Source organism: Salvelinus alpinus, chromosome 32 (assembly GCF_045679555.1).
Source record: "Salvelinus alpinus chromosome 32, SLU_Salpinus.1, whole genome shotgun sequence".
Lineage (NCBI taxonomy): Eukaryota > Metazoa > Chordata > Actinopteri > Salmoniformes > Salmonidae > Salvelinus > Salvelinus alpinus.
In genome coordinates, this window is record NC_092117.1 from 13,524,957 (window position 1) to 13,642,673 (window position 117,717).

The following is a 117,717-nucleotide window of genomic DNA, read 5'->3' on the forward strand; positions in this document are numbered from 1 at the left end:
TGAAATGAAAAAAGTAACTTGTTTAAAAAAATTATTTAAAAGAAAAACGGAAAAGGGATGCGTGCATATGTATTCACCCCTTTTGCTATGAAGCCCCTAAATAAGATCTGGTGCAAACAATTACCTTCAGAAGTCACATAATTAGTTAAATAAAGTCCACCTGTGTGCAATCTAAATGTCACATGATCTCAGTATATATACAGCTGTTCTGAAAGGCCCCAGAGTCTGCAACACCACTAAGCAAAGGGCACCACCAAGCAAGTGGCACCATGAAGAGCAAGGTGGTCCCCAAACAGGTCAGGGACAAAGTTGTGGAGAAGTACAGATAAGGGTTGGGTTAGAAAAAAGATCCAAAACTTTAAACATCCCACTGAGCACCATTAAATCCATTATTTAAAAAAAATGGAAAGAATATGGCACCACAACAAACCTGCCAAGAGAGGGCCACCCACCAAAACTCACGGACCAGGCAAGGAGGGCATTAATAAGAGAGGCAACAAAGAGAACAAAGATAACCCTGAAGGAGCTGCAAAGCTCCCCAAACATATGGAAGAAGGTACTCTGGTCAGATGAGACTAAAATTGAGCTTTTTGGCCATCAAGGAAAATGCTATGTCTGGCACAAACCCATCACCCCGAGAACACCATCCCTGTTTTTCATCGGCAGGGACTGGGAAACTGGTCAGAATTGAAGGAATGATGGTGCTAAATACAGAGAAATTCTTGAAGGAAACCTGTTTCAGTCTTCCAGAGATTTGAGACAGGGACGGAGGTTCACCTTCCAGCAGGACAATGACCCTAAGCATACTGCTAAAGCAACACTCGAGTGGTTTAAGGGGAAACATTTAAATGTCTTAGAATGGCCTAGTCAAAGCCCAGACCTCAATCCAATTGAGAATCTGTGGTATGACTTATTAAAGATTGCTGTACAAAAGCGGAACCCATCCGACTTGAAGGAGCTGGAGCTGTTTGCCTTGAAGAATGGACAAAAATCCCAGTGGCTAGATATGAAAAGCTTATAGCGACATACTCCAAAAGGTGGCTCTAAAAAGTATTGACTTTGGGGGGGGTGAATAGTTATGCACGCTGAAGTTTTCAGTTTCTTTGTGTTATTTCTTGTTTGTTTCACAATAAAAAATATTTTGCATCTTCAAAGTGGTAGGCATGTTGTGTAAATCAAATGATACAAACCCCCCAAAAATCAATTTTAATTCCAGGTTGTAAGGCAACAAAATAGGAAAAATGCCAAGGGGGATGAATACTTTTGCAAGCCACTGTACATCCCACTTTGAACCTTGTCCCACTTGCGTTGGAAGCTATTTCAGTCTGGTCCCTCTGTGACTTGCCTTACTATATTAGACCACATGACAGAGTCAGTATGGACGCACAGTAATGACTGTTAGAGTGGGCCATATTGGAGGTCCCATGTCTTTCCTTTGTTTTCCTAAATATGCCAATCTTTCATGGCAAAAAGGAACTAATATTATGACAGAGTTTGACAGGCCCTAGGTCATGCTCCAACTAGTGATTATAGAAGGGCTTTTTCTTATGATGCTGTGCCAGATTACTGAGGAATATTGAGGACATGTTTTGATATTCATCAGATCATGCTCAAGACTAAAATACTGATTCTAAAATGGACATGGTCCCTCGGCTCTCAACAGCAATATTAATGCATGAGTAACACACATGGTTATTTTTGCCATACGTTCAGTGATTATTTTGTTTCCTTATGCGTTCATTAGTTATGTATGTTGTTTGGGGAGACCCACTTTGAATAAAACATATACTATTACAGTTTGGCTGCATTGAAATATCTATCAAAACCTTTACCCTTTATCCTAGCCTAAAATACTATGTTAGGCCAGAATCTTGATACTGTATGTCGGTTTCTTCTTTAAAAATATTGAACAATAATATAAACGCAACATGCAACAATTTCAACGATTTTACTGAGTTACAGTTCATATCAGGAAATCAGTCAATTGAGATATAAGTAAATTAGGCCGTAATCTATGAATTTCACTTGACTGGGCAGGGGCGCAGCGGTGGGTGGGCCTAGGAGGGCATAGACCAAACCACTGGGGGGCCAGGCCCAACCACTGGGGAGCCAGGCTCAGCCAATCAGAATGGGTTTTTCCCCACAAAAGGGCTTTATTACAGACAGAAATACTCCTCAGTGTCATCAGCTGTCCGGGTGGGTGGTCTCAGACAATCCCACAGGTGAAGAAGCGGGATGTGGAGGTCCTGGCCTGGCGTGGTTACACGTGATCTGCATAGTTACACGTGATTGGACGTACTGCTAAATACTCTAAAATGAGGTTGGAGGCGGCTTATGGTAGAGAAATTAACATTCAATTATCTGGCAACAGCTCTGGTGGACATTCCTGCAGTCATCATGTCAATTGCACGCTCCCTCAAAACGTGAGACATCTGTGGCATTGTGTTGTGTGACAAAACGGCACCTCTTATTGTCCTCAGCACAAGGCGCACCTGTGTAATGATCATGCTGTTTAATCAGCTTTTTGATATACCACACCTGTCAGGTGGATGGAATATCTTGGCAAATCAGAAATGCTCACAAACAGGGATGTAAACAAATTTGTTCACAATGTTTTTGGGAACATTTCTGGGATCTTTTATTTCTGCTCATGAAACACGGGACCAACACTTTACATGTTGCGTTTATATTGTTTTTCAGTATAATTCTCATCATTTGTTGTAGAATAATGGTGTGGCATGAACAACCCACTGACGTCAACCTTTTACCCATCTTCAATAAAATAGATAAACACTATTCCAGAGGTGACTGAATAAAGTAACTGAACGAAGTGAACTGTAAAAGAAATATTCATTTTTTAGTTACAGTGACTCACAGTTTACTATCTGCAACTATCACCTAATGAAAACGTTTCCCTTTCACAATGTAATAATCATTTTTTATGATATAGCCTCATTCGATGGATGTATGGACAGGACGTTAAAGCTCAATCTACCATTAACAACCCTGCATATGGCTCTCTCACGTCAAGAAACACTCAAGCCCACATTGTCAAACTCATGCGTGATTCAACAACCACAAAGAAATACGGAGTATCGCTCAAAAGAGGACATTACGCAGTCTGACCTGTGCCATTAAAGAGCCCCGGCATTTTACACCTGCATTACACTCTAATGTTACATTGTTTATGTGTTAACACATCTGCCACCTGAGGAGAGCCGCGGTTGACCCTCACATGTGGGACAGATGTTGGAATCCAACATGCTCTTTTTATGGGAGATATAGAATATTTGTATTAAAGCTGTGTTTTATGAGACTGTGCCGTAAGCTCCTACCCTTCCTTGGCCAACCCATGCTTTGGTGTTGCCAGCACCTGTGGACAGAGAAAATGGGAGCAGATGGGACTTCAAACACTCCTGCGTGGGTTCGGCTGGTTGTGTTAACGGCAGTCGCGGGAGCTGCTGCGGAGAGGGCACCAGAGGACAATACTGAGAAATCAATGTTCAATGTTTGGATGGGAGCTGAAACATTTCCAGTTTCCTTGCACTGTGACTGATCACTAAGAATGTGGACATACTGTATGAACTATAAAGGCATTTCATCCATTGTCTGAACCATTATCGACTAAACTGTACAGACGGTTTATTTGTGATAAGTGTACAGAAACATATGAATGTGTAAGCCTGCTATCTATGACCTAGCTCCTAATGTTGATAGCGTAGGTGTATACTAATTCTACATGTACGTGTAGTACATTGTAAGGACAGTTACTACACTCACAAATATAAGAACCCAGGGATGCATGAAAAGACCTCCCAAAACCCAAAACAGTTGAGGAAATATCATAGTATCCCTCCATCCCTCCATGGCCTTAAAGACAAGCGCAGACCCATGGCAGGTTGGCCTGAAGGGGAATACACTCCCGTGACCTGGCCCTGGAAAGTTGCCTGACGATCCAGCCGGAGGATCCAACACTGTCTGCATCATCTATCATCCCTCCACTGCCAAGGGCTGCATATTAGGGAGCTGGTTTTATTACCGATTCATCATGCTACTGGAAGAGAATCAAGAGGCCGTCTTGGGGATGACATCACAACTTCTGTAAACCATTGGTTGTCTTCCATTACCTCCCAGATGATGCAGATTTGATTTCTAATTATGAATAGGGATAGAAAATGTATTGGACATACTTTTTTGCCCAGTGGGTTAGAAATTGATGTACTGTTTATTATTTTTTTGTAGGCCTAATGTCTTAGCAGGAGGCTAACCTAATGTAAGACTTCACAAAAGGTACAATACTACTGTACAGTGACACAAAACAAAACACCCGAAACAAACAGCCTCCTTTTAAAAAAAGGAAAGGGTGGAGGTACAACGGGAAGAGGTGCCTCAACATTTCTCACAGCCCTCAATCAGGGGATTGGGGTAGTGGTGTGGGGCGAAGGTGGGGGGCAACTCCAGTGGTAGAACAAATTACACGCTGCTCCACACACCAAAGTGGATGTTTAGGGGACAGCATTGCCGGAGACATACAGCAGATAGCTCGGCCCCCCTTACCTGCTGACGTCTGGTACTGCAAGTTGATTTATCTGACTTTAGCAGCCACCCTGCAGCTCCAGGCCAGACTGAGGCGGCCCTCAGAGAGGACACACACAGTCTGTATGGAAGAGAGATGGTGGAGCATGGAGGTTGGTGTTGGAGGGAAGCTGATGTGCTGGACGTGATTGAAAGGGGGTCCATATATAGCTTAGCCAAGATGCAATTTGATGCATGATGCTCAATACATTTTGGTTACCATTATATTACCTTGTTTGTGGAGTATAGGCTACTGTAAAGTGTGAAGAGAAACACATGTTTATAGTGTGTATGATTCAATGCCCCTCAGTTGTGTAGGTGGTTAGGTATGAACCTAAATTGTTTATTTAAAAATTATGCCAAAATGGCGTGCCAGTATAAATACAACATAACTCATACACAACATGCTATTCCTAATCCTGGGTAATAAGTAGCCTCTTCCACAACCACAACATCTATATGATATATGTGACACTATAAGGATGAAGGAATCTGCTATACCACTGATAGTTTACATTGTCCATAGGGAATGACTCACTCCCCTTAACCTGAAATAAGCAGGTTCTAAAGGGAAAATCAGGAAACACTTGTCCAGAAAAGGGACAGTCAACACAAACATCCTTTTCCAAAGGGGGTGCGGTGCACAACAGGCCCCCAGAGTCCTGAGGCACTGTGATGGATGGTTCCCATGCAGGCAGTATAAGGCTTTAAGCTGAACCACTCTTGTCTGAAGAAAGACTTGGACCCAAATTTATGCCATGTAAGATGAACATTCATAGCCTTTGATTTTTCATGAAGTTCAAGAACCATAACAACATTAGAGCAAACGTTTAAGTGTTCAAACAGTTGTTAACCCTTTCCATTATGTTCTGGGTCAATTTGAGATTGAAATCACTAAAATACTATTTTTAGTAATTGTTCCAACATGACCCTTCATCTACTTTGTAAAACACGTAATAAAAATGAATAAAACATCAGACATCCATTATGTTCTGGGTCAATTTGACCCACAATTTGACCCTCTCAACTGAAACAAGCTGCGTTCTGCACATGAATGGTGCAACCATGCTGATCACATAGATATAAGTAAGATTTCCCTATGATTCTTAGAGGCTGAGCATTGATTCGCCATTTGACCCCCGCAATTTGACCGTGGTCTATATAACTTTTGAACGGTGTGTCCTAGAAACAACCTACTTTCTGCACAGGAATGGTGCAACCATGCTGATCACAAAGATATAAGTATGAGGCTGAGCAACACTGATCTGAAGTCAATTTGAACTTGACTTTGGACCTTGACCTTCGTGCTTGAAAAGGATATAAGTACACTACCGTTCAAAAGTTTGGGGTCACTTAGAAATGTCCTTGTTTTTGAAAGAAAAATTTATCAGAAATACAGTGTAGACATTGTTAATGTTGTAAATGACTATTGTAGCTGGAAACGGCAGATTTTTGATGGAATATCCACATAGCCGTACAGAGGCCCATTATCAGCAACCATCACTCCTGTTTTCCAATGGCACGTTGTGTTAGCTAATCCAAGTTTATAATTTTTAAAAGGCTAATTGATCATTAGAAAACCCTTTTGCAATTATGTTAGCACAGCTGAAAACTGTTGTGCTGATAAAGAAGCAATAAAACTGCCCTTCTTTAGACTAGTTGAGTATCTGGAGCATCAGCATTTGTGGGTTCGATTACAGACTCAAAATGGCCAGAAACAAAGCCCTTTCTTATGAAACTCGTCAGTCTATTCTTGTTCTGAGAAATGAAGGCTATTCCATGCGAGAAATTGCCAAGAATCTAAAGATCTCTTACCACGGTGTGTAGTACTCCCTTCACAGAACAGAGCAAACTGGCTCTAACCAGAATAGAAAGAGGAGTGGGAGGCCCCGGTGCACAACTGAGCAAGAGGACAAGTACATTAGAGTGTCTAGTTTGAGAAACAGACACCTCACAAGTCCTCAATTGGCAGCTTCATTAAATAGTACCCGCAAAATAACAGTCTCAACGTCAACAGTGAAGAGGCGACTCCGGGATAATGGCCTTCTAGGTAGAGTTGCAAAGAAAAAGCCATTGATTTATGACTTTGGAACAGCAATCAAACGTTTGGCTCTACTGTACATTTTGAACAGTTGGATCCATCAACTCAGGAGGGAAAAGCGTAGGAAAGAGGACAATCCCAGCTTCTGGAAAATACATGTTGGGAGGTTAAATATTTTTATGATCTTGATGTACATACTGTACATAAACAGTGTAGGCTGAATCGAACATGAGGGAAATATTTAATTATCTAAGGTACATTTACATTACATTTACATTTAAGTCATTTAGCAGACGCTCTTATCCAGAGCGACTTACAAATTAGTGCATTCACCTTATGATATCCAGTGGAACAACCACTTTACAATAGTGCATCTAACTCTTTTAAGGGGGGAGGGGGTTAGAAGGATTACTTTATCCTATCCTAGGTATTCCTTAAAGAGGTGGGGTTTCAGGTGTCTCCGGAAGGTGGTGATTGACTCCGCTGACCTGGCGAGGTACAATACAAACTGAGGTACAATACCTCCAGGAATAAAGATCAGTCAATGTTATAGCATTACAGTAAGGAAGAACATTATAGTGAGGAACTTAAGGAGTCAATAAATGTAATGGTGTTTACTCAACCCATCAATCTGCACCTACGCCATTATCACTGTCAGTGACAGGGTGCTGTACAGAATTTATCAGGCTGTTGTGTTTAGGGTAATGGATTGTCCCTGGAGCCAAGTCCTACCACAGGCATATCCAATGGAAAATCCATAATCGTGGCTCTCTCCTCAAGATAGACATCCCTGCTACTCAGATACAAAACAACCAGATACTGCAAAGCATCCTCAGCCAAAAGGAAATTCCTCCATGTTTCTTTTCTCTTTCAATCGCAGGTCTGTGTTTTTTAAGCGTTTATAAAACATGTCATGGAATTTCAGCACATACATGCATATAGTTTTAGTGCATGATTTATTTCCCTATATCTGTTTTGGGTATCATATTTGGGGCATAGTTGTCAGTGTCTCATAGAATATGTTTTCTCAATTTAACCATGTCAAATGGCTTCAGGAGTCAGACTTTCTTTTTATTGGAATACATTTTCTTCAAAGTTTACTGTACATATTACTCAGAAAAGAAAGACATGTTAAACCATCTACAGTAGGAAGAAAAGGTTGTACACTGGTTGAGATATATGCTTTTGCCAAGGAAACCTGTTTTGTTTTCATGTTTATAGCAAAAGAGAAAAGTTCTGACCATTGACTTAAGGCATACACTCCCATGCTACATTGAGGGATTACTTATCAAAAAGAGAGAAAATAGATGGATGAGTGGAGTTTCGGTCAGTCTATCTCACATCAAGTTCTCTGACAGAAAATAACATGAAAATAATATCTAATGTACTTAATAATATTGTTACAAAAGGTGTAGGTTCTCATTTGATAGCAAAAGTGCAGTATTCAACGAAACTGGCTAAGACGCCATCTGCCCTAACAGTGGCTGCTCCTGCTACAGTCTAAGATGTGTATGAAGGACATCTGCCACATTACTTATCATTTTCCCCTCAGTTCCCAGAAGCCCGCTCACCTTCCAGTGACTGGCCAACTTCAACTAATGAACTTGTATACATAAAAATGGTTTTAATCCATTTTAAAAACCGCAGAACCCTTCAAATACTATATCTGCTACTGGTAGAAGTTAATCATCAGTACAAAGGGATGTTTAAGTTTTCAGATGTCATGGTAACGTGTTTCAGTCCATTTTCCTCATTCAAAGTACAGCTGAACCTCATGTTTCCTTAAACATGCTGTTTGCTCAACCCACTAGCGGAAGAGAATGAGTAAAGGGGAACCTGTTGGCAAGATAACATTACTCATTCCGTCAGGGGCGATATAAGGGTAACTCCTAAAAACAGATGGCAGCCTATCTTTGCAAAATACCTTTTGATTCAGTGATAGAGAGCCAACCAAAACGTGGAGAAGCATCTTCATGTCATTTGTCAGCTGGGAAAACATCGTAATACTTTTACTGGAGGATACTAAAAAGAGTGCATTCATGTTACATTGATGTTAAGTCTTGTAATGTACATAACATTATGGGGAGTGAAAGTTGTTGACCACATTTTGGGATATTCTTAAGCAAGACCCATACCTTTGTTTTGCCATTGGTTACCTTTACAAGTAGATTCCAGCCCAAAGCAGTGACAGAACACACTTATAGTATATTTTTTATTCATGCGAGGTCGCTTTCTTTTCAAATACAGTCTTCAGGCCTCTTCAGGTACAAATTGCCATGAAGCACACCACTGACCAATAATTACAAGAACATGTAATGGTGTTGCCTGTGTTGCTTGCCACTGATCTTGTGCATGTATCTTCTGCAGAAACAGTGCCAAGAAGTTACCAAACCCATTAAGATCACTTTCAGAAATGTCACAGGGATTATAGTGTACATCAGTAAAACAAAAATGGCCTTTTAAAACGAGGATGCCAGCAGCCCTGTATAGAAGCTGGTTCTCACCATCAGAACCTATTGTGGCAAAACAATACTATAGCAATACTATAGCATGCAACTATATGCAAGAAAGGATGCAAGAGTTATTCACACCTTCTCCAAGGACTCGTCTTCAATGTGAGGCATGCGAGACACGCACAGTCTTCAAAGTGGCTAGGCAGAGCCAAACGTCCAGCCCTCCCTCTGCGGACCATCATCTGCAAGCCACTGGCTCTTTCCCTCTGGGGTTAGCTTACATCCCATGCACCCATAAAAGCAGCATGGCATGCCACCTCCTCTCCTGTATACACAACATCATTTTGCCCTTTTGTTGTCCAGTGCATTTTCTTTGTATTGTTGGACTTTGTTTATTTGTGGACAGGCCTATGTATGTAAAGTATTTCAGGGATTTCAATATCCACTAATGGATGTATTTTGAATGCCATTTGTTGTTAAAAGACTAACAAGACCACACATATTTTACAAATTAACATTCATGTAAATATCTGTCAGGAAAGCTGATACCATTTGACAGTGTGGCAAAACAAAATGTAATCTCCTAAACCGGTCTCAAACATTCTCACATCCAATGGTTTCAGCCAGGTAAAGGTACCGCCCATTTGAGTTGGTCAAACTCCTGAATAATGTCACAGCTACTTAGCTTATCTGGCCAGGGCTCCCCTCTGACAATAAGCCCATTCTTAGCTTCCACCTTTCATGTCCCTTTTAGCTCTGAGAGCCACAAGACAGACCGTATATCATTTCAAAAAGAAGAGTCAAAGCTTTCAAGTGAGCACGTCTCTTGAAACGTTACCCAGCCATAATTACAGTGTGGGGAAGATGGGGTTCTTTGACATGTGCAGTGGGTCACTGTGGTGGTTGGGATGTTTAGAGCTCTGGGGAGGGAGAGCAGAGATGGGGACAACGCACGCATGCACAACAGCCGGGAAAAGGGGATATGGTGAGTACGTTTTTCATGGCAGGTCTGGTCTTTTCCATACAGGGAGGTTGAGAGGAAAGATATGAAAATATAAGCGGCATGATCTAATGACCATTTATTGAGTAGATTGCATAGGATATCATATGTTCATGGCGGAAGCTGCTGTAAAGGTTATAGCTTTATTATAGTTGAGCGATGCGACAAAAGCTGGAGGCACTGCTGCAGGAGGGTTCAATACTGTCAGTCTAATCTGATTTCATAACAGTGGCTCAAATTAGTCATCGACAGACTTGAATCAGAAACCTTTTTAACATCTGTGACCAGAATACTTTTTTTTCATACGATGTGCGGTTTTCAAGGCCTGGGTGTCTGGAGGAGTCATCTCAGGAGTGCCGAGGGACACACAAATTGAAACAAATAAACTTAATGTAAACCAGATTGATCAGTCAGTGCAGCCATATCTGAAAAACAGTTAATCCCACAGAGCTCTTTTTCCCAAAAAGTATTATAGTAATTGCAGAGAAAATCATCTCTCTTCAGAATGACTTTGGACAAATTCACTCTGTCAACAATACCAATGTGCAGTAGGAGACGGTAGTTATGGAAACCAGATCAGTGAACCTGGTGCAATTAATCACTCCCTTGTTGTGCCTATAAATTTGGTTCTCTATCTCTAACGCATCATTGGCATTCGACTATAATCTCAAATGATATATTTTATTCATTCAGTTGTAAAGAATGTAGATACATTCTATCCATGTGCTCCAGACAGATACATGGCTTTTTATATTAAAAATGAAGGGCTCTGTGAAAGGTTTAGCTATTTGACAGAGAGGATACGATTATCCCAAGCAGAGTAGAACTACGGTAGATGGAAACCAGATCGGTCGACATAGCAGGTTCCCCCCAAAACTGCTGCTTTTGTTAAATGATGATCTGTTCATTGGGTCTAATGAATTCAAAACCGTTAGATAATGTTGGACTGGGGTCAGGAGCAAAGAGGGACATCCTGTGACCAGGTTGCACAAGTCCAACAGGGCGTGTGCTGCCCAGGGCTGTCAGACCACTATCTGTCTCTCATTGATGCTCCTCTATGGGGGGGGGGGTTAGCAACACAAAGACTTCAGAGGGCCCGGCAGGCTCTATAATGACAAGGATATGATTATGGAAAGAACTCAACATTCCAAGGCCATCTTAATATGTTGGATCTTTCCCCCATCCTAAATGGGAAGCAGCTTAGTTCACATGTGCTCTTGTAATTGTTTTACAAAGGTAATTCGTTGTGTCTGCTGATGGGCTATGTTGTTGATGTACAGACCATGGAAAGTGGTTTGCAACTATAACACAATAGCAAGAAAAAGGTAATTCTAGGTTGTATTCAGCCTAGGCTTTATGGTGAGTTCTAGAATAAAAGCTACATTGATCAATTTGTAATAATCAATAATGGATTATATAATGACCTTTTGACTGTAATGCTCTCTTATAGCACTGTACTATACTACTTCCATACAAATTTGAGCTTAAGTACAGCAAACCATACTGTTTTCATACTATGGCATTCTTTGATAACCTGCATTGTGCCAGTCAAAGGCTACATTGTGCTTCTTGTGAGGTCAGCAGCACATCCTGATAGTGTTATTTTAGAGACTGATTATGACAAAGATCTGCAGTGACAAAGATCTGTCTTTGCAATAAAAGAGCTGTGGTAGCGACCAGGGTGGTGATGTGTCATGTTATAGCCCCATGGTGACACAGGTAAGAAGTTATGCCAGTGTGTCTCGCCCATTTAGACCACCCAGGCATTTGGAGAAGGCCGTACCATAACACAATCTGCTCTTCCAGGGTGGCAGAGGACCATAACCTTACCTACCTGGAAGAACCACATATCAGTCACATGTCAGCTACAGTACATGTCTGCCACAGGGGATGGAGTTCAAATTCTGTGGGTCTGTTGGGGTAACCGTATTGAATACCCATTGACCTATTGGTTCGTACCCTAACCCAACATATGGTTAATTAAGGAGAACAAATGGACAATTGCACATCTGACTCAAGATCTCTGCATCTCCTCCATACTGTTAGACAACAAATAGTGTTTCAATCACAAATCATCACATTGTTCCTTAAAGTTGCCATTCCTCAGTAAAAGTTATTGCTGTAGGTTTGCCGACATTGGCACATCGTTCAGGGGAACAGACTTGGGGGAACAGGGCCGTACACTCTTTGAAAAAAGGTGATATCTAGAACTTAAAAGGGTTCTTCGGCTGTCCCCATAGGAGAACCCTTTGAAAAAACATTTTGGGTTCCAGGTAGAACCATTTTGATTACAGGTAGAACCCTTTTGAGTTCCATGTAGAACCCTTTACACAAAGGGTTCTACATGGAACCCAAAATAGTTCTACCTGTAACCAAAAACGGTTCTCCTATGGAGAAAGCCGAAGAACCCTTTTGGAACTCTTCTCTCTAAGAGTGTAGTGAGTAAGGCTGTCAATAGGACATGGTCCCTTTGACCTCTGGGGGTCGGCGAGGTGACATTCCAGCCCAGGTTAGCACAGGGCTCCTCAGTGTGGGAATGTCTAGTGATGGAGGGCCGGACAGGTGTCTTTATCGCTAATCCACAGCTGTAACCATAAATCAGTGTTGCTAAGGCCCAGCAGTCAGAAGCTGCAACACTACAGGGGGACTGTTTTAGGACCAGGGCTTAGGGGTTGGGGGAGCTTATGACGTGTTGCACCATGATATGCAAAACCACAAAACCAGCCTCTCTATCATGATAGTGGAGCACTGGTAAACATGATACCGATGAGGACAGTAGGCTTATATTGTGGGCAGGCAGCGGCCGAGATTAGATCGACCCTTTCCAGTTTCAGTCTGTACTTCTTCCCTACCAAACGTTGTGATGATATCAGTGACTGTCAAAGACAAAGTCGTGTTGGCTGATAACATTTGAGCTGAAGCAGCAGTATGTTGCAGTGATCTAAAAATATGTTGTCCAGCGGAACTGGACAGAGGTTTCTGTACACCAATACACCAACTTGCCATGTCAGACATCTAGCTGAGGACATCTAGCTGAGGACATAACGTTGTGTTCCTTCTCAGCAACTCAGCTTGCAACATTTAGATGCATTCACAGGGGGGATATTCTAGATTAGATAGCTCGACGAGTGTCTATATAACAAACCTTTATTTTGTGCTAGGTGACAGGTGCTTAGTTTCCACACGGATAGGGTTTTTGTGAGCTAAATAAGGACCCAGCATAAGACCTTTCATTGCCTCCAAGCAGGCCTTTAAAGGCGAGGTGACACACCTGATGCCTGGACTGGTGACTGGAGTGGCTGTACTGTTGAAGTGACGACCCTGGCACGTATATAAACTCTACCCACTCTACCCCCGCGGTCAAGGACTACGCATATATTACATTGCTTCTGTACCATGGCGACGACCTAGGCTTCCAGTAGGCCTCCTGTCGAGCTTAAAGAGACGGGGGCGGAACTCAAACAGATAAAGGGACTGACAGGGAGAGATGGAGAGGAAAATAAACAGTGCGTAGGAAAGAGAGAGAAATATATATATATATAGAGAGAGAGAGATCCGGTTTGTGGCCTTTGTCACATGGACCAGGATACATTCACAGTGGCTCTGTGCTGATGGAAGAATGACACCTACTGGCCCAGGGACAATGGCTGACACAAACACAGACTTATTTCTCATTGTGACCTTTGGAAAGTGTGTACAACCTATATTCTAATATCCTAAATAATTAATATTTTCCAATAATTGATTACGTTTGTTGATTGGGTGAATATGGTGTTTTGCAAATTGGTGGTATGTGGTTAAATGTGAAGTAATTTCAGATCAGTGCTATATAAATTAAACTCATCATAACCCATTATTATTATAAGGAGCAATGCATTTGACTTCATAGCTTATCTATTGTCATTTATAATATGAGTGAATAGATCAAACTAAATATTTTCATGCATGTTATTCGCATGACATTGCACTGCATAGGTTTTACTTGGTAACTTCTAATTAAAGCACATACTATTAGTAATTACATATATGTTTGACACCCTCAATCTTCTACTTAGAGTGAAGCAGTGGTGATTCCTGCTCTGGGTCCAGTTTTTCAAAAGATATCTGGATTTTGCTTATCAGATAAGATTAAATCCATAGAAATAGAATGAATAGAACGAATGCGGACTCCCGCTTTATTCATTCTAATTCATTTCGTTTAATCCTATCTGAAAAGCTGGGCCCTGGTTTCAGCCTAATACCTGATCCTGTGGGCTCTATGTTTACCTGGTATTGTTTTCGCATCCGAAACCAGAGATGAGCTTCAAAGGGATGCACACGTGACAGGTTTGCGTGCCAATGGGCCTTTGAAATCCAACACTGTTATGGGATGTTGTAGGGGTGACTGTCCATCAAAGTGACGTGCCAATAAACAAGAGCCCTAAATAGGGTAATGTAGACATGTCAAGAGGTAGTTAGGAATCCTTTTTAAATGTGCTTGCGCTCCATCACATTACCATATGAACATATGAAATAAATTAGATCGCTAATGTCATTGATATAAGCAATATGTACTAATGTGTACTAACTCATGAGGACACCTGCTGTTGAATATAATATATTATATGGAATATCATACTGACTACGTGGTTGGAGTTACTTCTGCGAATTCTGTCTAGCAGGTTGTGATGAAGATATGTGTGTGTGTGCGTGTGTAGATGTGTGTGTGTGTGTGTGTAGATGTGTGTACAGTGTCTTTGGAAAGTATTCAGACCCCTTGACTTTTTCCAAATTTTGTTACATTAAAGCCTTATTCTAAAATGTATTAAGAACCCCTTTCATTCTCTGGGGTACACGGAAAAAGTGCGAATTAAAAATTAAGGTCGATCTCTGCCCGAGATCAGTTTCATGAAGACGGCTGAAAAGGTGAGGGCGTTCAATACTAACTTGAATCAAAAGTATAGCTGGTTAACAGGGAGCCTTTCATCAGGCCGCCTGTATTGCTGGCCTTACCTGCTTTTTGGAAGGTCTAAGCCTTGGTCGAAAGGTGGGTGCAGTGACCTGAAGAACATCGATCGTTCAGCTAAACGAAAAAACAAAAGCAGGGCACAAGGGCAACTACAAGGAGCTGAAAGAGGTAGTTGCACGTTATGACGCTTTACTTGCTGAACATCTTGAACTTTCAACTGTCTTTTTTGGGATGTTGAAAACAATTCTGAATGATTTGATAGCTTCCATCGCCTCATCCATTAAAAGTTATGAGGGTGACGCAGTGCATTTTTTTGCATGCGCTCAGGTAGGCTTTCCACTTTCCTCCGGTATTTATTTAGCAAAGATGATAACACATAATCACTCAGGACACACAAGCAAAAACTCATGACATAAATGTTGCAGCAGCCTAGGTTACACATAAACATTAGAAATCTGACATGCTGTATCGGATGAATACGAGATACATTTTTCAGCCTGATCAACAGTTAAAAATTGCCCCACTGCTCTGTCTGCTTACAGTTGTCAGTTATTGTCAGGTATGTGGATGATCAGGGCTTTTTCAGGAACGTTTCTTGGGATACTTTAATGTGTCAAGTGGGTGAGATGCGCAGTCTGTGTTTGACTTGATGAATTTTGAGATGTCTGAGTTTAAGTTCATAGAGAAACTCGTTGTTCAAACCTACAATGGCTGTAATGGAATGTATCTACTATTTGTATTTACAGCTAAGTCCCCTCATGTTCCCTGATTAAGACGTGATGACCACTCCACTCCACTACCACTGTCAACTTTCTCCTGACATGAACTGAAGCCACGTCTCATGTGGCCGCTCATCCACTGGCACATTGAATGTTTCCACTCCAAGCACTGAGAGTCCCCCTATCAATTTTCTCATTACTGTATGTAGAGTCAATCACATACACAATCACATTATTACTCATCAATGATTTTACTCGTTGCTTGGACTAACTCATTCTTAGCTCTTTTGTCTAACTGTGTAGTGTCATCTTGTAGTTTTTTTTTGTCTTCCCAGTCAAATCCTGTCCTGCATTGGTCAAGCCTCTGAACACCTCAACTCATGCCTCATACTCTCATTCAATCACTGCTGTGATCCCTTTCCAACACGGTGTAAGTACCCCTCTCATTTCCATTCCCCATAATATTGTACTTTAATAGCATGGTATTATTTCACTGTAATAGCTACTGTAAATTGGACAGTGCAGTTGGATTAACAAGAATTTAAGCTTTCCGCCAATATCAGATATTTCTATTTTCTGGGAAATGTTCTTGTTACTTACAACCTCATGCTAATCACATTAGCCTACGTTAGCTCAACCGTCCCACGGGAGACCCACCAATCCTGTGGAGGTTTTAAGTACTTTACACCAGTGGCTGTGGGGATGTTTTTCAGCGGCAGGGACTAGGAGACTAGTCAGGATCTAGGCAAAGATGAACAAAGCAAAGTACAGAGAGATCCTTGATGAAAACCTGCTCCAGAGTGCTCAGGACCTCCGACTGGGGCAAAGGTTCACCTTCCAACAGGACAACGATCCTAAGCAAACAGCCAAGACAACGTGGAGTGACTTCAGGACAAGGCTCTGAGCCAGGACTTGAACCCAATCGAACATCTCTGGAGAGACCTGAAAATAGCTGTCCAGCAAGGCTCCCCATCCAACTTGACAGAGCTTGAGAGGATTTGCAGAGAAGAATGGGAGAAACTCCCCAAATACAGGTGTGCCAAGCTTGTAGTGACATACCCAAGAAGACTTGATGCTGTAATCAAAACATATAGATTCAATGGTTTGTAAGATGGGGAGGGGTCCATCTGTAATAAAGAGATACTCTGCTTTTTTGACATCACATTCCATTATTGTTCAGTCATGTGATCGAGTGTTGCAAGGAAAGACCTAGTTAAGCAGCAGCTGGCCCAGAACTGAATGGCACATCTTGCTTTTCATTGTAATCAGAGGGCTGATATAAATACTGTGCATGCCAGTCTCTCTTGGCTAAGAGTTGAGGAGAGACTGACTGCATCACCTCTTCTTTTTATAAGATACATTAAGTAGTACTTTAAAGTATTTTTTACCTAAGTATTTTTTTTAGGTATCTGTACTTCACTTGATGATTTATATTTTGGACTACTTTTACTTCACTACATTCCTAAAGAAAATAATGTACTTTTTACTCCATACATTTTCCCTGATACCCAAAAGTACTCGTTAAATTTTCCATGCTTAGTAGGACAGGAAAATGGTCCAATTCACTCACTTATGAACAGAACACCCCTGGTCATCCCTACTTTCGACCTCATACCTCGGTTTTTGCTTTGACATGCACTCTCAACTGTGCAAATCCAAATCATGTCCAATCAATTGAATTTACCACAGGTGGACTCCAATCAAGATGTAGAAACATCTCAAGGATGATCAATGGAAATCGGATGCACCTGAGCTCAATTGAGTGTCATAGCAAAGGGTCTGAATACTTACGTAAAAGGTATGTTTTTAAAAAATATATATATATACATTTGCAAAGTCAAGGGGTCTGAATACTTTCCGAAGGCACTGTATGTGTATGTGTGTGTGTGTTTACCTATACTTGTGGGAACCAGAAGTCCCCACAAGAATAGTAAACTAACAAAAAGTTTACCAACTGGGGACATTTTGTTAGTCCTCACAAGGTAAAAATGCTATTTCTAGGTTGTTTAGGGTTAAGGTTAGAATTACTATTAGGGCTATAATTAGCTTTAGGGTTAGGAGCTAGGGTTAGGTTTAGGGTAAAGGTTCAGTTTTGGGGTTAAGGTTAGTGTTAGGGCAAAGGTTAGAGTTAGGGAAAATAGGATTTTGAATGGGCCTGAATTGTATGTTCCCATAAGACTGTGTGTGTCCTATGCATGCACGAGTCTGTGTATAAATGCACAGTTGGTGCACTGTGTTGGGGATAGCATATTTAGGAAAATCTTTATATGTCTTATAATCTATTTTTCATTTGCAGGCCCTCCTACTATCAGGTCAACGCCATAGAGCTGAATATGGTACTGTAGGCAAGTATTTCTACAGGTGGCACTACCCTGCTGGGAAAGGAACTCCTGTACTTTGAGAAACATCTGTATTTGTAAGAAGGCAATTCTACTGTATATGTCATTGAACAGTAAATTATTTTTTTATTTTTTACAATAGACACACATTTATGGTAGAGTCCTTTGCCAACCCATGGCGCTGAGCTTGACTCCTTTTCCAGATGGATGCACAGCAACTGTTGGTCCAGCCCAGCCTTAGCTGTAGATGCTTAATACACAGACTTACTGAGTCACTCAGGTATCAAGTGTTTGTCAAGAAAGTGAATCCACCTTTTGCCGTCAAGTAGCAGAGTGGCGCAGAGGGAAATTGTCTGCAGATTTAGGTAGGTGTTTTATGTATTCTCTCATAAGCAGATGTTTCAGCAAACACAAAAACAGTAATGCAGAGAGGATTAGAAGCCTATAAACCATGTTACTCACCAATGCAACAGTAGTAAATAGTAAACATTATATCACCACCATGTGCTGCTATACAGAGCAGCATGTTGACTTCTCCTTGTGGATTGAGTGTTAAGAGAGTCAAAGTTCACATTTGCATTTCCACTTCGTTTTCAGGTATTAAGCAATGGAAAATCCACCTTTACTTTGAACACAAACCTCCATTTGACGTCCCAGCTTCGTAATGGGGATTTTAATGATGAATATAACCCTTTTTTAGTGGGGAAAATATGGAAAGCTGCCTCGATCTAGCCAGGGGCCATAAAATGAGATTCGCTTGTGGCAACCCTTGTTCAGGCTTTCATCGGTAATTAGTCTGTGTCATGGAAAACAGTGTCTTTAGGAAACGCCCTGTCAACACCTCCGCACAATCCACAGGTTGAAAATCAGGCACCTATTAAAGAATCGGACATTTTGAAGACGGTCTCAGTAACACTTTCCCTTGTTCGCGTGGAAACATTCTTATGCCTTTTTACATATTTCAAGGCATTCATGCCGTCTGGCAGCACTGATCTTTCAGAGAGTCAAGGGTGTGCTTTTAATACAGCGGCACCAACATCAATGTGAGTGATAAGTGACAGTGTAGACAGAATTTATCCACTGTTCTGCGCTCTCTGATGAAAATGTCTGGGATGGAAACATAATCTCCAACTGGGACTCCATGGTTCACATACTGTTGAGAGACCAGAGCGGAAACTAGACGGCCATTATAAGCTACTGTACAACATTTATACAGATTTTTTTCTGTTTTGTTTTTTTTCATTACAAATCATCTGACCATTAGCTAACTAGTGTGGTCATTTGGTGTCCAATGCTATTTAAAAAGCATTAGCTCAACTTCAACAAATATTGTTCTGTTCGTGATAAGTCTAAATGTTTTGTCCTCATAGGAGTGATTATTTGAGCACCAGAGCAATACCCCAAGTGATCCTACAGCACAGCAACGGTTCACAACCCATTTTTCAGTCCTTAGCAAATACAGACGTTAGCAACAGATGTGTTGAGGACAAAACACGGATGACAGATGCAATCTTCTCATGCTAGCCTATCATTCAGTAACTCCACAGTTATGTTGTGATTTATGAATTGCTTTAAGACAGAGCAGGCTGGATTTCATCCACCCAGCTGTCTGTCCGTCCCTGTCCTCCCTCCACTCGTCTTCAATCTTGTTTTGGTCTACACAGGCATTGCAGTGAAAGTACCACACAAACAAAGGCCTTGCCACCATGACCGGGTATCAAATGGAGAGAAATTCTCCTTTTCCCCCCCAAAGTTCTCCCTTCAAGATCTGAAGGGTGGGGTTACTGGACAGGGCACTGTTTTGTCTACTCTTCGTTTTGAACTCGGCATCAGATTACTACATTCATGAAATGGCTGACATATCGTGATGTCCGTTCGTTTGAGTGTCCTAGCATTCCATGTATGTGTAGCACATAAATAACGTGCCTCGGCGAGCGTCAAAGTATGGAAGATAAAAATTGTTGTTGAAAAGTAGTAGGGAAGACATTAAGATGACGAGACAAAATTGTAAATAAGACAGATGAAAAGCTTGTATTTTTAGACATGGCCTGTCTTGTTGGCTGTTTGTGTCCTCAGACCTCCATCTTTCACAGGAACAGGAAATACTGCAGATTGCCTGGGAGATGACGCTCTGCCAAGTTTAAATGCCACCGCTAAAAATACTTGTGTGGAATGCGGGGCTTGGCAGTGGGGTTAACTCGGTGGCCTGGGCCTTGTCGCCACTCTGCGGGCCTTTTTTGACACGACAGCGCCGTCTGAACGAAACCTGAAGCCGGCTCCTCTGTTCAGCTCCTTCACTTTAAAGCCTTATTTCTGTTCGGAGACTCTTTTTGGGACGACTTGCCGGGTTCCAAGGGCGGATGAGGGGGATTTGGGTGCTATTTCTGGGGCCCTTGGGGGGTGTCCTATTTGCCTGTCTTGAGGGCCCCGGGTTTTGGGAGAGGCACTATCGCCCTCTTGTCTGGGTCCTATAAATACCTGCCATCGGTGCCCACGCTGAGACGGCATGATAGGTCTATTTTTTTAGCATGTTTTTATCGTTACACTGGCGGGACAGCCTGTCCCTGTCCCCCAACTTGCCCACCCCATCCTGCTTCCTCCAGCTCTGGTGACCCGCGTCACGAATGTGTAATGGCGTCTAGCATGATTAGACACTTTTCGAAAGCCATTTTGGGGATTGTGGAATAGAGGCATTTCTTATGGACTTTTAATTGTATTTAGATTTTCATGGAGTGGACTTTAAAATGTCTTATATTGCTCTGCCCCTCCTTTTAATTAATAGCATCAGGTAAAAAAAGCTAATTCGTCTAAATGTATGAGCACTTGTTAAAACATGTTTTATACATTTCAAATTCAAGCCCTTCAGCAGTTCCTCTCCCATCCTCCCCAAGGCTCTCATTCTGAATGGTGCTCGACGACATACTGAACTTCAGAGGAAAAGTAATAACAGTGTCAAGACCTGATGAATGGCAAATAAAGCAATCAGGCATCGACTGATTCCAGCTGCACTAAATGTGGATCCACGACACTGTGCCTCCAATTCAGTGGGGTATATCACAGACCCTCAGCACACTGGTGGGTTTCCCTCCACAGTCTTAATCTCTATCCCATTCTCTACTAGGCCATTCCCCTCAGGCCTTCATCCTCATTTAGGATGTTTCTCATTCTCTAACGGAAGAGCTGTGCGTGTATTTCTGGAGGAACGATCTGGTCTAGACTGAGTTAAGTTTGAGCTATTAAAGCTATTAAGTCCTAATTACTGAAGACAGGGTTTTATAGGAATCATAGCATGGCATGTGAGGGATATTGTATATATCTTTTTCATCCTAGTAATGATACCTGCATACTCTATCTCCTACTGTCACGCCGTCAGGACCTTTGTGAGCCCTATGAGAATGGAGTTGAATGGATGGATGGAACTGACATTACCCTTAACAGTCTCAGCAGAGGAAAGGGCTGCTATTTGGGCCTTCTTTTCGTGACTGAGCCCACCAATGGCATTCACAGTAAGTCTAATGTGTATGTAATTTCCGACCACAAGGTAAAGGTAAAGGTTATGGCATTTGGAATGCTTTCAGTCATCTTTTTATATGGGCTTAACTGACAGAAAAGACTGTGTAGTTTACTAGGCGAGATATCTCACAGTAACGGTACAGTAAATTGGCCACACGTTCACTTTACCATTGTAGAAAGACATCACTAACGCATCTCTATTTAAGAGACAAAAGCAGATTTGACTACTTCCCACAGATGGTCATGACCTAACCGGAATAACAGTACCAACTAAATATTCTCCTGAAACAAATCCTAATTTACGGGGCCTTATTACTTAACATGAGTCTTAAATGCATGGGGAAAGCAGCCACCCAGCCGTAGAGTAAACACACATGGATTTATTGTCCAGCTGGCTCTTTACGGTGCCACCTGAGTGCGGTTTGGAGGCTCTTTTATGGTGGTTGCTGGGAAATAACTTGAATCCCCTTCCATCCATGTGCTGTTGATGTGTTTGTCACAGGTCTGAATCATCTGACACTAGATTATGAAAATGGACTCCATATGATTTTCAGCGGCGCAGACAACAAAACCCCAGGATGTTAGAAGGATTAAACATGAAACCATTGTATTACCATGTGTCTCTGCTGGCTACTTATCCAAGGAATAACAGAACCTGTCAAGTAATGCAGAAACACAATAGGAATTGTACTTTGACTATAAGACTGTATTGGAAATGATACGTCTCTGCTGTCCAAAACCTTACTTGTTAACTTATCCAGGGAACTATTCCATGGTTTAGACAGCAGACAAACACAGGGGGGAAGGGGGGGGACAAGTGCTCAAGTGTTTAGGCTCCTTTGATTTACAGGGAGTCAGCTGTGGTCAGATTCAGTGATTAAAAAGTTAGACCAGTCAGGTAATAAGAAACACTGAGTATCTGACCATGATATGTACGTCTCTCTCTCCACCACAGGAGAGGCTAAACTAAGCAGAGCCTTGATGAGGACAGAGAGGATAAGCAGAAGTGGAAACACAGGAGTTATACACAAGTGGTTCGAGGAATGGAGCAGCAGCAACCACAAATGGAAGTTACAAACGTCAATCAGAATTCATAACTCTTAAATCAACCCAAGTTCTGTTGATCAAAAACCTTCCAAGTCTTCCAATTACAAAGTATCTTTAAAGCCTTTCTGACGTTAGCAGAAGCAGGAACTGACCAATTCTCCATCACACTCTTCCTGGACCTTACAGCAGGTCATATGGGGGGAAAAGTACAAAACCACTGGAGTAAACATCTCCCCCACCCTTACATGACAGATAAAGACTTGGGGTGGGGGGGGAGACATAAATTCTGCTGTTTTGTGTTCAAACTCCACCTGACCCTGACAGTAAAATCTAAGTGACAGAAAGTAACAGTGATCGCACTGTATAGTCTCCACTAATGTTTCTCGTGTGAATATTCTTCAAAGCTCCTGTAATCAGCACAGGTCCTCTGATGGATGTGACCGACAAGACCACAGGCAGGAATGCTCAATTAATAACCCCCTCCACACGTCAACAGACAAGTCTCTGAGCAGTTGTGTATTGCTTGGATTGAACCGAAATCAAACAGGTGAAAGGGTCATCTACATGCAGAACATACATGTTCTGTATCAATGCGGGTTGATGAACTCATTGTGATCCAATTTGGAAAATGTGAATTTTGGACATGGAAGCTATTTAAAATCATCATTATCTCATCCGATGACATGTGGCAGTGTCACCATCGATTTATGACAATAATATGTCTTAAAATAAATATTATTATTTATTTATATTATTTAGAAAGAATAGCTGTCAAATAATTTGCATACAGGAAAAGATCATGATCATTAGAAAGCAAATTACAGACTTCTTTAAATCTGCGTATTCCTCCAAAGCTCAGTTGTCCTGAGTCTGCACAACTCTTGCCAGGACCTAGGATCAAGAGAGACACTCAAGTGTTTTAGTACTATATCTCTTAACCCAATGATGAAAATAATCATGGCCTCTAAAACTTCAAGCTGCATACTGGACCCTATTCCAACTAAACTACTGAAAGAGCCGCTTCCTGTGCTTGGCCCTCATATGTTGAACATAATAAACGGCTCTCTATTCACCGGATGTGTACCAAACTCACTAAAAAGTGGCAGTAATAAAGCTTCTCTTGAAAAAGCCTAACCTTGATCCAGAAAATATAAAAAACTATCAGCCTATATCGAATCTCCCATTCCTCTCTAAAAAAAATTAAAAAGCTGTTGCCTTCCTGAAAACTCACTGCCTTCCTGAAGACAAACAATGTATACGAAATGCTTCAGTCTGGTTTTAGACTCCATTATAGCACTGAGACTGCACTTGTGAAGGTGGTAAATGACCTTTTAATGGCGTCAGACCGAGGCTGTGCATCTGTCCTCGTGCTCCTAGACCTTAGTGCTGCTTTTGATACCATCGATCACCACATTTTTTGGGAGAGATTGGAAACCCAAATTGGTCTATGCAAACAAGTTTTGGCCTGGTTTAGATCCTATCTGTCGGAAAGATATCAGTTTGTCTCTGTGAATGGTTTGTTCTCTGACAAATCAACTGTAAATTCCGGTGTTCCTCAAGGTTCCGTTTTAGGACCACTATTGTTTTCACTATATATTTTACCTCTTGGGGATGTCATTTGAAAACATAATGTTAACTTTCACTGCTATGCGGATGACACAGCTGTACATTTCAATGAAACATGGTGAAGCCCCAAAATTGCCCTCGCTAGAAGCCTGTGTTTCAGACATAAGGAAGTGGATGGCTGCAAACTTTCTACTTTTAAACTCGGACAAAACAGAGATGCTTGTTCTAGGTCCCAAGAAACAAAGAGATCTTCTGTTAAATCTGACAATTAATCTTGATGGTTGTGAAGTCGTCTCAAATAAAACTGTGAAGGACCTCGGCGTTACTCTGGACCCTGATCTCTCTTTTGACGAACATATCAAGACTGTTTCAAGGACAGCTTTTTTCCATCTACGTAACATTGCAAAAATCAGAAACTTTCTGTCCAAAAATGATGCAGAAAAATTAATCCATGCTTTTGTTACTTTTAGGTTAGACTACTGCAATGCTCTACTTTCCGGGTACCCGGATAAAACACTAAATAAACTTCAGTTAGTGCTAAATACGGCTGGTAGAATCCTGATAGAACCAAAGAATTTGATCATATTACTCCAGTGCTAGCCTACCTACACTGGCTTCCTGTTAAGGCAAGGGCTGATTTCAAGGTTTTACTGCCAACCTACAAAGCATTACATGGGCTTGCTCCTACCTATCTTTCCGATTTGGTCCTGCCGTACATACCTACACGTACGCTATGGTCACAAGACGCAGGCCTCCTAATTGTCCCTAGAATTTCTACGCAAACAGCTGGAGGCAGGGTTTCTCCTATAGAGCTCCATCTTTATGGAATGGTCTGCCTACCCATGTGAGAGACGCAGACACGGTCTCAACCTTTAAGTCTTTACTGAAGACTCATCTCTTCAGTGGGTCATATGATTGAGTGTAGTCTGGCCCAGGAGTGTGAAGGTGAATGGAAAGGCTCTGGAGCAATGAACCGCCCTTGCTGTCTCTGCCTGGCCGGTTCCCCTCTCTCCACTGGGATTCTCTGCCTCTAACCCTATTACAGGGGCTGAGTCACTGGCTTACTGGTGCTCTTCCATGCCGTCCCTAGGAGGGGTGCGTCACTTGAGTGGGTTGAGTCACTGACGTGATCTTCCTGTCTGGGTTGGTGCCCCCCCTTGGGTTGTGCCGTGGCGGAGATCTTTGTGGGCTATACTCGGCCTTGTCTCAGGATGGTAAGTTGGTGGTTGAAGATATCCCTCTAGTGGTGTGGGGGCTGTGCTTTGGCAAAGTGGGTGGGTTTATATCCTGCCTGTTTGGCCCTGTCCGGGGGTATCATCGGATGGGGCCACAGTGTCTCCTGACCCCTCCTGTCTCAGCCTCCCGTATTTATGCTGCAGTAGTTTGTGTCGGGGGGCTAGGGTCAGTCTGTTATATCTGGAGTACTTCTCCTATCTTATCCGGTGTCCTGTGTGAATTTAAGTATGCTCCCTCTAATTCTCTCTTTCGGAGGACCTGAGCCCTAGGACCATGCCTCAGGACTACCTGGCATGATGACTCCTTGCTGTCCCCAGTCCACCTGGCCGTGCTGCTGCTCCAGTTTCAACTGTTCTGCCTGCGGCTATTGAACCCTGACCTGTTCACCGGACGTGCTACCTGTCCCAGACCTGCTGTTTTCAACTCTCTAGAGACAGCAGGAGCGGTAGAGATACTCTTAATGATCGGCTATGAAAAGCCAACTGACATTTACTCCTGAGGTGCTGACTTGCTGCACCCTCGACAACTACTGTGATTATTATTATTTGACCATGCTGGTCATTTATGAACATTTGAACATCTTGGCCAGGTTCTGTTATAATCTCCACCCGGCACAGCCAGAAGAGGACTGATTTGAGGTAGGGATCAGGAAATCTGGTCACAATGTGGACGTCTAAAGCTGCATTTACACATACATCCCAATTCTGATCTTTTTTCCACTAATTGTTTTTTTTTACCAATCACATCAGATCTTTTCACATAAGATATTTTTCAGAGCTGATCTGATTGGTCAAAAGACCAATTAGTGAAAAAAGATCTGAATTGTGTAAACGCATTTCTGAAAAATGTGGGTACAGCGAGGCCACAGGCACAGGGAAGACACTTATTACAGGAATCACTATACTGTTTGACCAAATCATGGTTTTATCCACCCAACAAATAGGATGTTTTGAGTGAGGTGACAATGTAGAATGTGCTATGTTTATAGACAGCTTTCCGTTTTTTACGATCCATGATTTTGGCAGTCTAACTGATGACAGAGTTGGAGCTGGTCTCTTTGGTGATGCAGAGTTTGACTTTGAATGTAAGTTTGCGTGACCTCAGCTCATCCCATCAGAAAATCGGGCAGGCCCATCTTGGTTTAAAGGGCCGGCTGTTGCCCACTGGTCAGCCAAAGGCTCATTATAGATTAGTATAAGAGAAATTGCGCAAAAATCGTACCAGGCTCATGGGCCATCGGCCATGTCACCTTTTTGTTTTATATAACAAAAAAATATATATTTGTGTGTCAATTTCAACCAGCCCACCCAACTAAGAAATGGTCCAACACATCTGGCATTTTCCAGAATTGCTAGATGGTCAATCTGCCCCTGCACTCTGTAATTCTGTACAAAATGATAACTTTCTGGTACTACTGTACTTCATTTTAAATCAGTAAATGGGTGAAGTTTTATGGTCAATTCAGATCATTGAAATGAAACAGAGGACATGAAATTACATTTATGAATTGACCCTATCAATCAGAGGCACTCATTCGTGAAGTCTAGCCCAATGGGAACAGGTCCAGTCGTCTCATCACCAGGCACAGGGTCTGTTTGGATGGTTGCATCCAGGTGTTTTCACCATTCCTCTGGTGAACGCTGACTAAAACTGTACATGCCTCTGTTGTGCAGATACTCTGGGGCCTGTTCTCCCCCCAATGCTTCCTCTAACAGTCCAGACACACAGACCTGGGGAAACCATCTCTTCTGCTCCTCCTGAGGATGCAACAGGCATCTGGCAAACTATGGCTGTTACAGACAGGACCATCCTGTGAGCTGGCTACAGTAAAGGTTAGGTCAGGGATGGGCAACTTTGGAGGTGGGGGCCACAAAAAAAAATGTACCAACATCCATACCCACACATGCAGTCAGAGCCAGCCCTAGCCTTTTGGGTGCTTTAAGTGAAATTGTATTGCACCTTATGTATTGTACTATTTTTTGATACGCAGGCCTGAAAAAGGTGGCCCATCCCTGGGTTAGATCATTAAACGAGATCCAGCATCCTTTTCTGTGAATAATGCCAATTTTAACGCACATAAATGTCTGCATCCTCTCTGCTTCTATCCATATATCTGCCATCTGGTCCTGCTTTATTCCACAGGACCGAGGGGTAAAAAAAGGACAATCTTCTTTATCATTGTGTGACTGATTTTGGGTTGTCATTACCGACGGCAGATACAAAAATGTCCCATTCCCCTATCCTTTATACTGAATAATTCAGAAGTTTAATGGCATTATACTATATTTCTCAGTTTGATGGGGGTGTGGTGTGCTGGAGGGTGCACAATTCAAATATATAAATCGTAAATATTATGGATATTAAACATTTAGGTACATATAAGTGTCTTATATCGGTTGAAAGCTTAAATTCTTGTTAATCTAACAGCACTGTTCGATTTACAGTAGCTATTACAGCGAAAACATGCCATGCGATTGTTTGAGGACAGCGCCCCACATCAAAATATTTTTCCACCGGCACAGGTTTCATAAAATTTTCACTTACTTTTTGAAAATCTTCCTCTGATTTGTCATCAGGAAGGGTCCCAGCTATAACATTGTGTCGTTTTGTTAGATCAATTTTTTCTTTATATCCCAACAAGTCAGTTTAGTTGGCGCCATCGATTTGAGTAATCCACTCATTCAACATGCAGAGAAAGGAACCTGAAAATCTACCCCTAAACTTTGCTTCAACAAGTCAAAATAAATTTATATTTACTCCTCAGATACCCTAAAATGTAATCAAACTATAATATTTCTTGCGGAAGGATGTTCAATAGGAAACCGATTTTAGCAGGTGCATCCTGTCTTCACGGCGTGCGCAAACACGAATTTCAAAGACTGTGTCCTTCTACTAAAACTGTTATTTCTTATTCGTTTTTGAAGTTACAAGCCTGAAACCTTGAACATAGACTGCTGACACCCTGTGGAAGCTATAGGAATTGCATCCAGGGAGCTAATTTTCAGTATGACCTTATACTTGCCATTGTAAGAGGATGGTCTCAAAAAAAAAGAAAACTGGTTGTTTTTATTTGGATTTTCTCCTACGTTATTTGAACATTTCTACAAACTTCAAAGTGTTTTCTTTCCAATGGTACCAATTACATGCATATCCTGGTTTCAGGGCCTGAGCTACAGGCAGTTTACTTTGGTCACGTCATTCAATTGAGAAAAAAGGGACCTAGCCCTACTAAGTTAAGGCCAATCTAAACTATATTTCATGCTAATATCAGAATGTTTTCTAAATAAGCCTGCAGCTGTGTGAGCTTGGATGTTTGGGAGTAAATTGCTCTAGGTAACACCCATTTCCCTCACAGTGATGGCATGCATGAGAAACATAATAGTGAAAGATCTATAGTAAACAAATCAGGTCATCACTTAAGTGTGATTCTATTGATTCTCAAGTGTTACAGACATTTTAAAAAGTAACACAAAAGGTAAGACAAAAATATTTTACATTACTGTCTTATTAACCCATCAAATCAAATTTTATTTGTCACATGGTTCGTAAACAACAGGTGTGGACTAACAGTGAAATGCTTACTTACGGGACCTTCCCAACAATGCAGAGTGAAAGAAAATAGAGATATCATAGAAATATAAGACACGTAATTACAAAAGTAATGCACAATGGGTAACGATAACTATGCCTATACAAGGGGTACCAGAACCGAGTTGATGTGCAGGGGTACGAGCTAATTGAGGTAGGTATGTACATATAACTAGGAATAAAGTGACAGATGGTAAACAGTAGCATGAGTAAAAAAAGTTTGTGCAAAAAGGATCAATGCAGATAGTTAAATAGTTAACCAAATGGCTACCCGGACTAACTATTTAGAAGGCTTATGGCTTGGGAATAGTAGCTGTTCAGGGTGCTGTTGGTTCCAGACTTGGTGCATCGGTAATGCTTACTGTGTGGTAGCAGACAGAACAGTCTATGACTTGGGTGGCTGGAGTTTGACAATGTTTAGGGCCTTCCTCTGACACTGCCTGGTATAGAGGTCCTGGATGGCAGGGAGCTCGGCCCCAGTGATGTACTGGGCCATCCGCACTACCCTCTGTAGCGCCTTGCCAAGCAGTTGCCATACCAAGCGGTGATGCAGCCAGTCAAGATGCTCTCAATGGGGCAGCAGAATAACTTTTGGAGGATCTGTGGGCCCAAGCAAAATCTTTCAAGCCTACCTGAGGGGGGAAGAGGCATTGTCGTGCCCTCTTCATGACTGTGTTGGTGTGTGTTGACCATAATAGATCCTTCGTGATGTGCACACCGAGGAACTTAAAGCTCGACCCACTCCGGACCCGTCGATGTGAATGGGGGCGTGCTGGGCCCTCCGTTCCCTGTAGTCCACAATCAGCTGCTTTGTCTTGCTGACGTTGAGGGAGAGGTTGTCCTGGAACCACATTGCCAGGTCTCTGACCTCCCAATAGGCTATCTCATCATCGTCGGTGATTAGGCCTACCACCGTTGTGTCGTCAGCAAACTTAATGATGGTGTTGGAGTCGTGCGCGGCCACGCAGTCGTGGGTAAACAGGGAGTACATGTCTATGTAAGACATTTAAAATATAAATACATGAATAAAGCCTGTGCAATGTGCATATCAGATCAAAATTTCCATCACAATCTCAAGGCCTTATATCAATAGATTAATTTGAGAGTTTAACTAGTCTGCTGTGACCCAATGCCTGAAACAATTACATTGAATGAATCAAAGTAGACATGCAGGTGCTGACCTCTACTGGGTAGCAAGCGAGATACAACAGGACAAGAAGAGAGACAAAAGCATTCTTTCCATCTGTATGTGAATCTCTTGCAAGCTCTTATTCACAACATCATCACTTTACACTACCGGAGATTATTTTTACATAAAGCTGTATCAATAACAAAACCATTACTTCCTTAACCGTTATATAGCATAAGAGGAATAGGAATGATGGGCCAAATAATGGTCCGATAGATAAAACATTTTATTTTACTGCCCTCTGTTGAAGGATAAGTAAATGGGCACTGCAAAGGGAAGTCATTTCTCCAAACGTAATTTGTGATGACTATATTGACTGCTATAATAGCTCAGGGATTGTGCATTGAGATGCATCAACTCTAAGCAATAAGGACATATGGTGAACATGTGTAAATTAAAATAATGAAATAGTGGCAATAGAAGGTCCCTTTGATATTTAGAATGAGGAAGAAGGTAATAATTTAATATAGGTAACTGGTATAGTATCACCATACGAATTAACTATATTATAATAGGCCAGGGCGGAAGATGCACTCTGAGGATGGCAGGGCTGATGAGTTTAATGGTTTGCATCCATCCATCCAATTGATGGTAAATTGACATGCGGTAGCTCAAGGCGGCTGCGGGGCATTGGTCTTTGGACAGACACAGGCCTAATCTTGACCTTGGGAACAAGAGGAAATATCATTAGAATAAGGTTGGCGCTGTTCAGGATCACAGACAAGCAAAGTTGCAGATGATGGAGACAACAATTATCAGTGGTATACCCTTACTAAAACATTTCCAGTTTTATTTGAACATACAGTGTATGAAAACCTTGTGAAAACTTACAGAAAACGTTTGACCTCTGTCATTGCCAACAAAGGGTATATAACAAAGTATTGAGATAAACTTTTGTTATTGACCAAATACTTATTTTCCACCATAATTTGCAAATAAATTCATTAAAAATCCTACAATGTGATTTTCAGGATTTTTTTTTCTCATTTTGTCTGTCATAGTTGAAGTGTACCTATGATGAAAATTACAGGCCTCTCTCATCTTTTTAAGTGGGAGAACTTGCACAATTGGTGGCTGACTAAATACTTTTTTGCCCCACTGTATACAGTATTGACACTTTCTAACTCAAGAACTTGTAAGGTGTCAGTGTGTCAAGGTATTATGAGATTTGACAAATCAAGCCTGGGAGTTGTTTGGAAGTTAATTCAGACATGGCTCCATTTAGCAATTGACTTTGGCAGATCAAAGATGTTGTTACAGATTCTGATTGGTTCATCTGACAACCTAGTCCCATGTGATTAGCCTTGATGCATAAAAAAGCTAGTCATACAGGCTGTAATAGGTTTTCAACTGCCTTCATTTCATTTTTTAATGAACTGAAACTCTCTCTCTACATACACCTTAGCCAAATACATTTAAACTCAGTTTTTCACAATTCCTGACTTAGGTCAGTTAGGATGACCACTTTATCTGAAGAATGTGAAATGTCAGAATAATAGTAGAGAATGATTTATTTCAAGCTTTTATTTCTTTCATCACATTCCCAGTGGGTCAGAAGTTTACATGCTACCAAATACTAACTTAGTGTATTGCCTATAAATTGCTTAACTTGGATCAAATGTTTCGGGTAGCCTTCCACAAGCTTCCCACAATAAGTTGGGTGAATTTTGGCCCATTCCTCCTGACAGAGCTGGTGTAACTGAGTCAGGTTTGTAGGCCTCCTTGCTCGCCCATGCTTTTTCAGTTCTGAACACACATTTTCTATAGGATTGAGGTCAGGGCTTTGTGATGGCCACTCCAATACATTGTACATTATTAATACATTGTTGTCCTTAAGCCATTTTGCCACAACTTTGGAAGTATGCTTGGGGTCATTGTCCAGTTGGAAGACCCATTTGCGACCAAGCTTTAACTTCCTGACTGATGTCTTGAGATGTTGCTTCAATATATCCACATCATTTTCTTTCCTCATGATGCCATCTATTTTGTAAAGTGCACCAGTCCCTCCTGCAGCAAAGCACCCCCACAACATGATGCTGCCACCCCCGTGCTTCACGGTTGGGATGGTGTTCTTCAGCTTGCAAGCCTCCCCCTTTTTCCTCCAAACATAACGACGGTCATTATGGCCAAACAGTTGTATTTTTGTTTCATCAGACGAGAGGACATTTCTCCAAAAAGTACGATATTTGCCCCCATGTGCAGTTGCAAACCGTAGTCTGGCTTTTTTATGGCGGTTTTGGAGCAGTAGCTTCTTCCTTGCTGAGCGGCCTTTCAGGTTCTGTCAATATAGGACTCGTTTTACTGTGGATATAGATACTTTTGTACTCGTTTCCTCCAGAATCTTCACAAGGTCCTTTGCTGTTGTTCTGGGATTGATTTGCACTTTTCGCAACAAAGTACGTTAATCTCTAGGAGACGGAACGCGTCTCCTTCCTGAGCAGTATGACAGCTGCGTGGTCCCATGGTGTTTATACTTGCGTACTATTATTTGTACAGATGAACATGGTACCTTCTGCTCCCAAGATTTAACCAGACTTGTGGAGGTCCACAATTTGTTTTCTGAGGTCTTGGCTGATTTCTTTTGATTTTCCCACGATGTCAAGCAAAGAGGCACTGAGTTTGAAGGTAGGCCTTGAAATACATCCACAGGTACACCTCCAATTGACTCAAATGATGTCACTTAGCCTATCAGAAGCTTCTAAAGCCATGACATAATTTTCTGGAATTTTCCAAGCTGTTTAAAGGCACAGTCAACTTAGTGTATGTAAACTTCTGACCCACTGGAATTGTGATTTTGTGAATTATAAGTGAAATAATCTGTCTGTAAACAATTGTTGGAAAAATGACGTGTCATGCACAAAGTAGTTGTCCTAACTTGCCAAAATGATAGTTTGTTTACAAGCAATTTGTGGAGTGGTTGAAAAGGGAGTTTTAATGACTCCAACCTAAGTGTATGTAAACCTCCGACTTCAACTGTATTTTCACAGTTTCAATAGCCTGTAAATGTCAATTTAACATATGTTTTATGACTATTGCCTAATTATTTTAGGAATATGAGATTTTGCAACATTATGGCAACATGGGATTACACAGAATAACCAAATGTCCAATATTTAGATATAGTACTTTATTAATCCCCATGGGGAGATTTGATTGCACCAGCCAAAACACATTGCTAATAAATACACCACAAAAACACAACAAGGACACACAGACACTAAAAGCGGAATATCAATAAATAAACAAGTGTTTGTGTTAAAAAGCCTCATGATATGGTAAAAAGGATCTGCGGAAACGTTCAGTTTTGGACCTGGGGAAAATAAATGTATGCCATTGCACTGCGATGCTCATGGCAGGTAGACCTGTGGAGGGGGTGGCTAGTGTCGGCCTCTACAGTATACTCCTGAGTTTCTTTTGCCTGCTGTGCAGAATTTACACAATGAAGGTGGGCAACCATGATGCATATTTCTTGGTCTACTACACAGTAGCCTTTACACTAGGATGGACTGGAGTGTCTATGTATTCATCCACAATTTATGTTGTACACATAGCCCAAACGTATCTCTAGGTATCTATAGGTATACAAAGCCAAATCCTGTCATATATTTAAGCACATCGCGTTCATTTCAACCAACATTCTTCTCCCCTGGAAGCCATGTTAAGGGGGCGTTTCATTCTATTTTCCCCTGGAATGATTTTTTTTCCACTTTGCAGCATCAGTAGTAGCGTTGAGCCAGCCTCCTATGAATGTACGGTGGTTGTGGCTGTAGTTTTTTTTTAGGAACAGGATACGCATAAGGACAGCGAAGAAAAAAAAACATAGCAATTCCTCGGGGGATTTGTGAAAGGGAAACTCAGGTCTGCATTTATTCGTGTAAAGGACGACAAACAGGTACAAATTTCACGCTCACGCATATCCGGCTTATTTCGTTTTGTGGCGAGCTGCGTCTCCGAAATAATTTCTTTCCATGTCTGATGAGATTACACATCCAATGCAATGAAAACAAAATGGGGGTTGCGCTGTAGCATGTGAGCAACATAATTACAAGAAAGGTTACGGCCCGATGTCCCAGACCTTTCTATTTGAGAACAGCCGCGTATTTATAGTGGACAGGCGACCAACTGAAGCGAGGCCCTTGATTAGATAGGTGTCCATGCTTTTTCAATACGCGTACCCTATCCGAAAAATACACGTAGGCCTACCAGCATGTGAATTTTTATTCCTGCAGAATAGAGCGTCTATGTATACACATGTATTTAATTTGTCCTATATTCATGGCGATTTGTACATTGTCTTATGTCGGTTAGGATCAAATTTTAAACGTCACATTTGACGAAAAACACGAATTAAATTACATACGTCGAGTATTGTAGGTTACAGTAGGTGTCACGATCTTTTCCCTGTTCTTTTATTTTGCCCTTTCATGGGAGCAATCGAGGATACAAAACGCATTCAAGATGCACAAGAAAATGTAATGCATTCAATGCAATAGGGCCTAGCTATCCGAAATAATATATCGGTTCTCAGATTGCAAATGGAATTTCTAAATCTGGGACTCTACTGTAGGCCACCGCGGACCTCTTCTGTACCAGTATTATTGAGTTTGTTTACAACCTCTGGCAAAGTAACCTTCCCATCTTGAAAATCAAACTAATACTAATGCACAACTTTACAATTCCTCTGAACAATGCTTCGTATTTGGCAATTTAATTGAATTCTTAAAAGTTCCAATGCAGCCGTTTTTATCTCAATATCAATTCATTTCTGGGTAACAATTAAGTACTACAGTGTGATTTATTTTTAATTACATTTGAATTGAAAACATTTTAAAAAAACCTTAGCAAAGCGCAATTTTTCAAGCAAGAATTTTGCTAGGAAGGTCTGGGAGTGATTTGAGAGGGGACGGGAAACCTGAAATCAGCTCGTTATTGGCAGAGAGGTTTGGAACTCTTTCTTATTGGCTTAACTAATTTGCCGGGTAGTGATGTCACCATGGAAGGCCAAAACTCTTCTCCCCCAACGGTCTTTTCAAACGGCTCTTGCGTTATAATTTTCACCGTATTATTCAACCTCAGTGTAGAAATATATCAAACACAGGTAAATCACGTTTTTGACTGCACTGGACTTTTAAACGTTGTAGGCCTTTTATTCCTTAATAATTTGGAATAATATGCTAATCTAGTGTGCTTTGATTGTTTTATTCATTCTCTGTTCTTATCAACTTTGCAAAGTCATGGTATAGGTATTTTCTTGCCTACATGAGGACAATATGATGCCCCTGATAGGCCTCTTCTGTACATCTCAATCTTTGTTCTTCAAGTGTTTATGCATGTTTTATCAGTTTAAAGAATGATAAGTCATATAGCCTGCGGACATGTTGGTTTACTTTTCACACCCAGACTTCATATCTTGATTCTGCTACCTGTCAAAAACACCTGCCTCTAGTCATTCTGCTCCCACCACAAACCCTTACCATTTCAATGCATAGAAGCTTCAAAATGGCACAATTATAGGCTTCTGCAGGAGTAAATCAGTGGAGGCTGGTGGAGTAGATATAGGAGTACGGGCTCATTGTAATGGCTGGAATGGAATAAAAGGAACAGAGTCAAACGTCTTCCATTTGTTTGATACCGTTCCATTAATTTCCTTTCAGCCATTACGGTGAACCTGTCCTGCTATAGCTCCTCCCACCAGCCTCCACTGGAGTAAAATGTAGTCTTTACTAAATTCCTTTTGGCATGTGGGCATTATAAAAACAGTTTTGCACAATAGGGTCTAGTGTATTTCAATTGGTTCATTGTTGCATGTATAGTACAAATAACCAATTGAATGTAGTTGCAATCTCCATCCTGAACACTAACCATGGTAATATGACTGCTGTCCTCCCCAGGTAGACATAGCTGAGGCAAGATGTCAGCCCGAGGAGGAAAGAAGAAGAGCACCAAACTGTCCCGCTCCGCCAGAGCAGGGGTCATCTTTCCTGTGGGGAGGATGATGAGGTATCTACGCACAGGGACGCACAAGTACCGCATCGGCATGGGGGCACCCGTCTACATGGCAGCCGTCATAGAGTACCTGGCAGGTTGGTATCTCGCCTGAGGGAAAACACACACACCAATGTCGTCAAACACAAAAACAATGTTCATAAATTCACTTGTGTATTAATTACAGGATTATGTAAAATATGAAAATGTATATTTTATTGGTAAACGGTGGCAGAACATTTTTCTAATGACCATTTCTTGTTTAGCTGAGATTTTGGAGTTGGCAGGGAATGCAGCAAGGGACAACAAAAAAGGCAGAATAACTCCTCGGCACATTAAACTGGCTGTCGCCAACGATGAGGAGCTCAACCAGGTACAGTATTATTCCCCTTGAAATTCACAGTTAAAAAATGTCCTATAATGACCTCAGCAGAGTACATTTTTCATGTTGTTCCACTTCACTTGCACAATCGTTACACCATATTATATTACAGTATATTAGTGCCCAATAGGGATCCATAAAACGTTTTGATGAAGGTAGTCCCTTTGTCTAAGTGTTCAGGAAGGTGCAGTTGACGCCAAATGGCATCTGTACCAGGTAGGATTTCATCAGGCATGAACTGCCACCGCTTCGTGGTTAACCTTTTTTTAGACAGTGGGGACATTCCGCCTGTATTCAAATAAGTGGGGATCAAATAATGATGAAATAATTACACTTAGACAATGATCTTTATCATTTTAGCAGGATTTTTACCACTTGCCTAGTATTTCTCAGAGGGAAGAAATTGACCAATGAGACGGAATAGTCAACTGATTCACCTGTTCTGTGGCCTCTCAGCTTCTCAGAGGAGTGACCATATCAAACGGAGGGGTCCTGCCTCGCATCCACCCTGAGCTGCTGTCCAAGAAGAGGGGCAGCCGAGTGAAAGTGGACACTCAGGTGACTGTGCCAGAGAAGAGGGCGGAACGCGTCAAGAGCATCAAGAAACCTACCACCAAAAAAGGCAAAGGCAAACCAGGCCGAAAGCAGAGGGTAAGTACACATGATTGGGCATCGTGAATGACAGCAAACATCTCAATATTTGTCAATGTGTTTGTTATAGTGCTATAAGAAGCATGAGTGTGTTCTGTTTTTCATTGATTCTATTCAAAGAAAAACACGGAAAACGACAAAGAGGCTGTTGTAGCTAACTCAACAGTGGAAGATGGGCCAGGTGATGGATTCACTATCCTCTCAGCGAAAAGCCTGTTCCTTGGACAAAAGGTATCATTAAATGTAGGCTCATGTCAGCAATGACGTGTCATTCTATGACACCTTTTATAAAGATACCTCAGAAATAAGTGACACGAGTCAAGTTTCTAAGTGATTCTGTTATAACTTCAACTCTACATCCCCTAAAACAGCTTTCACTAACAGAGAGTGAAATTAGCAAAATTGGAACCATCAAGGTGGAGGGAATCATCAACCCCACAAATGCAGAGATGGACCTCAAAGAGGGAGTGGGTGAGAATGCCAGACCTGCTGGTCTTTTCTTCTTAGACGTGTGAAAGGCCCACGGCCCATTATAATTATCCCTCTTACCTGTTGTGTGCTCGTCTGCAGGCAGTGCCCTGGAGAAGGCAGGGGGGCGAGACTTCTTGGAGGCAGTGAAAGAACTGCGGAAAGCACAGGGACCTTTGGAGGTAGCATCAGGTATGGCGATCTGGGAAACTAGAGTAAAATCAGCTGAATGAGAGGTTTGAGAAGTTTCGCATGCAATGGTAATGAAATTATGTTATTACCAAATGTGTTTATCCAAAGACCCACATTCAGCATACACATAATAAACATCATTGACACATGATAGTCTCGCCCTCACTCACCTGTCTAGCCTCAAGTACACTGTCAATGCGTATATTTAAACCTACAAAGAAAGAGGGAAACATCCGTGTGTGTTTCCGTGTCTTCCTCCTGTAGTTGCGGTGAGCCAGGCCAGTGGGATGCCAGCTCGTTTTGTCATCCACTGTAACATCCCTCAATGGGGCTCAGAGAAGTGTGAGGACCAGCTGGAGAAGACTGTCAAGGCCTGCCTCTCTGCTGCAGAGGAGAAGAAACTCAAGTCTGTTGCCTTCCCCTCACTTCCTGCTGGCCGGTGAGACTACTCAACTACAGCTTTAAATCTATACCAGTAACAATAAAAACAGTGATACGACTAAAATACCTTTTAGTCTTAGTCACAATTTAATAATTTCATCCTTCTTTGTTATCAGTCGACTAAAACTCTGAACAATGTCACATATTAGTCAGTGAATTTAATAATTAGTGTACACCTATAACTTCCATATGTACATTGAGATAGTCTTGTCCGTCTTGTCCAACTAGGCCTACTATCCCCTCATATAGCTGGCACATTGTTATTGTGGCAGATTGTAACCAATGCCAGCAATGATTTACAACAGGCTACAAAGCCTTGGCTACATGTTAAACAATTTAGGCATTCAGCTTTTATCTCCCCTTCATAACCTTGGGGTGGGGGTAAATAACAGTGATTCCCTTAAAAGTTGAAGAATCTGAGCTTTCCACAGCAATGCCAGAAATATTACTGTACTACTAATATTCAGCAAATAGTATGAGAGAGAGTTTAAAAAAAAAAGTCTACTTTAGGTTACTTACAATTGAAGTGTCCTTGCTGCCAGTTAAAAAGATTGATGAGTGACTGAAGTGACCACCTGAGCAGATCAGCTCAATCAGACTGTGCTTAAAAAAACGTTAATTCCGCCAATGAGAGGATTGCATTAAATATTCTGCAAAGGCATGCATGCTTATAATTGGACGTGGAATTTTCATCCACTAAAATTAAAACTCAGTAGTTATGGTCATTTTCATGGCATCTCGTCAGGAAAAATTGGTTGTTGACATTTTTTGTCAGTTATTGTTGACTAAATTAACATAGCTCAACATTCTGAACCAGGGCTCTTAATCTTTCCTTGATTCCTTCTCAAAATGCATTGAAGAAGGTCAAAGGAGGGAAGGACCTTGAACCTATCTCCTCCAATAAAGGATATAAGGTGTGAGGAATTGTAGAAAGTCCAATTGAGATTGAGCCCACGTCTGTGTATCTCTCCTGGTTGTAGGAATGGATTCCCAAAGCAAACAGCCGCCCAGCTGATCCTCAAGGCCATCTCCAACCATTTTGTCTCTGCGACGACCTCCTCCCTGAAAAACATTTACTTTGTACTGTTTGACAGCGAGAGCATCGGAATATACCTTCAGGAAATGGCCAAGCTGGATGCCAAGTGAAGAGATGCTTGATTTGAGGTGTTTTTTTTAACAGTTGTATTTCAGATGGATCTTTGTTTTTTGCAGCTGATATAGTGTGATCAAAAGGTGCTGTAAGTAGGCGTTTTTGACATTGGATAGCCCTTGGAAGGCGTAAAAAAATATATGTTTGTGAGTGAAGTACTGTACGCATTTATGTTACACTGTCTTCCTTTTACAGGATTGCATTCTTTCTTTTTAGACTAGACTCAATGAATAATCCCATGGCTTGTCATTCTTATCCCTCATTTACTGATATTGTTTTCACATTCCATGTACAAAGACAATTTTGACGGTTGTTTTTTTCTGCTAGAATCCCTCTGTAGTTTCTGATACAGTTAGTTTACTAAGAAAAGTGTTTCTCTTTCTGCTTTGAAATAAAAATCCAGATGTTTTACACCACAGATATAGTTCTGATTTGATTAATGCATCATTTACCAACACCCATGAATAGCACAGCAACCCAGTTTCATTATATTTATTACATTGTAAAAAGTACATGACCTTTTATTTATATATACACATGTAATTTCCTGTTCACTCAAGAATTAGCGCCTGGTATACCTAACAATGCAGTACAACAAATGAACAGCTTACAAAAAGACTTAACAACCCTGCGAAAGAGGGGCTCCACTTCATTGTATTGTATAGTGTTGGTGCACAGACAGACTAATGCGTTTCTAATTTCTCTGACATAAGGCAGTGGATTAGGAGAGTAATATAACCTGACCTGAAAGCAGTTGCTCCCAACTGTACTTCAACAAGAGTATTCATTCCCCAACAGCCCATTCCTAGCGGAATAAATAAGATTACAATTTTAAACTGATAACGGCCGAGAAATAAACTGCACTGAAGGTTATGCAAATCACAAGGTTGGGAATTGGAAATAGACACCACAGGGATATTACTACAAAGCAGCATCAACGAGTTAGCCAGCTAACTTTAATAAACAACCAGATATAACTATTCATTTTCTGTTTTATTCATTTAATAAACCTATACTTACATATGCATTTTTTGGTTGTTGAGTTAATTAGACCATGCCCATTTCGAATAAAGTTATTTCAGAATATTTTGGTAAGTTAGCTGTCCAGGTCATTGATCTTGCTTTGTAGTATACCGCTCTGAAATGATGGGGGTGCGGGCCACAAAAAATCTTAATTCATCATGAGGCGATGCAGTTGCTCTTAACAACCCCCCTCCCATTGCGAGCAAAACATTTTAGTGGCCCCCGTCTTGACAGTGGAGATCATTTTAGTTTGAGTTAATTTAGTGCAATTCTACATATTTTAAAGCACGTTTGCTGTAATTCTACAGATTTCTGCCATGGGGTGGAGAGAAGATTTAGCTTTTTATAACTAATTTCATGCAATTCTACACATTTTGCCATAGGGTGGAGAGAAATGTTTGCAGTTGTTAATATGATATCCGAGTGAGACTGACTAACAAAATCAATGGGGGCCCCCCAGCCTGTAATTTGACCGTGATAACAAGTCTGGGTAGCTGGCCGCTAAATTAACTTGGCAATCAAACATTTTAGCTGACATGGGCTAATTGACTTACTATCAGGAGATAGAAAAACAGCTGATGCACAACCAAATTTTGAAATTGCACCTTGTGTATTCTACTATTCTAACCCACAACAGTAAGTTGAGAACCCGACTGTGGCGGGGGGCAGTGATCCGAGGGCCTTTCAAACAGGGGCCACGGGCCGCCGTCAGTTGCCCATCCCTGTTCTAAGTGGTTGATGCTTTTGAAAACATTCTTCTTCCATCATCACATGCAGTGAGGTGTCTGGTTTGGGTATAATTTGACAGAAGATCAAGGCTCTAACTTCAACCTACCAATATCTGAACTCCTCTGCAATCAATAAATTACTGTACTGCTTACTGTACAGACAGGGACATGCAAGAATACTTTCAGTGTCAAGTGGGATAAAGTAGTCCCAAATGAAAACTTGCAAAGATGATCCGGACCATTCATCTCATCACTTGAAAATGAAAACTGAATTTAATATCAGCTTGTCCCGGATTTACTGATGGCTGTCTATGCTCAATCTGCTAGTCAATACTGCACTCGTTTAAATAATCTCATTAAGACCTTCCTATAAAACTCCCCTAACCTGACCGATAAAAGCGGACACGCCCAGGCCAGACCAGTCGTCACATTCGGAATGTTCTAGGTGCTGTCCTTGTTAGCAATGGCAGCATCTCAAATACATCTTTCCAAGGCAAACCATGCACACCTCTGTCCCTCTTGGGTATAACAGTGTTTAGAGGACTTAAGAAAACATATTGTCCTTTTAAAACATATTTTTGTTATTTTAGGCATTGTAATCAACTTTTTGCGAACAAGCTTGTGACAACATGTTGGCAAATTTCTCCCTCTTTGGAAATCTCAGGATATCATATAATATAATTATTTTCAAAAACCTCTGACACTATTTTATAATGGAAATATATAAACTGTATGCTTTATATTACTGTACACTTATATTTCGACCTTCAGATACAAGAGTTATGATATAGCTAGTATTTCACTCTTTTGTTTTAAGACAGTGCCCTGATTCTTTGACTGGAGTAAATTAATCTCTGTACATCCTATTCAGTAAACAACATGCAGCACCTAAAACCAAATAAGTTATTCACTATGATTTATTTCTGGCAGGACCTCTAGATGAATGTTAAGCACAGGCATACTAACAACGTACTTAACTTTGTAGGTCTCAAGTTGAAACTGACTCAGTAGGAAAAGTGGGAAAGACCGAAGCGAGTCAAATAGGTGCTGTCCTTAACATCCATGCAGCATCGTATATGTATATCATAAATATGTATTTTCTGATGAATACGTGAATATTGAAGGACAGCAGGCCCCAGGATGTTAGATAAGACCAAAGCTAGATGTGTCTGTGGTTGTTTAGTGTTGTCTGAGAGGTGACCATGCATGCCAGGGTATCTCTGTCAGAGTTGGTCTATCCCCTCCTGTGAAAGGGTGCAGAGCCTAAGGAAAGCTATGTTGTTTAGGGGACAGGTGAGGGACAGTGTCCCCCTGTGAGAGTAGGCATAGGGCTATGGTGGCTCTATTTTACCTCCGGGGTGTCACTAAGGTCGGTGGGCCTGGGGGCAGGGAGCAGGGGGACAGGGGAGCTGGCCTCAATGAGGGCGGGGTTGAGGATGATGGGGAGGGACATGGGGGGCACGCCCCCCACCTGCAGATGGGAGGCCAGGGGCTGCAGGATGAGGGGGGACTGACTCATGTGTGAGTGACTCAGGGGGGTAGAGATCTGGGGTGACATCTTCACTGGGGTGCGCATGGGGGGAGTCGATGGGGGCACTGGAGATGATCTGTCAGTTCCTGGAAGGGAAGAGGACATTGATTCGTTCATTTATTGTTGGCTATGAAACTGATAATGATCATTGGCTTTGGCCAGATTTCATAAATGACTGGCCATGTTAACATGGTTACCATTGGCACTAGGTGGTGGGGGATCTTGGGGCGACGCTGGTCTGCTGGAGGTCTTTGGCTCTGTGGGGGCAGCTGGCACTGGAGATGGGGCCTGGGCTGGGGGTGGCGAGGCTGGGGGGGAGGGGGCAGCCGGCTGGGCAAGTTCCACTGGGGGACTGGGAGCAGGATCTATGGACACAGAGCACCATTGCATTTCAGTGATCTGGCTTTATGTAGCTATATAGCAGAAATAACACTGAAGGTTAAGTACACATGAAAAACATGTAGGAAGTGTATTCTAACTAACCTACATTCATATATTGTTAATATTCAAAGCATATTGGAGAAAACAAGGCCTTAATAGATGCAGGTATAGTGTGTGGTCCTCTACCTGGTTGGGGTATGACTGTCTGTTTAAAGAGCTCTTCCCGGAGGTTAGGCAGGAAGCAGTTGATGCGTTCCCAGGTGATCTCCCACAGGTCAGAGTATCCCGTACGGGAGTCAACGCTGTGGAAGATTCCTGCTGTGTCCATCACCAGCAGCATGTTCTTCAGAGACTCTGGAATGGCTTCCAGCTGGGGTCGGGGGGGGATAAAAAGAAAACCCAGCCCATCAGCCGTGCAATCACACACAGAAGGAAAAAACACTGAATGGAGCTGAATAGGAATGAACATGAACTGTTATTTTTCTTGTGTGCCCTCCTTTGCGTTTGACCACTCGTTGTTGTAAAGTGATGGACTTTTTAGACTAGCTATAGGTAACAGCCAAAATAAAGGAAACACCAACATAAAATGTCTTAATTAGGACGTTGGGCCACCACGAGCCAGAACAGCTTCAATGAGCCTTGGCATAGATTCTACAAGTGTAGAATCTCCCGTAAGGCATGGAATGTTAACTGCTTAATTAACTCAGGAACCACACCTGTGCTTTCAATATACTGTGTATCCCTCATTTACTCAAGTGTTTCCATTATTTTGGCAGTTACTCGTAGAAACACCTGAGCTAATAGGAGTTGAAGTCGACATGTGATACTGTGCAATATTAGGCATCTTCACCAGTAGGTCACTGGAACCAGCGTGCATGTACTTGTCCATGAAGTCCAGGATGGTGAGCCACAGGGCAGCGAAGGTGGGCAGAGACAACAGGGGAGAGAGGTGCTGCAGGAACACCTGGTGTAGAACAAAGCAATAGAAAACAGTGAGATATTCAGATATGACATGGGTAGGACAGGCACTACCTGACACAGCATATTATACTATCGCTCTTCAGATGGATAAGCAATGCTAGACAGCGGATTTAGCAACTTTGTCAATTTCTCAACCCCCCAAAAACACCAAAGTCAACCCTACGGTCTGAACACATATAACAGATTTCACACTTTGAAATGGCTGCCTGTTGTGTGTTGACTGAACTCTGACCTTTGACAGCAGGGTGCAGGCCCTCATCCTGGTCTCCTCCATGCCTCCCACATCTGCAGGGCTAATATTGTCCAGCAGCTTGGTCAGCAGAGGGAACAGGACCTGGCAACACAGTACACAGTAATTAGAATACAGTTAACACTGATTTTAAAAAATCCCACTTATTTTCGAACTTGAGATTGTTTTGCATAATACTGAATTGTATTCAATGGGATATTTGCCATAAAATTCTAAATAAATGCCCATGGCAAGCTAGGATTTGGCCCCAAGTGCCTACTCTTTTAATGAATCATATATTTTACTATATATTTCAGAGGAACCATTCAGCAGCCATTCTCATGACCCACCACTCTCCTTACACACACACACACACCATTTCACAGTAATCCTCCTATAATGTAAAAGATGTTCAGCATCCTCCTCTCACCTTGTTGAAGCAGGACTCCCACTCCACAGCATCTAGTGTCTGCAGGTCATGAACCAACAGTGCCCTCTGGAGGTAGGTCAGGGCCTGCATTCGCACCTGCCGCCTGGCATCACAGCACAGCCAGGCTATCCCTATGGGATTCACACAATGTATGGATACTTATGTCAGATATAAAGCGTTAAGACCGGCAAGAGTGTTAAGTGGAATGCTATATAGTGGAGTGAGAACAAGACCACTAAGTCCACTCTCTCAAGGGTCATCTCAGTGAATTACAGGGCCTTCAGAAAAGTATTCACACCCCTTGAATTTTTCCAATTTGTTTTTGCATTACAAAGTGAGATTAAAATGGATGTCATTTTTTGTCACACAAAATACTCAAGTGTTAAAGTGGAAGAAAAATGTAACTTTTGTTTAAAAAAAATACAAAAGAAAAATTAAAACACTAATATAATCTTTATTACATAAGTTTTCAACCCCGAGTCAATACATGTTAGAATCACCTTTGGCAGCAATTACAGCTGAGTCTTACTGTTTAAATCTCGAAGAGCTTTCCACACCTGGATTGTGCATCATTTGCCTATTATTCGTTTAAAAATTCTTCCAGCCCTGTCATATTTGTTGTTGATCATTGCTAGACAACCATATTCAGGTCTTGACATAGCTGCTTGAAAATCTATGTCAAAACTAACTCGGCCACTCAGCAACATTCACTGTCTCTTAGTGAGCAAACAGAGTGTAGATTATTGTCCTGCTGAAAGGTGAATTAATTTCCCAGTGTCTAATGGAAAGCTGAGTGAACCAGGTTTTCCTCTAGGATTTTGTCTGTGCTTAGCTCCATTCCGTTTCTTTTTTATCCGGAAAAACTCCCCAGTCCTTGCTGATGAAAAGCATACCCATTAGATGATGCAGCCACCACTATGCTTGAAAATATGGAGAGTGGTATTCAGTAATGTGTTGTATTTGCCCCAAACATAACACTTCATATTCAGGACATAAATGTAATTTTATTTTTTGCAGTTTTACTTTAGTGCCTTGTTTCAAACAGGATGCATGTTTTGTAATATCTTTATTCTGTACAGGCTTCCTTCTTTTTACTCTGTCAATTATGTTAGTATTGTGGAGTAACTACAGTGTTGATTTATCCTAGGTTTTCTTCTATCCCAACCATTCAACTCTGCAACTGTTTTAAAGTCACCATTGGCCTCATGGTAAAATCCCTGAGCGGTTTCGTTCCTCCGCGGCAACTTAGTTTGGAAGGACGCCTGTATCTTTGTACCAATCTACCAATAGGTACCGCCCTTTGCGAGGCATTAGAAAACCTCCCTGGTCTTTGTGGTTGAATCTGTGTTTGAAATTCACTGCTCGACTGAGGGGACCTTACAATTATCTGTATGGGGTACAGAGATGAGGTAGTCATTCCAAAATAATGTTAAACACTATTATTGCACACAGTGAGTCAATGCAACTTGTGTGACTTGATAAGCAAATTGTTACTCCTGAACTTAGTCTTGCCATAAAGGGGTTGAATACTTATTGATTCAAGACATTTCAGCTTTTCATTTTTTTATTCATTTGTACTAAAAGCATTAACATGTAAAAACCTTATTGTCCACGAAAACAGGAAATGTGCCTTTGGGTCCGCACAATGACATTGAAAACATTCCTCAAATGACTAGGAAACAATTATGAATTGTGTTTAACCCCTATTAATAAACACAGAGTTGAATGGTGCCTATATGCAAATATGTTTTATAGATAGCTAGGGGTTTAAGTCTCTGACCTTGGAGAAGTGGGCACCAGCAGCTGGTCCACAGTGTCTGGGAGTCAGCCTCAATCTTCTTCCCTGCGACCTCCAGGTGGCGCTGTTCCTGTGCCCAGGAGCTGTAGATGCTGGCGGCCCTCGTGTGCAGCGTGTGCATCAGGTCTAACAGCTGAGCCAGGGGAACTTCATGTCATTATGATGTGGTCATAGATATTCTAATCACAATACAGCTTGATTCTAAACATGAGTATGACATAATGTCTGTATTGGCTGCAAGACATTTCCTCAATAACATTTACATGTCTAAGTACTTTATTCTAATGCTGACAATATATTTAGGTAATGATCTGTGATAAGAGTATTGATATTTATGTCATTTTGAAACGCTGATGAGGAAGAGGGGTATATTGTATAGTACAGTATTTTCCATGTCTAAATTATTTCATTTATGTTACACAGACGTAAGGTTGCAAAACTCCCTGTAATTTACCAAAGACATTTAGGAAATTTGGGAAATCTATAAATGTATTTAATATTCTTAATATACGTGTCCATCTGATCCGTTCCATGAGTTTCTAGTAGATATCCCATATGGTTCTGGAGAAAACATCTTATGATATAATTTGAAATTAACTCTGCAGCTCTTCCAACTGACTTTTTTCACAACCGGCACCAGTTTGACCCCAAAATATTTACAACAAATATATATTGAATATATATATTAAATAAATGAATGAAGGATTTTCCATACTCATATTAAAACAGCAACAGTTTTAACTATGTTGAAGGGTTACATTTAGCATAATGTTTTACAGCCTTATGATTCTATTTTTATATTATAAACATGTTCTTTTTGGGGGAAAAAATATTTTACATTTCATGAAAATTCCCTAAAAGTCTTAAATTTCCAAAATTCCTAAAGTTACTGGTAATATTCCCGCTCTTTGCAACCCTACAACAGCCCTAAATATCTAATATACCTATCCAAGCAATTAATTAGTCAAGGTTTGAAAGTTTAATTTCATTTAGAGTAGCTAGAGCAATGAGCATTGAGAATTCCCTATTCAGCCTTTCCAAAAGTTAATTTGTGAATATGCAATACAAGAGGTGAATATTAGCATTAGTCGACTGAGCATGAATGCCTGATTAGTGCCAAATTAGTTCTGAAAAGAGATGGCAGACAATGTAACTTCTTAATCACACCTCAGGAAATGAGAATAGTAGTTCAAGAAGAAGAGGACTAAACACCGCCACAACATTGCTTAATTGCCATGACAACCATAATGTGCCAAGAGAGGGGAAGAAAAAGCTGAAATCTCCCCAAATCCCCACCTTCCCTCCGCAACCCCACCTCCCACCCACACACAACTGAGGCAGAGGACACCTCTGGGGAATATTCAGGAGGGTACAACATTACAGGACCTTTAGATAGAGAAATATATTGTGTAGAACAGACATGGTCATGTAGTTCGGAACGTTTCACCCAACTGAACAGAGCCCCTGAGCAGCACAGGGACCAAGGTAGAAGGGAAAGAGGGCTGCGGTACTTACGTCCTGACTAACCTGTAATGACACCGTGTGGTAGCTGGCCGGGACTCCCTCGTCCTCCTCGTCGTCGCTATGGGAACGGGAGGGCCTCTGGCTGGAGGCCTTGGCGCGGCGGGATGCCCCCTCTTTCTCCCGAGGCTTCCTCCTCACACGGGACTTCTGGGAGTCGTACTTGTGGTTCTTCTTCTTCTCATGGGTCCTGTAGCCTGTAGGTTAGGGACTGTTTTTAGCCATTGTTACAGATATATCCTGAGGGTGAAATTTCCTCCTAATAGTTGACTGATATCTCTGAACAGAGAATGAATGCCCACTGTTTGCTGCTCCGAAAGGTAATCCATTTTAGCAGTACAGAGATCATGAGACCATGCCTTTACCCTAAGGCTGCGTACAGTACCAAGACCTGAATGAGTTCAGGACTGGCCATTCTAGTGTAAGACATTGTGCAGTATGATAGTAATTATCTTAATTGATAGGTCTATAGGGTATGACTTAGCGCTTAGGAAACTCTCCAGGAAAAAATACATTCCTTTCACGTAAACCCCAAAGGCTATATCAACTCTAACTGAGTAATAGCAGGTTTTAGGGCTGTGCGGTTTCCATTTGCTTCCCATATAGATTAGAGTGGTGCTTAGCGTGAGGTCTTTGATCAACCAAACATTATTGTTAAGTGTGTAAAGCAGTGTTGACAGCAGGTATCTAAGGGTCTGGAGCACTGGGAGAAATTAAAATGCTCTCAGTGGTGCCAGACTTGCACAGTGCACTAGCACCGGCTTTTAAGAGTAACCACCCAAAATGCCAAACTATCAAAGCTTAATTTAGAAATTACTCAAACATAGTTTGATGACATGTGTTAGCTTGGAAAACAGCATTGATGTAAGGCAAATACAATGCCAAATTCATTGTTGGAAGATTAAGAAACACTTTGGAAAAAGACTGAATATAAAATGGAATTGATTTGTCAGTCAACCGGAAGTGATGAAAGAGGAAGTCGTACCTCCGTTAAGGCTGGCCTCCACAAACACCCGGATGGCCTTGACACACAGCTCAAAGTTTTCAGGGGTGACATGTGCAGCATCGCGTACTATGAAGGAGAGGGACTCCACACACTTGATGAGGGACTTGGTGTCGTGGAAGCCCATGTCTTGGCCAAGGGTCAGGCTGTACTGGTTCACTAGAGGGTTGAGCAGGGGCTTGGAGCCAGAGACCGGTACCTTGTTGATGTCCAGGTCATCTTTACCAACCTGCCAATTTAAACACCGTGTGAGATGTGCCGTATGTTGAGGCATTAACTGACATTGATATGACAAAATAACACAAGCTTAGCCTTACTATTATAGTGGGGCGTTCCACAATAAACAGTGTAAAACAGTATTAACGCTATGAAGATCTCTGGAGTTGATCATCTGAGCACTCGAAAGAAAAGTGTGTGCAGGTGACGTGAGTGTGTGTGTGGGCTCTTACCACCAGCCATCCGCTGCTGGCCACGTCCACATCAGTGACAGAGCGGGGCATCCTGGACTTTCCGTGCTCCGTGTAGACCTCAGAGTCGGAGGTGTAGCCCCGGTCCAGACTCACTTCGCTGTGGTGGTGGGACGACAGCTCACTGTCCGACTGGGCACCTGGAACAAAGGTGGAAACAGGACATAGATTTTTTTTTACCAGGCATGAAAAAAGTAGGCTACCATTCCACGTGATGCTGTACATGTAAGAGGCTGACCTGTGTCGATGTCGGGACTGGTGGAGGTGACCTGGAAGGAGGCGGGCGGTTTGATCCCGGCCCCGATGCACTCGATTAGGGAGAAGAGGGTGAACCAGTCGTCTGTGCAGTGGATGTTGGCAGCATTGGTCTTGAGCAGCTCATGGAGGCCGTAGGCCACCTCCCGGCTAACCCGGGCCAGGACGTGTGATTTCATCATCAGCAGGAGACGCAGGGACAGCAGCACCTAGAGATAGGGTGGCAGAGGGGTTAAGTGGACGCCAACGTTGTATAAGACCAATTGCTTGAACTGCCGGTGACCTCGATCTCACTGATTAGGGAATTGAAGTACGTTCCCGACATTCGGCTCACAATTCCTAATACAGTTCAATGTATATACGGCGCTAGGTCTCACAGTTCTTGGTCTCACTGCACAATTGAAAGGAAAAGATTAGAAAAACAAATGTGGGATTTGTGGATTCAAGTCCCTGCAACATAAGATGTTTGCCCTGATCGCCACGGTTCACAGAAAAGGAAGAAAACACTATTAGTTGGCTGTAACAACGTCCAGCTGGGTTAGAGATCAGATTGAAAGCCAATTAAAGACCTTACAGAAGAAATGGGACCAAAAGTTGATGCTCCATTTACAGTTTTCCTCGATTTCTTAAACACAGTGAAGGAAACTGAGATCCATGTGAGTGAAACTGGGATCCGCGTGGCCAAGACTATAACCTGTTTTGCACAACAGTCATTTGTCATTGGTTAAACACCAATGCAAATGCTAAACACTTTTTTGCAAAGCAGTAGACGGAACTCTTTATCACAAGACACTTTTTGCAAAACAGCAGATAACTCTGTAAATAAGACTAAATAAATAAATAATTAACCTTAATTTTTTTTTTTTTTTTTTTTTTTAATCCCCATGGTTAATAACAATCACTCTCAAAACAGTAGGGTTTTTACAACCAACATGTAAACCCCCTTTACATAACTGGGAGCTTTTAACTCCTTCACAATCAATCCATAAATACATATGAAAGTGTTCACTAGGGACTGGTTTGGTTTTCCAATGGGTTATAAAGTAGAGCACATTTCTATTTCCTTTACATTGGCGAGAAACTGTAATGATATAATAGTTCAAGGTCAATAGGACAGTCACATAATAAACGCTATTTAGGTTACAGGCCAGGTCACCAAGAAACCAGGTCCCTCTCGGAAAAAAGATTAGATCAGTAAAAACTTGGCTAATTAAATTGTCCCACTGATCAACACAGACTAAGAATACTGATAGGTAGTTCATCCTGTGCCTTTAAGCCAGAACAAATTAAACATCTGATACCAGTATGATAGCATGAAACATCCTTTTTTTTTTTTTTTTACTTGTTATACAACAAATTTAAGCCTCCTTTATGATTGCTGTTAAGCTCAGGCCAGATAAGACCGATTGCAATGGCTAAAGGACACTGACCTAACAAAGTTGGGTGTGTATGTGTGTGTGTGTGACCATCAAATGTAAATCCCATTGGATCAACAGTCCAATCATCCAATCACTCAGTGCTATCACTTGTCAGAAAACCTGCGTCATCTCTGCATTATCTGTTTGACAGCACAAAACATGCATTAATGCAATGATGCACGCCTAGATAGTTTGGTTTCCCCTCTCGTGTGTGTGTGTACCTGTGAGCTGATGTCCTCTCTGCGCAGCAGGCGGATGGCCAGTCTGATGAGGCCCACCACGGCCCTCTCCACCAGGAAGCAGCTCTCTGTAGCCTGGACACACAAGTGGCACAGGTGGTCCCGCACCGTCTGCCATACACACGACACGCGGTCCCTAAAAACACACACAAAATATAAGGACTCAATAGCATAACAAAGCCTGATGTTCAAACAGCTGATTTGACTGATGTAATTCCTACTGGACTTGGAACAAAACATAAAACGGGCGATCACACGGTCCCTGACTCAAAGCAAACACCGCACCGTTTCCTGCCGTACCTGTTCTCCATGACGATGCGTAGCAGCATCTCCAGGCAGAAAGCCGCGTCCTCCTCATCATACGTCTCCTCGTCAGGTGTGACTGAGATCAGAGCCTGTCCACAAGAAACAGCTCTTAGTAAACAACACCAGAACATTCTATACTTCCTGCATCTCAGAAATTCATATTCAGCCAATCACATGTTAAGATGGACAATATTTGCCTGGACTCTTATGATTACCTTCATCAGCTCCTGTAGAGACTCCAGCTGCAGGAATTTACTCTCTGTGATCAGCTTCTCTGGGTCACATTGCTGGCGCGGGAGTGACAGGTAACAAATCAATATACCAGACTGACCGTTTATACAAAAAGCCACAAAAATGTATTAATAATAAAAAATTAAAAAAACGTCACTATATGAACCATACAGTTGAACTAGAACGTACAGTATACTGGTCACCAGAGGCAATTTGAATGAGTGTGACAGAGACAAAGCAGTGGGATGAGGGATGATTGGTTTAGTTCTGGTACCTTGATACAGAGCATTGCTGCCTGCTTGGCCTCTTGGTTCTCAGTAGAGGGCCCACGTAGACCAGACTGCTCCGCTCCACTCAGAGTCAGCCAGTTCACAAAGCTCAGCACGGCAGACTCGCCCCTGGGAGAGAGAGAGGAAGATGGAGAGGAGATGTCAAACTCTTAAAACACATTTCATGCTTAATGATAGCCACCCATTTCACAATATTACTGGAACTGGGTTTAAAATGTCTGAAAAACTCAGGTTTCACAAGTGAAAGAGCTCAGCCTGCTATTCGAGCGTAACAGATTGTGTGACAGGATTGTGAGGTGACTTACCGATTTGAAGGCGTCTCTTCTCTTTGAAGCGAAATCTTTCCATTTGGCTCCACAAAATCCTCCACCTGTATGGACATAAGCAAACAAACGCCACAAGGAAGTTATTTCTGGTTTTATACCAGCAGGTGGCAGTATAACACCCAAATTCAAAAAGACCCATTTAACCCAACAAAATGAATGGAAGGTTTCTGTGTTCCATAGGTACTCAAAACATGAGGCCATTTGTTTTTCCCGGACCATAAATTTAAAAAAATAAAACCTCAGTCTTTCCTGGTTATGCCTGTCCCTGACCATTTCTAGTTATAAAGAAACAGTTCTGACCTCCACCATGGCCTTGGGCAGCAGCTCGGCTCTGAACAGCTGCAGCATGGAGTCCATGATGTTCTTCCAGCCCTCCCTCAGGATGTCACCGTGCCGGTGGGCCAGGTGGAACACGGTCTTAGCAGCTACCTGGGCCTTCCCGTTACTCCCAAACACCGTGGGCAGGTTCTCCGCCGACTGTATTGAACACACCCAGTGGAACATGTTAGAAAACTCCAGTAGGTGTAATGCTAAAGGTTCCCACATTTGAAATTAAGCACTTACCTCGCTGCTGAGCGTTGTAAACTTGCAGAGGGAGATGATCAAATTATCAAACACGTCACTGAATCCATAATGAGCTGATATCATGGCACATTTCCTAAAAAGAGAGAGACAAGCAGATTATCATCGCGACTCGCTCTCATTGCTTTCCCCAATATATGCTTCGTCAGCATCTCCTCAGAACCACAGTGCTGGGTCCAGAAACCCCTGGGGATGCCTAGTGTACCGGAAGCCAGCGATGGCCTTCTGGACGATGGCGTCATCTAGGCTCTTGTCGAAGACGTAGGAGAGGGCAGCGATGGTGGGCCCCCAGGTCATGGTGAACAGGTCGTGGTCATAGCTGCCGGCGGGCACGTGGAGGAAGACCCCCTCGGAGGTGGCCCCCCGGTGGAGCAGCACGCTCCACACGTAATTCTCTTTCACCAGGCCTGACTGCTCGTCTGGCATCACTATCTCGTCATTCCTACAGGACAGAGAATACCACGGAGTGTGTGAAAGCTAAAACAACCTTGATCATCTGGGGTGGATTGTTTGACATAACTTACCGTCAAAGCTCAAACGCTGATACAAATATATCCTTTTGAAATGAGATAGATTTACTTAATCTTTGTGTGTGTGTGTGTGTACACGTCACAAACATTTCTATATAAGACTACGGCTTACTTGATTGCATTGTAGATGTCCTCCAGCATATCCTGATCGAAGTCTGTATTTCCATTCACACCCTTCAGATTCTTCTTGAATTGCTACATGAACGAGGAGGGGGCGGACATTAATACTGAATCAGGGCACCATCAACACATCAATCATTGCGGAGCTCTGCCAGCTGGCCTGGCTCTGGCATCCAACCCTTAGGCATGCAATGTGCTTGCTAATTGAGCATCCAACAATTAAAGGGGTGGGGGGGCCAAGGAGCTTTACCAACATATGTGTCACTTAATACGGTTAGGTGTGATGTTAGACAAACAGGATCGAGGCCAAGAGCCACAGCAAATAAACAGATCCGCCGTGTGTTGATGGATCGAGTCAAGGCTCCTGGTGGGCTGCGTGCTTTGGCTAATAGCAGGTAAAACAGAGGGGAAACACGAGATGCTTTGCAGTGGGATGGACAGACAGAGAAATGAACACAATGAAGGCTCAGGGGCCATGGGCTCAGGGTTGTGTTTGTCATACCAGTCCCCCTCCACCCGAGCGGAGCAGACGACGGTAATAATAGCCACCACAGACACAAAGCAGCTGGCCGTGTTGCCTGCCAAGTCATCATAGGACTGACATCCAGAGAGCAGAGCTGTTCCACACTTATGGATTTGTTGGGGAGCTACAATGTGCTATGCGGTAGCTGATAGTACAATTCAGAGCAATAGAATCTTGCCATGATGCCCCGAATCCATTTTATCCCACATAATATCGTATCATGGCATTTGTATGACACTTGGAGACGTCCCATCGTAAGGACTTTAATCTGTAATTATATACTGTGCCGTAAACAGTCAGCAAATTGAACAGTAGGAATTTCGTTGCCCTCTCGAAAAATATAAGGTAAAACAAATCAGTTGCTCTCATTGCAGCTTAGAATTTCATAATGGCAACTTGGAATACTTCAAACAAAATTGTGTGTGTGTTTGTGGCCCACCCGCGCTCTCTTCAGAGCCCTGCCCATGGGACTTGTGTTTAGTCTTCAGGCGCTGTCACTCACACAGAGAGAGGGAGCCAGGACAGCAGAGGACGCCCCCCCCGTCCTCTCCTCGCTCACTTCTTCCACCCCTGCCGCCTGTTCACATGACTAACCAGGATGATCTCATCCCACAGACCACCACTGGGCACAGCTGTTACAGGAGGTCTGTCAGACCATCAGAGGGTCTGAAAGAACCAGTATAACATACTAATGTAGGGTGTCTAAAAGGGTCTTAACAGGGTCTCTGGCAAAACCCATCACTGCCTGGCACAAGTGTTCATAAGAAGTGATTGAAATCAGATCTAACATATGTGGTTGATGAGTGCATTTCTAAGACAATTTGTAGAAGTAGTAGAAAACTTACTATACTTACGAATTTAAGTTACTTTCTTTGAAATATAAAACATTGTGATGCATCTTCATGGGAAATAAATAGTGCGCTGTTGAGTTACCTCAACAGTCATGGGGATGTTCTGCTTGCGCACGTTGTTGTTGTGCTGGTCCGTGTTGAGCATGATGACAGCGTAGGCCAGGGCGAAGCCCGCGTCGTTGGTCATGAAGGGAGAGCCGTTCACTTTCTACACACACACACACACACACACACACACACACACACACACAGAGGAACACAGACTAAAATAACCCTCTGTCCATCCATATATACATCAACAGCTGAGTTGCAGGCACTATTTCAGGTATAGTTCCAGATACATATTATAATATAACTACCTTCGGCATAACGTTCAAATATCTATACTGAACAAAAATATAAACGCAACATGTAAAGTGTTGGTCCCATGTTCCATGAGCTGAAATAAAAGATCCCAACAGGCCTCACAACCGCAGACCACGTGTAACCATGCCAGCTCAGGACCTCCACATCCGGCTTCTTCACCTGAGGGATCGTCTGAGTCCAGTCACCTGGACAGCTGATGAAACTGAGTAGTATTTGTCTGTAATAAAACCCTTGTGGGGAAAAACTTATTCTGATTGGCTGGGCCTGACTCCCCAGTGGGTGGGCCTATGCCCTACCAGGCCCACCCATGGCTGCGCCGCTGCCCAGTCAAGTGAAATCCATAGATTAGGGCCTAATGAAATTATTATAATTGACCGATTACCTTATATAACCTCAGTAAAATCATTGAAATTGTTGCATTTCGATTTTTGTTCAGTATATATTTGTGCTGCTGAAAGTGCAGTCACGACGTATGACTGCTCTATAGTGGAAAAAGCCAAGTGTGTATTAAGAATATCTGTAAAGTCATTCAAGGCGATTGTGTATGGAGAGAGACTATGAAAAGACATTACTAGGAATGCACTCCAAGGTCATGAGGACGACCCTCTCCGGTTATTTAAGGAGCAGCCAGTGGCACCATTGGTTTGTCCCCCTGCCTTTGATCAACAGGCCGGCTCTGTTATGCCAACCTTGCCGTTGGCACTGCTACATTTTACTATTCCCCTAATTATTGAGTGATTAATGTCCCTGTCCTTGATTCAGATCTGGGTCGGTGTTCCACAGGAAGTAATTACCTGATGATAGGGACAGTTGGTGACAAGGATAGGGACAGTTGGTGGCAAGGATTGCCTTGCCATGCGGTAATGGAAGAAGTGTGTGAGTCCCTCCGGGTGCCCCGTGCGTGTGTGTGAGAGAGAGAGAGAGAGAGAGAGAGCGAGAACGCATTTCAAGGGGGGTAAGGCAGCTGACTTACATGCCAGGTGTCTGTGAAGGTTTCCAAAAGTCGATGGATGACCGGAGCTTCTCCTGGCAGTCTGAAGGCCTCCAGATACAGACGCAGCGCCTCGTCAATACGCAGTCCTTGGAAAGTGAACGTGCTGCACGTGGGAAGGGGAGAATGAGTATAAAGTACTAATATGTAGCGTACCAGTCAAAAGTCTGGACACCTACTCACTCAAGATTTTTTTTAATAGTGAAGACATCAAAACTATGAAATAACACATATGGAATCATGTAGTTACCAAAAAAAAGTGTTAAACAAATCAAAATAGATTCTTCAAAGTAGCCACCCTTTGCCTTGATGACAGCTTTGCACACTCTTGGCATTCTCTCAACCAGCTTCATGAGGTACTGTAGTCACCTGGAATGCATTTCAATTAACAGGTGTGCCTTGTTAAAAGTTCCTTTGTGGAATGTATTTCCTTCTTAATGAGTTTGAGCCAATCAGTTGTGTTGTGACAAGGTAGGGGTGGGTATACAGAAGTTAGCCCTATTTGGTAAAAGACCAAGTCCATATTATGGCAAGAACAGCTAAAATAAGCAAAGAGAAATGACAGTCCTTCATTACTTTAAGATATTAAGGTCAGTCAATTCTGAAAATGTCAAGAACTTTGAAAGTTCTTTCAAGTGCAGTCGCAAAAACCATCAAGCGATATGATGAAACTGGCTTTCATGAGGATCGCCACAGGAAAGGAAGACCCAGAGTTACCTCTGCTGCAGAGGATCAGTTCATCAGAGTTAACTGCACATCAGATTGCAGCCCAAATAAATGCTTCACATAGTTCAAGTAACAGACACATCTCAACAACCTCCACAATCACCCGACCTCAACCCAATTGAGATGGTTTGGGATGAGTTGGACCGCAGAGTGAAGGAAAAGCAGCCAACAAGTGCTGAGCATATGTGGGAACTCCTTCAAGACTGTTGGAAAATCATTCCTCATGAAGCTGGTTGAGAGAATGCCAAGAGTGTGCGAAGCTGTCATCAAGGCAAAGGGTGGCTACTTTGAAGAATCTAAAATATATTTAGATTTCTTTAACACTTTTTTTGGTTACTACATGATTCCATGTGTGTTATTTCATAGTTTTGAAATGCAGAAAATAGTAATAGTTGCCTCTAACCCTAGGAAGCTCTTTGCCACCTTCTCCTCCCTCCTGAATCCTCCTCCCCCTCCTCCCCCCTCCTCCCTCTCTGCTGATGACTTCGTCAACCATTTTGAAAAGAAGGTCGACGACATCCGATCCTCGTTTGCTAAGTCAAACGACACCGCTGGTTCTGCTCACACTGCCCTACCCTGTGCTTTGACCTCTTTCTCCCCTCTCTCTCCAGATGAAATCTCGCGTCTTGTGACGGCCGGCCGCCCAACAACCTGCCCGCTTGACCCTATCCCCTCCTCTCTTCTCCAGACCATTTCCGGAGACCTTCTCCCTTACCTCACCTCGCTCATCAACTCATCCTTGACCGCTGGCTACGTCCCTTCCGTCTTCAAGAGAGCGAGAGTTGCACCCCTTCTGAAAAAACCTACACTCGATCCCTCCGATGTCAACAACTACAGACCAGTATCCCTTCTTTCTTTTCTCTCCAAAACTCTTGAACGTGCCGTCCTTGGCCAGCTCTCCTGCTATCTCTCTCAGAATGACCTTCTTGATCCAAATCAGTCAGGTTTTAAGACTAGTCATTCAACTGAGACTGCTCTTCTCTGTGTCACGGAGGCGCTCCGCACTGCTAAAGCTAACTCTCTCTCCTCTGCTCTCATCCTTCTAGACCTATCGGCTGCCTTTGATACTGTGAACCATCAGATCCTCCTCTCCACCCTCTCCGAGCTGGGCATCTCCGGCGCGGCCCACGCTTGGATTGCGTCCTACCTGACAGGTCGCTCCTACCAGGTGGCGTGGCGAGAATCTGTCTCCGCACCACGTGCTCTCACCACTGGTGTCCCCCAGGGCTCTGTTCTAGGCCCTCTCCTATTCTCGCTATACACCAAGTCACTTGGCTCTGTCATATCCTCACATGGTCTCTCCTATCATTGCTATGCAGACGACACACAATTAATCTTCTCCTTTCCCCCCTCTGATAACCAGGTGGTGAATCGCATCTCTGCATGTCTGGCAGACATATCAGTGTGGATGACGGATCACCACCTCAAGCTGAACCTCGGCAAGACGGAGCTGCTCTTCCTCCCGGGGAAGGACTGCCCGTTCCATGATCTCGCCATCACGGTTGACAACTCCATTGTGTCCTCCTCCCAGAGTGCTAAGAACCTTGGCGTGATCCTGGACAACACCCTGTCGTTCTCAACTAACATCAAGGCGGTGACCCGTTCCTGTAGGTTCATGCTCTACAACATTCGCAGAGTACGACCCTGCCTCACGCAGGAAGCGGCGCAGGTCCTAATCCAGGCACTTGTCATCTCCCGTCTGGATTACTGCAACTCGCTGTTGGCTGGGCTCCCTGCCTGTGCCATTAAACCCCTACAACTCATCCAGAACGCCGCAGCCCGTCTGGTGTTCAACTTTCCTAAGTTCTCTCACGTCACCCCGCTCCTCCGCTCTCTCCACTGGCTTCCAGTTGAAGCTCGCATCCGCTACAAGACCATGGTGCTTGCCTACGGAGCTGTGAGGGGAACGGCACCTCCGTACCTTCAGGCTCTGATCAGGCCCTACACCCAAACAAGGGCACTGCGTTCATCCACCTCTGGCCTGCTCGCCTCCCTACCTCTGAGGAAGTACAGTTCCCGCTCAGCCCAGTCAAAACTGTTCGCTGCTCTGGCACCCCAGTGGTGGAACAAACTCCCTCACGACGCCAGGTCAGCGGAGTCAATCACCACCTTCCGGAGACACCTGAAACCCCACCTCTTTAAGGAATACCTAGGATAGGATAAAGTAATCCTTCTAACCCCCCCCCTTAAAAGAGTTAGATGCACTATTGTAAAGTGGTTGTTCCACTGGATATCATAAGGTGAATGCACCAATTTGTAAGTCGCTCTGGATAAGAGCGTCTGCTAAATGACTTAAATGTAAATGTAAATGTAGTAAAAATATAGAAAAACCCTTAAATGAGTAGGTGTGTCCAAACTTCTGACTGGTACTGTATATTTTGAAGTATATTCTTAAATTTCCTGTCAGGTCTTTTTTTTTTTACACAACTATACATACACTGAGTATACCAAACATTAGGAACACCTTCCTAATATTGAGTTGCACCTTCCCATTTTGTCCTCAGAACAGCTTCAATTCGTTGTGGCATGGACTCTACAAGGTGTTGAAAGCGTTCCACAAGGATGCTGACCCATGTTGACTCCAATGCTTCCCACAGTTGTGTCAAGTTGGCTGGATGTCCTTTGGGTGGTGGACCATTCTTGATACACACGGGAAACTGTTGAGCGTGAAAATCCCAGCATCGTTGCAGTTTTTAACACACTCAAACCGGTGTGCCTGGCACCTACTACCATACACCATTCAAAGGCAATCCATGTCTCAATTGTCTCAAGACTTAAAAATCCTTCTTTAACCCCTGTCCTCCACTTCATCTACACTGATTGAAGTGGATTTAACAAGTGACATCAATAAGGGACCATAGTTTTCACCTGGTCAGTCTATGTCATGGCGTTCTTAATGTTTTGTATACAGTTGTGTACTGTATTTGATCATTGTTAGGGATTGAAGACAAATACACTCCTAGGGTTCAAGTAAATAAACTTCACTGCTTCACTATTCATTGCTTCACTAGTAACTGACAAAACCAAGCTTCAGTACAGTTAAATGAAGGAGAAGATCCAGAAAAGGTCTTCTTTTAAAACCAACTGGTTGTACAGCACGCTGCCGGGAAATGATAAAGACTCGTACTTGACGAAGCTGTCCAGTAGCTCCATGTGCTTGCGGTCACTGATGAACTCTCCGATCTGCTTCTTGTCGAGGCGGGGGTTCTCCCGGAGCCACTGGGCCACCTCGTTGTTGTCCATGGGGCTGCTGAGGAGACCCTTTTCCTGCAGGAACTGGATGCCTTTCTTAGGCTTCTGGTTGAACTGCTCTGTGCCGCTGTTCAGCAGCTGTAATCATACAAATAAATACTATCACTTCACTTTAGAGAGACAAACCCCATTGGCATCAATGCATGATTCTCATGTAAAAGTCAGCGTTTACAGTATGTGTTCGACTGCCATGAAAGTTATTTAAAACAGATATACAACAAAATGATAAAAACCTACCTTCTTTTTATTTCTGATGTCCAACAGCTCTTGAGAATCAGGTAAACAAGACGAGAAGCGTTGAGGCTTTGTCGATTCTTTCTTCTCAGCTAACAAAAATAAAATAAAGACAATTTTCACTTTTAATTCAATTTCATTCATGGCTATAGACCGGAATTCAAACCCAGTTCTCGAGACCTGACCACTGGTTAGTAAAACCAAACCTACCAGATGGCTCTGTCTCTTCCTGGTCTTGTCTGCCCAGTATCATCTTCTCTGCCATTAGGTGCCCGCTGGTAGGTGGAAGGGGCACGCTGTCAGCCTCTGGAACATTCTGACCGTTGGCACGGTTCACCTGCCTGCCTGCTTCTACAACCACATGACAAATATATTCATAACTACCCCTCTATACACATCTGATACAACTGTAGTCAATGTTGAACAAAGCCCATTATAGTATGAGACTATCATAGCAGAAAGTACATCAAATGTTTGATAGAAATCCGCATACCTGTGGTTGTGTCTACACGGTCATTGGTTGATCCCTCTCCTCCCGCCAACACAGTTTCTGCTGATTGGTCCTGCTGAGCTGTGCTGTTGAGCACCTTAGCCTGGCAGTGGGCCTCGGTGCTGTCAATAACAGTCAGTAGGGCCTCTAGTGAGAGGAGGTGAGTTGTGTAGAGCTGTCCGGACACAGGGAAGGCATTCTGCAAGACAAAATGATAAACACACCATAGGTCAACAAAAGAGAACAATGTTCCCCTGAAAATGTAAAGTGTGGAGCGTGACGACATGCATCAAATTGAAATAAATAAAAGTATTAAGCCCTGACTGAACGGGACAGTAGACACTCTTCTAATGCAGATTTCAGAAAGTCAATAAAACCCTAAACTCTCTGGAGTGAGAGTGGCCAAAGAGCTGGTGCCCCAGTTCCCACCTTGGAGAGCAGCTTGGTGAGGTCTTCAAACAGGTTTGAGCAGTAGAAGTCACAGTCGTGGTTGATGTAGAGCTCGGTGACGAAGCTGGGGATCCTCCAGAGCTGCACCAGGGCCTCCAGGGCCATCTCCTTCATCTCATAAGGCATCTTCATGTTCTCTGACGTGATGATGTCCATCAGCTTCTTCAGATACATCTGCACACAACCCAGGTCATTCGGTTTAGTTGGTTATTTTACAACGACTCGTGCGGTTGTGTCAAACAATTGTGTGACAATATCGCAAACAAAAGAAAAGAAACACTCCAAATACCTCAAGCTGAAACTTCAAATGTCCTCGCATGCTCTCAAAGAGCAAGAAGCAGGCTCGTATGGAGGCGGTACACAGGTTCATACGGTCCACATTTAGCAACTGAAAAAGGAAACATGTTATGTCATATTGTGTAGACACAATAGAAGGGTCAAGTTCCCCCTCCTGAATAAGCCTGTGGTGTACAGTACCTGGAAGAGGTGTCTGCAGAGCTCGTCTTTGACCAGACCCAGCAGTGACTGGTAGGGGGCAATGTGGGCTGCTTCCAGAGCCACGGTCAGCAGCTGCAGGCCCATGTGCATCATGGCATCCGTGTTGTGGCGGTCATGGGGGTTGGTCAGCGAGATGAGGAAGCGGAAGAGCTCCCGCAGACAGGGCAGACCGTAGGGGATGAGAGCCGCACCTGGGAGGTTAGGAAGAAACACAAAACAGGAAATTATTGACAAAGCAGGATCAATGAGTTAGCCAGCTAACTTCGATAAACTTATGTTTTAGGTTGTTGAGTAAATAAGATTTGTTTTCACAATATGTATATTTCACAATATTTAGGCAACGCCTTGATCCTGCTTTGTGGTATAACCCTCTGGTGGCGTGAAACACGAGTAGAGTTGCAAAATGTTGGTAATTTTCCCAAAATTCCATGGTTTTCCAGAATCCTAGATTTCCTGCTTATTCCCTCGTAATTTGAGGAATCTTCCAACCAGGATTTCTGGAAAACCGGGGAATATTGGTACAGGTACCCGATTTTTGCAACCCTAGACATGAGATATAAAATAAGACATGAGTAAAACTGAAGGACACTCAAGCAGAGACAAGTTGTGGGACATACAGTGCATTCGGGAAATATTCAGACCCCTTGACTTTTTCCACATTTTGTTACGTTACAGCCGTATTCTAAAACGGATTAAAAAAATAAATATCTACACACAATACCCCATAATGACAAAGCGAAAACAGGTTTTTAGACATTTTTGCAAATGACAAATTATAGACCCTTTGCTATGAGACTCGAAATTGAGCTCAGGTGCATCCTGTTTCCATTGATCATCCATGAGATGTTTCTACAACTTGGAGTCCACCTGTAGTAAATTAAATTGATTGGACATGATTTGGAAAGGCCCCACAGTTGACAAAGCATGTCAGAGCAAAAACCAAGCCATGAGGTTGAAGGAATTGTCCGTAGAGCTCAGAGACAGGATTGTGTTGAGGCACTGATCTGGGGAAGGGTACCAAAACATTTCTGCAGCATTGAATGTCCAAGAACACAGTGGCCTCCATCATTCTTAAATTAAATAAGTTTGGAATCACCAAGACTCGTCTTAGCGCTTGCCACCCAGCTAAACTGAGCAATCTTGGTCAGGGAGGTGACCAAGAACCCGATGGTCACTCTGACAGAGCTCCAGAGTTCCTCTGTGGAGATGGGAGAACCTTCCAGAAGGACAATCATCTCTGCAGCATTCTACCAATCAGGCCTTTATGGAAGAGTGGCCAGACGGAAGCCACTCCTCAGTAAAAGGCACATGACAGTCCTTGGAGTTTGTAAAAAATGCACCGAAAGGACTATCAGACCATGAGAAACAAGATTCTCTGGTCTGATGAAACCAAGATTGAACTCTTTGGCCTGAATGCCAAGCGTCACGTCTGGAAGAAACCTGGCACCATCCCTACGGTGAAGTATGGTGGTGGCATCAACATGCTGTGGGGATGTTTTTCAGCGGCAGGGACTGGGACACTAGTCAGGATCGAGGGAAAGTTGAACGGATCCAAGTACAGAGAGATCCTTGATGAAAACCTGCTCCAGAGCACTCAGGACTTCAGACTGGGGTGAATGTTCACCTTCCAACAGGACAACGACCCAAAGCACACAGCCAAGACAACACAGGAGTGGCTTTGGGTCCTTGAGTGGCCCAGCCCGAGCTCGGACTTGAACCCAATCGAACATCTCTGGAGAGACCTGAAAATAGCTGTGCAACAACGCGCCCCATCCAACTTGACAGAGCTTGAGAGGATCTGCAGAGAAGAATGGGAGAAACTCCCCAAATACAGGTGTGACAAGCTTGTAGCGTCGTACTCAAGGAGACTCGAGGATTTAATCGCTGCCAAAAGTCCTTCAACAAAGTACCGAGTAAAGGGTTTGAATACTTGTGTAGATGGGATATATTTTTTTCATCAAATTTGCAAAAATTTATTAAAATCTGTTTTTGCTTTGTCATTATGGTGTACTATGTGAGATTGATTAGGGGGGGGGGAAACTATTTAATCCATTTTAGAATAAGGCTGTAACGTAACAAAATGTGGAAAAAGTCAAGGGGTCTGAATACTTTCCGAATGCACTGTAGGTTGAGACATGGGGTGAGACGTGTTGAGACATTTGAAAAGACATGAGACAAAGTGAGACAGAGGGCGAGATGTAAAATGGAACAGGTTGAGGCACGGTGAAACTCAAACTGAATGCTGGTTGGTGGTGGTGATAAGAGGGCTCACCATCCTCACCGTCTCTCTGTGTTTGCTGTGGTGTGAAGCGGACACCTCGGGGGTTGACGTAATCCATGTCGTGTATTGAGGCTGAGTCTGACTGCTCCGTCACAGAGTCTCTGTCCTCCAGGACCTCAGGGATGGACTCCACCGAAGCTGACTGGGCACGATGCACCTGCCTCCCCTCAGACTGGCAGGGGAAACAGAAACAGAGTATGAACATTGATGAGCTCCAACAGACTTAATTAAAATATGCACAAAATGACAGACAACATAGCTGCTTCCAGTGCCCCCCCCACCCCACCTGAGCATCCAGGCATCCAGGCTCTGTGGAAGGGCTAGTTGCTGTGCCTGGGGTGGTGGCGACAGAGCTGCTCTGGTCCAGGTCTGTCAGGTCTTCTCTGGAGGTGGCCTTGGAGCAAGTGTCAAGGCCGCTGTCTGTGGGGCTAGACATGGAAGAGGCCATGCTGTCTGGGACAGACAAACTAACCTGCTCGATGAAAAGGACACCACCTGGTAGACACACACAGCGACCATGGTTAGCTACATCAGATGTTTTGTGGTTGGAGACCGCCTCTATAGACGTATTCACAATTTACATTTTTTCCACTTTAGAGTGCCTGACAGTATAAACGTTGATATATCTATGATGTTTAAATTTGATAGACATAAAATGAAGCCACCTTGGACCAAATATGATTAGATTTACAGAAGAGGCATTTGCTCATTACTAAGGAAGCGTTTGTTATTGATGTTGTGGCGCGGCATGCATTGATATCGTCTGTCAATGGTCTGTTTTCCGGTTATTGCAACGTGGTAGCAGTAATAGATGAAAAGTTCATTTAAAAGATCATAGAAGTGCTGGAGTGGGGTGTAGCAGTCCCGACCTCTGACCACTTATGCCCCCACGGCAACGGGGGTTCAAGCCTCTGCTCGGCAGACTATCCTTCCTTAATGTACCACCTCCTATGTCTATCCCCACGACCTGGTTTCTAACTCAGTCTGAAAAACCAATAAAAATGTGAAAGATGTTCTGAACTCCGATAAAAATATATATATATTTTTTAAAAGCTCTTAAGAAGATGGGGTCTCACCAGTGAGGTTGTTGTTGCTAAGGGTGGCGGGAGGGGCCTGCTCCAATCCGCCCGAGGCGCTTCGTACCATGTGATGGGGGGGCCGGGGCGAGCGCTTCTGCTTCTTCCACTTTGATGACTCGCTCATCCCACCAGCACGCATCTTCAGCTGGAACCAGTAGAACACACTCAGTATACATTCACACACAACCGCTGGCTATGCGCTTGGCTAGGGGCTGTTGTAATATCACATTGTACAGATGAGGGTATTGCATCAGGTTGGACTTTTAAAAGCAATAGGATCCTTCTGGATCATTTACACACTTGGACAGTGACCGTCTTAAAACGGAAAGTAACAGACAGACATCTGAAAACACAAGACAGTGACCGTACACAAAAACGCAGCCACATGCTTCATTCTGTTTAGCAAATGCTGAGACTGCATATAAGTATCCCCAATGACAAGACACAATATACCTATAAGGGTGAATTATAAGACTATACAACAAAAAGTGACAATCACAAGAAACAAATTCAAGCAACCATCAAAGAAATGCACGTAGTAAGATCTGTTTCTTTCTACAAAACTAACCCCATGGCATGGCTTTGTTTGTGTACTCTACACATCTAACAAAATCAATACATCTATCATTAGATGCATCTACAATATGGTAGACAAATATTTTTACAATTTTGACCCCCATCGCATTGTGTATGAATCTTCCAAAGAGGGTGGCAAATGGGTTCTGAATAAGAAGGGAGGAGGGGCAGGGTGGATAGGAAGGAGGGATGGTCATTCTCCAACTGAGGCACCAGAGTCTCCTTACCTGCACTCGTTTGTTTTTCCACAAGATATTGTAAGCCTCAGGAGAGAAGGGGGCAGGTGCCCGTGATTAGTGATGGACGACATTTTAGCAGCAGCACACAGACAAGAGACTCAGTCAGTGATGCATGGCGGGGGGGGGGGGGGGGGGGGGGTCCGAACAGAGCACCATGCAAACTCCCCAGGGATGGGTTTGTTTGGGGAAGGGGTGGCGGGTTAGAAGGCTCCATACGAAGACGTTCAAGAATGAGCAGACAAAACAGTGAAGGGCAGGCAATCAGACAGAATGGCAGGCTTCATATTGAAACTGCTTCAAGCCCATTACTATTTTTATTTTACGATTTGTACATTTGGAGTCTAGTTTTGATGAGGTAGGATAGTCAAACAAAAGTCACTTGGAGTTTTTTTGTGGTGTGAGGCTAAAACCAGAAATGTCAGCGAAATGTCCAATCTAAGCTACACGATGCAAATATACAAAAATGGGTATGACCACATAAAAACTTTAAAAAATGAAGTAACTTATTTTGTCGTACAGCCTGAAACTATTAGCCAACATTTCTTTTCCATTAAATTAAGTTGAATTAAGTTGTTAAGTGGGAAAAACTATTTGAATAATGGATGTAAAATATGTGTTATGGAAATATGAAATTCCTTGAAACCAGTTCTAAGAAGTTCCAAGAAAATGCTGAAATATCCCTCAAATGCACCTTCATGCATTCACTCCAGAAAGCCATGCTATCCTGGCCCATTTCAATGCACTAGCGAGAGCCAATTGAAAGTTGTGTCTTTATCAAGTACCCTCTCTAAGCCCCTCTGATTGGTGTTTATAGGCTGTTCTGCACAAATAAGATCCTGTGTGTCCAGGATACAGGATGGGATCTGTGGGAGGGAACACAGGCAAATGAGCAGTTTGAAAGGAGGAACGCAAAGAAAATCAACAAAGGACACTTAAAAAAACAAATGTTTTAAGGCAGCATCCGATGAGATAGAGGTGATATTGGGAAAGAAATGCCATCTTGATGGGTGGAAGCAGAGGGAGGGAAGGGCATTTGGGGTATCCAGTTTCAATCCTGTACCACAAGACAAGATATTATTGTGTAAAGACACTTTTCTTTTTAGCTGAGGGAGTAGAGACCCAGTAAAAAAGGTTTAATTTCTTCCCTGTTGGATACATGCACTTTAGTTTCAGAACCAATAGAGGGTTTGTTGCGGTGGCCATTCCTGCAGAGTACAATGATTATTCACAGCACCATGGGGATGACAGCAACAAGGGGGAGACAAAGGGAGGGGGTATTGCAGGCAAATTAGTCATAGCCAGAGAGTAGTGGCACATTCAACATCTAGGCCTAATTTGAGTTTACCTTCTTCATGTTAGCACCCACAAAACTTTTGGCCTCTTCTTTAAATTGGGGTAGTCTGGAAGAAAAATGGGAAATAGATGTCAGTTGTCTGACAAATACAGCTACATTAATGTAGCTATGTGATCAATTGATTATTTCCTCCCTCTGTGTTGAGCCCCTGTGCCTTCTCAACCTCTGTCAATTCAAGGTAATTCATTCATCAGCCACCGTGAGGCGACAGGAAACCTGATATCCACACCAACAAAGCAGTTTGTCCATTTGCAGACAATATTTAAAGATGAGTCACTTTCATTTCAACCTGCACACTGAATATGCAGGGTGAGAGCACAGATGGTTTTAAGCCCTAGCAAACTTTGTGACGCCAAGGGAAGTAGCTACTTGCATAACACCGTTTAGGACTAACATGGAGACTACTCTGAATGTTCTTAAATACCACTCTGAAAGAAATCTATTGTGTAACCTCAATATCCATGCAGGGACAAAGAACCTGTACATTTGTTGGTAATCTTAGCTGAAATAATATGTAATCTCTCAAAGGCTTGCAGACAGAAGAAGAGAAACAGCTGGTGTACAAGTTGACAATTGCTTAACAAAGTTATTTTTTTAACTAACCAAACTTCCATGAAAATAATCATAAACAGACAGAGAGACAGAGAGAGAGAGAAATGCTTATGAGGCACTAGGCTGACAGAAGCAATCTGTCTCGGAGGGCATTCATTCCCGGACCCAGATGATGAGCTTCTCAGTGGCTTGGTGAGATGAGCTGTGCAGCGTAATGTTCTCTAATGCATCACACATTGTCTGAGAGCCTTGTGCTCTGTGGACTCTTGGGCTTTGCGGCGAATGAGATGTCACTGGCTGTCTCACACACACACAGACAGAGAGACGGGCCCCTGACGTTAACTCCCGCGTTAATAGTCTTGTCTTGCAAGCTCGATTATTGGATGATCTGTGGGTCCAACAGATTAACATCCCTAATACTTTCAGCAGGCGATCTAAGCCTCCTCGTGAGCACTCGATGAGATCCGCTGCTCATTACGCCCAGCCTGGGGGGGGCTGCCCAAGGCGCTCACATCTTTATTATGGACGAGCTGTGGACAAGAGGGGGGGGGGGGGCTGGCCAGCCAATAAAGACACCAACAAATGAGGGCATGGTGTTATAGGCATCCTCAAGGTACTTGCATGTTGGGAAAAGGGCAGTAATAGGCCTACTTTTTTTTTTACCACGGACACAGATGGCTCCTTTGATTGCAACGGCTGTCATTATTTTCTATTTGAATATCCAACAACCAATACACAGTGCTGTAAGAAATATGATAACAAGCTGCTACAGTGCATAACAACTCCCAGCACTGACACAAATGGACTAAGAACGTGCTGACGGTGACTTGGTGATATCAACTGGCTCTATTGTGAAAGACAACACCATGTTTTTTAACAAATCCTGCATCAAATAGCCTCGTCTGACATCCACGTGCCTCCAAGACAGAATTACACCGTGACTATATTTTGAGCTCTGTTTGTTCTCGCGGTGGCGCCTAATACATTTAGAGAATGAGACGACTCTATTCCGGATTATTTTCAGATCATTTCTGGCAGGATTAATGGCCATGCTAATTCTGCATGTGTGTGTTTATGGGGGAGCCGCTCCTCTTCATCTATATGCAGATCATACAGTCTGGCGCTCTGCAGGCTCATCCCCTCGTCTGTGAGACGATGTGACTGGAAGTCTAATGTACGGGCCTCTGGGAGAGGAGGTGGGGAAGCGATGTGGAGCCACCCTATGCTAAATGCCGGTATAAAAAGCATGTTATTGCATTAGTGAACCAGTGACCTCTGAATGCAGAGGCTATTAAGATGCAAAGTGTTGCTGAGGACGTTAACGTATTTAACGATAATACCTATTGAGGCTTCCAAGGCATTATACACCATCACCAGTTGATGGTAAACCAACTTTAGTATAAAAAAAATCTTGAATGATGACCATTGTTGCTTTAACGTCAGTGGTGTAGTGGAGGGTATACACAGGTATATGTCGTATACCCACTTTCTTCCGGTGGGCATTGCGTATACTCACTTCTTAATCCCCACTGATGCGTATCAAAGTGGAGGTATACGCCTATCAATTATTTAGTACAATAGAGAAATCATGCACAAAGTAGCTAACACAAAGCACTTGAAATATATGAATGTGCTGCACACATAACGGTAGCCGAGTTTCAGCGGAATATCATCTGTGGGCAGCAAGACAGCACGCAGCTCTCAACTGGTTGTTGCATTGAGCAGCTCACAGAAGAACGACATTGGTAGCCGGTAGGTAGGAAAGACGTTTCAACTTATATCTACTAGCAAATGGTAACTAAGGCAACAATGGGTATGCAAACAACTGAAAAAGTTTGGTGTGAATCTTTGCGATGTGCACGTCAGTCATCATGGGCTGTTTGAATAAACACGTCTAAAGGATTTCCCAAAAAACCTTCCCAATTAAATGTTGACTGAAGTAAGCCTACCCTGTCAAGATGCTAGTGATGATTTGTATCAATCGGGAAGGCATTTGTTTTGCAAACTCTGCAATTGGATATTGTACAGTACCTAAAAAAGTGTATCCTGATGTGGTTTAAGAATTGTGGTAGAACCTTATTTAAAACAAAATAATATAAAATATATCCTAGGCAGTTAAGAAACAAGTGTTCTTTTCTTCTCAGGAAGGCCAAGTCTGAATATTTTATGTCTGGTACCACTGATAACCTGAATGACCCTAGAAAGTTTTGGAATGCTATTAAGTCTATGTCTGGTAACAGTAATGTTAATGAATTACCGTCATGTGTTTTGAAGGACTCTGTTGCTATATATGACAAAACTGAAATGCTGAATTGTTTCAATGAGCACTTTGTATCATCTGGTAGGCTGTTTGATTCAGTGTCCTCTGTCTCTGTACAACCCTGTGTGGATGAACCAGTGTCCTCTGTCTCTGTACAACCCTGTGTGGATGAACCAGTGAGAGCTGGTCAAACTTTTAGCTTTCTGCCATTCTCAGTGCAGGTGGTACATAAAGCCCTGAAATCCTTAGATCAAAGAAAGCCTGCAGGTCCTGATCTTTTGGATCCCTGCTTTTTAAATCTGGCAGCTGATTTCATAGCTGAACCACTTACATATCTGTTCAATCTAACCCTGGAATGTAATGAAATTCCAAAGATCTGGAAATCAGCTTTTGTCCTACCACTTTTAAAAGGGGGAGATCCAACTCTTTTAAATAATTATAGGCCAATCTCAAAGCTGTCACCCCTGGTGAAAATACTTGAAACCCTTGTAAGTGAACAGCTAAAAGAGTTTTTATTTACTAACTCTATTTTATCAATGTACCAATCGGGCTTCAGGAAGAAGCATAGCACAATTACAGCAGCCATGAAGGTTTTAAATGATATCACTGCAGCCCTTGACAAAAAACAGCACTGTGTCTCACTTTTTATTGATCTCTCTAAGGCTTTTGATACAGTTGATCATGCTATACTAAGGCAGAGATTGTTGAGTGTAGGTCTTTCGGAGCATGCAGTTGCATGGTTTGCTAACTATCTGTCTGATAGAACTCAGTGCACTCAATTTGATGGGCTCATGTCTGTCAAATTGTCTGTCCTGAATGGTGTGCCCCAAGGCTCTGTACTTGGTCCTCTCTTATTCACTATTTATATAAATGATTTAGACAAAAATGTCCAAAATGCACAACTTCATTTTTATGCTGATGATACTGTTATTTACTGTTGTGCCTCATCTCTTACAAAAGCTTTCCAGAACTTGCAAACTGCTTTTTATACTGTTCAACATACCTTGTGTCAATTGAAGCTTATCCTCAATACTGACAAAACTAAACTAATGGTGTTTTCTAATGCAAGAAATAGACCTCTGAACCTATCACCTATTACTACCTGTCAGGGCAAGGAGATTGAGGTTGTAACCTCATATAAATATCTTGGAATTCTAATTGATGACGGCCTCTCTTTTAAATTGCATATTCAACAACTTACAAAAAAATTGAAGCTGAAATTGGGATTTTATTTTAGGAATAAGGCCTGTTTTTCTTTTGAAGCCAGAAGGAGGCTAGTATCAGCTACATTTATGCCTTTACTAGACTATGGGGATATTTTATACATGAATGCTTCCGCTCAGTGTTTGAGATCAATTGACACTCTTTACCATGGCACTTTGAGATTTATTTTAAACTGCAAAACCCTTACGCACCACTGTACTTTATATACCAGGGTTGGCTGGCCTTCTCTAGTCACTCGTAGGCTCAGTCACTGGTATACTTTTATTTACAAAGCCATTTTGGGTTTACTACCTTTTTATTTGGGCATTTTTATTGTTCAGAAATGTGGTGGGTACTCTCTTCGTTCGCTAGACTTTATCCTGCTAACTGTTCCAAATATCCGAACTGAATTTGGTAAAAGGTCTTTTATGTACTCTGCGCCATCGTCTTGGAACGCCTTACAAAATAATTTTAAACTGGAAGAACTTGTCCCGATTGGTGTTTTTAAATCACTGATGAAGGATTTTGAGGCTGATTCCCTGACCTGTCAATGTTTTTAATTTGCTGTTTTTGATATTGTTATACTCTTGTGAATTCAATGGTTTTTACTAGATTACTTGTAGTTTTTCATGTCTGTCTGTAATTTTTGTAATGACTTGGTGCTGCCTATCTTGGCCAGGACGCTCTTGAAAAAGAGATTTTAAATCTCAATGAGCCCTTCCTGGTTAAATAAAGGTTAAATAAATAAATAAATAATTTAAAAAAGTTAGATTGAGAGTGAAAACCTGATAAATCTATAGGAATTTTTTTAATACCCTTCCTTTTAGAATTTTGTGGCAAAATTTGAGTATACCGACTACTCTAGGTACCACTACACCACAGTTTACCAATGTTGTTTACAAAAACATTGGTTCGCAGGTCTTATGAGGGCAGGGACTTTCATATGGAGTTTAAGTTTACTAAATTATCTTCAAATTAAAGTGTCCCATACTTGTATAATTAAACAGATTTGCAATTTAAACAGAGCACAGTGAAGTAAGCCCTAACCCTACACCTTTCCCTCCCGTGGTTTCTGGGTAGGTGCTCTAATCCAATAACCTAATAGAAATGGGTCTCTATAGACAAACTGGAAGTTAATTTCCTGAAGGTTTCCAGTCACAGTGTACAGTGGGGGGGATTGAGCTTGTCACACACACACCCAACCCCACCCCGTTTACCTGGAGAACAGCAGCTGCACCATGTCTACCAGTGTGTGTTCGGCTGATTTCCTCAGGAGCTCTGTGGAGAGGGCAAAACAAACAGGGCAGGTGCCATTAGAGCCCAGAGGACAAGAGGAGAGAGGGCAGGCTGGGACCTCCTGTCTGTATGTGTTTGGCCAGGATTAGGAGGGTGTTCTGTTAATGCACATCTCAGGGACTGGGGGGGAGGGGTAAGGGGTGTTAGTGAACTAAGGGCAGAAGGCCTGGAGGGGGTGAGAGTTGGAGTTGAGCGGTAGAACTCATATTGTTAGGCTGGTGTGATGGAGGACCCCGGAGGCCATGGAAGCTAAACGTGCGAATCAGGTTCATATCTACGAGTTCCTGATATTTTTCCCCTGGAAAAGCGTCATAAAATACTAGAAGTGTGTATCAATCCCTGGGAGAATTACAGAGACAGAGAACTCACCGCTGAGGCGCACCTCGAAGCAGATGCGGAAACACGACTGCATGATCTCGCACACAGACTCGTTGGTCAGGTGGGCTCCGACGGGCGTGAGCAGCAAGGTCCTCAGGACCTGTCACGGCAGACGCAGTGTGTGTGAGTGTGTGCGTAACATTCAGAGTGGTCATCTCAGTTATTTTACAAGGTATCATAAAGTAAATGTTCCACCTCAAAGGGAATCCAGCCAGGGTATTCATGCACGTAAGCCACTTGTATAAAATTTCGAAATGACAACCGATCCCCCATATAGTGAAGTGTCATACTATGACAGAGTACTACTGTAAACAGGGTGACATTTGATATGCAGCCCTTAGGCTTGTTTGAAATAAACACGTTTGATTAATCATTTTCTGGTACACCGTTAGCTGAAAGATTTTAACTAGAAGATTACCTGTAGGATTTTCATGAGCACCACTTCATCGCTGGCGGGGTCCGTCCCTACGAATCTGGCGTGTGTGACGGCGTCTGCCATGTTCTCAATGGCCTCCGCTGCCGCCTCATGGTTAGCATCTGCATAGGACAGACAACAAGAAGTCCGCTGTCGTCGTCATCGTCTTTTTCCGCAGACATTTTATAAAACAGCTTCTTTCATACACTGCTCATTCAAGCTGCCAAGTTCCCGTCAACACTTTAGCTGAATTAAAATTCATCTGAATCCAATCCAAGTTGTATCACAACCGGCCGTGATTGGGAGTCCCATAGGGCGGCACGCAATTGGCCCAGCATTGTCCGGGTTTGGCCGGTGTAGGCAGTCATTGTAAATAAGAATTTGTTCTTAACTGACTTGCCTAGTTAAATAAAGGTTAAATAAAAAATCAAATAAAAAAAGCATTGTCCTTCAAAACAAAATAGAACAGAGAAGGGAAACGTTGCAGTAGGTGGCCAGTTCAAAGAAGGCAGGTCGAGGACAGTATTATTGAGAGGAATGCACATTGATATTACCCTCTTTTTAACAGATGTCAGCACTGTGCAACAAGCCAACCTGTGAAACGTTTGATATTCACGAAATCAGAGGCAGAAATTGTTTTCCAGACCAACTAAACCACAAATCCTCCAATATGATCAAAGAGGACACATTTTGGTCAATTGAAGCGATTGAATCCTTAAAATGGCTAAAAAGCCAAGTAAAATACCATTCTAAGGCAAGAGGGGAAACTAAACAAATCTAGGAGTGCATCATTACATGAATGCATGTTTGATGCAGAGACAGCTGCTGTCAAACAGAAAATGCAGCGAGAACACAGGTTCTGACAAGTGATAGCACTGCATGACTGGACTGTTGATCCAATAAGTCTAACACATCTGATGGTCACACACACACACACACACACACACACACACACACACACACACACACACACACACACACACACACACACACACCAATCTAGCTGGTCCATCCAGAAGGTCCTTCAAAGCCTGGAGATCTAATCACCAGATGTGGCCTTTTGTGGGCAGTGCTGGCCAATTGGCTGTCTAGGCAACAGGAGCCAGTGTTTTGAAATCCAACCGGAGCCAGATAGCAGCCTGGAGCCAGCATGTTTTTCTTTCCCCATCGCTCTTAAAGGAGCATTTCATTAACTAGGCCTAATAAGTGCAGAGCATACTAGGGGAAGGAGTGGGATAATAAGTGAAAGCTTTTCCAGGTAGAGCCATGACGCCACACAACATTCCATCTATTGATATAAACAATAGGAGTGGTTTAGGCCGGGGAGGGGTTTAGCCTGACCGTCGATAATCGCTGTCATTAGCAAAATGAAGAGGGAGAAGTGACTTTCCAGTTGAGATGCTTAACAAATGAGTGTGTGTAAAGTCCTGGAGCGTTTGTCGACGCTTTGAGAAAACTTGAGTGAATGATACGAGTCACCGAGTTGGGCGGACGCCGAAACGCGGTTAGCAGACTGAAACTGAGTCATGCCAACGTCCCTCAAGAGGCGAGGGCAACAACAACCGTGAAACTTGCGCTGAAAACGTCTCTTACCCACCACAGAAACTGGAGCCACGGGCTATCCAGCAGAATGTCAGAAGTGATATAAAATACTAATCCCTCTTGGCAGAGTCTCCAGAGGATGGCCTAAGAAGGGATGGACCATTGTTAAAATAACACCAGAGACTGGCTGTGTGTGTGTGTGTGTTTGAAGCGAAGTGTGTGTGTGTGGTTGTAGGGGGGCTGGAAAGGCTGACTGGAAATGCTGCCGAGTGAGAGAGTGGCTTTCAGAATGCCACACACACACACAAAAACTCCTCCTCAACTTCTCCTCAAACCAAGCAAAAGGACTGGTGCTATCCCCTGGTCTAAGTGAAGTCAGGTTTGCTCACTTGTTCCCCTTCTGAAAGCCACTACAACCCATTGTCAGACAGCCCAGGTAACATTTTAATAAAATACCTCTATAAGATCGCCAAATGTTGCAATAATAGTTTCGCTGCATTCAAAGTTTACTTTACTGGCCTTTAGGTGAAACAAATTTGAAGTCCTATAAAATGCCTTTGATGTAAAACACTCATTAGAAAACCAGCGTGATATTTTACGCCTCTTCTAAGCGGGTAATGGTGGCAAATGCTCAGTTGAGCCGTCCTATGAGCCCTATAAGGCTGTTGTGGCCATGGCTGCTTTCGGCAGGCTGAGTGGAGCTGCCTCTGGGCTCTGAGGGATGTGGTTGAGGAGCGGAGAGGAGAAGAGACGGGTGGGGATCGGGATGTCTGTCAGTGGAGCGGCTTAGGCCAGCACTCCCTCCATGCCAGCAGACCTCAGGCCACAGATTGAGCGGAATTAGCACTCACTAAATGAAATGTCCCCCTCTTTTCTTCTCTGGACCCCCCAGGGAGACGAGGGGGGGGGGGGGGGTCAGGCAGGGCCCATTGCTAACAGAGGAAGGGAGACATGGGACAAAGGGACAACGTGAGGGGGAACATGTTCGGTGTGACACACAGGGTTAAAGGAACAAGGCTACATGCTGTGATGTGGTTCTCCTGAGAGGAGCCTTGGAGGGGATATTAAGTAATGTGTGCAAACTTGCACAGCGCCCTCCTCACCACATCGCAGGCACAGGAGACAGCAGAGCTCTGTAATCATTCAAAGACAAAGCAAAACCACGACGTCTATACAAGAAAGCAGACAGACTAAGAGGGACGTATTTAGCATGCCCACCAGTGGCCGCATTATCCCTGTTATTAACATGTTTTGGCAATTGGACTTTATAGTCGTGATACTTGCAGGCAACTCTTCTTTGTTTCCATATATACTGTATAGTGAGGAAAAACTCAGTGAATCGATCCCTATTCAAGGTAATCTGATTTTGCAAAATGAAATGAGATTCTATTTAGTGATAGTTTTACCATACATCTAAATGGGAAAAAATATCATTTACAAATTCCAATAAAATAAATGATCAAAAACTAGTGAGTGACAGACCAGGAAATCTGAACATCATTTTTGCCACTGCAGCCAGCAGATGGCAGTGTTTATCAGGATCAGCCCTCTGCCTGTCTTCGTGTCAGCAATTCACTACTAACAGAAGTCAATTTAAACCTCTTACCTCAACTACCCCACTTGTACAACGGAGTGACAAATGGACAATTGAGTAAAAAGACTTTATTTGAGACGTTTCCTTTGGCTGGGATTTCAAAAGCAAGAGGCGTTTTCCCAAAGTATTGCTAGATGGAGTAGACCTACATGTGCAGTACTAATACATGCTACAGGTCATATCTTTAGCTAATATAGATAGCCAGCTCTCATAAATGTCTGGACTACAGAGGGATACTAAGCTGACTTTTCACTGGAGATAATCAGAATAAACTGGTGGTGCAGTCTCATTAGTATAAAAGCCCTTCGACTCTGAAAGGTCATTCATTCAATCTCATATTCCTCTATGAACATGATACAGACCGTCTCTTGTTCACCTGGTTATTAAGGTAACAGGTTGCTCTCTGACTCGGCAGTCAATTCTAAATTACTAGCTACTGGCACTTCCTCTAAATGACTGTCGTAAGTACCAGAAAACAACCTGGGTAGTATTAGGAACTTTTTGGTCTGAAATGGTAATTAAGCCGTGTAATTTGGCACTACTTACTGGCTAATCAACGAGACCTCAGAACCAACTTGATTACCAGCCTTTGAATAAGTTATTCTTGTGAATAATGTTAATATCTAAATAGATTACATTTCTAAATCAATTTCAATAGGTTACAACATTTTCAGGAAGGCGTAGAATTTATTTGACAATTTAAATCACAATACAGTATAGATAAAAATCTGTCGCAACTCTTATTTCACATTTCAGTAAAACGTTTCCAAGTATTTAACTACAGCTACACTACATTTACTGTACAGTAATATCCAGTTGAAAAACTAATGTATTGATGTCCAATACAATCAGTACCTCGTAACCATTATCAGTTTCTTAATATGTCCAACGACTGTGTGCTCCTACTAGCCACTCGCCATGTGAGCAGACTAAGATGGAGGCTAGGGGAAAACAATGCCTTTGACTTCAGTGTTAACAAGCTGGGAAAGACCTCACAGCATTTGAGGAACACGGGTTGAATTCAAACGGAAGGTAATATCTGAGTGTGTCATATCTTTCTCTTCATTCTGCGCTGGAGGGCCATTGTCTTGAGAGCCGCTGGGTCACGTTTCCATGGTTACCCGTCCCTTTGAAACCCGCTGATGAGGTGTGCGTGTGCGCGCGCGGGGGGGTTTACAGGATTAGGAAGCAGGCGTTGGGTTTTGAGTGACGGACAGCGGCTCTGGGAGTAGGGAAGTGATTTGTGAAGGGGTGGACTGTGATGGTGTGTGCTTGTGACTGTGATGCATGTGAGTGCGGTGTGGTGTGTGTATGTGCGGGTTGTGTGTCTAGATTCAGTTTGCCAGGTATTCTAAGGGCTTGTTGGATCAGTCAGAAAAAGACATCGTAGCAATGGTCATGGAGCTGAAATCAAATTACACCTAGCCTACTGTTCACATATGTTTTATTAACTGAATATTGGACAACAAAACAGCTGAATGATAAAAATACAGCTCAATAAAAAGTTCAGGACAGGGATGCGTTAAATTATGTTATTCAACGTCCCAATGGCGCTTATTTGGTTTAGAGAGGGGTTGCAGCTGTTTCAACGGTCAGAGATGTACTGTACCATCATTTATTCACCCCCTGCCATTTAGAATAACATCTGGTGATGCTTATTTCACACTTTTAACAACAACTGGCGGACACCTGCCATATTTTCACGATGATGCTAGCAAGGACAGGCTGTGCTATTTGTGTGGTAAAAAACAAGTCCATTTAGGCATTGCTAGTGAGAACTCATCATTCTTGGTTTGCCTAAAGCCAGAGGGAGTCCATGAGGACAGTTCCCATAGATTTACAACAGTGTTTCCCCAATATTCATTTAGCAGAGACGCCCTGTTGCTGCTAAATCGTTGCCGCCACTCCAAAAATAAAAAAACAAATATTTTTATATATTTCTGCTGAGACGCGCTTTTAAAAGGATAGTGTGAGGTTTTAGCAATTAAGCCAAATGAACTCATGGAGACAATTTTTATACGTGCAGATTGGTGGACGTTGCTAACTTGCGTTAGCGCAATTGCTAACTAGCGTTAGCGCAATGACGAAGTCCTGCTGGCCCCTCCCCCGCTACGTTTTCACCACTGCTGAAAATAAATCCTAGGGGAAACACTGACAATAAAACCAACTCACCCTCTTCATGGAAAGCTGTCTTTAAGAACAATGTAGTGGTCCCACACATTAATATATGTACGTTTTACATTACTTACAATATTTAGGCTAAATAACTGACATCACCGTATGTATCATCAATGCTTACCAATAGGACAACAGTGTTGTTTTTTACCCTGACCTGTCTGTCCGTCTGTATGAGGACAGCTGTGCTGCTCACCTATGAGGCCGTAGGAGAGGAACTTGTTGACAGAGGTGAGGGCCAGGCCTGTGATTGGTCCGGTGGTGTCTTCAGATCGTACCACCTCCAGGAAGGGCCGCAGGAATACGTTAGGCTCCACATCTGACAGCTCTGTGGAGACAGAGAGAGGGGACAGGTCAGTCAACATATTCAACCCTGAACACTGATACTGCATATATATACAGTAATCCCTCGTTTATCGCGGGGGTTACGTTCCGAAAATGACCCGCGATAAGTGAAATCCGCGAAATAGAAAACTTTTTTTTTTTTTACAATTAGCAACTATTACATGTATACAAATACAGTGACTCACGTGTAGGCCGTTTCGTCGACATTATGGGTTTAGGAGATGTTCGAAATTACAAGATAATTTGGCCAACTTAATGTAAATTTGCCAAGCTGTTTTATGTACGTACACATAACTGCACGAGACGACAAAATGATAGCACAATTCGTAGCATGTTTTGATACAAGAAGCGGGAGTGAGTTTTTAGCGAATCAGAATGCAGAGCACAATGCACCAAAAAAAAATAATAAATGCATTATGAAAATCCGCGAAATAGCGAATCCGCGATAAGTGAACCGCGAAGTGGCGAGGGATCACTGTATATATATATATATATATATATATATATATATATATATATATATATAGCAGTGTACTGTACCAAATAGATGTGTCCTTTTTTCAGTGTTACAGATCACATATTTCTTCCCAATATCTTAATGCTCTCAGTTATCTTCCCCTATCATGGCAGTGGGATCTTCAAATCCCAAGTGTGGTAAGTCTCGGTAGGGCCTTAGCCTCAGTTCTGCTGTTGTGCACAAACATGCAGAACAGAGTAGTGAACAGCAGTGTGAGGACTTTTCTCTGCTCTCTATAAAAAGGTCTGTGTCAACAGCTCTGGTGCCCCAGGGCAGATCAATGGGGAATTAGCTGCTCAGGAGGTTGTAACCTTCTCCCACTGCTGCAGCACAGTAAGAGATGAGAACAACATGGAGCGAAGTGTGTGTGTGAGTGTGTGAGTGAGAGAAAGACAGAGGGAGTGAGAGGCATTCAAGAGCCGCCTCTTATTCACCTTGGCAGCAAACGGTATCTTATTACAACTCAATTTCCAAAAGCTTTTTTTTAAGGCAGCTGTGTAGGATGTGGGATTTAGCATTAATGAAAATGACTGGAGAGTGACTGGGCTTGGTGTGGGGGTGAGGGTTGCTGGTGGCTCGGAGGGGTCACAGCGACTGGAAGAAATCCCATAACGACCGACAGTGTTTGCATATTTACATATTCCATGACAATCACAAAACATATGGACAAAAGACATGGAGGGAAAGACATTGAACAAGCGTATTCTAAAGCACCCACAAGAGGCAGATTGTGGTGTATAAATGAAAGACTAAAGCCGGGTTACACCACAGACAACAAAACACAGCTGGAGAGGAAGATGCCCCAAATCTTCCTCTTAATCAAGGTCACAGAGAAACAAAGATCGCTTTGCATCTTTCGCGATGGGAAACCACCTCGGGCCAATCCGAGGAGGTAACCGCTCCCTCTGAGGGTAACCAAGAGAAAGAGATGGAGGTCGAGAGGGGCTGCAAAATACAAACCAGGTAAAACAACAAACGGAAAAATTAGTGGAGTCACGAACACCGTTTGGCGTGTTGTCGAAACACTGCTTGCCGTAGTAATACCACACGGATTAGGGTTCCTCTAGAGCAGCTACTCTAAACTCCAAAAAACGACTTGTGACTTCAAAAGGCTGAGACGAGCCTTGACCAATTTCCAAGATTGCACGTGACCACCGCGCATTAGCTTGCGATATCCAATATCCCTGCGGCTTGTTTGGAAATCAAATATTTAATAATTTGGACATTTCCACAACCTTTCATCGGACGCCAGGTCGCTCTTAGACTTGCTTCTGAAAGTAATCTTCTCCCGTTTGCATTTTCTTTTTCTTCATTTTTTGGGGGATCTGATGTTTTCTTTGTATTCCCCATGAAAACCCTCAATGCTTCTTTGATGGGGAAGGTCCATTTGGTGTAAATTTAGCCACAATGCTGAAGTACCTGCCTGAACAATGGTCTCAAAACAACCACAGGGTCACCTGAACGCTTCTGAAAAGTAATCCCCACCCCCATCAGATATCAAGGCAGAAATAACAAAAACAAACTTAAAAGAAGAGGTTGTGTAAACTCCAAAAAGAGAAGGCGACCTCCGTTGTGTTCCCATCTATCAATCCATCAGCTCTTAGAAACTTTTAAAGGAGGGGGCTTAGTATCCATTACTTTACAGTTGGGAGAGGAGAAGGGAACGGGGGTGGAGGGTGCTCAAATTAATCCGTCAATAGAGGCTGATAAAGACTTCATCAGAAGCGATCACCCTGTAAGTGCCACGGCTACGTCGCAAAGACCCTCAAATTGGAGAACTCAATTGTGTTGTATTGATCTGGCTGGCCATCGGTGAGTAGGGGCTAGCCCATCAGACAGCTCTCCTGGCAGACCAGCCCAATCTTCTTAAATAAAGGCTAAATATGGCTCTGTACTTCAGCTCAATCTCCAGGGCTTGTGAAGTGAAATAAATAAAGACAGCCGCTGCACCACCACAGTGAGACAATCACACCATAACCAGGTTGACCTCTGGCTGACATTGGCCAATATAAAAAAGGGGATTAAAGTTCCTTACCCATCCATGTATGTATAGCCTATTGCCTCCCAACTCTGTGTGTGCGTTAAATATCAGCCACATTAAATACGGTATGGCATAATAGATTTTACCATTGTTTAAGTCCAATTTGTCTAATACTAAAAAGCACAGCTAGGACATTTGGCCATGTTGGAACCATAGTCCAGTGTTGCATGGTTGCTGTGAGTACATAGGGGAGAGTGAGGCTAAATGTAACATGGGTCAAATGTAGGGTAACTTAGGGTAAAACACCTCCCTACTTGGCAACCAGGGAACGTTTTTGGAGGGGAAATTGTGACATAAAGTGGTTTCTGTGAGAAGTACAGGCAGTATTACCCCGTGTGGCAGAACACCTGAAGTTACCCTAACATTGTATTCACTCCGTTTATGCAAGTTTATTGGGACATAAATGTCATCAATAGGATGCTAACTAGTTCAAAGATCACATTTGGGATCTAGCTAATGATTAGCCCAATAGGGTAAATGCAGATAGGCAACCCCATGCATCAGCCTATTTATTTATAGACACTATGCTACATCAGTTTGGCTACAGGTGATAATACTTATTGCTAATAGCATACCTGATAATATCGACCATGCATAGGCTATATGCATGGTCCAATATGTAAAACACATTTTAAATTATTTTACCAATATGTTATTTGGCTAATTTCTGGAGGTGGAAATTATTTTAGATGGTGTCAGCTTAATTTTATTTATTCATTTATTTTGGAGTAGAATGTCCTTTTAAAAAGTCACCAGAAATGAGTTACTCAGTCCTTCTACATAAAAACCACACTGCCTGGTGTGTGCTGCCATGTGTGGCCTACCTCTGCAAACGACCACAGCAGGGAGCGCCTGAACCTTTGCCCCCAGGAGAGCACCTCAGTCCACACCATCTAACGTATGCACATCTATTGGCAGTGGAGCAGAAAGGGCTTATAACACAGGGAATACTAGGAGGGACGAGGAGCTGTGCTCCAACTGTAAACTGGCACTGTAATGTAGACTCCAGTACAAGTTATTCACAAGCCCACTAAGAGAATGTCCTGATAAACATTCATATCAGTTTGTTTTCTTTAATATATCAGTCTACCTATTTGTCGCTGATTTCATATGGTGAATCTGAATAATACTGTATATGGTGGTGAAGTCGAGTAGAAAAACTGCTATGCCTTATCAGCAGAGTGCAGCGCAAGATCAAGGCAGAACTTTATATATGAGAGGGCTGCTTCAACAGTGAAGAGCCAAAAAATGAACACACACAGGCAAATACAATAACTATTTATTTTCATACCCAATACATCAAAGCCAAAGAAGATTACATTCTTAGTGCACTGGCAGTAAACCTTGGTTAATTCCTTGACCGATTACAGTAAGTTAAAGGTCCAGCGCAGTCAAAAGAAAATCTTGTTTTATACAGTACCAGTCAAAAGAAGTTGACACCTATTCATTCAAGGGTTTTCTTCATTCTTACTATTTTCTACATAGTAGAATAGTAGTGAAGACATCAAAACTATGAAATAACACATATGGAATCATGTAATAACCAAAACAGCGTTAAACAAATCAAAATATATTTTTTTATATATTTGCGATTCTTCAAAGTAGCCATCCTTTGCACAATCTTGGCATTCTCTCAACCAGATTCATGAGGTAGTCACCTGGAATGCATTTCAGTTAATAGGTGTGCCTTGTTAAAAGTGAATTTGTGGAATTTCTTTCCTTCTTAATGCGTTTGAGCCAATCAGTTGTGTTGTGACAAGGTAGGGGTGGTATACAGAAGTTAGGCCTATTTGGTAAAAAACCAAGTCCATATTATGGCAAGAACAGCTCAAATAAGCAAAGAGAAATTACAGTCCATCATTACTTTAAGACATGAAGGTCAGTCAATTCTGAAAATGGCAAGAACTTTTAACGTTTCTTCAAGTGCAGTCACAAAAACCATCAAGTGCTATGATGAAACTGGCTCTCATGAAGACCGCCACAGGAAAGGAAGACCCAGAGTTAGCTCTGCTGCAGAGGATAAGTTCATTAAAGTTAATGCACCTCAGATTGCAGTCCAAATAAATGCTTCACAGAGTTCAAGTAACAGGCATATCAACATCAACAGCGTGAATCAGGCCTTCATGGTCGAATTGCTACAAAGAAACCACTACTAAAAGGACACCAATAAGAAGAAGAGACTTGCTTGGGCCAAGAAACTGGTGGAAATCTGTCCTTTGGTCTGATGACTCCAAATGTGAGATTTTTGGTTCCAACCGCTGTGTCTTTGTGAGACGCACAGTAGATGAACAGATGATATCCGTATGTGTGGTTCCCACCGTGAAGCATGGAGGACGGTGTGATGGTGCTTTGCTGGTTACATTGTCAGTGATTTATTTAGAATTCAAGGCACACAACCAGCATGGCTACCACAGCATTCTGCAGGGATACACCATCCCATCTGGTTTGCGCTTAGTGGGACTATCATTTGTTTTTCAACAGGACAATGACCCCAACACACCTCCAGGGTATGTAAGGGCTATTTGACCAAAATGGTAGAGTGTTGGAGTGCTTCATCAGATGACCTGGCCTCCACAATCACCAGACCTCAACCAAATTGAGATGGTTTGGGATGAGTTAGACCGCAGAGTGAAGGAAAACAGCCAACAAGTGCTCAGCATATGTGGGAACTCCTTCAAGACTGTTTGGAAAAGCATTCCAGGTGAAGCTGGTTGAGAGAATGTCATGAGTGTGCAAAGCTGTCACCAAGGCAAAGGTGGACTACTTTGAAGAATCTCAAATATAAAATACATTTGGATTTGTTTAACTCTTTTTTGGTTACTACATGATTCCATAGGTGTTATTTCATAGTTTTTGATGTCTTCACATTATTCTACAATGTAGAAAATTGTAAAAATAAAGAAAAACCCTTGAATGAGTAGGTGTCCAAACTTTTTACTGGTACTGTATATATTTCCACACTAGAAGATTAGAATAATAATATCAAATTGTGATAATGCCCTTTTAGTGTAAAAGCTGGTTTGAAAAGACCACCTGAAATTTCAGCCTGTTTTGGTGGGATGGAGTTTTGGCCTTCCATGGTGACATCACCATGCGTTAAATAAGACAGAGTTCCAAACCTCTCTGCCAATAACAGCCAATTTCCAGTTTCCCCCTCCCAGACAATCCTTGCTTTGCTAAGACCCTATGTTTCTTTTGACCATTTTAATTGAAAACAATCACAGGTACTTAATTGTTACCCAGAAATGATTTGAAATTGAGATGTAAAAAAAGGCTGCATTGGACCTTTAAACAAATAAATACATTGGTTATCACCTAAAGAAAATTACAAACATTTTCTGTAATATCGTATAGCTTTGGAACCGCGACATTAAGTACTTTGGAGGATAATAGGCACGTTTCTCAATATATACACTGACTTTGAGAAGGGATTGTGTGACGATTAGCTTAGCAACCGTGGAACGCAGCATGACAACGTGAACATGATTAGTCGACAGTCTGCTGGGTGTGGCGTTATACATTCCTTCATTGGATTCCTATCTCCTTCCTATAAAATCTCTGGCAACGAGACCTTGCAATGCAACCTGGACTAAAGAGGCAGACAAATAGGAAATTACACATTCCTCGAGGTAGGAATATCGCGAAAATATGATCAACGTCTCTTTCGAGAGAATACATTCTCCCGAGTTATGACATCGGCCAGTATTGAAATCTGACATGATAGATGTTTTTGCGATCTAAAAGTCATATTCCTATTAACTTCCAGTGTAGTGAGAGAGACTTTATCACACGTCATACCGGACAGATTTCTGCCTACTTGAATAGCTCAGATACACATGAAATGACCCTGGGAATTGATAGAACATCGCACAGAGATGCACAAAAACAATACAACAATCAAAATGGGTGAACCTTTACTTTAACATGCAGCTCAGTCTTTGGGATTAGGTATTTGTTCATGATTTCAACATCCAACTTCAGGTGTATAAAACACAAACTCAGAGCTCCAATAGCCATCATATCCAGTTTCATTAATTGTGCTAGATTTCCCCCTTGTTGTGCATGCCACTGAACCAACAGAGAGAAATCTGAATTCCATGAGAACTATGCATTACGCTCTACAAACACAAAGCCAATTTTCAAAAACGTGTGTGTATGTGAGAGTGAGAGACAGAGAGTGCGAGAGACAGGCGGAGGGAGGGAGGGGGACAGCTATTCAGAGCAGCACATGATTACAACACCAGAAATACAAAGAAATACTGTGGGCACTGGGGCTGGTAGCCCCTTTGTATTTGCTTAATTTAATCACAAAAGGATGAATAACTTAATTTGTCAGACTGCTGTGTCACATATTTTATACAATCACACAGGCTTGGTGCCCTCCGCCCAGTCTAAAACAGAACCCTGTCCACCTTTCCTTTAAGACCCTCTCTGTTAGTCACTGAATTCCCAACTAAAAAGCATTTTTGATTCATGTAAAATATTTTCTCACAAACGTATCTATTTAAATGCAAAAAAGGTTATAAAGTAACAATGGTTAAAATGTGGAAAACTGAAGACTATGACTGAATTGTGCTGACTTGAGAGAAAATGCATACTGTACATTCTAAAGGAAGTAGGATACGGAGAGTTGCCAATGGTGCCTGTTTGTGAATGGGAGAGCCAAAAACGTGAAGAGAAGAATGTGTGTATGATACGTGCTAGATTTATGACATGGGCATTGCACACATTCTGCTCTTCCCCTCCATGTCCTGACATTTTAAGACTCTTGGCTCCACAGCTAAAAATGTATTTAATTTTACGCCTTTCATGAGCTGAACAGGACCGCTGTGTGTGCGCATGTGTGTGTGTGTGTGTGTGTGTGCATGCATGCGTTTGAGCACGCACATATTGTAGTGCATGCCCTGCACACAACCTAATGCTAACGTGCCCTCACAGTAACAGACAAAGGGAGAAAAATAACTGTGCAACAGCAGACCTGTCAAATCCCTGAGATTCTACTACCACCCCCCCTCCCCCCACACACACACACACACACACACCAATTCAGACAGTCCACGATCTCACAGTGAAAATTACCTCAAAACAAAATGACACCATGGGTGCGTGAGTGAAGAGCAGGGGTGAGGGGGGGTTAGTCACCCTTGTGACCGGTGCAGCGGCCTAAAACCAAACACTGATGGTTATTGATCTTGAGCCCCGCTCCTGGAATTAGAGTCAGGGGCCTTCCAGCGGCCGGCTCTTAATGCTGGGGGAGAGGGGACGTTTTAACAAGGCCAGCAAGGCTAAATGAAATCCAGGGAGAATTTTCATCTAGCGCTGGCAAGTCCTGGACGACAGTCTTATCCATCTGTCGGGAGAAGTTTGATGCATGTCAACTTTGCAAGCCCTCCCTCCTTCGATCTTTTCCCCCCCATCGCTCCCTCCTCTTGAAGGAAATTGGCACTTGTCAAAAGGGGGGCAATTAGGATGTACCAATGTTATGAAACTCCATATGGTTGTTTCGTCCAACCCGCAGCGGTATTTTATAGATGCTTTGAACAATGCCTCGGCACAACCTAAACAGGCAATTTAAAAGCCCCAGAGAAATTAAAACTTTTCCAAGTGCTTCGGAAATAACTCACTGTAGCTTTTGCAGGGCTACAACACGAGTGTTTTCTAGTGGGGAATGGAATATAGTTTGCATTTGTATATATACACACACACACATACCTTGTCTTAGGTTGCTAAGTGGCCAGCGAAGGTAAGATAGAGCCAATATTGTTCAAATAAGGACAGATGGAAGTGGCCTTCATTTCAAGAGTTTTAAATTAATTGCTACAATTGAGTGTTAATTATTTTCACTGAAAATCGATTTGTTATCCTCTTAAGGATCCACCCCTTTCTTTCCAATTATCGCCTAAAAATGACATACCCAAATCTAACTGCCTGTAGCTCAGGCCCTGAAGCAAGGATATGCATATTCTCGGTACCATTTGAAATGAAACACTTGGAAGTTTGTGGAAATGTGTAAGGAATGTAGGAGAACATAAACACAATAGATCTGGTATAAGATAATACAAAAGAAAAAAAGCATTTTTTTTGTACCATCATCTTTGCAATGCAAGAGAAAGGCCATAATGTATTATTCCAGCCCAGGTGCAATTTACATTTTGGCCACTAGAAAGCAGCAGCATATGTGCAACATTTTAGACTGATACAATGAATCAGTGCATTTATGTTTAAAAAATTGTATCATCGAGACTGCCCAAATTTGCCTAATTTGTTTATTAATAACTTTAAGTTCAAAACGGTGCGCTCTCCTCAAACAATAGCATGGTAAATAACACCACCACAAAGTCAAAAAGCTTTCACAGAAATCAATAGGCGAATATCACAACCAATCACAACACTGGCGGGTAAGTAATAGTGTGAAACTATCAGTCCACTATTAATGCAGGTATATTAGGGACATTTTCTGAAATTACAAAGCAAAAATTCTAAACAAACCCTGTGTTGAACCTTTAAACAACAAAGTTGGCCAATACATATAAAATGTTTCTCTGATATTAACAATAGAGGCTTGTTGCAGTATTTGCTGTACACTCTTGGATTCAAAAGGAATCCCTCAGTCATGTTGCACATCTTTAAACACCAACATGATTATTGTGAACAGAGAAGTCAAAGCATGTGATTATTATTATCTAGTCTAGAGGGAAACCCATTGTGCCTGGTGGTGGCTTTGTCACCGCTTGCCTACTTGTCCCCTCACCGCTGGCTGTGGACAGAGGTGGAGCTACGCAGTTTGACTGTGCATACGTTTGTGTGTGTGTGTGTGTGTACGTCCGTGCATGTGTAGGGGGCTGCGAAAGAGACAGCACAGCATAAACTTTAATTCACACAGATAAACAAGAGGCCTGTTTGGTCTCCTAATCCAGGCAGTCTTTCATACGCTCTCCTCTTCATCAGTCTTTCAGCAGGTCACTGAAACTAAGGCCGCTGGCCACCAAGGCTTTGTTTGCCACATCTTGGGACAGATATTAAAAAAGGCAGTGCAAAAGACCAAGCAAACACAAACAGCCTGGCCAGCACCTCTGACCCACGGGGCTCTGTTCAAACTGCCCTCTGGATTTATAACGACCAAAAACAGGAGAGGGCCTCACTAGGGAGAAATACCCCTGTTTATATGAGAGAGAGCGAGCATGCTCAACAATGAATATTGAAGGGGCATACAGCCACGGTAATAGCCAGGCAGTGGACAAAGGCTTGAGGAATGTGGACTACTAATTAAACAACACTATTCCATTGTCAATCAAGCCCTAAACTCATATTTATAATCAAATAAAGTTGTATTGCCTTTCATCTAGGCCAAACAACCAAAAATACCTATGTTCTCAGACGACCTGTAGCTAAAAGTCTATTTAAGAGTAACTCAGCTCTGCTGATATAAAAAAGAACGCCAAGCGCATTCAAAAAGCATGACTTCATTAGTAAACCTTCCCGGCCCAGGAACCGGCGCAGCCTTGCACCTGTTATCCTGTACACAAAATGTATTTTCTATGGTGCATACTTTGCACAGAAGCAGTATTATTCCAGCCGAGGGCTGGCCAGGCTCCGGCGTCCAGTTAATGTGTTTCACAGCCTGCCGTCACCACTATGATGGATGGACATATTTTACACTCAATCAACTAATAAATAACGGATGTTATATCATGCTGAATTAAAACATTTGAGAGAAAGAGGGGGAAGGTAGGATGAAGCACATTGAGTTCAGTTCCTGTGTTTGTGTGTCTGTCATACACCGTATTGATTGTGTAAGAAAAATCTATAAAACTCATGAAAAGATTCCTTATGTCCAACGTTTTAAGGTCTCGCGACACATCTCATTATAAATCGATGATCTTGAGTTTGGTTTTCAGGACTAAGTTGCTCTATAAACCGTTTTCTCCCAATGACATGCCTCGAGGTAAATACTGCCCCCATTATCTAATCCAATCCATTTTATTTCAAAGTCATAGCGCTGTCATACGCTGCCCTTCAGAAGAGGTGGCCTGGTATTATCACCTCTATTTCCAGAAAAACAAACAGAGAGCGCAACACTGAATTTCCATCCGATCCTTCGACCATGTACCCTTGCCGATCCTGGTGCGAATCATGGGAAAGATGTGGTTGGGGGGGGGGGGGGGGGGGGTAGGATGAGGCTCTCTGTTTGGTACAGTAAAGGGTTAAGCTGCAGATGGCGGTCAGCTCGGCAGGATAAATCGACACACATGCTCCAGCTCGGACTAGATTTCACACCCATCCTGATGAGTACTACCATCCACAACTGCATGGAAAGAATGAGGGGTGGAGGGAGAAAGAGAGCGAGAGAAACGAGGGGGGGGGGGCTCCACTCTTTTTCACCTGCTGCATTCCTTCAGCTCCCAACTAATGGCATTCCCTGGGGTCTGAAGGAATCCTGCAACCACGCACTGTAGATTTAGACAACAGGCCCCGGCTACTGTGTTAGCAAGACACAAGACCCACCGCCACACACTAAATCAGCCGAGCAGTGCGAGCTCAGAGACCTATGCTTTATATGTGAGGAGTGCTGTTGAATAAGAGCGTCTTCAAAAGGCTCTATTTTCAACACCATTCTATTCTGAAATCAGTCCTGTACTTTACTTTTCCATTTCAGTGGCAAAGAGAGAGTTTGATTATCTTAAGAAATATTCTCTACTGTGCCAAATACAGCAATTAAAAAATATATATATTACGATAAAACCATCAATGACGACAACTTCGAAATATATTGTGTCAATCTTTTTGGTCTGTTCTCAAGACGTATGGCTTTGTAAAATGCATAGCCTACATTTAGCCGGTTAGCTCTACTGGAGGCAACAAATTATTTACCAGCTGTTTAGAGAAAATCAGAGCAAGTTGACCAGTGATCCAATACATGCATTGTACTCTCACAAACGTCTCACTCTTTCTCTCACTCTCTCAGTCCATAAAGGTAGATTTTAGGGCTAGAGTATAAATCGAACACCCCAAGTGGTTTCTTTACCATTCAGCCATCAGATTTGCCACCAATGCTCCTTATTAGGACACATCACTCCTCTCTATACTCCTCTGTAAACTGGTCATCTCTGTATACCTGTCACAATACCCACTTGTTGATGCTTATTTATAAAACCCTCTTAGGCCTCACTCCCCCCTATCTAAGATACCTACTGCAGTCCTCATCCTCCACATTCAACAGCCGTTCTGCCAGTCACAGTCTTAAATGTCCCCAAAGTGCACACGTCGCTGGGTCACTCATCTTTTCAGTTCGCTGCAGCTAGTGACTGGAGCAAACTGCAAAAAAACACTCAAACTGAACAGTATTACCTCCATCTCTTCATTCAAAGACTCAATCATGGACAATCTTATTGACAGTTGTGGCTGCTTCGTGTGATGTATTGTATCTACCTTCTTGCCCTTAGTGCTGTTGTCTGTGCCCAATAAAGTTTGTACCATGTTTTATGCTTCCATGTTGTGTTGCTACCAAGTTGTCATGTGTTGCTACCATGCTGTGTTGTCGTGTTAGGTCTCTTTATATGTTGTCTCCCTTGTCCTGATGTGTGTTTTGTCCTAGATTTTTATTTCTAATCCCAGCCACCGTCCCCGCAGGAGGCCTTTTGGTAGGTCAACATTGTAAATAAGAATTTGTTCTTAACTGACATGCCTAGTTAAATAAAAGGTTAAAAAATATATTTTGTTTTTTATAGTGAAGGAAGCAGTAGCCGGTGGATGGTTAGGACAGGAGTACACTGTAGAGGAGTCACGGCATGACAAGAAAACCTACTGCCTGCCAGCATGAGCCCTTCAAGGTGCCATTACACAGTCAGAGCTCTGGCTGCTCTCCAGATAGAATTCCCAAGGACTACTGTTGAATTATCTCCAGAACATGGTCACTTCCTCTGCACTTTGACATTACTGGAAGGACCAGCTGTGCTTCGGCTGCCGTGTTCACACAACGGTGGGATGGGTAAACCATGAATGAATGGTTGGATAAATCACCACAAAGAATACATTCTAATATTTGATCTAGAAAAGGTGTTGCGTGTTATGCCTAAACTATGATCGTTAGGCTATGGTCATCATTTTAGAAGGTAAAGGATTCAGTCCTGTTTTTCCTATATATGTAAGGTGTTGGGCACTGAGCAAATATGGAAATATGTTTAGAAAATGTTTGAAATAACTAGTGTGGGCTTTGATTTACCAATAGCGAAAGCATTACCTTAATCTTTGCAAGTCTGACCAAGGATTCACATTTTCATCACTGTTTGAGCTGCAGGTAAAACAGACTGTGGGGATTTGTAAGAGACAACATGCAGGAAAACATGATTCAATGGAAAGGCCAGTCATCCCTGCCCCCTCATTTCAATGTACTATTCAGCCCCAGCTTCATCAGTATTAATAGTCTGATACCACTGTATTCAGACGTGATGCACTCTTTATGCCCGCCCTGCATTGACAGAAAATCCAAAAATCCTCTGTGTGTGTTTAATAAATCGCAGCAGTTAGGTGAGACGGATTAGTCTCAAGTCACCTAATGACTATATTATGAGCCGCAGCATTAAGAGGGATTAATGCTAATCTTGGCTGTTTCAGTTTACCCTGGGCTGGAGGGTGGGCGGGTCGAGAGGACAACGGACCCACCGTGCCCCAGCCAGTCAGCTCCTAAATACAGCAAAAGCATATTAATGAGCAGTTCCCTATGCTGCCTCTTGTTCTGCAGGGAGTGGACTAGCCAATACACCATCACTCGGCTAGTATACTGTTTAGCCAGTCTGTGGCACACACATGAATAACTAGTGCTGACAACTCCTCCTCGGCTAGCAGTAAACACTGTACAGCTGGAATAAACTCCCAAACAAACAGAGGTTGGAGACTGTACACACAGCTAAAAGCCTCTTCAGTCCATCTAGCCGTCAGATCTGCAGCCCATTGACAGAGCTGAGAGAATCCCTGAGCCCATTGCACAAGGTCAGCTCCTTCTGCTAACAGCACCATAAACAAGTCTACAGGGGGAATACAGATGAGGGATGAAGTGGGTCATATAACCAAACATTGAAATTAAGAAATTCAGATTCAAGTGTGTACTTACAACTTTTTTTTTTTACCGTGTTGACTTGGACCACTTCACTGTCACTAAGTCTAATATTATCCAGCGATATGACACAGAGAGTTTTTCCTTACACCTTAATATACATCCAACAAAGATTGTGCAAGTTTGAGATTTCATAACAAGATTTCATAAAATACATAGAGATTGAGTCTTGTCCAAAGTGTCACGTAGCCACCATGTGCAGCACTTCTCCTCTCCATGGCAACGCATGGTGACTTTAGACAACAGTGGCTTTGGGGCCGGGGAACATTTCTGTCCAGTGATGCCACATGGGCTCCATGGTGGGGAAACATTAAAGCCTATTGGGTTTATCCCCACTGGGGCTCTGAAATGCCCCGCTCAGAGTGGCTGGAGATGCCCTGGCTGGCTTATCAGACCAAGGCGACAACTGTCATAAATTACTCCCCAGTGGGTCCACATGTTTGCGATACTGTAACCAGCTTTGGGTAAATGCAGAGGCCAGGGGCTGGGCCAAGAGGGTACGCTATGTGTCCCGCCATCCCGCAACGAGGCTCTTGGCATGGCTTACGGCTCTATGCCTCTTCTCCTGTAGGGGGGTGTCAGCGGGATAGAGAAACGAACCCTCCAGTCTTCTCTACAGCTACCAGGAGATGCAATCCTTCAAGTTTCCCTCAGCATTTGTGCAGTGGGACTGAGGGGTTGAAGAGCAAAAAACAGAGCTACTCTATCGCAGTTCAGATGGCAGGCCCTTCTAGTGATGTATAAAGTGCACTTCCCTGAGGCTTGCTGTTTGTCATAAAACATCTCTCAGCACATAATTGACCCAAACCAGAGAGGCAAAGGGAAAAAAGGAATACAAACACAATTTACAAAAAGTGTTTGAGTTTAATACTGAGGCCGTTTGCCAGGAGTGCAGTAATTTTAAACCATGCCGCGTTAAGTGGCTCCTCCAAGATACTGTGGGGTACTGTTGGACAGCTGAGCAAATGGGATTGGATCCAGCAAGTGCATTATCTTTATGAATTCATGACAAAATTCTGGTCTGACAGCAGCGGCGGGCTAGGTGTTTGTAAACACTTGAGGCAGCTCTCACATGAGAAAGTCAAAGATCAAAAATGTAGATCTAAACGCAGGGCCACAGCACTTCCATCCATACGATTTGTGGCCTCTTCTCGTCTCACTTATCTTCCGCCTTGTCAGCCTCCGCGCGCTGCTTGAGTGGATGGTTCAATGCCATCTAGCCTTTTCATTCATTACAAGGCCCTTGCTTTCATCCACAACCCACCAGGCTCTGACTTGATCAGTATTTATTTAGAGAATCAAAACATTCAACATGGTAAAATGGAATCTACCAAGCTTTCTAGTTTATGTTCTGTTCTTTCTTTTCTCCATATGTTTTATACCACAAAATGCCTTGATCAGGAAAAAATGCTTTAGTCTAAAACAGACAGCTTTGGGTTGGTCCCTCCTAGGCAAGGGGAAAAGAGTGCCAATGGTCTATTTTTATTAACTTCAAAATAATGTGACACAAAAACAATAGAACAGGGTATTTAAAGTATGGTCTTGCCAGTTCAGTTGGTAACGTAGTACGACATCATTTGGATCACAGAGCAAACGCTGAGAATGTTGCTTACATTACAGGCTTTACAGGGATTAGCTCCAAACCACTAAATGGAGGTCCACACACTCTTTTACAATCTTCCACTTGTCCAACTGTAGAAATAAAGTGAGTATACCAGTACTTTCACATCAACATTTTCTGAACTAGGCTATATCAGGTTAAAAGTATTTAAAGCCCAACCAACATTTAACAAACTAACGGTCTGGGACAAAATAAAGCTAATTTTAAAAAGATTTGTGATACAAAATATAATATCTGGATTTCCTCCATTTGTTGTTTTTTTGCTATTCCAAACCCATGGCCGAAATTCTTGCCCATAAAGTGTGTTTCTGCAGCGCACTGCGTCTCCATCGGGCCCTGCTCGTTCTGCTCACGCAAGGCTGCGCCTATCCCATCCGACTGGCATCACTGCCATGGAATGCTGAAGTCCACATTTTTCCCATTCAGCAAGGAAAAACGGCCTTTCAAAACCAATCAGCTAGAAATGTTGCTTTGTTTTTATTTTCGACTGAACTTCCTGAAACCCATTATGGAGCTGTCAGGGATGTATACTTAGCTATGGCAACACAGGGCCTCCTCGCCCCCTTGCGCCACTGGTCATGTCACCTCTGATAAACAGAAAAACAATCGGCAATCCCTTTTGTCACCTTTAAAGAAAATGGCTGTGTGAGTGTGTGTGTGTGTGTGTGTGTGTGTGTGTGTGTGTGTGTGTGTCGAGCAGACAGAGGTGGGGCATCTCTCTGTGTACACAACTGCAATGGGTCGTTGGCTAAACGTGCCCTCTATACATCTCTACTCTCCTGCCCTGACAGCACCTGATACTACATTCGCCCAATGATAAAGGAACTGTTAACCTATAATTATGAAAGTATCTGTCACAATTTCAATGGCCCTAGAGATCCCGTTCAACTTGTCCTGTAATGGCTCGGCATACATGCGTGTTGAGAGATGGCTGAATCGGTTGGATTGTCTACTATACAGCTGTACATTAAGCTAGTGCCTCAAGAGTGAACAATAGAATAAATGTTTAACATAAAAATGGCCGACGTTAACACCGTACCCAAACCGGCTGCGCATGTGCGCCATCGTGCACAAATAGATTTTGTCCCCCCACACCAAACGCGATCATGACACGCAAGTTGAAATATCAAAACAAACTCTGAACCAATTATATTAATTTGGGAACAGGTCGAACAGCATTGAACATTTATGGCAATTTAGCTAGCGAGCTTGCAGTTGCTAGCTAATTTGTCCTGGGATCTAAACGTTGAGTTGTTATTTTACCTGAAATGCACAAGGTCCTCTACTCCGACAATTAATCCACACATAAAACGGCCAACCGAATCGTTTCTAGTCATCTCTCCTCCTTCCAGGCTTTTTCTTCTTTGGACTTTATGTGGCGATTGGCATCTAACTTTCATAGTTACCACGACAATCGACCGAACTCAGTTCCTTTCAATCCCCCACGTGGGTATAACCAATTAGATGGGACGTGGGTATCTGCTACTATAACCCAATGAGATGGGAGATGCAGGACTTGCACCGCGTTCAGCGTCACAAATAGAACTGACTTCTATTTTAGCGATTGGCAACGCAGACGCTCGTTGGCGCGCGCGAGAAGTGTGGGTGCAATAATTGAATAACATGTATGTTTACATTTATTTTGCAATGCTCACGCACGCGACGCGAGCGTTGTGGTCAGCATGTTATGCTGGTACAAATGCAGACACTGTTCTTGAACTACATCAATATAACACACCAGAGTAAAGACTTGAATTATGGATTAGTAAACCATATTGCAATATCACAAACATATGTATTTAGCCCAAAACCTGTAAAACTATTGATTGCCCTAGGCGCTTCATAAAACTCCATAAGGGAAATGGGCCAGACAACGTTACGTGTGATCGGAGTCTTGAGAAAGCAAACCCTAGATTTCAGGATTTTGCTTTCTTATCTGTACCATATAGGTCGGTTAAACTGCCAACCTTCACACTAATGCCATTATACCTACCAACAAAACATTAGTCACCATCTGTACTTATTTTTTCTAGACATTTCTTTTCCTTTGAAAGAGTGGAGGCAATGTCAGCGTGTGGCGCGTCCAAATAAAGAGCAAACCTAAAGTTCAGAGGAATCTGTGCTTTGAGCCTTGGATTAGTTTGATCAATACTCGTCTCAACAGTAACAGTGCTGCCCACTGGTTCACAAGTTCAGTTCCCCCCTGACCTCGGTGTCTGAGATACAGAGCAGCACCAACCCCCTTCTCTTCACACACACACACACCGCAAAAACAAGACGCAATACTACGCCGCAAGTGTTCCCAGGTCGTAAATTCAGGGACCACATTTCACCCCTCATAACCTGCTCCACTACTGCCAGTTTAGCATTTTTACTATTTAAAACCAACATGGGTTTATGTGCATAGCTGGAATGGCTGCAGTCTGCCCTGTGCGTACAAACCCTACTCTGACTGAAGAGAGGGGCTACAGAGTTGGAGCCACCACACCCCTCTCACACAGAGATTAGACTAAAACAGACAAATCTGGGTATATTTATCTCACACTGCTTTTCACTACATCAGTGGTCACCAACCTTGAGTCAAGATCACTTTGAGTAAAAATGCACGCAGAGAACTACCGTCCAGATTTTTTTTAAAGACGACTTAAACGTAAGCCTATGCAACATTAACAAATTAAAAACAGTCCTGTAGCAATGAGGTTTGTGCAGAAGGCTATAGGTCCAATATGTTATCACTGCATGCATTGGCTATGCTTGAATGTGAGCATAATATTATTACTACTACTACCACTACTGATGGCCTGCATCTGATGGTCAGTCTGAGGGGAGCTCTCCCTCCCTCTGCTGAGAAAAGGGGACAGTCTTCGGGCTGATGGCGAAACTCAAGTCGCACTGCATTATTTCTGCCTCATGCACCAATTCATATTACTCCCATGACCAGAAAACGTGAAATATTTCTCAATATTAAAAAAGACAATAATAACTTTGCAAGCTTATCAGAACACTTTGCTATACTCATTAATTGCAGCTGCAGTGCTGGTTGTAGCATGACGAAGTAGGGAGGACACATTTTATGGCTTATAAAAATGTGTTTAACAAAGTGTTGACAGTGCTGAATAACAACAAACATGAACTTTCTCAAAAACAGCAGCTCTTTGCTGTATTCGTTGAGCTTCTAGTCACGATTTTAAAATCTTACAGTATCAACTTTGCTGTGTGTTCGGCTCGAGGAAACTGTGTAGACATGGAGCTCTGAGCTATCTGATTGGCCAGCGGTAGGCCTATAGGTGCACTTGATTTGGTTTCTGGGACGGCCGGGTAGACTGAGTTCTACCTTCAGACACATTAAATGGTTCAAAATGGGAACACTTTGCAGTGCTAGGGCTGCTGAATCAAGTGCCCCTACTGCCAACAGCATATAATGTTTCTTTTAAATAAGGCTTTATCGTTTTTTACAGAAATGTTTGATGATCGACTAGGAATGGCGTGGAGATCAACCAATCGATCGTGATCGACCAGTTGTTGACCACTGAACTACATCAACACCTTGGAGTGTTTAAGAGGCTAAGACACACTGTACAATCTAAAACGATACAGCCACGATATTTTACATTCAATCGGGAAGTCCAGTTTCTAAAGAAAAACTCACCTCTAACTTTAAAATGTCTCAGAAACTTCAGTGTGTGTGTGTATATATAAATAAATGACCTAAAAAAAGTGACCGAAATAGCTAAAAAATCAAAAGCCATTTACGAGAGAGATGAGGGGTGGGGCAAAGGGGGGCGTCTGTAGGCAAGGTGAGACTTTATTCAATACATGAATTACCCAGGATCACCTTGTCCCTTGTGTCCATGTCACAGTCACATCCGTCAGCCAGAGGAGCGCCATGGCCATAACAATGGGAGCCAGAGGGAGGGGTAGACTGGCAGTATATCAGCAGTTCTATTTCGCTTTCAGACCAATCAACACCTCCTTGTTGTCTCAGATTGTTAGCATGTCTCATCGTCGGCTGCGTGGGCCGCCAGGCCCGGCCGGCTCCCTCCCCTGTCAGCAGGACGGCTTTTGTCAAAATGTGTAATCGTCAGTGCTGATCCCATTCTATTTTAGAAGGACGCGTCAACAGGTTTAAAACGCTCGCCGCATATGCCACCTTTATTCGATTCAATATTTATGAACCCTGAAACACTGGCAGTTGTTTAAATCACCCCACCCCAAGCCTGTTCCACCCCTCCTCGCCGCCATTCCCCCCCAGTCGTCCCGCGACAAGAAAGTTGACCCATGTCACCTTGACAGCACACACACCCTTCAAAACCCAGCTGCGGCCCAAAAATAGGCAGTCTTTTTTATTTTTTTATTTGGGGCGTCCACTTGGAAGCTATTGCCTTTTGCCAGTGCCTCTGTTCCATGCCGAAACAGGAGGGGGGGTTGACAACCCAATGGATGTACTCAAGAGTTTTGACAGGTGATTTCATTGAAGTGTAATCGAGTATCGGCTTGGCATGTTCAATGAACAAGGCAATGATCTTAGCCTCCCCCATCACACACAAGTTGCCATAACGTTGAAGACTCAACAGCAACATGCAGTCTCTCCTGGGAACTACATTAGGTTTTCCAAAAGCGTCAATACAGGAAGTTAAAATGTTCCTAGAATAAAACGTTCTTTAAAAATGGTACCTATAAATTAGTACAATATAATTCAGGGATTGGGAATGAGGGTGAACTTGATTTACAGTCTTATTTAGCAAGACTGAGAAAAAACTAAAAATGTGAATTCTATGTATCAATGTGTGTGCATGTATGTGTGAGAATCACAGTTGGAAGCTGAAGCACACAGCAATGCTTATCTAATTGGATATGTGTATTAGAATGTCCGTGGTCACAGGGCCATTATGGGGCATGAAATAACAAGCAGCTGTGTGTGGAGAGACTGAATGTGTGTGTGAGGGGGGTGTAGGTCTGCAGGGAGGTTTATTAACACAGTCCATCAAGGCAGTCTGGGATTCGCACTGGGACGCCCAAGGCTTAAGATGTGAGCGCCACACAAGCAAGACACTGCCTCCTCGCAATACTAATATCGGCCCTTATTTTCTACAACAATAAAATCCCATTCCACCAACCCCCCCAACACCCAATAGCAGGGCCGCTTCCACAGCTAGTCGAGTGTGCAGTTTGATTTCTCCAGCTTTGCTGTCCTACTAAGGAGATTATCCTGGCCACTGACAGTCAGTGGTCCACTGCTTTATTTCTGACTTTCCAAATGTACCCTTCCAGTAAACAACCTTGTGTCCACCGTTAACCAATTGAATGCAATATTTCAAACAAAGGTGTTCAGGGTTGAGACCCTATATTTGTCCATGCTATGACTGACAAAACAGGTTTTACAACCAGGCATACCCTACAGCAGACCGACTTACTCAGAATGAAGAGGAAAACACTAATAGGTACTATGATTTATGTACGGTCCACACAACAGAACCCCCTGACAAGACCAGCCAGAAGCTATAAGCTAAATGTAGAAGCTGTAAGCTAAATGAAACTAGCTAAAATATCTAGCCCACATAATCCACAGCATTTGCATGGGGTAAATATTCATCTAGAAGATTGAGGTGACGTACTATATAGACCTATCATATTAATCTATACATGAGAAAGTCTCAACACACTATGTGAACTAGACTAGCGCACAGATCCCGTTTGGCCAGGCACCCCTGAGATTTATTGGGATTGTGATGAGCCAGGGGTCATTCCAGCCGCCCAACAGAAATGCAAATAACATCACGCTGGAAAGTGACCTGCTATAGAATGACGAATTAAAAAGGTTAATAAATGCTGTCCGTGAGGCGCCAACAATACACAGGGCAGAAACCGCCGCCACACAAACACAATTCTGAGCCTCGTCTAAAACGGTGTCAGCCTTGTGTCGGACTATACATAGCGACACGCTCACTTACACATTGAAAGCGAACACTTGGCACCTCAAAAAATTGTCAATACCGGGTCATATTGTCAATCTGCAAAATGCTGTCCGCCCCATCAAAGTGTCACCACATGCGCTCCCGGGTTATTTTTAGAGCAGACCTCCAGTGTGGACGGGTGCAGGAGGCAGAGGTGTTGAAATGTCCCAAACCCCACCTTAATACCCCCTGCTTTAATAATGTTCTCAGCTCCCAGTGTGGCGTCATTAAAGCAACATTGAACTTAAAACCTATTACCTCCAGGCTGAACAAAGACAGGGGAGGTCCTGTTGGAGAACTACCCCACACCGAGCCAATTACCACTTCATAAGAATATGCTTAACAGAACATTAAAACCCAATCCAGGTAGCAGACTGGAAAACACTAAATCCTCGGCATTGGTTCACGGCTGACAAACACACATTAGGTAGGCCTAGACCTGAATTAAATTGATCGACTCTAGACTCCGTGGGCCACAGCTAAACCTAGAGGAATTAAGAGCACCCTATAGGTTAAACCTAGAGGAATTAAGAGCACCCTATAGGTTAAACCTAGAGGAATTAAGAGCACCCTATAGGTTAAACCTAGAGGAATTAAGAGGACCCTATAGGTTAAACCTAGAGGAATTAAGAGGACCCTATAGGTTAAACCTAGATGAATTAAGAGCACCCTATAGGTTAAACCTAGAGGAATTAAGAGCACCCTATAGGTTAAACCTAGAGGAATTAAGAGGACCCTATAGGTTAAACCTAGATGAATTAAGATCACCCTATAGATTAAACCTAGAGGAATTAAGAGGACCCTATAGGTTAAACCTAGATGAATTAAGATCACCCTATAGGTTAAACCTAGAGGAATTAAGAGGACCCTATAGGTTAAACCTAGAGAAATTAAGAGGACCCTATAGGTTTGCTTAGACATTAACTGTAGGCTAGACCCCATGACACTTAATGTTATCTTTACCTGAATATCTACTGCCATTATGTCATCTTATTTGTCCCTCTTAGGACATAATGCCTGAAGTGGTATCTTGGTGAAAATCTATTTCTAGCCAGAGCAATGTTTGTCTCAGGTCACCATTAATGCCGGTGGCAAAAAGTAACTAGCCAGCCATGTTTCCTTATCATAGACTGCACCTTTCAAAACAAAAGCTGTGCATCAAAGTACATTTCTTGCCTTTGCCCTTCAATGAGCTACATAAGATTGGATTACTCGCACCAAACAGGTTCTACGGTAAATTGGTAGTTATTGATCGATGTCGGCTATTCGATGACAAGAACATATTTGTTATTCACATCCTTAGTGAGTTATTTTGAAGCACAGAGAACTTGACATGACAAGTCAATGACAAGTGTTCTGATGCAAACTTTCAGGAAGCAATGCTCTACCAGAGAGGAAGAGGTGAAGCGAGAGGTTCCACTCTCACCAAAATCTGACAAAAATAAGCCCAAAGCGTTTCTATGGGCTTATTTTGGACTCAAGCTTGTCACCGGCCTTCCCGCCTTTGGGACAACGACATCCATTTTTAGGACGGAGACAAGCATCTCGTCATTATATACAGCTCTTCTCTTGCTTAACCTTGCTGGCAGAAGGCCAAACAAAGTACTCCTGTCTCCCTCTTTTTTGGGTCTGTTGTTTTGCTCCCGTCTTGCCCTCTGTTCCTGTCAGCACATCCGGATCCTTCACGCCACCCTCACCCATACACCCCAGCCGATGCGCACCCCCGTCCCAGGCCAATATGATTAATGGCCCTTTGGTGGGACTCTCCATCCACTCAGCACATTGTTGAGGCTCTGAAACAGGACAACAGTTGCCTAAGCCCTGCCTGTCAGTCCCCGGTTAGAGCACTGTTAACTGGCCAGATTTACAGCTACTAACCAGCACTAGGTGGCAGCCTGTCTATGGAGAGGACCCCGATTAATCATGGCCATTTGATGGGCGCTTTAACGACGATGGACCAAAAGGCCTAACGCACCCACAATGGACCACATCCCGACGAACACTGCTCTGCTGGTCATAGTCAGCTTGCTTACAGGGTCTAAACATAAAATGGCCCATATTACTTTTCTACTGTATTGAAGCCTCAAGGTTTCAACTTCCTATGACATATTGTGAAAGTTGTCCAACATTTTGCCATTCCTTTGGCTTCATAGTGAACCCGATAAACTTCCCCAAGCACCTAATAATGAAAGCTTGAGTACTGTTCCTAAAAAAGTTTAACCCTATGCCCATCCCACCTGGACTGGGGCATTAACCCTACGAGGGTGCTAAGCGTCCCACCTTTCCCATGGACGGGGATAGATGAAAGGTTGGGAGAAGTAGCGGACAGGACACCATCTCTCTGTAATGGAAACCAGGGTCTCAAGTTTTTGGCGCAATGGAAAGGAAGCCTCGCTCCTCAGGGGACAGCAGTTGTAAATTCCTCACAGGGTCAAACACTTGCTGTACTTCAGCTCTGGGCCCACACAATGTTTCCTTGTGACATTCACAGTCAAAGAGTAAAATGTTCCCCTTACCTTTAAGTCCCCGGTATAGCGCAAGGGTTAATGAGAATCCACATGCTCTCAAGGGATGGAGTAAGCAAATATAGGCCACTTTACAGAATTAATTTCAATAGCACACAACCGGTCTTTAAAATACCTACACTCAAGAAGACTAGTGGATTGGGTGTTATAAATAGGTAAAATATCAAACGTCAGGAAAATGACCAGGGTATTAATGGCTCTGACAACACTATCCTTAGTAATTATTGTCTTTTTGACTGAGCAATAAAAATAACTTCAAAGCTGGGACTGAGAATAAAACCCTCTCTCATTACAATCTCAGTGGTAAGCCCACAGCGTACTGGGGAAATGTAATGAAGTTCACACGGGCAATTCCACCAGGCAAAATGCTTTCATATGTAAACATATTTGCATAAGTGACTGAGCGATATGAATTACGGCTCTTCTTCTTACTTGGCATTTGCTAACTGCATTCTGGCGGTTCAATTGAGTATGATATATGTGCGGATATCAGGTGACGGAGGAGCGCAGAGGACCTAAAGGGCACAGTCGGTTCCCACGTGCACAGGCTACGGCCCTCAGAGGCCTGGCCACGGCTGCCTGAGCACAGCTGTGTGGCCAAGACGGCACACACGAACACACTTGACCTTGAACTGTGAGTGTGTGTTTGTTCCTACTTATTGATGGACGAGACTGTACAAAGAGTGTTTCCCTGTATGAATTTAACAGCGGTGCTAAATGAATAGGAAAATTAATTTATCGCTGGGCTGGGATAAAAAAAACACTTTCAGTAAACTTCCAATGAGTAACACAAGACAAAGTCTGTAGAAAAGATAATTGACCTAAATATTTTTCAATAATATAATCTTTGAGAACTAGCAAGCACCAAAACTGGAGAATGGAAAAATTCTAAGAACCATGACTTTAGGAGAATTTTTGGCATGGCTGGATTACTGACCGGTCACGCCGGCTACATGCCCACGGGCCCTGATTTGTTATAATGTTTGAGCATAAGAACACAGAATTGGCCATGTCAAAATGTGTAGAATTGCAGGAAATGTACTTTCACACTGCAACATTCTCTCAGCTCCATAGGAAAATGCATAAAATAAAAAGGAAATTAGCTGACAAACAGTACATTTTTCTCTCTACCGCCAATTCCGGACCAATTTAAGGTGCGCCTAAATCCCCACGCGCAACCCGTTGACACTGCTGCAACAACAACAAAAAACGAAGGGAAACACTGATTGAGGTACATGTGTGGGATCATATGCATTTCATGGATAAAGTAAAACACATACATGACTGTTAATCCTTCAATAATGAACTATAGGAATAAAATAGCCTTATAAAACAACTAACCTGCGGACCCGGATAGTAGCTTAAGACACTAAAAACATATTTTAAATAAATATCAGTATACACTTCAATTACCATTAAAAGGGATGAAATCATGAACATAATGTGTTTTAGACTAAAATAACAATTAAAATGTGCTCCCTTTCCTAATCTTACCACTCCTAGCAAAATTGTCTCTGCATTGTCCTTTGCTCATGGGACAGTGAGGTAATTACTGAAAAGGTCAGTATGCGAGTGATCAAATCATCGCTACGGCATTCACTCTACGCTTCCACTATCAACCACTGGTGCCTTTCTGGTGATTCCAGTCCATTAGAGGTGTGCCTGTGAATTTCGTTAGTGTTTGGAAAAAAGGGAAAGAGCTGTCAGTCAAAGGCCGGTCTGGCTTTGGATCTTGTGGGTGTTGAAATCTCTAAACCTGTATTTGTATGAATAAAAATGAGATTTAGACCGACTGCTTTCTCTGAAGACTTGTCAAAAATCTGACCTTCGCTGGAAAGGAAAAGGGAGATGAAGAAAAAAAGATTTAAAAGATTTAGAAAGCTGAGGCTGGGAATGACTTGTGCATAACAAAATCTAGAAAATAAGATAGACGAGGGGGAGAAGAAAACCGTGTGAATGAATGTGTTCACCCTGCTCTCTTCTTTCCTAGCGCTCAGAGGTATAGTCGACCACTGTACAACCAATATAAATCCACAGAATTATTCAACGGGGGATTGAGACGGATTTGTCTGTTTGATGTTAAACACGGATCCTTTATAGAACACTTCCCTGCCAATGTCACGGGAGAGATCCGATTCAATCTACACATCAAAACAATGCTTTTGCCTTTTTGGATGTTGTAAAACATGGCTTCAATTAGAAAATATGGACAGCTCATCTTAATAGGCATTACCAAATATGTCACAGTGCCAATTTGTCACTATTAGTTGCTTGTAAATCCAGTGTAGTGCCGGGATTACCCAACACAAGTCCTCATGGTTATCCTTGTCATCACTGGTCCACTTACTTACCCAGAAGTTCAATGATTAGTGGACAGCACTGGCAAACAAACCATAGCTACATCTCATAGGCGTTAAGGCAGACAAGAGCCCAAACCAGGCTTGGAGTGAATATAGAACATTCCAATTTAACATGTAAATATGATCTACAATGACCGCTGGAGACTATTATGTCATACCCAAAACAGTCAATGACAACACAAAATGGTATTTTGTTGCGGTACAGACAGTTGACTGAATCCGCTGGCTTTACACACATACATATATTATACACACACACACATACATACATACATATAAAATGAATGACAATTTTATTTTTTATTTTATTTTTTTATCCCATTTTCTCCCCCCTTTTTGTGGTATCCAATCGCTAGTAATTACTATCTTGTCTCATCGCTACAACTCCCGTACGGGCTCGGGAGAGACGAAGGTCGAAAGCCATGCGTCCTCCGAAGCACAACCCAACCAAGCCGCACTGCTTCTTAACACAGCGCGCCTCCAACCCGGAAGCCAGCCGCACCAATGTGTCGGAGGAAACACCGTGTACCTGGCCCCCTTGGTTAGCGCGCACTGCGCCCGGCCCGCCACAGGAGTCGCTGGAGCGCGATGAGACAAGGATATCCCTACCGGCCAAACCCTCCCTAACCCGGACGACGCTAGCCCAATTGTGCGTCGCCCCACGGACCTCCCGGTCGCGGCCAGCTGCGACAGAGCCTGGGTGCGAACCCAGAGACTCTGGTGGCGCAGTTAGCACTGCGACGCAGTGCCCTAGACCACTGCGCCACCCGGGAGGCCCTTGAATGACATTTTGAATAGTAAGCAGGGAAAGTTTGGCTAAATAAAGACTCCTTATTGAGATACTCAAGTACAAATAATTCCCCTCCTCGAAACTGTAGATTCAGCAAGTCATGCTCTGTTTCATTCATGTTTAGAAGACATATCCTATGAGACAAAGGGTGAAAGTCTACCCTTTCATTGTTTGCAAACAAGCAGTTCAAGTCTAAAGACGCAGATGCAGATCCTAAATCTGTGGAAAGCACTAAATTATATGGGTTGAATGAGCTTAGTGATGGAAGATTAAGCATTTGGAACAATCCAAAACATCCCATCCAAAGAGGAGATATTGGGCCTACCTCCCCTAGGGAAGAGAGGGGTGGTGTGAGAAGGTGGGGTGATGTGGGGTGGAGGCATGGCAAATGCTTCACCACTGGCCCAGGCTCCATAACTGTGTTCTCTTTGTTTGAAATAAAGAGAAACCCTCCTTCCAGAAGTTGTAGGAAACTTTTTTTTCTTCCAGAAAGAGAGACAACACTTCCTTTCCCAGAACAATTTATCTCTCTGCTTGACAAGACTCCCTGCTATATTTACCCAACTAAAATTGCAGATGATATACTTCCAGCTGCACTGTGCCATGGCACATGGCCCTGCCAATCACGCTGGCAGAACAGAGGAAGGAGAACAGAACCTTTAACGGGGAGAAAGTGGCTGAGAAACCTTTCGGGACTAATCCACATTTCCTTCGCTGGTTGCTTTTGTTGTTAGAGGAGCTAAGATACACAGTGTGAATGGAATTACTGGGCTTTCATTAAGCAGACAGCTGGACCACTGCAGCCTCAGAGCACCACTACACAGCCCACCCAGAAGAATTCACACAGAAACAAAAACACATTGATCAGTCAGTCAAACACAGAGTTGGGCTTTGGTCCGGTTATTTGATGTGCTTTTCAGGCTTTCATCTCGCACTAGGACAGGTGCATACCGTGTAAGCGAGCCAAATACGCACGAGATTGAGGGTTAAGGAGGCAATAACATCTCTTAACCCCCCTACTGTTTGTCCATTGGAAATGTCATATCAAACCACATTAGAACCACAAAACAAGATGGAAAAACAAATGCTGTACAATTAAGTCAGTCTGCTCAAACACAAACGGAAGTCACAACAGGGGATAACAAAAAAATATTCAACCATTACAATAATATTCCAGCATTGTCAGAAGTTTCCCAACATTTTTTAAAGAATGGCAACTTGGGCTGAACTTAAACTGTAAACTAATCTAACTGGCAACCAAGAGACTACAGCAGCTACCTCTGACGAATCAAAGTAGCTGAACATAATATAACAACACTTGCCAATGCTAGCTGTGGAACACTAACAAGGCCTTTGGTGTTCTTGGGGGGGGGGGGGGAAGCGTGGCGGATTCCTCCCAGGCCTCTGTCGCAGCCGTGCCTGTCCATCTCGAGGCAGTGGCATTCCCTTGAGGAAGCGCTATGCCTGGAGGGGGCTGAGACCGTGGCCGCAGGCTCCATGTGTTCTGTCTCTCCACTAGCTGCTACTGCTGCTGCTGCGGCTGGGGCTATGGAGCTGCCAGAACTCCCATTGCAAAGGCATGACGACACAAAGGCTTGACCGCAGAGTTGGCTCACCGGAGACCATCAGCTAGCACCACTCCATTAAATCCACACAACACAGCCACTCCAAATGATCAATCATTACAGATGTTGATAGAGGGACAGAATGGGTGTCAGGGGTTCTAATGGGGTTGTTGCATGTGAACCCTATATGGCTCTAGAGATACCAGTTTTATAGAGATGCCGTAGACTAGTTACCATAAACGTTTGAATAACTTGAAAGCAACTTGCCATCGCATACTCTACTGACCGACTGATCAGTAGAGTAGGGAAAACCACATCCCTGGTGGAAACAAGTGAACTCAGGAGAGCCAAAATCTGTATGTCTAGCATTTCCAAACTATAGCCCCAAGATGAGGAATATGAGCCAAGCCATACATGCACCACTCACAGTCTAAGCTGATTGCTTGAACACATAGCCACATAGCCATATCTATGAGAAGGGCAATACAAACACACCTGTGAAGATACAATCTCTTGTAGACCATCTAGAATGGCACATCGAAAAGATGACTTCATACAACATTTTGCATCCTTCTCCCAACATATTTGTAAAACAAATATAAAAATTATAATATGTTCCTACTCAACTTACCTGGAAAATAAGGATTCAAAACTCACTTGCTTTTTTGATAAATCAGCAGATCAACACTTGAATTTGATGTGAATTTACACTACAATAACTTAGTAGGCAAAATAAGTGAAATGTAAAGATTCTGACCAGAAAACAAATCGGATGAAGTTAGCATACAGTAAATCTGCTATGAAACCACACACTGCCTTCAGAAAGTATTCACAGCCCTCGACTTGTTCCACATTTTGTTGTTACAAAATTGTTGTTAATTGATTACATTTAGATTGTGTCACTGACCTACACACAATACCCTAATAATGTCAAAGTGGAATTATGTTTTTACATTTTCTTTTAAGTTCATAAAAAATGAAAAGCTGAAATTTCCATGCCCTCCGTATTTAATTTTTATGGCAAGCCTATATAAGTTCAGTTGTAAAAATGTGCTTAACAAGTCACATAAGTTACATGGACTCACTTTTGCAATAGTGTTTAACATTCAACATTTTGAATTACTACCTCATCTATGTACCCCACACATACAGATAATTGTACGGTCTCTCAGTCAAACAGTGAATTTCAAACACAGATTCAACCACAAAGACCAAGGAGGTTTTCTAAAGCCTCGCAAAGGGCACCTATAGGTAGATGGGTAAAAAAAGAAGCAGACATTGAATGTCAGTTTGAGCATGGTGAAGTTATTACACTTTGGATGGTGTATCAATACACCCAGTCACTACAAAGATACAGGCGTCCGGAGTCCTTCCCAACTCAGTACCGGAGAGGAAGGAAACAGCTCAGGGATTTCACCATGAGGCCAATGATGACTTTAAAACTGTTGCAGAGTTTAATGGCTGTGATAAGAGAAAACTGAGGATGGATCAACACCATTATAGTTACTCCACAATACTAACCTAATTGACAAAGTGAAAAGAAGGAAGCCTGTACAGAATTAAACTCCAAAACATGCACCCTGTTTGTAATAAGGCACTAAAGTAAAACTGCATAAAATGTGTCAAAGAAAATAACTTTGTGTCCTGAATACAAAGCTTTATGTTTGGGGCAAATCCAACAACACAAACTGTGTACCACTCTTCATATTTTCAAGGATGGTGGTGGCTGCATCATGTTATGGGTATGCTTGTCATCTGCAAGGACGTTTTTTTTTCAGGAAACAGAATATAGCCAAGCCCAGGCAAAATCCTAGAGGAAAGGTGAATTTGTCAAGTTTTCAACAGGAAAATAACCTAAAACACAAGACCAAAAATACACTGGAGATGCTTACCAAGACGAAATTGAAATGCTCCTGAGTGGCCTAGTCACAGTTTTGACTTAAATCAGCTTGAAAATCTATGTCAAGCCTTGAAAATGGCTAGCAATGATCAACAGCAAAATAATAATGTGAAAATATTGTACAATTCAGGTGTGCAAAGCTCTTAGAGACTTACCCAGAAAGACTCACAGCTGTAATCACTGCCAAAGGTGATTCTAACATGTATTGACTCAGGGGTGTGAATACTTATGTAAATTAAATATTTTATTTGCAACAAAATTGCACACAAAAAACATAAACATGTTTTCACTTTGCCATTATGGGGTATTGTGTGTAGATGGGTGAGAAAAACTATTTAACCAATTTTGAAATCAGGCTTTAACAATAACATGTGGAATAAGTCAAGGGGTATGAATACTTTCTGAAGCCACTGTATGGCACTGTAGGAGACTAGGTAGACTAACCAACCTAGTGTATGTGAAACAACTAAACCTCTTTTGCTCAGCAAACTATATGAAATTTTAAATTGTCATATGCATCATGTTGGCAACCATTCTGCAAAGAATGCAAAGTGACATCATGGAACGTGTTGCCAACATGGAGGATAGTTTCGCAAACTCAGTAGGCCTATAAAAGGTTTATTCCACCAGCATAGTATAGATCAAGACGGGCAGGATTCGATGGCACAGATACGTGCACTGCGGAGGATGCCTCAAGAAAATGTCCACGTCGAATGGACACCTACGGGAAAGCACAAGCGAGGCAGGCCATATAGAATGTGGCGATGGACAGGGGTGGCTGAACTGGAAGAGATGAGTCTCATGGGACAGGGCACAAACTGTGGCCCAAGAGACTCCAGTGGAATATTGTTGCAGAATTATGTCCACCCCGGAATAAGAGGACTAAGTAAGTATAAAAGAATAGGACATTCTTATGTCTGAGTACAAGGAGAATATTGCCCTGCAGAGGAAATATAGTTGATAGAAGTAGTACATATTAAGAACAAAGTATTGTCACAACCAAAACCGATCAAGGAATTCTTGACAAGAATATTAAGACATGCAGGGAAATCAAATATAGTATTTTATATTTTTTATACTGAATTGCATGTTGCTAGAAGAGCTCCGAGGTAACAGTGTCTTGTGAAGCGTTGTGCATCGCCTCATAGTTGCACACATCTTCCAGTCTTTGTGCAGAGTAGAACACTTGCACAACTTAGCTTAACATTTACCTTCGCCGCCTCGTTCATAATGAGGAATTTGGATAAAAGATTAGCAAACAGTGATATCGTTTCAATGGGACTTCTTAAAATTATTAAGCTGAGTAGTCCCCCCAGTAAGACATTGGGAGAGATAATATTGACAAACGTGAAAGGCCAGCCTATTTCTCTGTGGAAATCTGCTGCACACCTGATTAAATATGCTCTTACTCTTCAGGCTGGAGAAGGTACTTTGTGATAACAATCTGAATGTGTTTAGCCCCAAGGTCCCAACTGGCTGAGGTTTATCCATGTAACGTATTGGCGAAGGGAAAATTGAAAATTAAAATTTGGATTTTGTTTTAAGCTTGTCCGCTTCCATGGACAATGACAATTATCGTCATTCTCGTATATTGAATAATTATTATAAACTTTCACGTGTTATCATATCCTCTGTATCTCTGTATAATATGCTGTTAGGGAGGAAATGGTGACCTCATGGGTCAACTATACAGAGAAGAGGGCTAGTCAGGAATTAGTAAAAGGAGACTTCACTACAGGCCTATGGCATGACAATTTCCCCAAAATTCAACAACACTTATGTGATGTGTTGTGCTTGTCATTATGACGTAATTACCTTTTATATTGTTGAGAGTCTCCTTCAGATGGCTGAAGCTGTGAAGCAATGGATCTTGTTCTTCATCCTGTACAAAGGTGAAACAATAAACAATATTGGCATCAACTAAAATTAATGAGAGGACTTTGAACCTCAAAAGTGAAACTATTCAAATGCTGCAGATTTGACCAAATGAACACACTGCCTACAATTTTAATACAATGGCTGTCTTCTACTCAGAGTATGTTCATATGTAGAGCTACGGTATAGTTTTTTTATGAAGATTAGGCCTGAACACTACACAAACACATCCATGACAGCATTATGAAAACACAATTTTCCCCCCATCTATCTTTCTTCCTTTTGTACCAAGTCTGTCACATTACTTCCTGGAGCAGGTAATTCTACAATTAAAACTAAACTGTTGTCTTATGTCAAACTAAGCCTAGATTGGTAAATAGCATTGTGTTACTCCATTTGTCTTCACCAAGACAAATTAACTTACCAAAGGAGTGTGGGTATTCCACCTTGAATTCCTCTTGATGGCACTTACAACAGTAATAATCTCCCCTTGGACAATGTATATATTCTTGTCGACCATCCTGATATCTGAGAAGACAAACTATAAATTATATCAATTTGCAGTAGGCCTACTTCTTACTCTAAAGCAATAAAATGAATTAATGTAAAATAGCTCGGTAGTCAAAGACCAGCCAGTCAACGCAACTGTCTACACTGAACTATTTGATCCTACAGCTAAATCAGCATAAAGTAGAGGGTATCTCTGGACACCACCTCAAGACAAAAATTGGGCAAGCAGAACATTATCAGATTGACGTATGTTAATATTTGAGTAGCAGTGTCCCCATGTACCTCAAAATGGTTGGATTAACCTTTAAGCCGGCCAGAGAAAGGTACTGTAGAAAAATAATACCCTGTCTTTGCAGGGAGATGTTATTGGTACAGGGTGGTGGGAGTGCTGAAATGCAAGCTTTGAATGATAGACTTAAGCCTTGTTCACACTGCAGGCCTTAATGCTCAAATCAGTTATTTTTCAAATCGGTTTTGGAATACTGACTGTCCAAAACAGCAAGTTACAAGTGACCACATCCGATGCGTGTGTTCTGACAGCAGTCATTTGACATGGCTACGCTAGTTGTCATAGTAACGACTGGTGTGCGAGCAGTGGTGTAGGCTGATTGGTGGTGTTGCTCGTGCTTCCTATCACTCAGAAGTTCTATAGCAAGCTAAGCTGAGAACAATGCCTGCCATGGACGTTTCCCAGATGCTTTCAATGTTCAAAATTATAGGTTTAAGAAAATGTTTAATAAAGCCTCAAAGGATAAAATGACCCAACTTTCAAAATTAGTCCTTTTTGGCTAGCTAGGTATAGCTGTTTAGAGTTCTAACACATTCACTCATTTGTTTGTAAACAATTAACAAGCTAGTTAGCTACTACATGTCCTTGTCAAACTGTCAGAGTAGCTCGTAAGCAACACGATATGCCAAATAACAGTTTAAAACCACTTGAGGGCAAATACATTAGATTTGACCATTCAGACAAATCGCATGGCCAGGAATCAGATTTGCATGTGGTTCCGATTCCATGTGCTTTTTGGCTGTTCAGGCTGAAAAAAAGGGCTTTATAAATACATTTGATTGATTAAAGGCCAAGCTAAAAAGGCTGGTTGCCAAATGGCATTAAGACCTCAAGCAGTTTCACATTACAATGTAAAGTTTCATATAACAAACAGATACTGTTTCAATAAACAATGATGAATTATCAAAAGTTTTTTCTGCTAGAATTTAATAAATGAACAGTAGCTTTGCTCTCAACTTCCGAATGCTATGCCCCTTGATTTCGCATAGTTTCATCTCTAAGTAGCCTAATTCCTAAAAAGCAGCCCTGCTTGAAACTGGTACTACCACATTTACTGTCTCTGTAGTCCTGGCAAACTGCACAGCGCTTCATAATTTCGGTAAACTTAAGCGGTGGCTCTCCCATAGACACCAATGCAATAGCAGCTGGGTCTGGTCTACTTGTATATGAACCAGGAAAAATTAGCCAGTGAGATGTCTCGCTTCCTCTTCCGTCTCTGCTGGAGTGACAATATAAAGTAATTGTGAGCAACGCACTAGTACCAGAGGTTCTGTTTTGATGGGACAGGAAGTGTAGTTTCATGAAACACCAGGCACAAACTCAGCCAAACAAATGCACAGGAATAAAATGGAGAGGCGTATCGATTGAAAGGAAAACAATTCAATCAAACAAACAAAACCAGAAGTGAGGACGTGACGGTTGAAAATGACCAATCAAATGAACGCAATTTAAAAGCTCTGCCATACCACTTCCTTGGGGGTGTTTTATACTGACGGTCATTTTAAACCATGAACAACTCCTGGAATTTTTACTTGTCGCACCAAGCCATGGAAATGGTTATGGATAACTTTATAAACGGTACTCGGAGTCCACAATACTCTACACCCCAAGGACACAACCTTCCGGATGCGATTCCGCAATAAGGTAAGAAGCAGTCTTATTATTTGTCAACAACGCAATCTAGCTAGATCACTAAGTTAAATTACTACAGCCAATAACTAATGTTACTAGCTAGTTAAACTTTGTAGTTAACAGGATCATGTTACATGGATTTTAGTTATAAGAGTAAGAAATTGTATGTTGTTGTTTTGACTAAAAACAAGCTAGCTAATTTTTATTTGTATATGTTTTAGAGGGTAATGTTAGCTGGAAAGCAAAGTAAGCTAGCTAGCTACCAAAACATAGTTGGCTACCCAACAGATAGCTAGCTAACTATGCCTAGTAAAATACAGCAAAGGAGACAAGCGGCTATTGACAGTTAATTTTTCTCATTAGCTCATGGGACCCTCGGGCCTGCCAGGAATCTCTTCGTGCGAGGGAACGACGCATCACCAAACGAGGGCATGGATTTCTAACAACTCATAGCCAGGCTGAATCCGATGCCGGACTACAACACAGTGGTTGATATGAACGAAAGGCTAACAAGTAGCTCAACTATTCCAACAGCAGCAGCTACAGCAGAGCTCTTCTCCAGTGACTGCACCAGGACAGGCATTTGTCGGGCAAGATGGAATGAGTTTTAAGTTAGTTAATTGTTTACTTCTACAACTTGCACATTAGTGGTAGCTAATGTTGAATATTTGAATCCTGTACATTTGCTAATGATGGTATTTTCTGTTTTAATAGCTGACAGTAAGGGATCTACACATTATGCTGGCAAGAACAAATATATGCCGCAATAAAAGTGAGGAAAAATGTGTTTTTGACAAAAAAAGTTTCCAAGCAATGCAGGGTAGGTTGTTGTATGATGGCTGTCTTAGCATTCTCAAATATGTTACTTTAAATAGTGGTATAAACTGCATAAACTTAAATTCATGTCTCAGGAAAAAGTCCTCACAACACCTGTGTATTGTCTGTTGGTCAACCAGCTGAGATTAAGGTAGACAGATGGAGAGTGGAGCATTGCAGAGTTTGAAGGTGAGGAGTCTCAGAAAGACATGGACTGCCTAACAGAGTTCTACATCTTACATTTTCAAGAATTTTGATACATATAATCATTGCTAATACACCACACTGACTGAATTAGCATCCATTAGTGTGTGTGTGTGTGTGTGTGTGACGGTCAGGATAACTACATGGTATGTCTAGGGCTGGACATATTGGCAGTCAGGATCTCTAGTCCCCACCGAGTGTTGTTAACGCCCCAAGGCTCCCCTTATCTAACAGTCCGTGGAGAAACCATCTTGAGTGTTCAGAGATAAAACACCTAACTTCTTCTTACTGGTATGGAAGTAGCTAGAGTCTTCGGTCTTCTTCTCAACTGAAACTAGTTATCTACTTGAAAATCCCCATGTTTTAGACTCGTTTATCAGTAATATCCGCGCGACTGGCTACCTGTCATTTTGACAACTACGCTACTGTGTCAACTGTGGACGGATTGATAACCTAACAGTAGCATCACTAGCAAGCTAGCTACTCACCTAGCCTTGTAATTTACAGGCCTGGCATAGATACGATGATTAGGCTAGCCCAGCTAGTTAGCTGGCTGAGAAGTAATAAAGGCTTGCTTACATGTTGGGATTATCTTCATTTTAAACATGAGTTGCTGATTTACAACAGAATATTCCTAATGCTGCAGTGAATTTAGTTTTGATCACCAATCATGTGATGGGTGATACAAGTTAGCTAGATAGTTAAGTAGCTAACTAACTAGGGTAATTGGCTTGATACCAATGTTCCAATCTAGCTAGCTAGCTAAATAACTAACCAGCTAACGTTACATAGACAAGTGGCTTGGGAAATTATTGTATACCACTATCGATATGCTTTATCTATTTTCACGACCAAAGATTAAACATTAACTTGGTGAGACAACTAGCTAGCTAACGTTAGCTATCAAGTTACGTAGCTAGCTAGGCTCAGTCAAATTGGACAGGTCGGCTAGCTAGTTTTGCCGTAGTTTACATTGTTGACGACACACAGTCGGGGTGAAACAATGACTGTGTGAAGTTAGCTTTTACTGGATTTATAACTCATCAACTAGCAAACTAACATTGCGCAAAAATGTGTAGTCCAAACTGAACTGTGAAAATAGCCTACCTGTATGGTTGCAGTTCCAAGATGGAGTCCTGTACAATTTCAACTGATGATAGCTAACTTAGTTAGCTAGCAAGCTAACTGGCCAACAGTGATGACCAAAAATCAATTACAACATATAGGACAATTCAAATATTTTGACATCCCAGTACGTGAGTCATATTAAAACCCACAACTATTGATTCATTCGGTAATTTGTTCCTAATATGGACAAATGTAACACATAAACCGGCTGTCAATCTGTTCTTGGTAAACACACTGACGTGGAAAACCTGGGTCTTCACAACCGAACATGCTGCACTGGGATGGTTTGACAACTCTAAGCCAATCGCATGTTATGTTTGACAGCTCTCTAGGCCGACGAAATATAATTCTTATTGGAAAAAATACCTTGAATCACTAGAAGACGGAAGTTTTTTAAAACATTTATTATAACTAGCTACATAAACTTCTGTTGACTTATCCATAAACGAATGTATCCAACTACTCTAGCTACATGAAATCAAGGAATCTAAATGGGCGGGACTAACCGTAAGCAAGGTTGATTGAGTGTTCGTGATGACGAAAGCATTATGGTCAGCATCCTTGGAAATGCCAAAGACTGCAGCACAAGGCTACATTTTTGTAATCTGGTGTAAACAACAACACAAGCTGTCATTGCAGTCCATGTTCCCAATACTTATATGGTTGGTTCATCTGTTGATACACATGTATGAAGGTTTTGGTTGATTGATTCTGTTGGTGGCCCAGTATGATGAAATGATCATACAAAATTATTTCTGGAGCCAATGTTTCCTTATGCATTTATGGCTGTGCTATTCTTTAGCATTAGAAAATGTAGGCACTAAAGTTATTCCATAAGGATTAATGAATCAATAGATAGGCCTGTTAACCGTGTAAGGAGGGACAACTTAATGTAAAAATATATATTTTTTAAATTTACGTTAGGCTACAGTGCAGGATAAACTGCATTTTTGTGGAAAATGAAAGCATTTATGTTTCTATGTGCAGTGTAAAGATGTTGTAGGGTTTTCTGTAACTATATCAAACCCCTTATCTCGCTGTGTGATGTCAGTGGCCCGTTTCTAACCTGAAAGTATTACTTTCTGTTTAAAACATGCAGCAGCAACTCCTTACAATCAAAGCCCTCTATTTGCTCTTTTGCTAAGTGTTTGATCACCTGTGGGGTTTGTAATTGCAACATTTCATCTGCAAATACATGCACGTCATAGACACGGCAACCCCACTGAGGCAATAACAAGACAGTTGAGCATACCACAAATGTCATGTATGTACAGGTGTATGACTGACATCTTTATGGATGTCAGTCATACACCTGTACATACATGACATTTGTGG

The 117,717-nt window shown here is 42.5% G+C and overlaps 2 protein-coding genes across 9 annotated transcripts; one reads left to right on the forward strand and one right to left on the reverse strand.

Annotated features, from left to right (window-relative positions):
* Positions 1 to 33,644: 33,644 nt before the first annotated feature.
* LOC139562506 (core histone macro-H2A.2-like) lies at positions 33,645 to 39,901 on the forward strand. Of its 2 annotated transcripts, none has more exons than XM_071380254.1 (9): positions 33,645 to 34,106; positions 36,106 to 36,297; positions 36,466 to 36,572; positions 37,038 to 37,232; positions 37,353 to 37,463; positions 37,604 to 37,703; positions 37,803 to 37,892; positions 38,157 to 38,331; positions 39,314 to 39,901. In XM_071380254.1, the coding sequence occupies exons 2-9, from the start codon at positions 36,126 to 36,128 to the stop codon at positions 39,477 to 39,479; spliced, it is 1,116 nt and encodes a 371-aa protein (XP_071236355.1). In that variant the 5' UTR covers positions 33,645 to 34,106; positions 36,106 to 36,125; the 3' UTR covers positions 39,480 to 39,901. The 2 variants fall into 2 exon arrangements, with proteins under 2 accessions (XP_071236355.1, XP_071236354.1); XM_071380253.1 differs by having other exon boundaries at positions 33,916 to 34,106; positions 37,353 to 37,475.
* A 59-nt stretch (positions 39,902 to 39,960) lies between these two features.
* LOC139562505 (Golgi-specific brefeldin A-resistance guanine nucleotide exchange factor 1-like) lies at positions 39,961 to 116,664 on the reverse strand. 7 transcript variants are annotated; one of them, XM_071380248.1, is made up of 41 exons: positions 116,362 to 116,664; positions 112,228 to 112,331; positions 111,744 to 111,810; positions 79,394 to 79,525; positions 73,890 to 74,008; positions 73,463 to 73,571; positions 73,015 to 73,075; positions 67,774 to 67,828; positions 66,417 to 66,452; positions 65,611 to 65,758; positions 64,821 to 65,029; positions 64,535 to 64,706; positions 62,233 to 62,444; positions 62,045 to 62,143; positions 61,735 to 61,929; positions 61,309 to 61,504; positions 61,026 to 61,166; positions 60,819 to 60,907; positions 60,457 to 60,659; positions 56,586 to 56,709; positions 55,329 to 55,454; positions 53,865 to 53,947; positions 53,428 to 53,664; positions 53,205 to 53,298; positions 52,941 to 53,117; positions 52,620 to 52,684; positions 52,299 to 52,422; positions 52,009 to 52,080; positions 51,788 to 51,882; positions 51,470 to 51,623; positions 49,814 to 50,039; positions 49,558 to 49,715; positions 49,091 to 49,337; positions 48,100 to 48,302; positions 46,567 to 46,717; positions 44,787 to 44,917; positions 44,360 to 44,461; positions 43,997 to 44,110; positions 43,333 to 43,516; positions 42,963 to 43,130; positions 39,961 to 42,851 (listed from the first exon to the last, which is right to left on the reverse strand). In XM_071380248.1, the coding sequence occupies exons 2-41, from the start codon at positions 112,321 to 112,323 to the stop codon at positions 42,577 to 42,579; spliced, it is 5,649 nt and encodes a 1,882-aa protein (XP_071236349.1). In that variant the 5' UTR covers positions 112,324 to 112,331; positions 116,362 to 116,664; the 3' UTR covers positions 39,961 to 42,576. The 7 variants fall into 7 exon arrangements, with proteins under 7 accessions (XP_071236349.1, XP_071236350.1, XP_071236347.1 ...); XM_071380249.1 differs by having other exon boundaries at positions 48,112 to 48,302; positions 64,526 to 64,706; XM_071380246.1 differs by having other exon boundaries at positions 64,526 to 64,706.
* Between the last annotated feature and the right edge of the window lie 1,053 nt (positions 116,665 to 117,717).

What these genes read in the sequence shown, in the direction of transcription:
- LOC139562506 (XM_071380253.1), top strand. Translation starts at nt 36,126, where the DNA reads ATGTCAGCCCGAGGAGGAAAGAAGAAGAGCACCAAACTGTCCCGCTCC. An exon ending in AACCAGGCCGAAAGCAGAGG is followed by an intron (nt 37,233 to 37,352) that starts GTAAGTACACAT and finishes TTCTATTCAAAG; the next exon opens with AAAAACACGGAAAACGACAA. An exon ending in GACAAAAGGTATCATTAAAT is followed by an intron (nt 37,476 to 37,603) that starts GTAGGCTCATGT and finishes CCCCTAAAACAG; the next exon opens with CTTTCACTAACAGAGAGTGA.
- LOC139562505 (XM_071380246.1), bottom strand. Translation starts at nt 112,323, where the DNA reads ATGGTCGACAAGAATATATACATTGTCCAAGGGGAGATTATTACTGTT. An exon ending in TCACCAAGCTGCTCTCCAAG is followed by an intron (nt 61,505 to 61,734) that starts GTGGGAACTGGG and finishes TTTGTCTTGCAG; the next exon opens with AATGCCTTCCCTGTGTCCGG. An exon ending in GGGAGTCCTGCTTCAACAAG is followed by an intron (nt 44,462 to 44,786) that starts GTGAGAGGAGGA and finishes CTGTGTTGCCAG; the next exon opens with GTCCTGTTCCCTCTGCTGAC.